This window comes from Pipistrellus hanaki (assembly GCF_964339955.1).
Source record: "Pipistrellus hanaki genome assembly, chromosome: 15".
Classification (NCBI taxonomy): domain Eukaryota; kingdom Metazoa; phylum Chordata; class Mammalia; order Chiroptera; family Vespertilionidae; genus Pipistrellus; species Pipistrellus hanaki.
Window position 1 is genome coordinate 38,615,154 of NC_140517.1, and position 121,870 is coordinate 38,737,023.

A 121,870-nucleotide genomic window follows, 5' to 3' on the forward strand; every position below is an offset into this window, starting at 1 on the left:
CAGGAAGTTAATTTTAGAGAAAATGTTGGCTTAGTGTGTGAGAGTGAGCTAGAGAGGGTGGCTGGGAACCTTGGTTGGCTTCCGTCTCTAGGAGTCAGCTGGCCCTGGAAGGGACAGTCTTTCTTCAGCAGCAAGGCCACAGTGCCAGAGCATCAAGAATACAGAAAATAGCCGAAACCAGTTTGGCTCAGTAGATAGAGCATCAGCCTGCGGACTGAAAGGTCCTGCGTTTGATTCCCACCAAGGGCACGTACCTTGGTTGCGGGCACATCCCTAGTAGGAGGTGTGCAAGAGGCAGCTGGTCAATGTTTCTCCCTCTTCAACATTTCTTTTTCTTTTTTTTTTTATATATATATATATTTATTGATTTTTTGCAGAGAGGAAAGGAGAGAGATAGAGAGCTAGAAACGTCGATGAGAGAGAAACATCGACCAGTTGCCTCTTGCACACCCCCCACCGGGGGTGTGCCTGCAACCAATGTACATGCCCTTGACCGGAATCGAACCTGGGACCTTTCAGTCCGCAGACCGACGCACCACCACTGAGCCAAACCGGCCTCGGCTCCCTCTTCAACATTTCTAACTCTCTATCCCTCTCAATTCCTCTCTGTGTAAAATCAATAAAATAAAATTTAAAAAAAAAGAATACAGAAAATATATTAATGCAATTGGCCCTGGAATAATGGGATGTCAAATAGACAAACACTGAATCTGAGAAAATACAGTTAGAACAAGGGTTGAGAACCAGGGCTTAAACCATGGTGAGTTATCAGAGTAAAAAAACACCAGCCTGGCAGCCTTTAGAAAGGGAGGCTCCCTTCCTTCGGGTTCATCAGAAATCTTGTGATTCTTGGTGCTGGGTTGACAGCAGTGACTTCCAGCCTAGCCCATCACTGTGTCCCCCAGTTCCCAGGCAGACACCTTCTCCCGCCTCATGCCTGCTGGCACAGCCCATGGACACATCCCAATCCTGAGCTCTTTCAGCTTCACCCTCTGCTCACATTTCTGGGCTGAGGGAGGTGTGTTGGAGGGTGGGAGTGAACTTCCCACCTTGCTCAGATGACATATATGAGGAAGGTGGGAGAACAGGAGAAGGGAGTCAGGAGGGGAAGGCAGCAGGTGCGCGTGTCAGGAAGACAGGGGGGCAGGGAGGAGAGGCTGGCTGTGCAAACCCCTGAGGTGTCATTTTCCAGCTGGAATCCTCTGGACCAGCACTCTTCGGTAGGTTCGTCTCTCCCATTGGGCTGAACTACTCAGTGAGGGCAGGGACACAGGCTGTCTCAGTCTTTGCTGTGCCCCCCCTCCTTTAAGAGGCCATTTAATTAATATTCAATAAATGACAATGTAATTAAAAAGACACCAGGCTATTGCAACATTCCAGGGGAGGAGCCTGAGCTGGGACTAGAGAAGTGGTGGCTGGATCTCCTTTCCCTTCCTCCTTCCTTGTCCTCCTCCTGCTCCTCCTCCTCTCCCTCCTCCCTGCCCCCTGTCCCCATCCCTGCTTCCCCCATTGCCAACCTGGCCAAACCTTTGATTATAAGTCAAACAATGACCTCAGTTATTGTTCCTGCTCTTGCCTAAGGGAAGTCCATTCCCCAGCCCCACACAGACCAGTTCTGGAAGAAGAAGGGCTGATTCACAGGCCCGTGGCAGAGGTGGGTTAGTAAGAAGAGCAAGTGGAATAGGGAAACTGATGCAGGTAAAAGGCCAAGCAGTTTACAGCCATCTAGTAAATTGCAAAGTCTGACCTTTCCTAAACCAAGGACATTAAGAGTGAGGGGGAGAGGTCAACCAAAGGTCTTGTATTTATGCATATAAGCCTAACCAATGGACATGGACAACAGGAGGGTGAGGGCACGAGTGGGAGGGGGGTTAATGGGAGGACAGGGACACATGTAATACCTTAAGCAATAAAGAAATAAAAAGAATAAATGGTTCACATTTCTCCCCAACCAGAGATTAAGTAGCTTAAATCACCCTACTCTGGGACACAGCAGAAATCCAATCAGGGCCATTTGTGCCAACCACACCCAAGGACAGTGAAATTAAGGGAATAGATCTCATTTTGGTGCACCAGCATAAAGCTGATGAATGTTTTATTGTCCTCCCTAAGACCTCCCATAAACTCCCATCCTTTAAAAACCCTCAAAAAGGATGAAACCGGTTTGGCTCAGCGGTAGAGTGTTGGTCTGCGGACTGAAAGTTCCCAGGTTCGATTCTGGTCAAGGGCATGTACGCTGGTTGCGGGCATGTCCCCGGTAGGGGGTGTGCAAGAGGCAGCTGGTCGATGTTTCTCTCTCATTGATGTTTCTAGCTCTCTATCTCTCTCCCTTCCTCTCTGTAAAAAATCAATAAAATATATATATATTTAAAAACCCTCAAAAAGTAAAATAAGCCAAAACTGGTTTGGCTCAGTGGATAGAGCGTTGGTCTGCAGACTCAAGGGTCCCAGGTTCGATTCCGGTCAAGGGCATGTACATTGGTTGCGGGCACATTCCTGGTAGGGGGTGTGCAGGAGGCAGCTGGTCGATGTATCTCTCTCATCGATGTTTCTAGCTCTCTATCCTTTTCCCTTCCTCTCTGTGAAAAAATCAATAAAATATATTTTTTTAAAAAGTAAAATAAAATAAAAATCCTCAAAACGAAGGTCCCAGCACAGGCTCTCCCTTCCAGGAGCACCCCTGTGCCTTTCCCTTCACCCTCTTCTTTCCCCACAGGCGTGCACCTCCTAAACTCTAAGGGTCCTCACAAGACTTGCAATCAGGGAGCAATAGGCAATGGCATCTTGTCCTGGGCTAACTGCCTGTCCCTGTCCCCAAGACCCCCCTTTCTCTGACTTCTTAGTGAGCTAAAACAGCCAGCCTAGACTTGTAGTAGGCAGTGGGAATGGCACCAGGTGTGGTCACATGGGACCGAGGTTCAGCAATTCTGTGTAGGAAAGAATTAAGAGCCAAGACTCAAACTGTAAGAGAATATTTATTTGTGAAAATCACAGAGGAAGAAGTAATTTGTAGAAGAAATGGCTTAGGAAACAAGTTATAGAGGTAAAGGGAGGACCCTAGGAGTTGGGAGCGAGGAAGGTAAAGGTGACTTGTCTGGAGGGAGAGAGGGAAGGGCAGGGGAATAGAAAGGCCCAGGGAGGGACAGCACTCTGGGACCTCTGCCTAGGGGTTTTAAGGATGGAGATTTTAGGGGAGATCCCAGGGGAAGATCTCAATAGAATATTCAGCAGGTCTCCAGATGTGTCTTTCAGGGTCTAGGTCTCCACTGATGGATTGGTTGGCACCAGGGCAGGAGGTCCTTATCCGATGCAGCTGGTCCTGAGGTCAGCTCGTGGCATTGCTTGTCTGTTTTTGCTGCTTTTTTGGGCCCGGAGCTGAAATACAACTGAGGCCTAGATGTCATCTCTAAGGAGGATAAGGTCAGAGGCTCTAAACCACAGGACCAGTGATATGGTAGGAGAGGAAAGGTCATCCTGGGACTGAGGTCCCAACCTACAATTGTCCTTTGCTAGACACCCAGGGCTTTCTGTGCTGGTGACCTTCTGTACCTGGCCCATTGTCCTTGCTTGCTCATGTTTTTGTTTTGTTTTTCTCTATCAGATGATATGTTTTATATATATATATATATATATATATATATATATATATATATATATATATATATGTATATATATATATATATATAATTTTTCCCCCCTACCCCACTCCCATACATGCCCTCACCCCTTAGTACCTTATGTCCATTGGTTGTGCTTATATGCATGCATACAAGTCCTTCGGTTGATGTCTTATCTCCCCCACCTCTCCCTAACCTTCCTGCTGTAATTTGACAGTCTGTTTGATGCTTTACTGCCTCTGTATCTATCTTTCTGTTCATCAGTTTATAATGTTCTTTATTATCCACAAATGAGTGAGATCATCTGGTATTTTTCTTTCATTGACTGGCTTATTTCACTTAGCATAATGCTCTCCAGTTCCATCCAGGTTGCTGTAAATGATAAGAATTCCTTCTTTTTCATGGCAGCATAGTATTCCATCGTGTAGATGTACCATAGTTTTCTGATCCAGTCATCTGCTGATGGGCACCTAGGCTGTTTCCAAATCTTCGCTAATATAAATTGTGCTGCTATGAACATAGGGGTGCATATGTCCTTTCTGATTGGTGTTTCTAGTTTCTTCTTTTTAAAAATAAATCTTTATTGTTCAGATTATTACAGGCGTTCCTCTCCCCACCCCCCATAGCTCCCCTTAACCTAATTCCCCACCCCAATCCATGCCCTCACCCCCCACCACCGTCTTCATCCATAGGTGTAAGATTTTTCTCCAATCTCTTCCTGAACTCCTCACACCCCTTTGCCCCCTGAGAATTGTTAGTCCCTCCCTTTCTGTGTCCCTGATTCTATTATATTCATCAGTCCATCTGTTCATCAGATTTTTTATTCACTTGATTTTTAGATTCACTTGTTAGTAGGTATGTATTTGTTGTCATTTTGTTGTTTATAATTTTTATCTTTATCTTTTTCTTCTTCTTCCTCTTCTTTTTAAAAAAATATATTTTATTGATTTTTTACAGAGAGGAAGGGAGATGTATAGAGAGCTAGAAACATTGATGAGAGAGAAGCATCCATCAGCTGCCTCTGCACAACCCCCACCGAGGATGTGGCCGCAACCAATGTACATGCCCTTGACAGGAATCAAACCTGGGACCCCTCAGTCTGCAGACTGAGGCTCTATCCACTGAGCCAAACTGGTTTCGGCTTCTCCCTCTTAAAAAATACCCTTCAGCATTTCATATAATCCTGGTTTGGTGATGATGAACTCCTTTAGCTTTTTCTTGTCTTTGAAGCTCTTTATCTGACCTTCAATTCTGAATGATAACTTTGCTGGGTAGAGTAATCTTGGCTGCAGGTTCTTGCTGTTCATCACTTTGAATATTTCTTGCCACTCCCTTCTGGCCTGCAGATTTTCGTTTGAAAAATCAGCTGACAGTTGTATGGGTACTCCCTTGTAGGTAACTAACTGTTTTTCTCTTGCTGCTTTTAATATTCTCTCTTTGTCTTTTGCCTTTGGCAATTTAATTATGATGTGTCTTGGTGTGGTCCTCTTCTTTAGGGTTCTGTGCGCTTCCTGGAGTTGTAAGTCTATTTCTTTCACCAGGTAGGGAAAGTTTTCTGTCATCATTTTTTCTAATAGGTTTTCAATATTTTTCTCTCTTTCTTCTTCTGGCACCCTTATAATTTGGATGTTGGTATACTTAAAGGTGTCCCAGAGGCTCCTTATACTATCTTCATATTTTTGGATTTTTTTTTTCTGGTTTGGTGTTTTTTGTCTCCTCATATTTCAGATCTTTGGTTTGATTCTTGGGGTCCATTGATCTACAGTTGAATTTCTGTATATTCTTTATTTCAGACAGTGTATGCTCAATTTCTGAGTGGTCCTTTTACATTTTTTTTTTTTTACCTTTCTCATTCAGGTCCTTGAAGGTCTCATTAAGCTCTTCATGAGTCTCATCAAGTTTCTTGGCAGTTTTTACAAGATTCTTGAGTAATCTTATAAATGTGGTTTTGAACTCTATGTCCAGTTGTTTTCTTTCCTCCATTTCTTTCATTCATGGCATGTTTCATTGTCTCTGCATTTTGGCTGCTTCCCTGTGTTGATGGAGTGGCATTGTATGGTAGGTGACCTATAGGGGCCACTGGCTTAGCCTCCCCAATCACCTGAGGTGGACGCTCTTGGTGCACCCCTTTTTGGGCTGAGTGCAAAGTCTTGGTGTAGTGAAGCCTTGATTGCTATTGATACACTAGGAGGAATTGACCTCTAGGTCAATTGGTTGTGAGGACCCACTGTGTCTATAATGGAAGAACTGCTGTGCTGGAGATATGCTTATGGGGCAGGACTTGCTTCAGTGGGGCTTTGGTGCTCACTGAGTCTGCCTCCCGAATGTGTCACTTATGGATGTGAGGAGTTGAAATCTGGTGTCATCCCACACTGACCAGTAGGTACACTGGCTTCTGGATCACCAATGGGGTGCAGGTCAGCTACTGTCTGAGGCCACCCTGCAGGGACTACAGCGAGAACTACAGTTTTCTCATCTTTGCTTGGGGTTTGGAGGTTTTGAAGCTGTATGACCAGAACTGCAGTTTGTTAGGTTAATCTGTGATAGGGGAGGTCATTCCTATGCAAAAGCCGCTAACACTTCAATCCAGTTCCAAACATTTTAATTGCCCCTCAAGAAAACCCTGTCTCCATAAAAGTTACTTCTCATTCCTCCTTACTTCCTAGAGCTGGAAGTCACCAATTCTCCAGCAATGAAGGCCCTGTGTCATTGTCTATGCTTTTGTTTCTAATTATCTTTCTTTTATTCTCTCCCAAACCTTTTTTCAAAATTATATTTTCATTGAGGTATAGTTAACATACATTATATTAGTTTCACATGTACAACATAATGATTTGACATAAGTATATATGGCAAAATGATCACCATAATAAGTTTAGTTAACATTCCTCATGAAACATAGTACAGAGTTAATGTTTTTCTTGTGGTGAGGATTTTTAAGATTTACTTTTCTTAGCAACTTTCAAATATGAAATACAGAATTATTGACTGTAGTCACCATGCTGTACATTATATCCTCATGATTTATTTGCTTTATAACTGGAAGTTTGTACCTTTTGGTCCCCTTCATTCATTTTGGCTATTTCCAACCCCCATCTCTGGCAACCACTGTCTTCTCTCTTTCTATGTGGTTGGGTTTTGTTTTTGTTTTTCAGATTCTACATGTAAGTGTGATCATGTGGTATTTGTCTTTCTCTATTCACTTATTTCACTTAGAATAATACCCTCAGGATCCATCCATGTTGTCACAAATGGCAATCTTTCATTTTTTTCAGGGCTGAATAATATTCCATTGTATATATGCCACAATTTCCTTACTCATTCATCCGTCAACAGACACTGAGGTTGATTAGTAAACATAGGGGTGCATATATATTTTTAATTAGTATTTTTTTCTCTTCAGATAAGTACTCAAAGGAGGGATTGCTGGATATGGTCATTTTGATTTTGACTTTTTTAGATAACTTTGTCCTATTTTCCATAGTGGCTGTGCCAATAGTGCACAAAGTGGCTGTACCAATTTACATTCCAACAGCACACAAAGGTTCCTTTTTGTCCACATCACAGTCAACATGTATTATTTCTTGTCATTTTTTATAATAGCTATACTAACAGCTTTGAGGTGTTATCTCATTGTGGTTTTGATTTGTATTTTCCTTATAATTGGTGATTTTTTTAGCACCTTTTCATATACCTGTTGGCTATCTGTATGTCTTTATTTTATTTATTTATTATTATTTTTTTAATGTTTTGTCCTGGCCTTATGGTGTCAGGATGAGACCAGTTTTTTTTTAATTTTTGTTTTTTTTAAATATATTTTTATTGATTTTTTTACAGAGAGGAAGAAAGAGGGATAGAGAGCTAGAAACATCAATGAGAGAGAGAGACATCGATCAGCTGCCCCTTGCACACCCCCTGCTGGGGATATGCCCACAACCAAGGTACATGCCCTTGACCGGAATCGAACCTGGAACCTTTTAGTCCACAGACTGATGCTCCATCCATTGAGCCAAACCGGTTTCGGCTGTATGTCTTCTTTAAAAAACTGTCTATTAAGATCCTCTGCCCATTTTTAATTGGACTATTTGTTTTTGCTGTTAAGGTGGATAAGTGTATATTTTGTATATTAGCCCTTTCTCCAATGTGATTTGCGAACATTTTCTCCGATTTTGTGTATCTCAGCCCCATTGATGTTGGGTTTGACGTGACTTGCTATCCAACAGGAAGCAAATAGTCTCTAAATTTCGTGGCCCAGTTTTGGTAGCTTTTTGTACTGCTGTCATCAGTATGAGAAGAACTTGCCTCAGGGAGTTGGCCTGTGGACTCGAGAGTCTCAAGTTTGCCGAAACTGGTTTGGCTCAGTGGATAGAGCGTCGGCCTGTGGACTGGAAGGTCCCAGGTTTGATTCTGGTCAAGGGCATGTACATTGGTTGCGGGCACATCCCTGGTGTGGGGTGTGCAGGAGGCAGCTGGTCAATGTCTCTCTCTCATTGATGTTTCTAGCTCTCTATCTCTCTCCTCTCCCTTCCTCTCTGTAAAAAATCAATAAAATATATTTTTTTTTAAAAAAAAAACTTGCTTCAGGGAGCTGCTTCCCCATCAGCTTGGGTCCCAGGTTGAAAGACTTGAGGCTTTCATTTGAGTTCAGGTCTTTATTAACAGATTTTTCTGTATCCAAGTATAGGATATACTTTTATTTTTAAATTAAATTTATTGGGGTGATATTAGTTAATAAGATCATATAGCTTTAAAGTGTACATTTCTATGATATCATGATCATGTTTGTGTGTCTACCACTCAAAGTCAAATCATCTTCTGTCACCATATATATGACCCCCTCTAGGTGAGGTATAAGAACACGCCTACTATAAGAACATTACCTGGCACATTATAGGCCATTCATTCATCATTCATTCATCATTTTTGTGTTTCTTTGTCTCATTTTATTCTTGTCCTTTCTTTCCTTTAGCCCCCTCCTTTCCTTTAACTCCCCAGTATTCTTTTCCTCATTACTCTTATTGCCCCGGTGTCTGCCGTGCCATAAATTCTCTGACACCAATGAGGCATTCTACAATTCAATTCTATTCGGAGACTAACTACCTGGAATTAGCATCAGATTCAGCAGGTATAAGGGCTCCATCCCACAATACTACCCCCAATTTCAACTCCTCTCTGTGAACATGGATTGTGATGGCATGTGGCAAGCAGGGAGGAGCCTAGAATCTTCAGTTTCAAGTTTGGCCCATCCATTGAACTCCTTTGAGACATTGAATAGCCATCTCACTTCTTAGGCCTTAGTCTCCTGATGTCTGATAGGTAGGGTTGGACTAGATAACATCTTTTATAACCAGCACTTGCTTATGATGTTTACTCACCTCCCAAAGTTAGAGTCAAATGTGGTGATGACTCCCAGAGTGCTTTCTAATCAGGAAAGCACATTGTAGATAGCCAATTGCTTGGGAAAGTATTCTTGCATTGCCCTGTGAATAAAGCCTTTGCTCTAAATAAGCTCCCCAATCTTTCGTCTTCACTACTAGAAGCCCGATACATAAGATTCATGCACTGGAGGTGGGGGAGGGGGGAAATTCATCAGGCCGGCCTGCACCCCAAGCTGGCAGTCAGACATCCTTAGCGCTGCTCCTGAGGTGGGAGAGGCTTCCACCACCTTCGCTGCGCTTGCCATGATCCTGGCTTCTGGCTGAGTGGTGCTCCCCCTATGGAAGTGCATTGACCACGAGGGATAGCTTCTGCATTGAGCGTCTGCCCCCTGGTGGTCAGTGAGCATCGATCAGTTCTGCTGTTGACTCAATTTGCCTATTAGCCTTTTATTATATAGGACTAGGGGCCCCGTGCACAAACTAGTGCACTGGGGAGGGGTCCCTCAGCCCAGCATGCCCCCTCTCACATACTGGGAACCCTCAGGGGATGTCCTACAGATGGCTTAAGCCCGCTCCCCATTGGGAGTAGACCTAAGCTGCAGTCTGGCCTCCCTTTGCTTGAGGCGACCAGAATGATCAGGGGAAGGTGCCATCACCATCATCCCACTGCTGCGGCCACTGCCAGTCACTGTAGCTGCCAAGGTATTTTCATCAACACAGACTCCAGTCCTTTCACATGAAAAAATGACAACTTTCTTTGAGCATTTTCAAGATGTGTCTTTCATAGGCTATGACATTTCTTCCTTTATTTTTCTTTTTATCCTCACCTGAGTATATATTTCCATTGATATTTTCCCCTTCCCTCCTATCCCAAGCTCAACCCCTTCCCAAGCTTAAAGCCTCCGCCCCAGGTTTAGGCTTGGAAAGGGGTTCCACCCCTCAACTCCCCAAACCTAAAGCCTCTGCCCCAGGCATTAGGCTTGGGAAGTGGTTACCCCACCCAAACCTCTGATCACAGGCTCAGCCCCTTCCCAAGCCTAAAGCCTCTACCTGATGGCTGGCTGGGAGTGACCTGGGTGTGGCGGAGGTTCCCTGGACCCAGGTATGTATGCAAATTAGCCGTCATCTTTGTTGGGTTAATTTGCAAACTCACTTTGATTGGCTGTGGGCATAACGAAGGTATGGTTCATTTACATATTTCTCTATTATTAGGTAAGATAATTGCCACTCTGTCCTCTCCCCATGGCACATATCACCGTCTGCCATTATCTTGTTTAGTTATTTTCTTCCCCACTTGATGTCAGTTTCAATAGGGCAGAACATCTTCCTGTTGGAACTGACATCAAGTCGAGGAGAAAATAATTACCAGTCTCAGTATGCTGCCTGACCCACCGTAGACAGTGAACAGTTATCAAATGAGTCTTGGGCATTTTGTCAACTCCTGTCAGGTGGCTCGGAAACACTTAAGCCATCACTAAGCACTGTTTATTTTGATGCTTTGTGTAGGGAGAAGTAAAGACCTTGTGAACGGCAACTTCTTTATGAACACTAGAAAGGAATTAATAAAATGTGTGAGTGTGTTTTGTAATATGGGAAATTACTTTATAACAATCCATGCTGCTAAGGCGTTTGGAAACAGAAAAAGTGTTGTAGTTGTGAAATGCTTTGTTAAGCCACAAAGTGATTATAAATACTTATTCTGTGTACCATCTAAAATATTTGTACAAAATGTTCTATAAACAACAAGGAGCTTTTATACCGCAGGATACTATGCAAACAGAAAAAGGTTTTTGCTCAGGACAACACATTTTATAAATTGCAAAACTACCTGCCTACATTGAATTGTTGTGTAATTTTGAAGAGCTCTTAAACTACAAAGTGCTTTATAATGTGGAACAACAAATTGCTTTATGCTTTATAATAATAAATTATTTACAAGAGGCAAAGTCTCTTACACAGTGCAGTAAGCCCCTCCTCCCCTCCCAGCCCCAGCCGCCCTTCTCCTTAACATGGAGACAGCACATACTGCGCCTGCCTGGGGATAGGCGAGAGGATGCAACAGAGAGGGGAGGGGGTTCCTTTGGCTGTTTGGCAGCCCCATCCCAACATCATCCTCCCAGGAACCATTCGTGTCTCCCACCCTTCACCATGAAACCACCTCACTCCAGACATGCCTTGGTTGGTCTCTGGTGGCCTTGGTTGGGCCCCTCAGAACCGGGCAGGAGAAAAACCAAGCCACAGGCTGATGGGAAAGCGGTCCCTTTTCGTGGCACCCTGACTTTCCCACCCTGTGCCTAAGGGCTCCACCTGGCAAGTCACCAAACTCAGATTTGAGTCACAGACCTAAAAACAGTGACTTCTCCGTTTTGAGCCTCAATGTGAAGTATTTACTTATTAACTAGGTAAATAATACTTGGTCCCACTGGTTTAGCCACCTTATCAATTCTGTCACTTACTCTCTAAACTGCCTGTAAAGAGCATCTGAGAGGGGTGGAATGGCCCCATCCTTCCAGAATCTCACGTCTGAAGGAGACTGAAGAGCACCTTCCATCACCCTGATAAAGAAGAGGAGAAAAACAAAACCAGAGCCACCTGTAAACAAATGTTCAAAGCAGTTCTATTCACAATAGCCACTAGGTGGAAGCAACCCACCTGTCAATCAACTCATGAAGGGATAAAACAAACAAACAAAAACACACGTGGTATTTACTTACAATGGAATATTATTCAACCATAAAAGAAATGAAATAATGACACATGCCAGATTGTGGATGAACTTTGAAAACATTATGCTAAGTGAAAGAAGCCAGATACAAAGTCACTTACTGTATAATTCTATTTATAAAAAACTAGAGGCCCAGTGCATGAAATTCGTGCAGGAGAGGGGGAAGGGTCCCCTCAGCCCGGCCTGCACCTCTCCAATCTGGAACCCCTCAGGGGATGTCCGACTGCTGGTTTAGACCCGATCCCTTTCACAATACTGGACCGCTGGCTTCTAACTGTTCACTTGCCTGCCTGTCTGATCGCCCCTAACTGGCCCCCTGCCAGCCTGATCAACCCTTACAGCACCTCCTTACCTCTGTCGGCCTGGTCACCTCTATTGCCCCCCTGATGGACTGATAACCCCTAACTGCCTCTACCCTGTTGGCCTGATTGCCCCCAACTGCCCCCTCCCCCACCAGCCTGGTCGCCCCATGCAGCCTGCTGTTTGGTCGTTTAGTTGCCCCTCACTAACTCCCCCGCTGGCCTAGTCGCACCACACAGCCTGTTCAATCATCCATTCTGTTGCAATGGTCACTTAGACCTTATATAGATAGATATCCAGAATAATTAAATTCATTGAATCAGTGGTTTCCAGGGGCTAGAGAGAGGGGAAAATGGGGACTGAGCTTTGGGGTGATGAAAATGTTTTAGAACTAAATAGAGATGATGGTTGCAAGGCATTATCATTTTACTAAATGTCATTGGATTGTAGACTTCAAAACAGTTAATTTTGTGTTATACAAAATTTACTTCAAAAAAGAAAAAAAAGAACAAGGCAGCACAGATAACCATTTGGCTCAGAAGCTTTAGAGCTTTATTTTTATCTCACTGGTTTTGGAGAATGAAATCAGAGAAGTAAGAGAGACATTTTGGTCACATAGCACAGAACTTGAGGGCTTTCCTGGCTCTTTCGACTTAAGGAAGAAACAGGATGGTGGCGGTGGGGGATATAAATAGAGAAAGGAAGAGCGGCAGGGCACCAGATTCTGCTCAGTTCTCCTGGATAACCTTGGATTTCAATAATTCCCTCATTTGGGCCTCAGTTTCCCAAGCTGAGCTAGAGGTGGTGGTAACACTGAGGTTCTGAAGGTATTTTTTTGGCCCAGAAACCCTAAGGTTTTATCCTGAGTCAGAAGTGCAGACCATTGGGGATGAATGGTGACTAGCAGGCTGGGTGAAGGAAAGACTCAAGAAGGTACTTTCCAGAGGAGACAGTGAGCAGGGAGGAGTAGGAGGCATCTAAAAGTTCATTGTGGTACAGGTGGGGGCTGGAGGCAAGGATGAGGGAAACTATGTCCCCTCGTCTCCTCCTCTCCTCAGTGGGGCAGGATGGAGAGCTGGTACATAGCAGGCAGTTTCACCAGCCCATTCTTCCCTGGTGTGAGGTCACTATCTTCTGGGGCCTTAGAAAAAGTTCTGCAGTATGGAGGTCAAGAAGAGATAGAGCTCTGAGCCCAAAAAGGTGGTTTCCTGTGGATGTAAAGAGGGGGTGTCATTGGGAGGGTCCTGGGAACCCTCTACTTCCCCAGACATTTGCATGCTCATTTACATAGATTTACATCTGCTCCTGTTCTTGTCCTCAATACCAACAACAGTGTGTGTGTGTGTGTGTGTGTGTGTGTGTGTGTGTGTGTGTTTACGAGTTTGTCCCAGTCCCCACCTCCTCTCAGCCAATCCCCTTCCATGCCCTCCTCTGTCTCTCTTGGTCTCTGTTTGCTGTCTCTGTCTTCTTCTGTGTCTCTGGTTAAGTATGTTCCCAGCTAAGCCAATTTATGATAAAATGTCCTAGAGGGATATGCAGTAAGTGGGCACCAGTGCCCTTCTTGGCTGTTAAAATATTGAACTACTTCTAGACAATTGTTGCATAGACACTGCTCTAAGCTTCTGAGCGGTACAGTGGTCTGGCCACCTTAGTTCCTCCTGCATATACCCCACCTGCCCACAATCAGCAACTAACAGGGAAGCCTCCCAGACCCAGATCTTACACCAACCAGTGGCAGTTCTGATTGGTCGGTGGCCACATCATGCTTGATAAGCATTTTGAATAGCACTTTCTCCCACCATCACCCCCACCTTTTTGCTTCTCATATCCCCCACTCATATCTTCCTGCAAGATGGGGTCAAATTTCACAAAGTGTCCCATAGATATGGAGTCTTTTGTTGACTTTATTATCCATTATTAACTTTAACACAGGTTGTCCACTGGCATAACTAAGGGAGGGCACAAACATGTCCCTGGGCTGGGCCACACTTTGGACTGCATCCTGTTGCCCTGCAGTCCAAAGGAGGGGCCAGGAGCTGCCTGGTGCAGTGTGGTAAAGTGCATAAATATCCACGGCACACCTCTGGATGCGTGAACGTCTCTGCCGTGTTGATCTTGGATGGGCCTTGTTTTGGCCATTAAAATGAGGGCTACACTGATGTGTTATGTTGCTTTTCAGTTTCTGCATGTGTCAGGATCAAGTCTCAGTAGCCCCCATTTCTATGGAAGTTAAATGGATATTTCCATGAGCATAAAATTATTATTATTACTATTATTATTATTTATTTATTTATTTATTTATTTATTTATTTATTTATTTTGCTTTAAGCTGTTGAGAGATTCAAGCTGTTTATCTTAGGCTAGCCTATCCTGAATAATACAGGCCATGACTTTCTGCAGGGCCTTAGGCTTGCCCCCTACCTCCTGGGCTTCTCTTGTCTCAGCTCTACAAGACAGTGTATGATCAGACATCTATTATTTATTTATTTATTTATTTATATATTTTCTAATAAATCTTTATTGTTCAGATTATTACAGTTGTTCCTCTCTTTTCCTCTCATAGCTCCCCTCTCCCCAGTTCCACGCCCCCTCTGCCCTTACCCCACCCCCCACTGTCCTCATCCATAGGTGTATGATTTTTATCCAGTCTCTTTCCACACACCCCCACACTCTTTCCCCCTGAGAATTGTCAGTCCACTCCCTTTTTATGCCCCTGATTCTATTATATTCACCAGTTTATTCTGTTCATCAGACTTTTTATTCACTTGATTTTTAGATTCACTTGTTGATAGATATGTATTTGTTGTCACTTTGTTGTTCATAATTTTTGTCTTTACCTTTTTCTTCTTCTTCCTCTTCTTAAAGAAAATACCCTTCAGCATTTCATATAATACTGATTTGGCACTGATGATTTATCTTTCTCAGCATACCCAGGTTTTCTTTCTTTTGCTTTCTTTCTTTCTCTCTCCTCTGCTTTCTCTTATTCTCCCTCTCTCCTTCCTAGTCTCTTTTTTGTCTTACTCATTCTTTTTCCTTTTCTCTGCTTCTAAACCTGTTCCTGCACTTCTCTGTGACTGTGTCTGGATCCTTCTCCACCAGTCATGTTCTCTCTTCCCTCTGTGTCTGCATCTCACCCACCCCTGTCTGTCACTCCACCCCCTGTCCTGACCAGTGCTTACCCTAGGATTTCTACAGCGCCTCCACCAGACACTGAGTCTCAACCTGAATTAGCTTCTCAATGCTCTTCTTCCCCATCCCAAAGTCCCTATGGAGGTCAGAGAGCATTGCCTAAGAGTCTTCCAAGACTTTCCACTGGCAAAAACCACATCTGATTGATGGTGCATGAAGGGAAGGTTTTAGGATGCATAGAATGTTCCCTAGTCCTCTCCTCAGGCCCCACCCATCCCCACTCACCAATTCCGTGGAAGATGGGGTCAACAATAGTAATGTGCCTTCAGCCCAAGAAAGCCTCAGTCTGATCCACCAGGGCCTCCTTCAGCACCTCGTACCTACACAGGATGATGACAGGCCGAGGCCCCAGGTAGACCATGAAGACATCACCATATGTTGCCCACAGCTGTGTGTGCAGGGTCAAGATCTCCCTCCCTAACTCAAGAGAAGGGTCTCCATCTTCACACCCACATCATACTTCTAGTATAGCCTATACCTGGCTGACTGCAGCCCCATTGGGAAGAAGACACACTTGCATTCCATGGCCCCCAACCCTCCCATGCAGCCCCTCACCCCAAGTGTCCTGCTCTCTCGGCTTTTCCAAACCCTCCCAGCTTCTATTTGAGGAATTGCAGAGGCTCCTCACATCTGAGCTCTAGTCCCTCCCAAACGAGGACCACAGCTCAGAGTCTCCAGTCTGTTAGAACATCTCCCTCCAGTCTCCCTTTTCTACATTCCTATTCATGTATGTTGGGGAATCCAAGGCACCAGTTTATAACCACACAGATCAGGAGGCCCTGGGCTGAGGAGGCCCTTTTATATTGAAAAGGAAAGGGAAAGACAGTAAAATTAGGAGGCAGCAGGACAGTGGCAGGGCACAACTAGAGTCTACAATGTGGATGAACCTCAAAAATATCATGCTAAGTGAAAGAAGGCCACATATGTGATTTCATTATATGAATTATCCTGAAGCGTCTCTAGTGGGCATACTGGCCATATTGTGACTGAAATAAACAAACCCGTAGGATGGCCTGAGAAGTCCCATCCTAAAACTGACCCACAATTGCCTTGCTGCCTTTGAGCTCCTCCTGTCCACCCTTTCTTCCCCTCCGCATATCACTGCCTGGTAGGACTTGAGAAGGCACTTGTAGTCTATTTGCAAAATATTCCCTAGGAAGGGCAGAGGCTAGGATCCAGGAGGGAGGTGGCCCTAGGAGGTGTTGGTGGCCCCAGATTAGCAAGAGGCCTATATGGATGATGAGAAGCAGGCCAGTCCAGAATGCCATGCTCCTTGCCTTTCATCCCACTGTTTCTCTTAAAAGGTAGGTTTTGTTTTTTTTCTGTGCTTAGTGGGAGAGGGTATGCCAGAAATTTACCTTGACAGAACTCCTTGTAACTCACCAGAGGTAACAGGGAACCCAAAAGTGGCAGGTGTTGCAGAGGCCAGGAAGTCTAGCATCTTGATTGGCCCCAAAGCTTCCTTTCTATGGATAGCCTGAGGTATCTTGGCGGGTAGTGCCCTTGAATGGAGAGCACTTCCCTCAAGAAAGGGTGGTATGCCAGCTGGTGGAACAGGTGATAAGGTCTGAGCTCTAGGTTCAAACTGTCTGGGTTCAATTTAGGTGAAGGCTGTTCCATGGTTTTTGCATTGCACGTGTGGCTCTCAGCCCATTTTGTCAGAGGGTAGCATTGCATATGAGGGTTTGAGTATAGCTGGAAGGTCCAAAATTGGACCATCTTGTGCTCACAGGAACAGGGATATATTCAAAGCATCAGAACAAAGTGAGATTGGAGGACATGTGGTCTGATGGGAGAAATTAGCTCCATGTTGGTACTGTGGAGGATTGCCTGAGATAGCCATTCATTCATTCATTTCTGAGCAAATATTTTTAACACCTCTCATATGACACACTGGGTTATTTGTGCTGAGAGAATTGTGATGAACAAGACAATGGGTTTGCCTTCATGGAGCTGGCATTGAGGTGAAGTAGAAGTATTTACTTTCTGGAAATATTTCTAGTGACCTAAAAATAAATGATCACACATAAAAATAAATGGATCCCCACCTGACCTGGAGGTGTCAGGTTTTGAATGTTTATTTGAGTCTCAGTGGATTCGAAGAGGTATATTGGAGAATCCAAGGCACCAGTTTATAACCACATAGATCAGGAGGCCCTGGGCTGAGAAGGTGCTTTTATATTGAAAAGGAAAGGGAAAGACAGTAAAATGAGGAGGCAGCAGGACAATGGCAGGGCACAACTACAGTCTACAATGTGGATGAACCTCAAAAATATCATGCTAAGTGAAAGAAGCCATTCACAAAAGGCCACGTATGTGATTTCATTATATGAATTATGCAGAAGAGACAAATCCAGAAAGCACTAAATTATACTAGTAAAAATGGCTGATTATTTTTGTCTCTGAATTTCAGATTAATTTAAAAATATATGGGTGGGAGAAGCTTTGACTAAAAAAAAAAGTTTGAGTTCTAGAGCCACAGAGACTGAGTGTGAATATTGCGCTTGCACTCACTCACCATATGACCTCAGACAACTGATGCCATTGCCCTGCCTCTTTGTACTCATCTGTACAATGAACATAATTGTTGTACCCACCACAAGGGGCTAGTGGGAATAGTATTCAAGCAAAATCATGCATGTACAGATCATGGAGCACAAGGAGTTGTTAAATGGAGGCTGTGTTTGTTCTAAGGAAGGGAGAAGTCACTCAGGGTAAGCAGTGGCCTACGAGGCAAACTGCAGAGAAATCCTCAGCTGAGTGCTCCCTTCCAGCCTCCAATCTCTATATATACACCACTTCTGGAATTCTATTAACAGAGGAAAGGAGAACACCTCATTGAGTCTTTAGGAGAACTGCAGCATGATGGAAGGAGGCAGACTGCAGAATGGACTTTCTCGTGGAGATGGCAACCAAGGAGGAAGAAGGAGACTGGCTTGTAGTAGATCTCTCAGATGCAGAACATGGGTAGAGTAAGGCAACATCCCTGTCGAGATGGGAATACTTCATGACGCTGGGATCCTTTTATCTCCTTCCTTCAATCCCCTCAGCGGGACAGGAATTGGATCTGGTATATTGGGGGCAGCTTGCCCACTCCACACTCCCGGGGTGTGAGGTCAATGTCCTCAGGGGCCACGGGACTGGCCACGGAGAAATTCTGGAGGATGGTGGTGAAGAAGAGGAATAATTCCGCACGGGCAATACCTTCGCCAAGACAAATGCGCTTCCCTGTGGGCACAGGAGATCAACAATGTGGATCTGGTGTGGATGCATATTCTATTTGGTGTGTGTGTGTGTGTGTGTGTGTGTGTGAAATATATTTTTATTGATTTCAAATAGAGGAAGTGAGAGGGAGAAGGCGTTAGAAACATAAATGATGAGAGAAAATCATTGATCAGCTGCCTCCTGCACAGTCCCTACTGGGATCAAGCCCACAACCTGGGCATGTGCTCTGACCAGGAATCAAACCATGACCTCCTGGTTCATAGGTCAACGCTCAATCGCCAGCTGGGCTGGATGCATATTCTTTGCCCAAAGTCCAGACATCTGTGTTTATTGCAACTGGTTTGGATGGGACTAGCCTTTCACTTGTAATTCAGGGTGGACTTTTAGGGTGTCCCCAAACCTCTAAAACCGGTGCAAATCTTTGATGTATATCTTTCCAGGGGAGATTGTAGCTTCTGTTAGATTTCCAAAGGTTCAGTTGGCCTCACAGAATCTAAGGACTAACATTGGGTTGGATGTGTGTGTGTGTGTGTGTGTGTGTGTGTGTGTGCGCGCGCGCGCGAGCGCGCAAGCACACCTCCAGTTGAATAGATGTGGGCATAGTTCCAACAACATTTGGAGAATTGTTAATATCTGTAAAAATTCTTAGAAAAGCTCTGACTAGTGTGGCTTGGTGATTAGAATGTTAGCCTGCACACTGAAGGGCCCAGGATTCGATTCCTTGTCAAGGGCATATACCTGGGTTGCAGATTCGAGCCTCAGCCCCTGTCAGGGCACGTGCGGGAGGCAACCAATCAATGTGTCTCTTTCACATTGAAGTTTTTTTCTCTCTCTCTTTCTCCTCCACTCCCTTGCACTCTCTAAAAATCAATGGAAAAAATAACCTCAGGTGAGGATTAACAAAACAAAAGAATTATTCAAGGAACTTCTGGTCTACACTAAGGATCCTATATGTGTACTGTAGATCATACTTGGTGTTTTTTCAGGTATGTGTGGTGGGAGACTGTGGGGTGAATGTCTGGCATTGCATGTGATTTTCTATCTCTGGGTTATTTTCATTTACACTTGGCATTCAATATTACTTTATATTAGTTTCAAGTGTACAGTTCAGTGGCTAGACATATATATATATGGCATATATATTATATATAAAATACTAGGTGATCCACCTATGAGTATACCATACATCTGACACCATACATAGGTATTTCAATATTATTGACTATATTCCATAAACTGTACTTTACATTGCTGTGAATATTCTGTAACTACTAATTTGTACTTCTAACTCCTTTCACCTTTTCACCCAGTTCCCCAAGCTTCCTTGCCTCTGGTAACCGTTTGTTCTTTGTTTCTTTGAGTATGTTTCTGTTTCCTTTCTTATCTCTGTTTTGTTTCTTATCTCAGTGTTAAGAAAAAAACCCATATTGTACAATAAACTTGTGAATGTGATTTATATATGTTTGGTGGGTGTATGGTTTCCATCAGATTCTCAGAGGTGTACACCCTGCCAGTCTATATATATAAAAGCCTAAGTGACCATCGCAACTGAACAGATGACCCAGCAGCAGGATGCATGGGGTGACCAGGGCAGCAGGAGGGTTTAGTAATGGGACAACCAAATGATCAAACAGCAAGCTGCATGAGGCGACCAGGCTGGCAGGGTGGGGGGGCAGCTGGGGGTAACCAGGCTGGCAGAGTGGGGGCAGTGAGGGGTGACAGTTTGGGGTGAGCAGGCTGGCAAGGGCAGCAGTAAGGGGCAACCGGCCAGCGGGGGTGGGGGAGACCAGGTCAGCAGGGGGCCGGGATTGGGGGCAATTAGGCCAGCAGAGGGAGAAGTTGGGGGTTGTCAGGCCAGCGGGGGGGGGGGGGCAGTTAGGGGCTATTAGGCAGGCAGGCAGGTGAGCAGTTAGGAGCCAGGGGTCCCAGATTGAAGAGGGTGCATGCTAGGCTGAGGGGACCCTCCCCTGTCCCTCTCCATGCACAAATTTTATGCACTGGGCCTCTAGTAGGTTATAAACCACTGGCTTGGAGAGAAATGAGGGCAAAGGGTCAGGCAGACACTGAGAGTCTCCTCCATTACTTTATTGGTTCCTAATCAGCAAGCTGACCACTTTGGAAAGGCCATTTCAATGATTGGGTTTCCAGGCATTTCCTAAACCTTTCAAGTCGTTGGACATTGTGCCTGTGTGGAGGTATCTGGGGAAGGGTTCACATTTTGGGCACACCTAGAAGTTAGGACACATGCGCAAAAATCTGCAGGGCAGGGCTCTGGCATGGTTCCTCTTCTGTAACTGGCTACATGACCCACTTCATTATAGAAGAGCCTGTTATCTCCCTCCCACACTGTCCTTCCACCCTTTGGCTATCCTTTGGACCCTTCAGTAGACATTTGTCTCTAACATCTCTTTGGCTAAGCTTGTCCTTCTTTCTGCCCATGGCAGCTATTTTGTTTTGTTTCTGTCTTCACATCCTGACAGATACTGTTTCTCAGTCTATGTGATTTTTCTGATGCATTATCTTCAGTCCCCAGTAAAGCACTGGGCTCAGAGTATGCCGCTCAACAGATATCTTATACCGAGGTATAGAGAGGTTTACATATCTTACATATCAGCATTCCAAGGTGTGCTACTGGGCTGTGATCTCACCTCTTAAACCTCTTCTAGGAGATGTGGGATGGCATAATGAAGGTAAAGCAGCTGGCAATGTACTAACTTCTCAATGAAAAGCCTCTCCTTGATGTCTCAAGTAGGTGAAGACACCTGCACTTTGGTGTCTGGGAAGCAAGTATAGATCCAGCTTACCTACAGAGAAGGGCATAAAAGCTTCATTCTTCGTAAGTGCCCCATTGGCATCCAGAAAGTGGTTAGGGTTGAAGGTGTCTGGTGTGTCAAAGTAATGTGAGTCAAAGAGAGCAGAGTGCAGGATGGGATATACTTCAGTGTCCTGAGGAATGATCACAAGATAAAAAAATAATAATAATGCCATTCCCTTCCCCACCCGACCCTGAAACACAACTTGAAACAAGAAGCCCCAGTGATAAAACAAGAGGTCAAGTTTGGAGATTAAGAGAAAGCAGGATCCCACACAGGAGAGATGTGGTTGCCTGGCTGGCCTCACCTTTGGGATGATGTACCCTCGGAAGTTAGTGTCTTTGATGACCTTGTGAGGCACACCAATAGGAATCAGGTCTCCGAATCTCTGAATCTCGTGGATGACTGCTTCAGTGTATGGCATTTTGGCCCGGTCATCAAGGGCTGGAGGGCGATGTGAGCCAATCACCTGATCAATCTCCTTGTGGACTTTCTCTGCATAGAAGAGTAAACCTTTTTTTAAAGGAGTATTTCAGCCCAACTGGCATAGCTCAGTGGTTGAGCATTGACCTATGAACCAGGGGTTCATGGTTCAATTCCTGATTAGAGCATATGCTTAGTTGCAGGCTCAATCCCCAGTGAGAGGTGTGCAGTGTAGGAGGCAGTCAATCAATAATTCTTTCTCACTGATGTTTCTATCTCCCTCTCCCTTCCTCTCTGAAATCAATAAAAGTGTATTTAATAATAATAATAATGGACATTTCAGTAGAGACACTGCTTTCTATTGGCCAGTGAGCCAGGAAACACTTATAGGCCCTAGCTGATTTGGCTCAGTGGATAGAGCATTGGCCTATGGACTGAAGCTGGTTTAATTCCTGTCAAGGACACATGCCTGCATTGCAGGCTCATACCCCAGTAGGGGATGTGCAGGAGGCAGCCAATCAATGATTCTCTCTCATCATTGATGTTTCTATCTCCCTCTCCCTCTCCCTTCTTCTCTGAATCAATAATAATAATTTTTTTAAACTTACAGTAAAGTGTTTAATCATTGACACTCCTCAAAACAATCAGCTTGGGGTGGGGGAGCAAAGAACTCTCACTTTTTGAAATTTAATGAATGTTCTTTCCCCCACATGCACAGGGAAACACACATGCACATGTGTGTGAGCACACACACACACACACACACAAATCACATATCAGATTGAGTACTCGAGCCTATACACATGTCAAATTTTCTTCTCTAAGATGAGAGGAAAATGAACTAATATTTATTGTGTGTATTATAAATGAGGTACTATGCTAGGTCCTCAGGAATATGGCAGTGAAATAGATCAATAGATTAACCCATGAATAATTGGGTAAATGAATGAATATATCAATCAACCAATTCATAAATAAAAAGACTTATGGATGGAAGAACAGTATTTAATGGATGCATGTATTTACTTATCAATCAATAGATGAGTAATTACCAATAGACAGATAAATAAATAAACCTAATCAACCAATAAATTACCTGAATAAATTTTGGATTTATGGAGGAATAAGTGAATGAATAAATTAGTAGGAAAAGTAATAAATGAATGATGGCTTGATGACAGATGAATAAATGAAAGATGAATCAGTGAATTAATTGTGCAATTAATAAATGAAGGGGTAGAAGAGTTAAGAATGAATTGAAAGACTGACTGATAGAAGTGTTAAGGAATGAAACCTAGTTCATAGAAGGACAGATGGATGCATGCATGCATGAATGAGTGAGCCAACGAATCACGACACAACATTCATTCAATTACCCTTGTTTCAAAGGATCAACAGGTAAATAGATTAATCCAAATAAAGAATGGAAGTGTACGTTCTTGGGCAGAGCATAGATAAAGGAATCTGAGCATACAGACCAGTTAAAGCACAGACAGATGGATGGATGTGTGGATGGATGAGTGAATTTTTAAGAGATCACTGAAAACAGGAGAACAGATTGACAGATTCTTCACCCATCCACCCAATAAGGCTGGCTTAGTTGGCAGCTCATTCAAACCTGCAGTGTTCCTGATTTCAGAGGGGAGTGCTGCCTCTCTCATTTAGGCAGAACCTCTACCCACTTCTGCAGCCAAAAAGGGATCAGAGGACTACCCAGATTGGCTGCCCCCACCCTGCATACCTGTGATGTGGGGATATTTGAGCATTAGCAGGAATCCATAGCGGAGAGTGGTGCTGGTGGTCTCCGTGCCCGCAAAGAAGAGAGAGAGCGCGGTGTTGAGGAGGTTCTGGTGGTGGAACTCGCTGTTTGGTTGAGACTTCTCCTGGGTCCAGAGGGGTGGGGTTCATTGGAATCAGGGCAGGCTGGAACCTTGCTGCATGTACTTATCGGGGTCCCCCCCACCTCTTTCTGGGTCTCTCACATCATCTGGTCCATTTTACTTTTCTCTGTCCTTTTCATGTCCACCCATATATCCCTATCTCTGCCTCTTTTCACTCTGGCTCTGTTTCAATACATGGTAACATCTCTTTGGTGTGCTTGTCTCACTTTCTCTCCCAGCCTCTTTCTGCCTCTGTGGGTCTTTTCATCTATTGCCCTATTTTTTGTCCCTTGACCTTTATTTCTCTGATCTCTCTCTCTCTCTCTCTCTCTCTCTCTCTCTCTCTCTCTCTCTCTCTCTCTCTCTTTCTCTCTCTCCCTCTCATCCTCTCTCTTCTTCCCTTCCTCTCTCTATCCATCCCTCTCTGCTTCTTCCCTAGTTTCTCCTTCTTTCATCCCTCCTACCTTTTCCTAATATCCCCTCTGCATCCTCTGTTCTTCCATCTTCCTCATTTCCCCTCCCTTCTTTTCACTGCCCCTCATCTTTTCCTCCCTCCCCTCCCCTTTCATTCCCCTCTCTCAAACCCCACTTTGTCCATGCGGAGCAGGTAGGTATCAATGAAGTCCCGGGGGGCATTGGGGTCCAGGGTCTCCCTGTGCTTCTCCACGCTGCGGCCAATGAAGTCTTTTATTTCCTGCAGGTTTCTGTAGATTTGCCTGTGTGCGCCAGGAAAGTACTTCAAGAAGCCAGAGTAGAGCTCAAACACCTGTGGGAGACAATGGGGCTGTAAGGTTCTTCTGGGGCTGAGCTAGGGGGTCAGAGGAAGAGACAACCCTCCTGGGCCCTAAAACCTCTGGTAGAGGGGATCTCTTATTATTTCTCTCTCTCTCTCTCTCTCTCTCTCTCTCTCTCTCTCTCTCTCTCTCTCTCTCTCTCTCTCTGTCTCTCTCTCTCTTTTTCTCTCTCTCTCATTCTTGTCAACTCTGCCTCTCAAGATCTCTTTATCTTTGCTCTTTCTTGTCTCATTTTCTCTTTCTTCTCTCTTTTCCCTCCCTCTAATTCTCTGATTTTCTGTTTCTGCCTCCTCCATTACTCCTCTTTCTTTCTCTTTGTCTCTTTGTCCTTATTTCGCCATCTCTCTCTCCCTCCAAGTGTCTGTGGCCCTGTCTCTCCCTGTTGTCCTGCACTTCTTCCAAGCTGCATTTCTGGGGCCCCAAAGCAGATTACCCCTTTCTCCTTTCCTGGATGTCCACCTCCTCCCCACCCTCCCTCACCCCCTCCCTGACCTGGCTGGAGAAGGAGCTGATGAGTGCAAAGGACTGGTAGAACATGTCCAGAAGCCTCAGAAAATCGGGGTCTCTGTAGGCAAAGCGTTTTCCAAAGACAATGGAGCAGATGATGTTGGAAGTGATGGAGTGGAAGATGAAGGTGGGGTCCTGGAGGGCTCCTAGGAGGAGGAAGTGGCAGGTCAAGGAACACAGACTCAAATATCTGGGGAGCACTAAGCAGCCACCCCATCTTTGTGTAACTATCCTTCATTGCTCAATTATGATAAAGAAAATAGAAATAATAACAATTATCACTCACTAGCCCATATGACACGCCAGGCCCTAGTCAATTATTTTATTTTATTATTTTTATTGTCACCTTAGGATGTTTTTTCCATTGATTTTATTTTATAGAGAGTGGAAGGGATGAAGAAGGGGAGGGGGAAGAGAGGAAAATCCATGTGAGAGACACATTGATTGGTTGCCTCCCACATGCCCTGCAACCGAGGTATGGAATGGAACCTGAGACCAGGAGTGGAACTTGACCAGGAATGGAACCTGAGACCCTTCAGTATGAGTGAGAGCTGATGCTCTAGCCATTGAGCATCGTCAGTGCTATTTTATTTAATTCTCACCTCCTATAAGGAAGATGTAGTTCTGTTATTATCTCCATTTCATAGACGGGCAAACAGAGAAGTTAAGTAATTTGACCAGGGTTACCCAGCGACTCATCACTGGGGCCAGGATTCAGACCCAGGCAGCCCAGCTACAGAGGCTGTATGGTTGGTCCCTTCTCAGGCCCCAGTTATCACTGGGGGAGCAGGTAGAATTAAGTCCCAGGGCCAGAGGGAGTGCAATGCAGGTGTTCAATCAATTGCATGTACAAATTTAAAAGCTCTGTTCTCCCTGCCCCTTTCTGTCTCTCCCTTTACTTCCTTTGTTCATCTCTAAGGGTCTCTAGGCCTCATGAAATTGTTCTACACTTGTTAACTGATGTCTGCAAACGCTAGGCTAGCCCTGGGGAGGCTAGCCACCTGTGAGCCCACCAAGGACAAATCACAGATCGTCAGGCCATCCGGTTGGTGCCGTCTTCTCTGTGAGTCTCACCTGTCCATCTTCTCTTGTTCCTCTACAGACCCTTTACTAAGCCTGTCTTTTCACTTTCTCTGCCTTTTTCTTTTTGCCTCAAAGAGTCTCTTCCACTCACTCTGCCTGTGTGTCTCTCTTTGACTTGGTCCCTCCATCTCTGTCTCTTTCACCTTCTCTGTCTGCCTCAGTCTGTTTCCTCATGTCTTTCTCTTAGTCCCTCTGTCTCTTTTCTTTTATTGTTCCTGTGTCTCTGCCTCTGCATCTCCTTCCAAACCTCTATGCTTATATCTTTCAGTCTCTTGAGAAAGGACCCTGTTACCTTTATATCTTATAAAAATCAGTTTTAGGGAGAATCTAAAAACAACTGGAAGTGCTTCTCTGATAGCCCATTCAGCTGCAGAGCAGAAAACCCCACTGCCCTCACTGCCAGTTTGTCAGCAGTTCACTCAAGAAAAGGAAAACAGCCCTAACTGGTTTTGCTCAGTGGATGAAGCATTGTCCTGTGGACTGAGGGGTCCCAGGTTCGATTCCAATCAAGGGCATATGCCTTGGTTGCAGGCACATCCCCAGTGGGGAGTGTGCAGGAGGCAGCTGAATCTATGTTTTTCTCTCATCAATGTTTCTAGCTCTCTGTCTGTCTCTCTTCCTCTCTGTAAAAAAAGTCAATAAAATATATTTTTTTAAAAGAAAAAAAGAAAAGGAAAATAGTCCATTGTTTTCCAATGTCTGAAGTTCTTTTTCTCTCTTTGCTTTCCCTTATTTAAGTCCTGTTTTGCCTTTGATAGATACAATTAATCCATGAATTGGCTTCCTTGAACACAAGTAAATAGCCAGAAAAGGCTTAATATCTAAGTATTTAGCCTGGCTGATGTTGTTCAGTGGTTGAGTATTGACCTATGAACCAGGAGGTAATAGTTCAATTCCTGATAAGGGCACATGCCCAGGTTTCAGGCTCAATCCCCAGTAGAGGGCGTGTAGATGACAGCCAATCAATGATTCTTTCTCTTTCTCTCTCTCCCTCTCCTTTCCTCTTCTCTCCCTTTCTCTCTTGAAACCAATGAAAATAGTGTGTTCGTGTGTGTGTGTGTGTGTGTGTGTGTGTGTGTCTTTGAATTAGTATACATCCCACATCTCTTCTGGTCCTCTTGTCCCTCTCCTTGTCATCTTCATCCATCTCCGTGTCCCTTCCTGTGTCCCTGTCCCTCTGTCTGGTGGTCTATCTAGCTCTGTTTTTATCTCTATTTCTCTTTCTCTGCCTTTCTGTTGTCGTGTACCTTGGTCCTCTCCATTACACCGTCTGTCTTTCCTTACCATCCCCCAGGCTCACCCTGGGATTTCCGAAGCTCCTCCACCAGATACTGTGCCTCTTCCTGAATCCGCTCCTCCACACTCCGCTTGCCCATCCCGAAGTCCCTCATGGTGGCCAGAGAAAATCGCCGGAGAGCCTTCCAACGTTCCCCGTTGGCAAACACCACACCTGTGGAGGCAGGCATGGGTTGCAGAGGAAGTTGGAAGGAGATTCTGGGTCCCTCTCCACCCCACCCCTATTCTGCTTTACCAGATTCACCTGGCAAACCCCATCCTCCATTCCCTGTCCACCCAACTCCCAACTCCCATCTCCCGGTGCCTTTCAGGCCCTTACCATATCCTTGAAAGACTTGATCAACAACAGCAATTTGCGCCCGGCCAGAAAAGGTCTCAGCTTGTTCCACGAGGGCCTCCCGGATGGCCTCTGTCCCCCATAGTATGACCACAGGTCTAGACCCCAGGTACACCGTGAAGACATCCCCATATTTGTCTCGGAGCTGCCAAGCATATCCACACCAAAAGTGTTAAACCATTAAAACACATATAGATCGGTAATTAACTGGCACCCTGAAACCCTTCATCTGACTCTGCCTTTCTCCTTCCCAGGATTCAGCAACTATCAGAGTAGCCCATGACCTATCCAGGGATTGCGTGATTGATTGGTGCCCCGGGTAGTATAGGTGGTTAAATATCTCTAATATCACCCCTGCCCATAACCTTAAGTCTGGCCAGATTTCCCTGGCATCACAACTAAAGACCATCCTTTTGTGACCCACTTCAACCTGCTGCCTGCATCCTGATAATTTCCCCAGAGAAATACCCTGAACAGCCCTATGATCGACAGGAAGAGAAAGTGATGGCTTCTGGTGTTGATCACGAGATCTGAAAAAAACATAACATAGTACAGCCACTTTGGAAACTGCTCGGTGGTATTTACTGAAGCTGAAAGTTCACATGTATACTCCCTGACTCGTCAACTGAATTTCAGGTGCATGTCCCAAAATGTGTACTTGTGTTCACCAAAATACAGGACAAGGAGACTGAAACCTTATTAATACAATGATCATCACCATCCATATGTGTCCATACCATGGAATGCTAATCAGCAGTGAAAAAAACATACTACTGCAGGCTGAAACCGGTTTGGCTCAGTGGATAGAGCATCAGCCTGCGGACTGAAAGGTCCCGGGTTCGATTCCGGTCAAGGACATGTACCTTGGTTGCTGGCACATCCCCAGTAGGGGGTGTGCAAGAGGCAGCTGATTGATGATTCTCTCTCATCGATGTTTCTAACTCTCTATCCCTCTCTCCTCCTCTCTGTGAAAAATCAATAAAATATATTTAAAAAGAACATACTACTGCAATACCCAACAGCATGAATGAACCTCACAGGCATAATGCTGAGCAAAATTAGATACAAAAGAGTCCATATATGATAATTCTATTTATATAAAGTTGAAAAACGGATAACATAAACCTATGGTCTCAAGATGGTGGGAAGGTAGTGACTGGACAGGGATGTGAGTGGGGTATCTGGGGATGGGCCATGTTGTTACTTATCTGCATGTATATTGTGTGAGTGTGTTTGAGAAAATTCACTGAGCTGAGTACTTATGATTTGTGCACTTCTTAGAGTGATGTTAAATAGTAAAACGTTGACTTACAGCCCTATCTGGTTTGGTTCAGTGGCTAGAATGTTGACTTGTGGACTTAGGGTCCCAGGTACAATTCTGGTCAAGGATGCATGCCCGAGTTTTGAGCTTGATTTCCAGTAGGGGGCATGCAGGAGGCAGCCAATCAATAACTCTCTCATCATTGATGTTTCTGTCTCTCTCCCCCTCTCCCTTCCTCTCTGAAATCGATAAATATATATATATATATATATATATATATATATATATATATATATATATATTATAAGTTGACTTACAATCATAAAAGTTTAAGTTTTTGTGATTTTTATGAAAAGTTTCTCACACTGATCTCTGCAAAACCTCCTCACTGGTCTCTCTACTCCCACTCTTTTCCCATCTACAATCGTTTCATCTCCTATCCCTCTCTACCCCGATGCCAGAGTAATCCTATTAAAATGTAAATTAATATCACTGACCTGCTCCAAATCCTCCAGTGCTCCCACCTCATTGAGAATAAAAGCTGAAGTCTCCACCATGCTCCACCTAGTCTCATCATCCCTCTGCTTCTTTCCCCATTGGCCCCATTCCTCATTCAGATCCCATCTCCACGTTGTCCCTCAAGATGCTGAACTTGCTCATTCTTCAGGGATCTTGCACCTGCCTCTCTCTGATGCCTGTTCCTGCATCTTTCTGTGTCTCTGCCCAGAAACAAAGCAGGATTGAGCCTTTTCCTCCCAACTCAATCTAAAGTAGTTTTAATCATAGCTCTTGTGTACCTTATATGTTTATTTCCTTGTTTGTATGTTCTGTCCAATGCTACACCTAGAACATTCCCCAGCACTCAGAAGGTGCCCAATAATCTACTATTTAATGAGTGGATAAATGAATGAGTGGATCAAAGGAGCTGCCATTTAATGAGCATTGACTATACACCAGGCTCTATGCAATACCCCACCTCATCCTCACCATTTTATGAGGGACACATTTTTATTGTCACTATATTGTTTTACAGAAGTGGAAACTGAGACTAGATGAGTAACAGTTGAATCTGGAACATGAGACCAAGCCTGACTCCAGAAGGACTTGGGCACGTGTAGGGGAAGAAAGGAGGAACAGTGCCAGCTTCCCCAACCCCTTCCATCATGGCACCCACTAGCTTATATTCCCTCTCTCTCTCTCTCTCTCTCTCTCTCTCTCTCTCTCTCTCTCTCTCTCTCTTGCCCCCCTTCACGAGGATGCTGAACACCTAAAGGATCCTTGCAAGGTCCATGTAAGAACTTTGGGGATCTGAAACTCTCAAACTCTTTGCAATGATGTGTGTGGATATTGGGAGGAAGCCTAAAGGTTTAATGAGATTCTCAAGAAATTTATTGTCAGGCAGCTTCAGTCTCTGAGGGCACTAAGATGAGGGCCCTCCCTGCTGGACCCAAGCTTCCCCTCTGTGAAGCCCAGCTGTGTAGCTGTGGACAGGCTTCCCCAGGCTAAGCCTCACTGTCCTAGTCGCTAAGATGGGGTTAGCACCTCACCTAGCCCACAGGATTGTTGTGAGACCTGGTGAGTTCTCACCACAAGGCAGGCAAACCCCAGCCACATCATTCTGAATGAAGAAACTCAGTCCAGGTATTTATGGGAAAGCATGGTCCCCTGTGGTACATTGAAGACAATGAGAACTAAATCACACATACTTGGGGTTTCCACATTATGTGATCAAACTCTCTCTTTTAAAAACAACGGTAATGACAAGTCCAAGATTCAGGAGTGTGATCACCGTAAAGAGGGAGGGTGTGGGTAGGGGGACGCAGCAGGAGACCGGACTGTAAGGCAGGAGGCAGCTGGAAGTTACTGTCAGTGCTCCTGTTCTCCCATTGGGAGGTGGGTTCATGGGGTAGATTACATTACTAATAACTGAATAGATGACAAGACACAAAGTCATGGCTGGGAAGCAGTGATGCAGAGCCCAGTACATCTTCCATAGTGTCAGCTGTTAGATATAGCACATCCACATGCATTATTGGTAAGCCCTCTGTGCCTGGCCTCCTGCTCCCTTCCTCCTCCCCTGTCCTGGTGCTGATATGGACCAGTCTCTCCTTTTCTTTTGACAGAGGAGAAACTGATTTGACTAATGACACTGTCCCCTTTTCCTCTTTCATGGTGGAGGGGTAGGAGAGGTAGGCACCCAAGAACTTGGCAGAAGGTGACACAAAATGTGAAATGCTATATCCATGTCTCATAATCCCCACTTGCCCACTCCAGAGACAGTGGCACACAATTCCCAGTGCACAAGACGATCTACCGTGCTTCAGCTGCCTGCCTCTTACTCACCAACCTCACCCCTGAGCCTGGAAGGACCCTTACTCCCTCTGGTAAGTGAGGGAAGCCCCTCTCCAACCCGTCCACCTGCATCTCACCCTCTGGAAGGATTTGAGTAGGCCTCCTCTGTCCATCTGCAGAAGGTTCCCGAAGACGGGCAGGGGACGGGGGCCTGGAGGAAGGTGGCCACGTGCCTTTGGGTGGCCCCTGGCCAGGAGAATCACCAGTCCTGTGAGGAGAGCAAGGAGGAGGAGGACACTGAGCTCCATGGTCCCAATCTGACTGCCTTCCGGTTCACTGCAGTCCCAGCTCGGGCCTTTTATCCTGATCCTGCCTCCCCACCCAGTTATGTAACTTCATCCATTCCCCGCCTCCCCTGTGACATCTCCTGGGAGCGTGGACTTGAAAGAGAGGTTCTAATGGGCCCCTATTTCCAGTCCAGTGCTTGCTTTCTCCCGACCTCAGCAACCGCTCCCCAGGTGCTGGCAGAGACATGGCGGTGGTTACAAAGGTCAGCATGAGTGCTTGTGAGAGCTCACGTGTGTTTATTTTGTGAGTACTGGTGAGCATGCACTGTCTACTTGTGCCCTTGTTTGTGTGTTTATGCTTGCATGTCTGCCCATGTCTGCTTGCATCTGTATGCACTTGTATGATTTTTTTTTTTTATGTGAAGGGGTATCTGTATTGATGTGCATGTCAGGGTGTGTTTTGTGTACGAGTCTGTGTGTTCTTATGAACTATTTTGCATGTGCACAGGCTTACATGTATTCCTATAGATTCATATGTGAAGAGGTGTTTGCATGGTGCTGGTGGTGTGTGTCCCTGTGTGTGCTTGTGTGTCTGTGCACCTTCTCATCCTTGTGTTTGTAAGGCCTTTAGGTGCACAGTGTCTATCTCCAGACCTTTTCCTTCGCCCTCCTTTCTGTAACAGCTACAGATGGGAATGATGAGAGAGACACAGAACTAGTGAGACTCCGAGGTGGAGGGGCAGGTGGAAAAGAACAGGGGAACTGAGACCTGGTTGAGGGGACATTTGGGACCCCTGGATCTCTGATTGCTCTGACAAGTGCAGCAGTTCTCTTTCTTTCTCCATCTCTGTGTTCACTTGGGAGATGTTTCTAGGATCTTCTCTGATAACTGGTGTGTGTATATGCCTGTCTCATTATCTCTGTCTCAGTGACTCTGTTTCCCCCTTTAGACCATGAGCTCCAGAAGTGCAGACACCTGGTCTAGTTTGATTGATGTCCACTGGGCTGATGTCCGTCTCTATCCTTGCTCTGAGCCTCTGGCAGGCTCGGTCCCTACTTGCTAGGTATGTGAATAAGTGTGTCCATGTGCATCTGCCACGTCTCAGCCTGGCTTTCCACCTCTCTGTGTCTTTCCTTTAAAAGGAGATGGGGGAGATGAGGCAGAATCTTTCATGCAATGTTAGGCAAACCCCTTGTTAGACCCAGGGACCTGGCCCTGGCAGTTAAATCATACACCTCTGACCCAGGAGCAGGGGACAGACAATCCTGACCTCTTGAATTCAGGGGTGGAACCTGCACTTTCTTAACCTTGGAGAACTGCCACCATGGACGTTCCAGACTCGTGTCCTGGCTCCTGCGGTGCTGTGTGATTTGGCACTCTGCTTAGGTCCTTGTTCCAGCCCCAGGAATCACTGATAGATATGAGGAGCGTTACCCTTTGAAGTAGGTATTTTTTCATCCCACGTTCAGATGGGGAGAGTGAAGCACAGAGAAGTTGAGAGTTTTACCCGAAGTCACACAGCAGGTTAGAGCTGCATTATCCAATATGATGGCTGTTAGGATACATTAGTACTACCCCTGGCCTCTCCTGTTTCCACATATTGTATTTTCTGAAATATATTGTCATAACTGTCTGTTTTTCTCCATAGCTTGAAGCAAACAGCCTGCACCTGCAGAAAGGTAAGCTACACTCCCCAGCTGACTCGGGCGCTCTGCTCTGCTCTGCCTGAGTTGTGTGCTCACCAGACATCCTGCTATCTTCCAAGGACGTCCTGTTGTTTAGGCAGCTAGCCCAGCTGGCTGGTGCAAGCCTGACCCTGTCCCTACATAAAAGAACATGAACGCTCCCGGGGGGCTGACATCCACACGCTGGTCTCAGCCTGCTGTGAGAGAAAGTAATGGAATGCCTTAGACACACCCAGCGTCTCCTGGCCTGGCTCCTGTTGGCACAGATCTAACAATGGCCACTTGCCTCATGTAGCTATTAGCCCTTAAAATGTAGCTAGTATTAATACTAGTCATGCCGGGACCGATTTGGCTCAGTGGATAGTGTTGGCCTGCGGACTGAAAGGTCCCGGGTTCGATTCTGGGCAAGGGCATGTACCTTGGTTGCGGGCACATCCCCAGTAGGGGGTGTGCAAGAGGCAGCTGATCGATGATTCTCTCTCTCATCAATGTTTCTAGCTCTCTATCCCTCTCTCTTCCTCTCTGTGAAAAATCAATAGAATATATTTTTTTAAAAAGAATATGCTGAAAGGACACTCAGCTTTTACTAAAAAAGAAAAAAGAAAAAAATACTAGTCATATTGGTACTCTATTGATACTCCATTTAGTAATTGGAAAAAATCTAAAGTACATTTGGAAAGACCTGGGTGTGTGAATCTACTTTTTCAATTGTAAGCCTCATGAAATCTAAATACAAGTCAAATATTTCTGGAGAAAATCTAGGGTCCCAATTAAGATGCACAATATGTGTACAATACACACCAGATTACAAAGATTTACAATGAAAAAATGGTTATAATGAGAAGATGAAGCAGAAATACTAATCTGCTGTTTGTCACTAGAGATTAGCTTGCACTTTATAAACTTAATATTAGAAGAATCATATGTAGGTATTCTTTAAAAAAAATCTTTATTGTTGAAAGTATTACATATGCCCTTCCCCCCCCTCCCCCATTGACTCCTTCTAGCCTGCCCCCACCCTCCCCTGAGGCCTTCATCACCCAATTGTCTGTGTCCATGGCTTATGCATACATGCGTACAAGTTCTTTGGTTGATCATGTCCCACCCTCCTTCCCCTTCTCTTTGAGATTCCACATGCTGTTCTATGCTTCTATGTCTCTGGAACTATTTTGTTCATCAGGTTTTTGTTTTGTTTTGTTTTGTTTTGTTTTGTTTTTTATTCATTAGATTCCACATATGAGTGAGACCATGTGATACTTGTCTTTCTTTGACTCCTATGTCTCCTAAACTCTTCAGATCCCTCCATGTTGTCTCAAAGGGTAAGAGTTCCTTCTTTTTTAGTGTCTATTTAGGTCCTATGCTCACTTTTCAAATGAACTGTTTGTCTTCCTTTTGTTCACTGTGGGTTTGTCATGTATGGCCTTTATCATATTGAGATATGCTCTCTTCATCCCCACTTTGCTGAGACTTTTTTTTTTTTTTAATAAAAAATGAGTGTCGGATTTTGTCAAATGCCTTTTCTGCATCTATTGATATGGTCTTGTGATTTTTATCTTTCAATTTGTTTATGTGATGTATCACATTTATTGATTTGTGAATATTATATCAGCCTTGCACCCCTGAAATAAATCCCAGTTGGTCACAGTGTATGATCTTTTTAATATATTGCTGGATCTGATTTGCTAGTTTTTTGTTGAGGATTTTAGCATCTATGTTCATCAGGGATATTGGCCTGTAATTATCTTTCTTTGTAGTGTCTTTATCTGGTTTGGGAATTAGGATAATGCTGGCCTCATAAAAAGAGTTTGGAAGTGATCCTTCCTCTTGGAATTTTTGGACTAGTTTGAGGAGCATAGGTGTTAGTTCTCTTTGAATGTTTGGTACAACTCCCCTGTGAAGCTGTCCAGTCTGGGCTTTTGCTTGCTGGGAGGTTTGTTTGTTTTTTATTTCTGCTTCTATTTCCTCAGTTGTTATTGGCCTATTCAGGTTTTCTGATTATTCTTGATTGAATTTTGGGAGATTGTATTTTTCTAGGAATTTGTTCATTTCATCCAGGTTTTCCAGATTGTTGACATATAGTTGTTCATAGTATTTTCCTACAATCCTATGTATTTCTGTGGTGCCAGTGGTTACTTTTCCACTTTCATTTCTGATTTTATTTATTTTAGTCCTCTCTGTTTCATTTAAAATATATATATATTTATATTGATTTCAAAGAAAAATGGAGAGAGGGAGAGAAAGATAGAAACATCAATGATGGGAGAGAATCAGTGATCGGTTGCCTCCTGCAACCCAACACTGGGGATCGAGCCTGCAACCCAGGCATGTGCCCTTGACCAGCATCAAACCTGGGATGTCTTCAGGCCGATGCTCTATCCACTGAGCCAAATCGGGTAGGGCTCTCTTTGTTTCTTGATGATTATGGTTAATGGTTCATTAACCTTATTTATCCTTTCAAAGAACCAGCTCTTGGTTTCATTTATTTATTTATTTATTTATTTATTATTTTATTTATTTTTTTTATTAGTCTCTATGATATTTATTTCTGCTCTAATCTCTCTCTTTTTTTTCCCTTTGCTTAAAGAAAAATACTTTAATATCACACTGGTAACTACAATGGAACACTGAACTTGACAATTGTGGGGCCAAACTATGTACAGCGCAGGGTGGCTGTCTATGGGCAGCAGTCCTCAGGGTCAAAGCAAGAATGGGAAAGAACAGTATTAATAGGCAGTGCAAGAGGCTGCTTTGGGAGGCTGCTGGTTCAGTAGAAGCAGACGGTGTGCTGGAAGGTGAAGCCGCTCTTCTTGAACTCCTGCAACAGCTCCTCCATCTTGTTTTCCATGTCCTCTGTGTGCTGGGTACACTGGCAGAGCTCGCAGATGAGGAAGGCCCTCAGCGTGGACTCCTCGTGGTTGTCCTGAATGTCCATGTTGATCACATGCATGGGCTGGCAGATCTCCTGCTCCCTAGAATTCATATCTTCCACCACCTGGTCATATACTCTCTCCTTGCAGGTGAGGGTCAGGTCGAACAGGTCTTTGCAGTTATAGAACTTCTCTGTCTGGGACTTGATTCACTTATTTCTGTCCAACATGTGCAAAATGCTGCTCTGAGTGTAGAGTTCCTTGTCTTTTCCTAAGGAGATAATTGAACATCTGATTATATGTGGTTTTGAAATCATAAACACTAGAGGCCCAGTGCATGAAATCCCTCAGCCCAGCCTGCACCTCTCCAATTGGGGATCCCTCTCTCAATCTGGGACCGCTGGCTCCTAACTGTTCACCTGCCTGTCTGCCAGATAACCCCTAAATGCCTCTGCCTGCCTGCCTGATTGCCCCCAACTGCCCTCCTCTGCTGGCCAATTTGGATCTGATTGGTTAGTTTCTGTGCCAGTCAGTGTCAAAAGCTCTGCCTCCTAGGCAGCCATTGGCTCCCCATAGCACCCACCTTTGGTTCTGATTGGTCGGTTCCTATGCCAGTCAGCATCTCTGGGACTATCAATGGGGCCTGATCAGAAAAACGAGGCTGATCATCAGCCCAGGTGGAGGCCTGGAGAGAAATGGAGGCCTGGCTACTGGCCAGACTGGGAGAGAAAGAGAGAGGTATGTGCTAATCAAAAGCTGCCACAGAGGCAATGGATCAGTCCCTGCTTCTCTCTTCAGGCCTCTCTTTGGTCCTGATTCGCAGCCCCCTCAGCAGTCAGTGCTGGGTCACTATGCCTGCAACCAAAGCAATAGCAACCCAGCCCTGACTGCAGGACTGACTTCCGGTTGGTGGAGCCTTGTCATTACTGGTCCTTACGACCCAGGGTTTTTATATATTAGGATTGGGCTTGTCAGTAACTGGCCCTGAAGCTTCATATGAGTCACTGGTTACAAAGGACTGGACACTGAATGCCCATTTGCTGTGAATGTTGTACGCCTCCATGCTCTGGTTCTGGTTGCTTGAGCAGACCACCAACACCACCACCACTACCTGCAGCGGCAACGACATCATAGAGGTGGCCTTACCATCTGCTCTCTCTGACTCATGATTCCCACCCAGCTCTGTTCTAATCTTTACTATTTCTGCCCTTCCACTTACTCTGGTCTTTTCTTGCTGTTCTCTTTCTAATTCTTTAAGTTGTAGAGTTAAATATTAATTTTTGTTTTGTTTTGTTAGGTAGGCCTGTAGTGCTATGAACTTCCCTCTCAGAACTATTTTGGCTATGCCCCATATATTTAGGGTTGTTGTGTGTTCATTTTAATTTGTTTCTAGTAAGTTTTTTTAAAATTTCTTCCTTGATTTCATTCATCACTCATTTATTACTTGATAACATGCTATTTAGCCTTCATATATTTGAATGTTTTTGGTTTTTTTTACTGTTTTTACTGCAATTGATTTCTAATTTCATTCCACTGTGATCTGAGAAGAGGCTTGATATGATTTCAATCTTCTTGAACTTGTAGAGATCTGTTTTGTGTTCCAACATATGGTCAATCTTTGTGAATGACCCATATACACTTGAGAAAAATGTATACTGAGTGGCCATACTATTATGATCTCTCAATGCATAATAATCTGGCCATTCAGTGTGTGTGTGTGTGTGTGTGTGTGTGTGTGTAGATATATATATATATATATATATATATATATATATATATATATATTGAATATATATATCATGGGCCTGGTGTATGAATTTGTGCATGGGTGGGGTCCAGCCAAGCTGGCCAGGGGGAGGGGACATGGGTGGTTGGCCGGCCTGCCTGCTGGTTGAGGAGACAATTTGCATATTAGCCTTTTATTATATAGGATATACACTGAGTGGCCAGATTATTATTATTTATTCAGAGATCATAATAATCTGGCCACTCAGTGTATATTCTGCAGCTTTGAGGTGAAATGTCCTATAAATGTCAATTAAATCCATCTGAGAATCACTGTTTCCTTGATGATTTTTTGGCTGATTAATATTCATATGTAGCCTGGCCTGCATTACTCAGTGGCTAAGCTTTGACCTATGAACCAGGAGATCATGGTTCAATTCCTATCCAGGACATGGGTTGCAGGTTCAATCCGTAGTAGGGGACATGTAGAAGGCAGCTGATCAATGATTCTCTTTCATCATTAACTAGAGGCCCGGTGCACAAAAATTCATGCACTCAGGGGTCGGAGGGCAGTCCCTCATCCCAGCCTGCACCCTCTCACAGTCCAGGAGCCCTCAGAGATGTCTGACTGATGGCCAGCAGTTGGACATCCTTAGCACTGTGCTTGCCAGCTGTGAGCCTGGCTTCTGTCTAAGCAGTGCTCCCCCTGTGATAACACACTGACCACCAGGGGGCAGCTCCTGCATTGAGCATCTGCCCCCAATGGTCAGTACACATCATAACTACTGGTCATTCCACCGTTCAGTCTATTTGCACATTAGCCTTTTATTATATAGAATGTATATATACATTCCCTCTCCCTTCCTCTCTGAAATTAATAAAAATATTTTTTAAAATATTCATATGTATATGACATCTTCTTTATCTGTTCATCTATCAATGAACACCTTCCATATCTTGGCTATTATAAATAATGCTGAAATGAAGGAATGAAACGAGGGCAAAAGAGATCCTGAGAAGCCGAGAGCCAACATGTCACCATATGCTCTCTGTGCAAACTTCCCGGAGGAGCACAGAAGCAGCACCCAGAAGCTGAAGTCAGCTTCTTAGGGTTTCCTAAGGAGTGCTCAGAGCTGGAGGACCATGTCTGCTAGAGAGAAAGGAAAATCTAAAGACATGGCAAAGGCAGACAAGGCTCATTAAGAGAGAGAAATGAAAACTCACATTCCTCCTAAAGGGGAAACAAAAAGAAAATTCAAGGCTCCCAATGCATGCCACCTTTAGCCTTTTTCTTGTTTTGCCCAAAATCTAAGGAAAATGTCCCAGCCTATGCAGGTGACTGCAAAGAAGATGGGAGAGATGGAGACTCACTGCTGCAGGTGACACGCAGCATGACGAAAAGAAGGCTGCGAAGCTGACAAAGAAATGTGCAAAGGTCATTGCTGCCTATCTAGCTAAAGGAGAGCCTGATACTGCCGAAAGGGAGTTTTAAGGCTGAAAAAAGCAAGAAAAAGAAGGAAGAGGAAGAAGACCAGGAAGAGGAGGAGGAGGAAGAAGAAGATGATGAAGAAGATCAACTGAAGGAGAAAACCAAGATGGCGGCAAAGGTAAACAACTAATCTGCCGCCTCACACAACAATTTCAAAACTACAACTAAAAGACAAAATGTCTATCACCCAGAACCATGGGAAAGCTGACTCAATGGAGCACAAGCCCTGAAAAGCTGAAAAGCTGAGGTACAGAGGCATGTGAATTGGGCTGGTGGCGGGAGACTGGGCACGCGGCATTTTTTCAACTTGAAGGCAAATAAGCTCCCAATCACTTTAAAATCCAGTTTCTGGGGTCATGTGGGGGACCCAGACACCTACCAGGAGAAGCTGGTCTTTGGGCCATCAGGTCCGAAAGTAAGAGTGACTTTTTTGCAGAGGTGCGTGCAGCAATCATTGTTTTCTGCACTGGAGTACCGGGATGTGGGGACTTGGAAACATGGAAAGGCAGAGATGGCTAACAGCAGCCATCGCTATTTGCCACGCCCCAGCCTAGTGACACCCTGAGACCTCACCCTGCCCTGAGACCTTACCCCACCTTGAGGCCCCGCCCCTGCACATTCTACAAACCCACCCAGGCTCCAAACATTTTGCATATAAATGGCCTGCCCTGTGGCAGCTTAGTGAAATAAACTGCAGCTCCAGTCAGACTGCTCCAAAACCACAAAATCCCAAGCAAAGAGGAGAAAACTGTAGTTCTTGTTGTAGCTTCTGCTGGGTGGCCTTAGACAGTAGCTGACCTGCACCCCATTGGAAATCCAGAAACTAGTGTATCTAGTGGTCGGTGTGGGATGACACCAGATTTCAACTACTCCCATAAGGAACACATTCAAGAGGCAGACTCAGTGAGTACCAAAGCCCTACTGGAACAAGTCCTGCCCCATAAACGTGTCTCCAGCACAGCAATTCTCCCATTATAGACACAATGGGTCCTCACAGCCAATTGGCCTGGAGGTCAATTCCTCCCAGTGGCACCAACAACAATCAAGACTTAACTACAGCAAAGCTGTACACACAGTCCACAAAGGGGTGCACCAAGAGTGTCCACCTCATGTAACTGGGAGGCTGTCCCATTGAATCATATAGGACACCCAGCATACAAAGCTACCCTACCAACTCAGGGAAGCAGTGAAAATGAGGAGACAGGGAAACAGAACACAAAAGAAAGAAATGGAGGAGAACAAAAGACTGGATATAGAGTTCAAAACCACAGTTATAAGGTTTTTCAAGAATTTCCTAGAAAAGGCCGGTAAACTTAATGAGACCATTGAGGATATGAAAAAGGACTAACTAAAATATAACATACATTGACTGAAATAAAAAATATTTTACTGAGACCCAACAGCAGACTAGAGGAATGCAAGATTCAAGTCAAAGATTCAGAATACAAAGAGGCAAAGGACACCCCTCCGGAGAAGAAAGAAGAGAAGAGAATCCAGAAAGTTGAAGACAGTGTAAGAAGCCTCTGGGACAACTTCAAGCGTACCAACATCAGAATTATGGGGTGCCAGAAGAGGAGAGAGAGCATGACACTGAAAACCTATTTGAAGAAATAATGACAGAAAACTTCCCCCATCTGGTGAAAGAAATAGACTTACAACTCCAGGAAGCACACAGACCCCAAACAAAAGGAATCCAAAGAGGACCACACCAAGACACATCATAATTAAAATACCAAGAACAAAAGACAAAGAGATAATCTTACAAGCAGCAAGAGAAAAACAGTTAGTTACCTACAAGGGAACACCCATACGATTGTCAGCTGATTTCTCAACAGAAACTATGCAGGCCAGACAGGATTGGCAAGAAATATTCAAAGTGATGAATAGCAAGAACCTACAACCAAGATTACTCTACCCAGCAAAGTTATCATTCAGAATTGAAGGCCAAATAAAGAGCTTCACAGATCAGAAAAAGCTAAAGAAGTTCATCACCATCAAACCAGTATTATATGAAATGCTGAAAGGTGTTCTTTAAAAAGAGGAAAAAGAAGAAAAAAGTAAAGATAAAAATTATGAAAAACAAATACACATCTATCAACAAATGAATCTGAAAAATCTGAAGAACAGAATAAACTGGTGAGTATAATAGAATCAAGGGCATAAAATGGGAGGGGATTGATAATTCTCAGGGGGAAAGAAGTGTCTGAGTCGGGGGTACGGGAAGAGACTAGACAAAAAACATACACCTATGGATAAGGGCAGAGGGTGGGGTGGGGACCGGGTGGAGGGGAACTATGTGGGGTGGGGGGAGGAGAAACAATTGTAATAATCTGAACAATAAAGATTTATTAAATAAATAAAAAAAGATCAACCGAAGGACTTGTATGCATGCATACAAGCATAACCAATGGACGCAAAACACTGGGGGGTGAGGTCATCTATGGGAGTGGGGTGGGAGGGGGAAATGTGAAGATATGTACACATATAATACCTTAATAAAAAAAATGGAAAAAAATAAACAAAAACAAAAAAGATGATGATGATGAATAAGTTGGTTCAAGCACAGTTATTTTTTCTTGTCTATAAAGCATTTAACCTCCCTGTACACAACTCATTCCTCTTAAAGAAAAAAATTGAAATGTAAGACTGTGTAAGATTTGTTTTTAACCTGTACAGTGTCTTTTTTTGTGCAGTTAACACACTACCGCATGTGTCTTTAGCTAGTCCTGTCCTGGTGGTGTTTTCAATAGCCACTAACCTTGCCTGGTACAGTCTGGGGGCTGTAAAGTGGCATGGAAATTTAAAGCAGGTTCTTGTTGGTGCACAGCACAAATTAGTTTTCTATGGGGATGGTGGTTTTTCATCATCAGTTGACTTTGATGCAGCTTTTAAGAAATAATTGTTGCTGAAACCGGTTTGGCTCAGTGGATAGAGCTTCGGTCTGCAGACTGAAAGGTCCCAGGTTCGATTCCAGTCAAGGGCATATACATTGGTTGCAGGCACATCCCCAGAAGGGGGTGTGCAGGAGGCACCTGGTCTATGTTTCTCTCTCATCAATGTTTCTGACTCTCTATCCCTCTCTCTTCCTCTCTGTAAAAAACCAATAAAATATATTTTTTTAAAAAAGAAAGAAAGAAAGAAAGAAAGAGAGAGAGAGAGAGAGAGAGAGAGAGAGAGAGAGAGAGAGAGAGAAAGAAAGAAAGAAAGAAAGAAAGAAAGAAAGAAAGAAAGAAAGAAAGAAAGAAAGAAAGAAAGAAAGAAGCCTGTTTGGCTCAGTGGATAGAGCGTTGGCCTTCGGACTGAGAGGTCCCAGGTTCGATTCCGGTCAAGGGCATGTACATTGGTTGAGGGCACATCCCCAGTGGGGGTGGTGCAGGAGGCAGCTGATTGATGATTCTTTCTCATCGATGTTTCTAACTCTCTATCCCTCTTTCTTCCTCTCTGTAAAAAAAACAATAAAATATATTTTTTTTAAAAAGAAATAATGGTTGTTCTGTGAACTGAATACCACTCTGTAATTGCAAATAAAGTTGCAGCTGTTTTGTTGACATTCTGAATGCTTCTAAGTAAATACAATTTTCAAATTGTATTTACTTACATATTGTATTTCCTTATAAATTGTATTTACTTACATAAAATACAAATTATTAGTATTGTTGTCCTTGTCACAGGTCTGATGTTTTTCTTCTTGAGGGAAGCTTGTCTTGATTTTGCCCATTTTGGATCATATGATTACAGTGTTTATCTTTTCATATAGTTAGCTGATAAAATGCTTTTGTCTACACACCCTGCATAATTGGGATGAGGGTAATGAGAGTTGAATTGAGACAGTTTTCCTCCATAACAAACTCAAAATCTTGGTCAGTTGATAATTTTCATATAGCACCATTATACTTGCAAAGTGAAAAGTGACTGCTCTACTCACGCATGGGATTATTAAAATAAACATTTGCAAGTCTGTCCTTAAAGGACTAATAGAAAAGTATGTTCTAATCTTTACATGAGGACTTGACTTTTTTTAATCCCCATTACCAGGTAATGGCAGTTATGTTTGCAGTTCCCACATTAAAGAAGGCCTGAGAATGTATCCCCAAAAGCGTGAGCTTAAAATGCAAGACTGCGGTATGAAGTTTTTTGTTGACATTAGTCCTGGCAAAGGCTCTGAAGGAAAAAAAAAAAAGTGCTGACTGTTAATGTCTTTTATTTATCTAAATATGGATTGCTTAGGAAACTTGAGACTCCATTAAAGGTATATTTAATTAATGGGCCAACTTTTAAAATTGTATGCTATGTTTAAGATCAAGTATATTTTCCAAATTATAGTTTGCCCCATTATAAAATCAAATAGACATGAGGGAAATAAACTTTGTATTACAGATTGAATTGTCCAATTTTTCTGAATTTGATTTCTGTAAGACTCAAAACCCATTAGGGTCATGTTTATCCACTTAGCTGTTTAGGAAACAATTTGGCAATCTTGTGGTTTTTGACATTTTCTTACGGTGCCAGTGTTTTAAAATAGCATTCTTCATTATAAACTGATGAACCAAAAGATAGATATAGAGACAGTAAAGCAACAAGCAGACTGTCAAATTACAGTGGGGAGGGGAGGGAGATTTGGGGGAGATAATAGATCAACCGAAGGACTTGTATACATGCATATAAGTACAACCAATGGACATAAAACTCTGGGGAGGGAGGGTATATATGGGAGGGAGGGGAGCAAAAAAAAAAAATCAATAAAATATATTAAAAAAATAAATAAAAATTTTTAAAAGTCAAAAAAATAGCGTTCTTATAATTTTACACTGTTTTGTTATATAATTTTGACTTGGATATTTGCATTTGCGTTTGTTTATATACTTACAGGAGGAATAGTGAACATCTGAGTCCTGGATGATACTAATAAACTAATAATTGCAGAGGTTTAAACAAAGAAAAAAAATAACCATCTGGTCAGGCACATACCTGAGTTGCGGGTCCAATCCCCTGGTTGGGCCACATATGAGAAAACAACCAGGCAACTGACCCATGTTTCTCTCTCACATCAATGTTTCTCTCTCTATCATCTATCTATCATCTCTATCTATCTATCATCTTTCTTTCTTTCTTTCTTTCTTTCTTTCTTTCTTTCTTTCTTTCTTTCTTTCTTCCTTCCTTCCTTCCTTCCTTCCTTCCTTCCTTCCTTCCTTTTTTCTTTCTTTCTTTCTTTCTTTCTTTCTTTCTTTCTTTCTTTCTTTCTTCCTTTCTTTCTTCTTTCTTTCTCAAAATCAGTATAAATATATCTCAGGGTGAGGATTAAAAGACACAGGGAGAGAAATGCCCAGAGAGACTGTGAGCAGTGAAATTGATACCCAGGGGGCCAGCCACAGAGGTGACCGCCTGTGCAGATGGACACACAGACACATGGTGGTTCCTTGGGGCTCAAAGCCACCCACCCTGATGCTGCAGGTGAAGGCCTATTATGGGCAGGTGCTCACTGTTCACCTGTTTATAGTGCACCTGGGCCCGACCCTGGTAGTCTTGCTATGCAGCTATGAAGTGCTCCACGAGAATCAGATAGAGCAGGCAGCCACCTTCAGAGGGCACCCAGAGATGACCATTTCCAAGAGGACCAAGCAGGAAGATGGTGAGACCTGGTGAGGTGTGGGGGGATGGCAGGGCTGTAGGGCAGGACCAACCGACTCCCTCCAGGTGGCAAGATGGACTACCTGAAAAAGAGCGGAAATGGGAGCCTGCTCTATGGCGTGGTCAACGTGGCTGAGCCAGATGCCGACGAGGAGGAGACCCACCCGGTGGACCTGAGCTCCCTCTCCGACAAGCTGCTTCCAGGACTCAGCTTCACCACTGTGGGCTTCAGAGATGAGAGAAGGAGCAAAGTCACGTTTCTCTCAAGTGCCAGTACTGTACTTTCAATGCATAATCATTTTGTATCTGCCTATGGAGATGAGACAGGTGTGCAGTGTGCGCTGAACCTGCAGGAGTTTGTGAAGGATGCTGGGAGCTACAAAAAGAAAATGATGGATGACCTCTGGGACCAGATCACAGGCGGAGACCCTGTGATCTGGATGCTCTTCCAGCTGAGGCAGAGGATAAATGTCATGATGAAGCCATCAGATGAAGTAAAGACTGGGGATTCCCTAGGAGATGGTGGCTCTGTGCTGGATTTCATGTCAATGAAGTCGTATTCTGACGTCTCTTTGGTCATCTCCATGCTCAGCTCTCTGGGGGAAGCGAAGAAGGAGCTGGACCATGATGACTGCCATCTGAACTTGGGCGAGATGACAAAGCTCCTACAGGATCTGCATGAGACGCAAGCAGAGTGTGGGGGCTCCGGGCCATCGTCCAACCTCAGCTCCCTGTCTAACACCTTCGACAGGGACCAGCACCACTTGGGAAGTCCTTCTCACCTCAGTGTCTGTGAGCAACCAGATGTGACCCATGACCCGTACGAATTTCTTCAGTCTCCAGAACCTGCAGCCTCTACAAAGAGCTAGCCTTGTAGATAGTCATTAATTGTTTTTTGTTTTGTTTTATTTTTATTTGCATGTACAGAGTTTTTTTTGTGAGACAAGGGCTACATGTTCCCTTGGGCCTGCAGGGAGCAGAGCAGGGAGGGGATAAATTGTCTCTGATCATGTCGGCCTAGTGTTTCTGTAGATAGTCCTGTGAACTTAAATAATGGAAATCCTAAATAAAGGGAGTATAAATAAAAAATATATACATATATATGTAAAACACTCAGATAAACCTTGGGACATAATATGTGCTCAATAAACATTGCTTCCCCTGCCCCACCCCCACCCCTTCACCACCAAATACCAATTTGTGCACAGAATCCTCTTTGCTACAAATCCTCTTTTGCCCATTTACACATTACAATGCACTATGCTGCCCTGGACAACTACATAAAATTAAATTCATGAAAGAAACCAGACATAAAAGGTCACATATTGTGATTCTATTTATATGAAATATGCAGGCTAGGCAAATCCACAGATGCAGAAAGTACGTAGGGTGGTTGTCAGGGGCCAGAAGAGGAGAGAATGGGGAATGACTACCCCATGGACGAAGGATTATCTTTTGAGGAGATGAAAAAGTTCTGGGATTAGATAATGGTGTGGTTGTATAGAGTGGTGATGAGTCTAGATGCTATTGCGAGACCTAAAGCTGTAATGTGCCATGAAATTATCTGTGGTTTCCATTGGTGACAAGGTTGATTACCATTACCGATATCACGGTCACTGTGACCTGCCTTCTTAACTGAAGAAAAGGCTAACTTTCTAACAGAGATTAGTGAAAAAGATGCAATTTTGCTTCCCATCCAAGTTCACAGACCACCTAAACGCTAAGGGTGCCTGGACCACCATTAAAGTACTCCCAGTACAAAGGCTTCGAAACTATGCCCTGGAGTCCTCTACGCCTAGATTAAAAGCTGACTCTACCACATGTAGGTTATGGCAAGTGGCTGCCCTCCCTGGGCCTCAGTTTCTTCATCTAGACCGAGACAAGGAGGGAAGTTCAGAGAAGGCTTCCTGGAAAGGTTTGAGTCAGGATGAGTAGAAGTGAGTCAGTTTAGGAAGATGAGAGACGTGCAGAAAGGTAAAAGATCCAGGGATGAGGAAGTTTGATGCTCTGGAGTAACTGGGAAAAGTTCCAGTTTTTTGGAGCCTATAGAGTGGGAGGAGGTAGTGAGAGGCAAGGCTGGAGTGATGAGGAGGGACCATACAAGGTGAGATCCTTTTATTCATATTAAAAACTTGAACTGTGTCTTGAGGGCACTGGGGAGCCATGACATGATTTTGAGCAGGGGAGTGATGTGGTCAGATGTGTGCTGGGAAGAGATTGCTGTAGCTGCGGCATACACAGAGGCACACCTTTTCACCCCACCTTCCTGATTCACCGCTCTGTTTCAAGCATCATCTGCTCTGTGGTCTTTGCCATCATTTTGACTACCAGGATGAGAATTTCAAGACCTTCTTTTTCGTTTTTTGCCATTGTACTTTTTTTCTCTTTTCTTTTCTTTTTTTAAATATATTTTGTTGATTTTTTACAGAGAGGAGGAGAGAGGGATAGAGAGCTAGAAACATCTATGAGAGAGAAACATCGACCAGCTGCCTCTTGCACACCCCCTACAGGGGATGTGCCCTCAACCAATGTACATACCCTTGACCGGAATCGAATCTGGGACCCTTCAGTCCGCAGACCGACGCTCTACCACTGAGCCAAACCGGCTTCGGCACTTTTCTTTTTATTAGCAATATATTTATTTAGTTATTGTCTAAAGTTTTACATATGTCTCCTTTCCCCCTATTGACTCCCCCACCCCAGCCATTTCTACCCCAGGCAAGCCCCCACCACCCCAGTGTCTGTGTTCGTTGGTTATGCTAATATGCATGCATACAAATCCTTTGGTTGCTCTTTAATCCCCCCTCCCCTGCCATTTGTCTCTGGATCTATTCTTGTTCATCAAATTACACTGTTCATTATATCCCACATATGAGTGAGGTCATGTGATATTTATCTTTCTCCAACTAGCTTATTTCACTTAGCATAATGCTCTCCAGATCCATCCATGCTGTTGCAAATGGTAAAAGTTCCTTCTTTTTTATAGCTGCCAGAGGCAAAGGAACCTTAGTGCACTGCACATGGGAATGCAGACTGGTGTAGCCACTGTGGAAGAAAGTATGGAATTTCCTCAAAAAGTTAAAAATGGCACTCCAATTTGACCCAGTAATCCCACTTCTGGGACTATATCCTGAGAAACTTCAGGTGGGAAAACCTGAAGTAGGTGAACACATTTTGGGTGCAGGTATTTAAAGACACACACACAGTCCCACAACCCTTTCTCTGAGGCCCTATCATCCATTCAAATTTTCACCAGCAACCCTTATGTTGTGTCCAGCTCTTTACTTGGTATTGAAAACATAGCAGAGGCAAAACATTATACGATATTTGTCCTCTTATGACTGGCTTATTTTATTTAGCATAATGTCTTCAGGGTTCATTGATATTGTAGCACACATCAGAATTCCCTTCCTTTTAAGATTGAATGATATTCCATTGTGTGGATACACCACATTTCATGTATTCATTCATCTGTTGATGGCACCTTGAGATGCTTTCACCTTTTAGCTGTTGTGAATATGGGTGTCCAGGTATCTCTTCAAGTCTCTGCTTTCACTCCTTTTGGGGTGTACCCAGGCCCGGATGTGTCTCTGAGAAGTTCTCTCAGACATCCTCTCCAGGCCTGAGATGCAGCAGAAAAATCAGGCTCCAAGAACCTGTGAAATCTCCCCAAATCTGAAGGTAAGGGTGCCCACATACATGGCCTTTTGTAATGTGGAGTGGTGACTTTTTCCTCTCCTTGCAATAGCAAAGTGAGTAGTGCCAGGGAAGCGAGAGGCTTGACAAGGGAATGCCCTTACCTTGGTTCTCAGCAGCCTGAAAATTCCTGAATGCCCTTATCATTGGTTAGATGTTGAATTATTTGCTTGAATTGACGGAGGTGGAGAGGTTAAAAAATGTATGGCTTGCAAAGCAGTCAAAACCTAATCTAAAAGAAATCTATGACTTGCAAAGCAGTCAAAAGCTAATATTTTTATTCTCACAAAGGCTGAAATCTGTTTTTGTGGTTGGAAGTGATATAATTAATGTCATGGCAGCCACTAGCTTCATGGTTCACCTTCGTGAGAATAAAAAAAGTTGTTGAGTCAAGTGGCCTGTTGACTACATGGTGTGAAGAGAAAGGGCCCTTCTTGGATTTCAGTCCTGCTTATGCAAGACACAACCTTTGTGACCTCATGCGGTATCGCTGGTAATAATAATAACCACGTATTTGTTACCAGCAGGGAGAGGTCCTCACCCCCACCTGTTGCTCGTGGGCTTCTTGTAATGTCCCAAGAAAAGGAGTTTCCTGAGACTCTCATGGGAGGATGAAATATTGTAGAAAGCTTTATTTCTGTGGAATTACACCCTGAGTTTCCCTGGCCCTATGTCTCTTTGTTAAACCAAGAAAGAAGTGTAGCTGTGCCTTCAATGGGGCTAAATTCTGTAAAAGTCAGTGTCCAGAGTTTCTCTTCCATGTTAGGGCGTATTCCAACCCAGCATCAGGCTAGCTTAGTTAGTGCTCAGATTTGCAATCCATCAGTCCGTTGCATGTGGGGTCCACAAGACCACATGACTATGGAGGAAACACAGGCAAATGCAAGGAAGCAGGAACAAAAGAGCCCACAAGCCAAGAGCCAAGAGAGCTCTTAAAATATATATATATATATATATATATATATATATATATATATATATATATATATAATTATTATATTAGTTGATTTCAGAGAGGAGGAAGAGAGAAATAGAAACATCAGTGATGAGAAAGAATCATATATTGGCTGACTGCTGTACTACTGGGGATCGAGCCCACAACCTGGGCATGTGTCCTGACCAGGATTTGAACATGTGACCTCCTGAGCCACACCAGCCAGGCCAAGAGAGCTCTTTAATTTGGGTTATGTATTCCAGATTTTTTGTTGTTAGTCTTCACCTGAGGATACTTTTCTATTGATTTTTACAGAGTGAAAGGGAGGGGGAGGGGCAGAGAGAAACACATAGATTTGTTGCCTTCCGTAGGAGCCCCAACCAGGCTGGTCCCCAATTTTTCACAGGCTTACATTGGCTCCACCTCTTCTAGCCAATTACTGTATTTCTGTTCTCAGGTTTGAAAGACAAGCAAGCACTTTCCCTGAATCACACCAACTTCACTGCACGTGAGTCTATCTCGCCTTTGTTGAAGCCCTTCCCCAGTGACCTTCAGGGAATGGGCAGCTGGTTCCCTGAGGAGTGTGAAATTGCAGCTTCCTGGTGAAACCGCCCAAATGGCATGCCTACAATGTCTGGCCTCCCTTGCTTCTTTCTCATTATTAATAACTAGCGAATCACAATGTTACCTTATTGAGTACTTATGTGCTAGTGATTGTCAGCATTTCATTGTCTCCTCTGAATAGATACTATTATTATGTCCATTTCGCAGATGGTGATAGTGAGGTTCATAGAGAAGTCACCCAGGTGCAGAGTGATAGAGCTGGGATTAGAGCCCAGATCTGCTGACCCCACCCCATTGTTCCCAGGACCAACTAGACCAGGGATCTTTGAGCCAACATACCAGAATCACACCTCTGGGTGTTCCCCTCAGTGGGTATTCCATCTGACCTTGAGGCATTTTTGAAACATGGTGATTCCAGGTTCTTTGAAAGCCACAGCCCTTCAAACATGGTTACTCTGAGAAGATGCTGAAAGTGCCACAGTCTGTCCCCTCCTTGGACCCAGGGACAGCTTCACTTCTCAAAGGGAGCTGTCCACACTCTCTAAGATGACCACCTAGTGTATACCTACCCTCATAGGTGGACAAGAGTATGTGGCATCTTGCTTTATGGCAGAATAAAGTTATATATTCAAGGAGAAAATCAGGAAAGATTTAGCTGAAATCACACAGTTTTACTTAAGACTCAGACACTGGCTCAGAAGTCATCTGTGATCTATTCCTCTTCCCTGTCTCTCTCAGGTGCCTTCTCATCTCTGATCTGTCCCCTCCCCCCACCCCCCTTACATCTGGTCTCTGTAGCTCCCTGCTCCCTCAGGCAGTCCTGGCCTCTGAGGCAGATTCAGGTGGAAGCGGGTTCTAGATGTCATTTTCTCCAAACTAGTGCTACCACCCAGTCCCTGCAGGAGTAGGGTGCCAGTGCTGGGTTTACACCCACACTCTTGCCTCTGAGATGTGGAGTGTACAGGGGAAAGGGCTCAGTACTTTCACCCCTCTTGCATAATTCTCAGTCCTTGAGTAAAGCCAGTTACGCAAAGAATGAACCTTTGAACCCCATTTTGTAACATTTGCTAAGATTCCTTCTCTGCTGCCCCTGTATGGAGGGGTGAGTTATAGAAGGGATCATCCTTGACCCAGAGTGGCGGGGGACAGTTGGGTTAATGCCTTTTGTCCTGGTTTAGTTATTAGCAGCACCTCTTTCACTCTCAAAACAATCCTGGCGAGGACAATAAATGATAGTAGTCTCTAGTTCAAATGCACTTTGATTTATGGCCCAATAGTTAACATCATAAATAGGTTAAACTCCCCATTCCTCCTCTCCTAGCCCCTGGAAACCACCATTCTACTTTCCATTTCTATGAATTTGACTACTCTAGGAACCCATATAAGAAGAATCATACAGCATGTGTCCATTTGTGACTGGCTTATTTCATTCAGCATAAAGTCATGGTGTAGCATGTGTCAGAATTTTCTTCTTTTTTAAGGCTGAGTCATAGTCTATTAGAGAGACATACCAGGTTGTTTACTCACTCATCCCCTTGTCAGATTTACTCATTCATCATTCACTCACTCAACAAATTTAACTTGTACCTAGCACAAAAGCTGTAAGTATAACCCACAAAAGTCCCTCCTCTCAAAGTGTTTATACTCTTGTGTTTGGAAACAGATAATAAATAAACAAGCAAAATATATGCTCTATCAGATGGGGATAACTGCTCCAGTCGAAAATAAAGGAAGAAATTCTGGAAAGAAGGGAAGCCTTCCTGAGAAAGAGCATCCTTAAGCAAAGCCTAGAGGAGGTAAGACTGGGAGCCATTTGGACACATGGGGGGAGAGCATTCAAAGCAGAAAACCAGCCAGTGCACAGGCCCTGCTGCTGGTGGCCTGGTGTGTCCAGGAACAGTGAGGGAGCCATTACAGCTGGAGTTGAGTGAGCAAGATGGGAAGAGGTTGGTAAGGAAAGTGAGGCTTAGAGGCCAAAGGCCTTTCTCAAGGTCACATGGCTAACAGGAAGCAAACCTGTGACTTGAATAGGGTCTGTCTGACCTCAGTGCTCCAGCTCTTAAGCATAACCCCATTTTGCCTCACAAATAACTCAGCAACAATTCCCATGTATTGGTCATTTACCTTGTGTGAATCCTATGCTTGTATTTTACAGATGTTATTTCATTTTACATGTGGCAAAACGGAGACTGCGAGATCTGATAGAACTGGTGGGAGCAGAATCAAAGGCAGGTCTGTATGATCTTTAAGATCATACTCTTCCCTGCTGTTCCCTGACCCATAGAGCTATGAGCTTCCATATTTTAGGATCTCGGTGCCAATATCTAAGTACTTCCCAAGCTGGTTGGAAAATGGCCACTACCCTAAGGATCTCCCCATACTGCTCCCACATGGATCTGGCCCAACCCAGCATCCCCAGACTTCCCCAGAATCCAACATCTGAAGGGTTAACATGGGGCTCAGCAAGAGGCCTCCCCACCCTGTGCTTGCCAAGTATCAGGTGTCTGTTCTTATTGTATAGGTGTTACGCACTTGAAATATCACTCCTTCTTGAAACTATAATGTGACATTTCTGGAAGGAGGCAGATTTTCAGCTCAGAGATTAACGTCAAGTTCACCCAGCAAAGGAATACAGAAAGGGGCCAAAACCAGGAAAGATTTAGGTTGACATTCTCCAGCACAAGCCTCATTGGAACCTGCCTCTAAGGGCAGATACCAGTACACACCCTAGGCTTCTTGCCTAATCTCCAGAGGAATTCCTTTTAGAACTAGGCCCTGAGGTCAAATCATGTGCTACACCCTGTTCAACATTACCTGGGGCCTACTGGAATTCACTGTGTTGTCCATTAAAATACTGCAGCTAGCCCTGGCCAGTTCAGTTCAATGGTTAGAGCATCAGCCTGTGGACTGAGGGGTCCTGGGTTCAATGCTGGTCAAGGGCACGTGCTGGGGTTGTGGGCTTGATCCCTCCCCAGTGTGAGGTGTGCAGGAGGAAGCTGATCAATGATTCTCTCATCATTGAAATTTAAAATACCCGGGGGCTTGGACTTGTTTGGAAAAGTCAAAGCAAGGGCTGCTACCTTCAACAAGGTCTCCTAGAGGCCCCCGACCTTTCGGAGAATCCTCCTTACAGATTTTCTAACCAAGTCCCACACTGCCCAACCTGCCTCCATCTTTACATGGCTTCCTCCTTGTGTGCATGTCTCTGTGTCCAAAGTTCCCCTTTTTATAAAGACACAGTTATATTGCTTTACAGCCCAATTAATAACCTCATCTTAACTTGATTATCTGCAAAGACCCTATTTCCAAATGAGGTCACATTCACGGATACTGGAGGTCAGGATCTCAGTGTCTCTCAGGGGGACACAATTCAATCATAGCAGTGGAGGAAATGCAGAGAAGTGGACACATTCAGGAGATATTTTGGAGGTAAAGTTGACAGGTTGTGGTGATTAGTTGCATAAAGGCAGTGGGGAGATGAATGAGTTGGAACAATGGATGGATGGGAAATTGCTATCCCACTCGAGCTAGTCTTGCTACTGTTCCAGGCAAGCAGGTTGGGGGCTGGGGCATTCAGGTGAGGAGGGTGCCATTGAGAGTGGATGGTGCACCTGGAAGGACAGAATCTGTGGGAGGTGCCCCCATTACTGCCCCAATCTTGAAACCTTACAATGAATGTTTTAATATAAAAATTAGACACTTTCACCTTAGCCGGTCTGGCTCAGTGGATAGAGCGTCGGTCTGTGAACTGAAAGGTCCCAGGTTTGATTCCGGTCAAGGGCACATGGCCAGGTTGTGGGCTTGATCCCTCGTGGGGGGCTTGCAGGAGGCAGCCAATCCACGATTCTCTCTCATGATAGATGTTTCTATCTCTCTCTCCCTCTTCCTTTCTCTTTGAAATCAATAAAAATATATTTTAATAAAATTAGACACTCTCAGAATCATGGGATCTTAGGATATAGAATAATAATGCTTGACAATGACAGAGCCCTTCTTAGTCCCAGCATTGCACTGAGCAATTTACATTCATGATCTTATTGAGTCCTTTCTAGATGATGAAACAGCTCAGAGTGGGATGAGCTCCAACCAGGGTTAGAATGTGGTAGAGATGGATTTGACCCAGATCTGCCTGGCTCCAAAGTCCTTAAACAATAAGCTTTCCTCACACAGACACCAATAATAATATTTTTAACAACAGTCATGGCAATGACAAGAATGTCCTCATTGCAGAGCTTACTATGTGCCAGCAATGCCCAGATGTTTGACAGGCCTGTGCCACTTAACCCCCACTTCACAGAGGAAACAGCAGAACTCACAGATGCTAAGCCACCTATCCAAGGTTACCAGCAAGTAGGTGACAGAGGTGTGGCTTGAATCCAAGCCTGTTCTCTGGCACCAATGTCCATCTCAGAATAATGGAAGGGACCTCCTCACCTATCTGACACTTGAAAATTAAAGCAGGAGAAGGAAGGATCTCCTGCAAGATCCCAGCCAGCTGTGGCACAGGGAAGGGGCACGGTGACAAAGAGGGGGCAGAAGTGTTGGACAGAGTCCTGTGTTTGTAGACATTCCTGGGCTTGTTTCTTTCACACCCTTCTTGAGTTGATAATAAACACTAGGGACAAAGCACTTAATCTTCTGAGAAATTTTTCTGGAATTGTGTTCTGATGTACTTTCTCTTCCTGCCAAGACTGGTTCCTCCACTTAGTCAGCCACAGAATGCCCTGGGTACTTTTTGAGACTTCTAAAAAGGAATCTGAGCCCTGCCCAAAAGGTCCTGGTCAAGCACTTTCCCCCCACTGTGACTCAATTTTCCCAGCTGTAAAATGAGTCTGTATGGGGCCATGGAGAAGGGAGTAACTGGTCTACATTTAAAAATATGGGCCAGACACTTACCAGCTCTGTGAACTTGAGCAAATGTCTTGATCTCTCTGTACCTTAGTTTCCTTAACTATAAAATGGGACACTAATCACACTCACTTCACATGGTTGTTTTGAAGACTCATTGAGGATACTGGTTGACTAAACTTGACAAATAAGAGTTGTTCAAAAGTTTATCGCTCCCTATTTCTCTTCTAATAAACCAAATGCACCCATGGGGGGACCTGAGGCACTAGGATAAATGATCAAGGAGGAATCTGGGATTCCAAGGCTAGTCAGGGAACTGAGGTGCTAAGATATGATATTATTACGCCCAGATTTGTGATCCCCAAAGACCACCAGGGATCCGAGTCCGATGCAATTGCAGAAAGCCTGAATTCCATGCCAGCATGGGCTATGTCCCACCCATGTCGCCAGCGTGGCAGAAGAGAGAACGAATTTCAACAGTTCAATGGGTTTTATAGGGGTGGTGATGTCACAGCTTTTGCTGACCCCAATTGATTGGGTGAGGGCTAGAGTCCAGTTACACAAAATGGAGGATAGCTCCACCCTGCTCCACAGTACAAAATGGAGTCAGGAGTTAGCCTCACCCCACCCTGCCCTCTCAATATAAAGTCCCATGACCCCCAGATTTTGGATTCTGTCTGGTAACTAAAGGGGCTAGAGCTCAGATATCTCAGAACATCATCAGACAACAGATCAATAAATATTCTAAAAAAATAAGAAGAAAAACTGGTCCTAGCTGGTATGGCTCAATGGATAGAGTGTTGGCCTGCAGACTGAAGGGTCCTGGGTTTGATTCTGGTCAAGGGCACATGTCCGGGTTGAGACCTCGATCCCCAGTAGAGAGTGTGCAGGAAGCAGCCAATCAATTATTCTCTCTCATCATTGATGTTTCTATCTCTCTCTCTCCCTCTGAAACCAATAAAAATATTTTTAAGAAGGAAGGAAGGAGGGAAGGAAGGAAGGAAGGAAGGAAGGAAGGAAGGAAGGAAGGAAGGAAGGAAGGCCTCCACAAATAATCTAAGATGCATTGGTTTTAAAAGGAAAGAAAAGAAAATTTGATATTCTGAATTCCAGGCCCTGCTTTAGCCTGGGCACTGATCTGAATCCTGGTTCCTCAGTGAATGCTGACCCCAGTCACCCAGCCAAGCTGCTGATTCCAAACACAGCCCTGCCATGAGAAGCATCCCAGGGGACAGGCTGGCAAGAACAGAGAGCAGGAGATATGAGACTGTGTTAGTTGTGTTTCATTAGAGGTAAAAAGGGAAAGTGCTTAGGCCAGAAGGTCCATCAAGGGAAATTTTGGAAAACGAACCCAGAGAGTTCCCTTAAACTATTAGCAAAATCTTTGAATGTCTCACTGATAAATTTTGACTTTTTCTTAGGGCCTTAGGAAACCTAAGAGAGAGAATCACAATAAGATTTGTCCTTTAGAAAATTCACTCTAGTTTGGGGACTGGAGTAGAGGAGTGAGACAGGATTTGGGGGTGTGGGAGAGGGAGGAGGCTAAGTGTAATAGTCAGGGTAGCTTAACCAAGAAAGAACCCCGCAAGTCTTAGTGGCTTAAAGCAGCAAAAATTCCTAATCCACAACTCATTTGAATGAGGGTTTGTTCAGTCTCGGCTAGTGGTGATTTAAGGAGCTTAAGGGTGGAAGATTTCAACCCCAATGCATAGTCACCTTGACCCAGAAGTGACACATACCACTTCTGCTCTCATTCTTCTGGTGAGAACTGGTTTCATCACTATAATACTTTGGCCACAATTCTGGAAAACAAAACACAAATTCTTGGTGGCCAGCTACTTCAGACTGCCACGGCAGGGTTCTGGTCATGGAGATTCATATTCGTGGTTTGTTTATTAACTCAACAAATATTGATTGAGATAATGTGTTATAGTTGCTGTTCTAAGTACTTAGTCAACCAGGAACCAAAGTTCCTGCTCCCATGGACCTTAGATGTTTGTGGAGAAAACTGGTAATAAATACAAAAGTACGATTTCTTTTCAGTTGCAAATAGCAGAAACTCACTTCAAGTCACTTAAGAAAGCAACCAGTGCCCAAGCGAGCTTGGCTTAGTGGATAGAGCATTGGCTGGGGACTGAAGAGTCCCAGGTTCGATTCCGGTCAAGGGCACATGCCAGGGTTGCAGACTCAATCCCCAGTAAAGGGCATGCAGGAGGCAGCTGATCAATGATTTGCTTTCATCATTGATGTTTCTATCTCCCTCTCTATCCTCTCTTCCTCTCTGTAAAAAAAAAAAAAATCAATAAAATACATTTAAAAAAAAAAAACTTTGGAAATACTCACTTTTCCCAGTATTCCTTGTGGGTAGGTGTATCCATGTGTCAAAGTTTTAGTCAATGTGACATACGGATATGGTGTTCTAAAAGTATGATTGTTCCCCCTTAAAAAGAGAGTATAATGTGAGGAAAGTCCTCTTAAAGTGCAGGCTGCCCTCTGTTTTCTGTCTTTGGAGAGGGTCAAGCAAGGCTCTGATGCCTGGAGAAGTGGCAGCCACCTATGAGTGAAAGACAATAAGCTTAAGGCCTAAAAGTCAACAAATAGGATATGGAACAAAAATAATGAAGTTTTTACTGCTTTGTTGAGTTATTAAATAAGCTCTGGCACTGTTTACTTCCCAACTTGTTGCTTTGTAATATAATTAAAGTAGAGGCCAGGTGCACGGGATTCGTGCACTGGTGGGGGTTATGGCCTGTGGGGATCGGCCATCTGTGGGAGCACTGCTCATCCCCATCAGCACCACTCAGCTCCTGCATTGAGCATCCTCACCCTGATGGTCAATACACATCATAGTGACTGGTTGACTGGTCATTTTGGTCATTCCACTGTTCAGTCCCTGGGCTTTTATTATATAGGATATTGTTATTGTTGAGCCAAGATTCTTGCTTCACTGTTCACTAGGTGACCAAACTGTGCAACCAAGGTTAAAAGGTAAATATTGATAGATGTCACTCAGAAAAGAGATTAGTGCATGATTCCAGGTCCTTGAGAACAGACAGCATGCACCAAGGCTCAAGTAGTGGCAGTCTTTAGTTAGAGTAAGAGAGGTGAGAGAATGTGGAAGATCCAGCCCCTTGCAATCCATCAGTCCCCTGCCCAATGGATTTACTCTACAGCCAATCTGGCCATGTAACTGTACACACCCCACTTTGTGCTTCAGTGGAAGGACCAGGATCCCTCCCCTGTGGAGCCTAAAATTCAGAAACCTGCAATATATGGATGATCTATTATAGAATTGTTTTTTAAAAATCAGGGGCATGCCTGAGGGCCATTGACACACGCATTTCTGCAGAACAAGTGAGTACCCACTGAGTCTGAAATAGGAAAAGATGCTCTCACAAGGCCATAAGCCCAGCACAGGCTGTAAGGGCTCCTAGCCTCTTGGTAAGAAAGTGTTCCAGGCCCAAGGTCTATTCTAATATAGCCAACCTGTGGGTGGAATACCACACACATGAGACTGCCTTCCCCAACTATTCTGCTACTTGCAGCTGAAAGCATTCTAGCTGCCTACATCTTGGAGTGACTTCCTTTGACAAACTACATGGCTGCTGCTGCTCATCTCTGAAAGTTACTTCTGTGCAGTATCCTCCTTGTCCAACCTGAAGGGGTGCGGGAGAAGATTTCCCTTCTGGGATTGAGCATCTTTGCTTCTGGCTCCTGGGGTGTCACAATTGCCTCAGTCAACCACAGTCCAGACTCGGAGTCTATTCAGACAACTCCCTTAAATTAAGCCCACATTAGGAAGATGCTTCAAGTCTTGGAAATTCCATGAAGGTTGTCTATAACACCAAAAGTCTTGACAACTCTTGGTTTTGAATCTGAACTCAGGACCCGTCAGGTGATTAGAAAAGGGCACCCCTTATAGATGGATGAATTAGAAAAGGGATCTCCTCTGGGCAGATCCATCCCCTAGTGTGCAAAACTTGATGAGTATCCCTTGCTTTGAAAGTGATTTCCTGTGGTTGGATGCAGCCTTGCGCCAAAGTACATGACTTATCAGGCGAAGTGTGAGCAAGATTGCAGTGGCCATTCACTCTCTGTGCAGTGACCAGCCTGCCCATCAGGGGCAGCTCCAGGAAAAAAACCTGGGGATTTCTGTATTAAGTAATGTAAAGGCCAACTTGATGTAACCTACAAATCCCAAAATGCAGTGGCTTAAATAAAAGAGAAGGTTGTCCGAGAGATGCAAATCAAAAAACAATGCGGTACCATCTCACTCCTGTCAGAATGGCCAACATCAACAAATCAACAAACAACAAGTGTTGGCGAGGTTGTGGAGAAAAAGAAAACCTTGTGCACTGCTGGTGGGAATGCAGACTGGTGCAACCACTGTGGAGAACAGTATGGAGTTTCCTCAAAAAACTGAAAATGGAACTCCCATTTGACCCAGTAATCCCATTCCTAGGAATATATCCCAAGAAACTAGAAACACCAATCAGAAAGGATATATGCACCCCTATGTTCATAACAGCACAATCTACAATAGCTAGAATCTGGAAACAGCCTAGGTGCCCATCAGCAGATGATTGGATCAAAAAACTATGGTACATCTACACAATGGAATACTATGCTGCCGTAAAAAAATAAGGAATTCTCATCATTTGCAGCAACCTGGATAGAACTAGAGAACATCATACTGAGTGAAATAAGCCAGTCAATGAAAGAGAAATACCACATGACCTCTCTCATTTATGGATATTAAAGAACATTATAAACTGATGAACCAAAAGTCAGATATAAAGACAGTAAAGCAACAAGCAGACTGTCAAATTACAGCCGGGAGGGTAGGGAGAACTGGGGGAGATAAGAGATCAACTGAAGGACTTGTATACATGCATATAAGTACAACCAATGGACACAAAACTCTGGGGAGGGAGGGTATGTATGGGGCGGGCAATGTTAAAATATGTACACAGATAATAATTTAATAAAAAAAAATATTTAAAAAAAAAGAGAAGGTTGATCCTCTCCATGTAGTCAGTCAGGGGCCCAGCTTCCTTCTGTCTTGTTACTCTGCCATGCATACCTCAGTGGTGGCCTAAGTGCAGCCCCCAGATCAGCAGCTTCAGCATCACTTGGGACTTGTTAAAACGGCAAATTCTTGGGCTCTCAAAACAGATCTACAAGATTGGGAACTCTGGGGGTGGGCCCAGCTATCTGTGTTTCAACAAGGCTCCAGGTAATTGGATGGACACTCAAGGTAGAGAACCACTACCCTACAGTGATGTCCTGATCTTCATGGTCAAAGCGCAGGAAGCACTTTTTCCTTCTTGAATCATCCCTTCCTGTCCAAGAGGTGGCCAGGATGGAAGTCCTCTGATTGCTCAAAGACTTCAGGCCCAGAAGAAACTTGAAGTCTGGGCATGCAAATGGTTTAAGAGGGCGAGGAAGTACACTCTAGCATAATAGATTCTGAAGACAGGCTGCCTGGATTTAAATTCCCAAGATGCCATGTTCCAGCTGTGTGTCTTTCAACAAGTAACTTCTCTCTGAGCCTCAGTCCCCTCTCCTATAATATGGGGATCACTGCTATATTCCTCTCATGGCATTCCCATGGGAATTCACAGGGTAATTATGTGCCTGACACACAATAAGCCTTCCAAGGATGTACTTAGTCATCTTAATAGTTTAATGTTGATGGGAGTTTCTATTTGTTTAAGTCTTGTGTTAAAGGCTTTGCCTACAATAGCATATTGAATCCTCATGATACTCTTGTGATAGGTGTATTTTATAGAAAGTTGCTCATTTTATAAAAGAGGAAACAGGCAGACCAATAAGATCACATAGGGTATAGGTGATAGAATAGGAATTCTAACTTGGGTCTGATTCACATAGCCTAAAATAGTTATGTATTAATTAATTAATTAATTAATTAATTTAAAAAGAGTGAAAGAGGGAAAAATTGATGTGAGGCATCTCCCATAGATCAAGGAACCAAGGTACATGCCCCTTGACCAGAAACAAATCCACACCCTTTAGTTCACAGGTCCACACTCCATCCACTGAGCCAAACCAGGTTGGGCATAGCCTAACATCTTAATCACATCTCAAGAAAACGGGATTTCTTTTGAGTCCCAATTTCAATGCCAGATAGTTCCTTATGTGTACATGTCAGCCATGATATTTCAGATCTGGTTGGTGGACAAATGGTGGTAATGCAGGTCCAACCGTTTCTGGTTTGGTTCTGGGCATTCTTCAGCAACACGCAGCTGCTGTCTGCTGGTATGGTGAGGCGTCGCCAGCATCTTCCATCTCTGAATTGTGTCTCTTCTGTGTTCATGGATGGAGCACTTCTGTCTATTCCTCTCTGTTACATAACCATTATGGCTTGTTGCAGTTTAGGCTCTTACAAGGGTATTTCTTGGATCACATGATCTCACACATCTAGAGGAAATAATGAACAACATAAACTGATGAACAAAAACAGACCCGGAGAAAGAGAAGCAGCGATCAGACTCTCAAACCTCATAGGGAAAGTAGGGGAAGGTGGGGGTAAGGGGAAGAGATCAACGAAAGGACTTGTGTGCATGCATGCATATGGGCCTAGCCAGTGGCTATGGACAACAGGGGGGTGGGGGAATATGTAGGGAGGGGTTTGGGGTGGGAATTGGGGGATAAGGACAATTATGTGAGACCATAATCAATAAAATAAATAAATTAATTTTAAAAACAAAACGGGATTTCTAATAGTTCCTCCGTCTTCTAAGAAGACTTCGCCACCTAGTGGCTAGAGGGCTAACCTGTGATAGCTTTGGATGAGGCTGGGTAGGCAAGAAAGTTCCCTTTCTGTAGCCACAGCGAGGGTGAGAGAATCCCCACAGGAAACAGGAGCACTGGCCCAGAGGCACCTCCTGAGAGAAAAGTGTCCAGAAAAAGATGCGTCGGATGCAGCACCAGGTACCTTACATCATTATATCATTGAGTCTGAATCATCCTAACAGCTCAGAAGGTGATACTGTTGCTGTCCCCATTTTAGAAATGCATAAAAAGGCTCAGAGATAGTAAACCTCAACTAGGAAGCAGCAGAACAGGATTCAAATTCAGAGATCCTCATCTGCGCCAGGATCTTTATGGAGCTGGGAGACAGCGCCGCCTACTCGTAACTTGTCTGAGCTGCTTCTGCCCTAGAAAGAACAAAATAAAAACTAATTACTAACACGGGCTAGGCATTGTTCTAAAAGCTTTACTAATGTTTAATTTAAATTAACTTGTTTAATCCCTCTTCCTAGCAACCTTCTAAGCAGGTAATAGCTTAGAAGGTTAATAGCTCTACCCCTCCCCATTTTTAAAATTTTACTTTTCTGTCTTTGAAAATTTTTCTTTACTGTGGAAGACTTTAAGCATACACAAAAGTAGATATAATTTTGAACAATGACAAACTCAGCCAATCTTGTTCCATCTATATTTATAACGACACCATTGTACTTACCTAGGTATTAATAATAGGAAAGTGTGAAAAGGGAAGGCCAGACATATAGGCATGTCATTTGGGCAGCTTCGCCAGGAAGCTGAAGCTTTGCACTCCCCAGAGAACTACCAGCCTATTTATTACCTGCAAAACTCTGGGGGAGGAGGGCTGGACAAAGGAAAGACACATGCTTGTCCAGTAAAGTTGGGATGACATAGGGAAGGTACTTGTCGGTCAGTCACACCTGGGAGCAGAAAGCATTGGCCAGAATGGGCGTGGCCACTGCAAGCACACAAAAAATTGGGAATACATAATCTCCTAAACAAGAGTCCTCTCTCTCTCTCTCTCTCTCTCTCTCTCTCTCTCTCTCTCTTTTTCCCTCCCCCTCTTCCTCCCCCCCTACACACATTCTTGGCTCCTGGGGCTCTTTTGCTTCTCCTTCCTTGTATGGCCCAAAGCCATGTGGACCCCATACACAATGGACTCCAGCAGGGAAACACAAGCTACACTAGCCTGAAGCTGGACTGGGCCCAGCTCCATCATAGGAAGGAAACTGGACAGCGGTTCTGATGTCAGCTCTGCTGAGGCCCAGCTACACTTCTATGACTAGAATAAGGGAAATGGGGCTTTGGAAACCCACTGGTGCAATTCCACAGAAACAAAGCTTTCTACTATATCTCGTCCTCCTATGGGGGCCTCCAGAAATGCTTCTTCCCACAGCACCCCAAGAACCCATTTCCACAGCAAATTGGGGAGGCAAGCCCCTCTCCTTCCTGTAACACTAACAATCCTCTCCCTGCAGTCCTCAAAAATCAGGATCATTTTCAAGCAAACTCCAGACATTGTATCAAGTTACCTATAAATGTTTTCAGTTAGGTATCTCTAAAAGTATCCCCATTTTTCCCAGCCCAGGTGGCTCAGTGGTTGATCGTCGACCTATGAACCAGGAGGTCACGATTTGATTCCCGATCAGGGCTCCTGCCTGGGTTTTGGGCTCGATCCCCAGTGGGGGGCATGCAGGAGGCAGCCGATCCAGGATTCTAGTTACTGATGTTTCTATCTTTCTCTCTCTCCCTTCCTCTCTGAAATCAATTAAAAAAGAAAAATTTTTTTAAATATATTTTTATTGGTTTCAGAGAAGAATAGTGAGGGAGAGATAGAAACATCAATGATGAGAGAGGAGAAACCAAGATGGCGGCATAGGGTAGACACCTGAATGCAACCTACCACAATAAATTTGAATTTAGAACTGAAAAACAGGGGAAACATCGCCCTGAAGTGCCAGACGGCTGGCTGAGAGGAGGCTCTACCATCTGGGAAGGAGAGAGAAGGCACGCTGAACCTCAGGAACTGTGAAGGTGCGGAGAACTGTGCACGTGAAAAGGCGGCCGCCCGACTTCGCTGCTGGCTTGCTTGTGGAGCGCAGAGAGAGCGGGCTGGGCTGAGTTCGCTGCTGGATTACTCCTTGCAGGTGGAGAGGGGGGACAGCTAATGTGAGGCTAGCTTTCTTGTTTGGGAGGAAAACAGAACCACCCTATTGCTCTGATAGACGGTCCCAGACAGGGAGAGGCCAGACTGTCAGGCAGTGGGCAGAGATCTCTCAGAGGTGTGTTAAGCCAGCGGCCATTACTGTGGGACTCAGAAACCAGACCCTCGTAGGGAGGGGCTGAATAAAGCTTGTCTGCACCACCCCGAGACTCTGCCCTATCCAAGCTGAGCACAGAAGCCCTTCCAGTGGCTAGCTTTCTCATTCGCAGCAAATAGGACTCTCCTAGGGAGGGACAGACAGCTTTGGAGCTTGTCTGTGCCTATACCAAAGAGGTGTGCGTGCCTGCAACCAATCTTGCGGGATTCACCAAAGCTTGGCTGTGCCACCCCGAGACTCCACCCCATCCAAGTGCAATACAGAAACCCTCCTAGCTGAGACACTTCTGATCCTCATAGCCAATTGTCTTGGAGATCAACGCTTCCCAGTGATACCAACAACAAGCAAGGCTTAAAAACAAGACTGCACACACAGCCCACAAAGGGCAACACCAAGACTGTCCACCTCAGGTAACTGGGAGGCTGACCCATTGAACCATATAGGACACCTTAGCACACAAAGCCACCCTACCAACTCAGGGAAGCTGTGAAAATGCCAAGACAAGGAAACAGATCACAAACAAAAGAAATGGAGGACAAGAAGCGACTGTATATAGAGTTCAAAACCACGCTTATAAGGTTTTTCAAGAATTTCCTAGAAAAGGCTGAAAAAATAAATGAGTCCTATGAGAATATGAAAAGGGATCAACTAGAAATAAAGAATACATTGTCTGAAATAAAAAAATATTATACAGAGTCCTAAAAACAGAATGGAAGATCGCAAGAATCAAGTCAAAGATTTGGAACATAAAGAGCCAGAAGACACTCCTCCGTAGAAGCAAGAAGGCAAGAGAATCCAGAAAATTGAAGATAGTGTAAGAAACCTCTGGAACAATTTCAAACAAACCAACATCAGAATTATGGGGGTCCCAGGAAAAGAGAAAGAGCAAGATACTGAAAGAATACTGGAAGAAATAGTGACAGAAAACTTCCCCCACCTGGGGAAAGAAATAGACTTACAAGTCCAGGAAGTGCACAGAACCCCAAACAAAAGGAACCCAAAGAGGACCACACCAAGACAAATCATAATTAAAATCCCAAGAGCAAAAGACAAAGAGAGAATATTAAAAGCAGCAAGAGCAAAGCAGATAGTTACCTATAAAGGAGCACCCATACGATTGTCAGCTGATTTCTCAACAAAACCATGCAGACCAGACGGGAATGGCAGGAAATATTCAAGGTGATGAATAGCAAGAACCTACAGCCAAAAATACTCTACCCAGCAAAGCTATCACTTAAAATCGAAGGCCAGATAAAGAGCTTCACAAAAAAAAGCTAAAGGAGTTCATCACCGCCAAACCAGAATTATATGAATTGCTGAAGGGGGTTCTTTAGGAAGAGGAAGAAGATATAGATAAAAATTATGAACAACAAATATGTAACTATCAACAAGTGAAACTAAAAGCCAAGGGAATTAAAAAACCTGATGAACAATATTAACTAGTGAATATAATAGAATCAGAGGTATGGAAGGGGAGTGGACTGATGATTCTCAGGGAAAAGGGGAGTGGGGGTGGGGGAAGAGCCTGAACAAAAACTGTGCACCTATGGATGAGGACAATGGAGGTTGGGGAAAGAGCAGAGGGTGGGATGGGAACCTGGTGGAGGGTAGCAATGGAGGGGGAAAAATGAGGAACATTTGTAATAATATGAACAATAAAGATTTATTAAAAAAACAAATTTAGGGTTATTATTGAGAGGTACTTATTTATAGCCATTTTAATTCTGTATAGCTAGGTTTCTCTCTCTGTTTCTTCTCATCAATCTCTTAAAGCATTTTATTTTATTTTTTTAATCTCAAGAGAATCTATTTTAAGTAAAATAATGTTAAATGCAACAAACAAATTATTCAAGAAAAACAATCTTAATATAATATCACATGCAATAAACATTAATATTTCAAGAAAATAGTATTTTAAGTATAATAATATGAGGACATTTGTAATAATATGAACAATAAAGATTTATTTTAAAAAATGATGAGAGATAATTATTGACGGGTTGCCTCCTGCACACCCCCTACTGGGGATAGAGCCTGCAACCCAGGCATGTGGAATCGAACCTGGGACCTTTCAGCCCACAGGTAGACACTCTATCCATTGAGCCAAACCAGCCAGGGCAATAAAAAAAATCTTTTTAAAAAAAGATTAAGGCACCAAAACCGGTTTGGCTCAATGGATAGAGCATCGGCTTGGGGACTGAAAGGTCCCTGGTTTGATTCCGGTCAAGGGCATGTACCTTGGTTGCGGGCATATCCCCAGTAGGGGGTGTGCAAGAGGCAGCTGATCGATGACTCTCTCTTATCGATGTTTCTAACTCTCTATCTCTCTCCCTTCCTCTCTGTACAAAATCAATAAAATATATTTTTTTTTAAAAAAGAGAGAGATTAAGGCTATTGCCATAGTTGTTATCTTAAAAAACAAAAACAAAAAAACTGTACCAAAGTCCTTGGTATCAGAATGTCAACATGAAGAGATTCCCACCTATGCCTCAGGCTTCCCCACCTCACACCTTGCACCTGTTATGCCTGGGTGGATGACCTTGTGTGAGCCACTCCTCAGTTCTGCCCCAGGCCCTCCTTTGTAAAACAAAGGTGATGGATAAGAAGTCTCTACTGGGTGGTGGGGTAAAGGTGGGGGGTGGGGGGGTGTCTGTGATTAAAGTCCTACTTTAAAGAGCCTAATGCTGGACAGTATGGCACAGGCTTTGGATTCAGACACACCTGAGTTCAAGCCCTAGGTCTGCCATTTGTTGGTTGGGTGGTCCTGGGAAAATAACTGAGCCTTGGTTTCCTCATCCACAAAATGGGAATTAAATAACAAAATGCCTCTTAAGTGCCTGACTCAGAATAATGCTGCAATGAACATAGAGCCACACTGGTATATCTTTGTAACTGTTTTCACATTTTTTTCAGGTAGATACCCAATTTGGAATTGTTCTAGTCTTAACTTTTTTAGGAACCTCCATGCTGTTTTCTATAGTGGCTCTACCATTTTACCAATTCCACCAGCAGTGCACAATGGTTCCCTTTTCTCTACACCCTCTCTAACACTTTTGATTTCCATATATACAGTGGAATATTATTCAGTCATTTAAAATAATAAAATATTGCAACAACCTGGATGTATCTTGAGAATATCATGCTAAATGAAATAGGTCAAATGGAAAAAAACAAGAACTGTATGATTTCACTAATGTGTTGGATATAAACCAGAAAGCAACAAACAAACAAAGCAAACAACCAAACTCATAAACACAGACAACAATATAGTGGCCCAGGGGGAAGAAGGTGAGGGTAGGTTAAAGAGGCTAAAAAGGGTCATATGAAGGAGTCTAGACTTTTGGAGATGAGCACACATCACACAATTGTACATCTGAAACTTATATAATGGTATTAGCCAATGTTACATTCAATTTAATTTTCTAAGTTTAAAAGACAAAACAGCCCAGCTGGCGTGGCTCATTGGTTGACTGACCTATGAACCAAGAGGTCAGGGTAAGATTCTCAGTCAGGGCATATGCCTGTGTTTTGGGCTCCATCCCCAGTAGGAGGCAGCCAATCAATGATTCTCTCTCATCATTGATGTTTCTCTCTCTCCCTTTCTCTCCTCCCTCTCTCTCTCTCTCTCTCTCTCTCTCTCTCTCTCTCTCTCTCTCTCTCTCTCTCTCCCTTCCTCTCTGAAATCAATAAAAAAATTTTTTAAATAAAAAGCAAAACAATTGCCCTAGCTGGTTTGGCTCAGTGGAATAGAGTGCTGGCCTGCGGACGAAAGTTCCCAGGTTTAATTCTGACCAAGGGCACATAACCAGATTGTGCAGAAAGCAGCCAATCAGTGATTCTTCCTTATCACTGATGTTTCTATCTCTCTCTTCCTTCCCCTTCCTCTCTGAAATCAATAAAGAAAATATATTTTTTAAAAGTAAAATCAATAAAAGTTTAGAAGAAAATATAGGAGCATATCAAGGGAGGAAAAGTATTCCTAAATATGATACAAAAAATGCACTATCTATAATTAAAAATATTGATAAATGGGACTACATTCAATGATAGTTCATTAGAAGACACCAGAAAAGGAGTAAAAAGGCAAGCCAGAGTGGAAAACATATTCACAATAACAAGCAAAGAGCTCATACCCAGTAAACATAAAAAAAAAATCCTAGAAATCAGTCATAAAAAGACCAACAACCCCAAAGAAAAATGGACAAAATTTAACACAAAAGAGGAACTTTAAATGTCCAGTAAACATATTGAAAGATGCTCAGCCTCGCCAAGACTGGTTTGGCTCAGTGAGTAGAGCATTGGCCTGCAGACTGAAAGGTCCCGGGTTCGATTCTGGTCAAGGGCATGTACCTTGGTTGCGGGCACATCCCCAGTAGGGGGTGTGCAAGAGGCAGCTGATAGATGTTTCTAACTCTCTATCTCTCTCTTCCTCTCTGTAAAAAAATCAATTAAATATATTTAAAAAATAAAATAAATAAAATAAAATAAGACCAATAACTAATATTTAAAAAAAGAAAAAGAAAAAAAGATGCTTAGCCTATTACTCGTTAGAAAAGGCAAACTAACACAACACAGCACAACTGCCCTCTCACAGATTAGCTGAAATTAAAAAGTCTGGAGCAAAGTTTACGAAGATGTGAAATAGAAGATCTCATAAGCTGCCAGTTCAAATGTTACTTAGTATGATCACTTTTGAAATTTCGAAGTAACTATAGTAATGCCTATTATAAAAACCCCATGACCATGACACCGTCAAGCCATCACAACCAAATGCCAAAAGGCACCTGCTGAACATCATATGTGTTTTTCATGGGAACAAGTAAGTGTTGCTCTGTTCAATTCTCGTCTTCCAATGAAGGTCAATTTAAGTGCTCCTGAGAAGGAAAGGTTAGGGCAGAAAACTATTCTTATTTCCGTCCAAAAGTGTCTTCAAGGTGGGTGAGGCTATGTACATGATGCGTGGGTGGGCGGGGACTTGACTCTGGGTCCCTTGGCCCGCCAGGTCTGGGTCTCCCGAGATTTTGTGTAGTTGGCTTCTACAATAGTATAAGTTAAAAGAAATTTACATCCAATAACCCACTGTTTTCTCCTGGGTGTATATTCAACAGAAGTGCATAAAAATATATCAAGAGATGTGTAGTTTAAATGTTTGTGGTAGCGTCATACATATTTAGCAAAATTCTATTGGTATAATAAATCCTATTTATTTACAAATATAAGAACTAATTTCTTAAAAAAGCACATTCATCTCCTTAATAAGTGTCAAATATAAATTTGCTTTTTTTATCCTACACTAAGGGCCCAGTGCATTAATTCGTGCACCTTGAAAGGAACTGTGGGCCACAAGGCTATGGTAAGCACAGGGGCAGGTCTCAGCTCATCCTCCGTGCTTCCACCTGGCTCCTCCCACCTCAGTCCCCAGTCCCCTGTCTGCTGGCAGCCCTGCTCCCGCCGCTGCTGCTCCCACGCACTGACAGTGCCTGCCCCGCTCACGCCTGCTGAAGGTGCAGAACGATTGGGGCTGGCCCCAGCAGTGTCTGCGAGCAGCAGCTACTGCCCTGATCACCCTTCAGGAGCAGGGGGAGGTAGAGAAGTCCTCAGAGGCAATCAGGGCCAGCAGCCACTGCTTGCACCCACTGATGGCGCTGGCAGTGGGTGCGAGTGGCAGCTCCAGTGCCGGCAGCAGGTGCAATTGCCAGGCGGGACTATAGCACGCGGAAGCAAAGAATTTTTAGTAACCACCAGAGGCTCGCCCCAGTTGCAGCAATCAGTGCTCTACCTTGGTCTGATGCCCCCCTCACCTGCTCCACCACCCCTCTGCAGCCAACACCACCATGGTCCACGCATGCTCCCAGGTGGTCAGTGCATGTCATAGCGACCAGTTATTTGATTGTTCCAGTTGTTCTGCCTTTCGGTCTATTTGCATATTAGCCTTTTATTATATAGGATAATAGAAGACTAACATGCAAATTGTCCACTTGAGTGGTTGACTGGGAGCCCTGGAGTTCAACTGCTTGCTATGATGTACACTGAACACCAGAGGGCAGCATGGAACATGGAGGACATTGGCAACACAGCACTGGCAGCTGGCAGCTGTGGAGGCACTGCTGGCCCCAATAGGCCCCAACAAGAGTGGGACTGTGGAGAGATGGTGGAGCAGGTGAGCGGGCAGTGACAGGCCAAAGCAGGTGTGAGCAGGGGTAAGCTGGGCTCTGCCCTCCCACACCAGATGCTTACACTTTGATCGCTGGCCAGGCCTAAGGACTATACCCATGCACAAATTTGTATATCAAATGATGTAATGATTTATGTTTTCATCACTTGTGTACAAATAAGAGTTATAATAAAAATCCAACTCAAGAAGAAAAATGTTAATTTCTTATTGGTCCCAAGAAACAAATTTTGTTTAATTTCTATTTATTTACTTATGGTCACAAGAAACATATAATTTGTTGAGCAGAAACATGATAGGATGATTACTAAAAATTGTTTAAGTATAAAAATATATTGAATAAAATTCTGCAATAGAGGTGGAATAAAGTACAACTTCAAAGAGAAAAAAGAAAATGTAAAGTTAAAAAGGTGCTTATGTCTTTTTGTAAATGGTCAATAGTGGATCTCAGGTTTCAATGATGACACTAAATATATTTAAAACAGTGGCACACCTTTTATTTTTAAATGTCAATATTTACAATATACCAGAAATTGCAACAATTTAGACTCAAGAAAAAAAGTTTGCCATCAACTTAAAAATATATGGAGAGACAAATTGTTCAAAAAGATTTTATGAGCCGAAACCGGTTTGGCTCAGTGGATAGAGCGTCAGGAAATTGTTGGCCTGGAGACTGAAAGGTTCCATACCTTGGTTGCAGGCACATCCCCAGTAGGGGGTGTGCAAGAGGCAGCTGATCGATGTTTTCTCTCATTGATGTTTCTAATTCTCTATCCCTCTCTCTTCCCCTCTGTAAAAACTCAATAAAATATATTTTTAAAAAAAAGATTTTATGTACTACTTAAGCAAAGAATCAAGACTACTGCTCTTTAGGCAACTGAAAAGGAACTCAGTCAAATTGTGGCCCCAAATTCAAAGCTATGATTTTTTAAATCAACTGTATTTATAAAATTTACAATATTAATGAAAACTGCCTAGAAAATAGTAAGTGAAAGTGAAATAGGTTAGTAAGCCAAGACAAGTAGAATAGGAAAACAGAAATAGATAAAGAAGTAATCTAGTAAATCCAATCTTCCCTTAACCAAGAACACTTAAGAGCAAATGATTTGTAGTTCTCCTCCACAACCAGAGGGTAAATAGCTTAAATCACCTACTTGGGGAGACAAATAGCAAAAATCCAATTAATGCCATTTGCCAATGAAATGCCAAATGAAGTTAAAAGGATAAATCTCATTTTAGCACATCAACATAAAACTGATGAATATTCTATTGAGATTCCCCTCTAAGGCCTCCCCTAAACACCTGTGGATTTAAAAAAAAAAAAAATGGGGGGGGCCACATGCTAACCTGACAAACTCAGGGAAGGCCTGCATGGTAGTCTTACAAATTCAATGACCTAACGCAGTGGTTGGCAAATGGCGGCTCGTAAGCCACATGTAGATCTTTGGCCCCTTGAGTGTTCTAACACCACTTCTTCAAAATAGACTCGCCCAGGCTAAAAACCAACTTCTGAGCATTGGCCACAAAGTTTCAATCACACTGTATGTGCGCAACTGCACGTGGTATTTGGTGGAAGAGCCACACTCAAGGGGCCAAAGAGCCACATGTGGCTCGTGAGCCGTGGTTTGCCAACCACTGACCTAAAGTAACCACAAGGATTATCTGAAATTAAAACTTTAACTAAAAGCAGTTATGGTGGGTAGTTAAGTCCTAGGCTGGTCAATCTTTACCTTAACTAAGCCTGTCTTTTTGCCTTAACTGAGCCTATTATCTATAACTAGAGGCCTGGTGCACAAAATTCGTACACGGGGTTGGGGGGAGGGTGCTCCTCAGCCCAGTCTGCACCCACTCCAATCTGGAGCCCCTCGAGGGATGTTCAACTGCCCATTAAGGCCCGATCCTAGTAGAATCAGGTCTAAATGGGCAGTTGGACATCCCTCTCACAATCCAGGACTGCTTGCTCCCAACTACCCTCCTGCCTGCCTTCCTGATTGCCCCAAACCACTTCTGTCTGCCAGCCTGACCACCCCCTCACCACTCCCCTTCCAGGCTGATGGATGCCTAACTGCTCCCCTACCAGCCTGTTTGCCCCTAACTGTCCACCCCTGCAGGCCTGGTCACCACTAACTGCCCTCCCATGAAGGCCTGGCCCCCCCTCCCAAACTGCTCTCCCTGCAGGCCTGGGTCCCCCCCAACTGCCTTTCCCTGCAAGCCTGCCCCTCCAAAAAAAAAAAAAAAAAAAAAAAAAAAAACTGCTCTCCCTGCAGGCCTGGATCCCCCCTCCCCCACTGCCTTTCCCTGCAGGCCTGGTCGCCCCCAACTTCCCTCCTCTGTCAAGCTGGTCACTCCTAACTGCCCTCCACTGCAGACTTTATTGACCCCAACTGCCCTCCCTTGCAGGTCTGGTCCCTCCCAACTGCCCTCCACTACTGGCCTGATCACCCACAACTGCCCTCCCTTGCAGGCCTGGTTCCTCCCAACTGCTGTCCCCTGCTGGCCATCTTGTGATGGCCATCTTGTGTCCACATGGGGGCAGGATCTTTGACCACATAGCTAGGCTAGATGCCTGGTGCATGGATGGGGGCAGACTGGTTTGCCCTGAAGGGTGTCCTGGATCAGGGTGGGAGTTTCCTTGCAGTGTGGGGTGGTCTGGGTGAGAGGCCTGTGGTGGTTTGCAGGCTGGCCACACCCCCTGGTGACCCAAGGGGAGGCCCTGGTATCTGGGATTTATTTATCTTCTATAATTGAAACTTTGTAACCTTGAGCAGAGGCCTGGGGTGGTCAGGGTATGTAAAAAACTTGCCTTCCTCCATTGCCATGGAAACCCAAGCCTCTTGCTCTCTCCAGGGGTGTAGCCATCTTGGTTGGGTTAATTTGCATACTTGCTCCTGATTGGCTGGTGGGCATGGCTTGTGGGTATAGCCGAGTGATTGTTAATTTGCATATTACTCTTTTATTAGATAGGATGACATATTCATGAAATGTCAGGATAACTTGTAACCTCCTTTTTCCCCAGACCCCTTAGGGCACAACTAAATGCTCTGGATGCCAGGACAGATACCACAAATTCCTTCACTGTTACTGTTACCATGTTAATTGGCTATTAACTCTCCTGCACCCACTTAAGTAAAAGAAGTATGTGTCTATCATTTTACTTTTTATCCAATCCTGGAGGTCCTCCCACCTTTTGCTTTCTGCTGCCTCCCTAATCTACCACCAATGGATTTCATGTAACCCACTTACATCTCCTTCTTTGATTGTAATGTAGAAAACAAGGTGAAAAACCGCCATTCTCTGAAGCATTATCCCAATCCATTGAGATTCTGCTTCCCAGCAATTGTCGACAATAAACTCAAATAAACTCAAAAATTATTTACAGGTTTGAACGCTTTTTACCTTAACACACCCAACCTTTAAAACCCCTCAAAACAAAGATCCAGCATGTGCTCTCTCTCTCAGGAGCACTTTCCTTCTTCCTCCTCCTCCCCCTCAGGCACGCATCTGCACCTTCTAAACTCTAAGGGACCCCACAGGAAAGCAATGGGCAGTGGAAGCTTATCCTGGGCTAAGCCCTGAATCTGTCCTCAAGACCCCCTTTTCTCTGACGTCTTAGTGAGCTAAAGCAGCCCAGCCTCGGCTCATTTCCCCAGCCCTTTCTTATTTTATTGTCCCAGCTTTATTTATTTATTTATTTATTTATTTATGCAGAATTTTATGATTTTATTAACACAAATACAATGTGTACACAATCTGTCTATTCATTTTCTTCGCTGCGCAGCCTGGCATTGGGATTGGTGACTCTGATAGCCAGCTGGGCTGCTCTTTCCACAATGGCTTTGCGGTTCTTGGAGGAGACGTTGTGAGCAATCTCAGCACAGTGAGACTTATTGCACATCAGCAGCACTTCAAGCTCCTTGACGTTATGGACCAGAAACTTCCAAAAGCCACTGGGCAGCATGTGCTTTGTTTTCTTGTTGCTCCCATAACCAATGTTGGGCATCAAGATCTAGCCTTTGAATCTTCTCCGCACCCTGTTGTCAATGCCTCTGGGTTTCCGCCAGTTCCGCTTAATTTTGACCTATCGGTCTGACTGGTGCCGGATGAACTTCTTGGTCCTCTTTTTGACAATCTTGGGTTTCAAGAGGGGTCTGAGGGCAGCCATGGTGCCGTGTAGGAGATGGCTGCCACCTCCGTAGGCAGCGCCGAGGAAGAGTTATTGTCCCAGCTTTAATTAACATGCTCTCAAAATCACCTGAACTTGTATTGTGAAATCTTTCCTTCGCGAATTCAACAACCCACACACTACCAAATGGCCCTAGGCAGACCCGCTCAGGGCCAGGTTCCCTTTCTTTTATATATATTTTTTCTATTGATTTCAGAGAGGAAAGGAGAGGGAAAGACAGAAACAACAGTGATGAGGGAGAATCATTGATTGATTGCCTCCTACATGCCTCCAACTGGGGGGTGAGCCCGCAATCCGAGCATGTGCCCTTGACTGGAATTGAACCTAGGACCCTTCAGTCCACAGGCCAACGCTCTATCCACTGAGTCAAATCAACTAAGGTGCCAAGTCCCTTTTATGGTAACAAAAATGAAAGCATCTCCAGGGATTTTCATAATGAAAGATCAGACAGAGGCCAAAGACCAGGACTACAGGCTTTATTAGAGGAGAAGGATCTGCCGGCTATCTCACCAGGGGAGACAGCAACCAGAGCAGAGGTGAACATACCTTTTTGGCACAAAATTCTAAAAAGATCAATTTTAAATCAAAATCGCTATTAGCCGCACATCATTTTTGGAAAGTATTGTAAAATACTAATTCTGGTGAGGAGTTGGCTGAGAACCTCTGCTCCATCTGATGAGGGTGGGGGGCTTCCTCTCTCCAGGGCCCCTCATCCTCTGGCTCCTTGATTGCCCCTCCTCTGCCCTGCCCTTCAATGCTGGGATTCCTAGGAGCTAGGAGCCAGGTCCACTCTTTGCTCTCTCAGGTGAGTTCAGACATTCTCAGGACTTCAAATGTCTGCCAGTAGGGACCTCCAAACCTATGTCTGCTGTCCAGATCTGTGTCATCCAACTCCAGATATAAGCTCCTTGCTGGGTCTCTACTGCTCAAACCTCAGGACAAGCTGTTTCCCACCTAGGATGTTTGCTTCCCTCTTTCATCCCAAGCCCCAACCCTCCTTGAATGAGAAACCAACTCCCCCACCTGCCAGCACTGCGTGATGGAATCATCATCAACCCTGAGTTCCTCCAAATACCCCATGCTACCCTCTGATCTCCCAACAGGCTGTTCTCTTGGCAGGAAATGCTCTTCCTTGTGATCTTCCTCTACTCATTCTTCAGACTCACATGTGCCCTCCTCCAGGAAGTCCTCCTCCCTGCACCCATCACTCCCAGGTTGGGGCAGATACTTACTTTGAGTTCCACAGTTCCCTGTACCTCCCAGCCCAGTCCAGACCATGCTGGGCAGTCAATGGTGGCTGATCTGTTCACCCCACTGGGTTGTGAGTCGAGCTGTCTCGGTCTTCACTGTAACCTCATTGTTCTGCCAGGCCTGTGGCTCCCTGGCAGCAACACTGGATGTGAGAAGCTGAGGCCCAGACGCCCTGAGACCATCTGCACATGGAACAATGGGCTCCTCCGCATCCTTGTTCCTAGATCCCCAGGCACCCACTCCTTATTCTGGAAGTTGGAGCAGGTTGAAAGAAAACATGCAATTAAATGCAGGAAGAATTTACTTCAGACTTAGAGATAACAGTGCATAAAGGGAATGTGACTTTGAAGAAACACAGCCAGTGACCCCTTGAACTTGGGTGGGGCTTTTTGTCAGCTCTCTAAAAGTGGGGCTCACTTTGTAGAAATACAGAAAATAACCGAACCTGGCTGGTTCTGGCAGCAAAACTGAGAACATTAGCAGCCTTAGTTCCTAGGGATAGAGGGACGAGGGTGAGGGCCAAAACTGCAGGTCCAGGGCGTAAGGAAGGCGTGGAAGGGAGAAAGTGATTCTTTCTCTGTAGACTTTGACATTGTTAATGAGCTCATAATCATGTACTCCTTGTGTAATTGAATCTCTTTGGGAAAGTATTATGGAGATAATAACACTGACTTCGGGCTGTTTGAGGTGTGGGTGCCACGCTTGGCATGGAACACGCATCCAAAACTCACCTGCAGCAAGCGGTAGCTGGCTCACATCAATTATCTGCCAATATCGTCCGTTAATCATGCGACGCCCATTAATCCTACCGCCCCATCTTATGATGAGAAGCTGCAATGAGCCACATCCCTGCATTTGGTCGTTACTGCATTCTGAGAGGCAGGTAGTCACGAGCTCCATTTACAGAGGGGAAAACTGAGAGGCTGGCTAACAGCTGAAGTCACTCTAGGAGACAACATTGGGGCGGGGGTTGGGGGAGGGGCAGAGCTGGATTTAGGCCACCACTGTTTCCAAGCCCAAGGCAGCATCCTCAAAGCACAACTTGGAACCTCTCACACCTTTCCATCCTCTCTCCCAACCCTTTTCTGTTCCATTTGAATGTGGATCCATTAAGCTGCCCTGCCAGGTATTTCCTGAGATGGGTCCTCCACCACTCTCCCACTCCACCAACCAGCCAAGCCACGTATTTTCGTCAAACAGGACACTTCTTGCCCTGTGAGAATGCCAAAGCCAGCTTTGAGACTGGAGCACTTTCACTCCACTCAATGCCTGTGTCATCCTGGCCAGATGTGGGGCATGGGGAATTAGGGGTGGTTATGAGTGTCCCACATCCCATGTGGTTCGGGGTTCGGGCTGGGGTTTGGCTCTGGAGGAGGGAGGCCTCACACAAATGAAAGAGCTAAGACAAGAAATAATAATTTGGAAACTGGGGGCCAGGTGGAAGCCCTTGAAAGGACTCCGCTTTTATTCATCCCTTTTATTCAGGTTTGGGATACACCCATAGCCCTTAGGCAGGCAATACCAGTAACAGGCAGACTAACTTATCAATAAGGATCTATACGGCTGTCTGGTAGGGAAATTGCTTCAGTTACCATTGCCAGAGCTTTAAGGGCCAGCCTTCTGGGATCCCTGTCCACACTTCTCTGATAGTGAAGACAGAGGGCGGCTTCTCGCAGGTGAGGAAGACTGGCACCCAGGGGTGGGCTTGAGGTGCATCCAGTGTCTGGCAAAGGATCACAGACCTGCGTTGAAAGATCCCCCTGGCTGTGAAGGAGAGTGATGAGGTGAGGAGGGGAGGACCTACAGACCTGGAGCTTCTGGGGGAGACTGGGCTGGAGCCCAGCAGAGGGCAGAAGGGAGACTTGAAGCCAGAAGCCCCATGACTCAAGCTTTTGAAACGAGGCAATTTTCAACCAGAGAAAAACACTGTGCTGTCTCTGAGAGAAAAAAAATGAAATGACCTACGGATGGGTCTGTTGGGGAAGTGGATGTGAAACTGTGGTTATTAACCTTGTTATAAAAAACAGGAAAGGAGCAAAGGGAAGGCCAGCTATGATAGACATGCCATTTGTGCAGCTTTGCCAGAAAGCTGCAATTTAACAAAAGCTGCTAGTCCATTCCCGCAGCTCGCTGGGGGAAGGGCTAACCAGGGTGGAGAATGGATGCCTCCCCAGGAAAGTCTGGGTGAGCTAGGGAAGGTACCTGTCTGTCAATCACACCTGGGAACAGGTCATTGGCTAGAGTAGGTGTGGCCACTGTAAGCACCGGAAGGGAGAAAGATTTGAAATATTTAATTTCCTAAACAAGTTCGCTCTCTCTTGCCAAGACCGGTTTGGCTCAATGGATAGAGCGTTGGCTTGGAGACTGAAGGGTCCTGGGTTCGATTCCGGTCAAGGGCATGTACCTTGGTTGCGGGCATATACCCAGTAGGGGATGTGCAAGAGGCAGCTGATCAATGACTCTCTCTCATCGATGTTTCTAACTCTCTATCTCTCTCCCTTCCTCTCTGTACAAAATCAATAAAATATATTAAAAAAACAAACAAACAAACAAAAAAAAACAAGTTCGCTCTCTCTTGTGCTCTTCTCCTGGCATTCTGGGGACTCTTGCTGCAGGAGGCCTGCTCTCCTGGCTCCTGTGCATTCACCCACACAGCCCACCGTCATGTGGGCCCCACACAAGGAACTAATGGACTACAACTTGCCTAATGCTAACGCGGACCCAATGCCAGCATGGAACGGAAACTGGACACTGGTTTTGCTTTGAGTTCTATTGACTGCACTTCCTCCAGGACAGGATTAAGGGAAATAGGACTTTAGAAACCCAGACGTGTATTTCCACACAAATAAAAATCACCATCCTCCCATGTGAATCTCAAAAAATTATTTTTCTTGAGCTATTGTAAGGACCCCATCTCAAGCACTCAGTGGGGAAAAGGACACCCCACTTCCACCTATAGCAGTTGGAGACACGTTAAAGCCATTCCATGGACTACTCCCAAGAGTCAAAATCACTTGGACTTGTATTGTGAACTCTTCACACACTACCCACCAGCCCCAGGTAGACCCACTTGGGCCCAGTCCCCTTTCCAGTAACAGATACACAAATGTGTAGGAAAATAATTTTTAAATGCCTCAGAATATTAACTATGTGAAATCTGGGAGGAAACACAGGAGGTACCAAACCAGTTAGAAATATTTTATTTCTTTAAAGATAAAAATGACAAAAATGTTAATGTATAACCAAAATAGCTGTGCATATATGACTAAAATGACAATTTCTCTAAACCTGTCTTGACTCTGTATTTGAAATAGCCATTTTTTAATCTATTTTTATTGATTTCAGAGAGGAAGGGAGAGGGAGCGAGAGATAGAAACATCAATGATGAGAGGGAACCATTGATCAGCTGCCTCCTACACATCTCCCACTGGGGACCAGAACCCACAACCCAGGCATGTACCCTTGACCGAATTAAACAATTCAGTCCACAGGCCCATGCTCTATCCACTGAGCCAAACCAGCTAGGGCAAAATAATTATTTTTTTAAAAGCAAAAGAAAGGGGGTTGTGGAATCAGATGTTAATCGGATACAGATAGAGATGGAGCAGAGGGAGAAAGAGTCATCACATGGGAGACATGCAATTTTATTTTTCCCTTGACTGCCTTCCTATTCGATATACTACACACACACACTTACCCAGCTATGGCATATGGTGAACAGTATCAGAAAGAGAGAATGGAGTAAAGAGGTGGGTGACAGGGAGGACGAAAGGACGGGTAAGGATGGGAGGTGGGGAAGGGATAAGGGGACAGCACTAGAAGACCAAAGAACATTGCTGCCTTGCAGTCTGTGACATAATCAAGTCCCTAACATTACTCACAGCCAGGCCTGCTCTGAAACCTGGGAAAGCAGGAAGGAAGCAAGACTTCCCTTTGCCCAGTTCTAGGTACTGGGTGGGGTGGCCTTAAAGGATGGAAGAGAGAAGATAAGTGAAGCTGGGAGTAAAAAGTCGGGGGAGGATGGCGAGGGCCAGAGAGCAGACCACCATGACTCATACCCAGACTGCAAGTCAGGTGCTAGAACCATAAGGCTGGGACAGTCCCAAACAAAATAAGTCCCTCAGCAATTTCCAGAATGCACCACTCAGCCTGCTGGGTTGGCAGCCTTCAAAGTAGACTAAGAAAATCCATGATGGCCCTAACCGGTTTGGATCAGTGGATAGAGCGTTAGCCTGGGGTCTGAAAGCTCCCAGGTTTGATCCTAGTCAAGGGCATGTACCTTGCTTGTGGGCGCACCCCCAGTGGAGAGTGTGCAGGAGACAGCTGATCGATGTTTCTCTCTCATCGATGTTTCTAACTCTCTATCCCTCTCCCTTCCTCTCTGTAAAAAAAAAAAATCAATAAAATATATAACCCCCCCAAAAAAAATCCATGATGGGAGCTTAAACTTAAAGAGGGTCACTATGGCCTCACCCACCCCAAATCAGAAGGTGTCTGGTGGAAAGTAGCAGGTGGGAGAATGCCTGGGGTCTTGATCTGGCATCTGGAAGGGTTCAGGAACCTGGAGAAGGGGCTATGTGTAAATTAATCAAGTGTCCAGAGATGAAACATAATTCTGAAAAGCATTTGTGGAGTCAGAGGAGCTAAGCTAAAGGAACTAAGTTCTCCTTGTTTCAGGACCTCTTGCTATTTATTTACACAAATTGTCCTAAGACAAGGTCTATACACATCAAAGGGTAGGGTTTCACATACACAGTCCATTGTCAGATTGGGGCTGTTCAGGTGTTTGGCCAGGAGGATGCAATAACATGTAGATTAAGATGTCCTCAGCTGTCTGACAGCAAGCAATCATTTAATGCATCATTTTCAGGTTTGGGGAAATGCCCTCAGCCATCTCCAGATGATTCAGCCCTGCTGATATGCTGGAATTGGTTTCTGTCAGGGGACAGAGTAGGTCAGCTGTCAGCTGCTATACCAGACGTGTAGGCATCTCCGGATGAGGGGTGAGGAGAGGTCAGGGTCCACTAGCAGTGACTCAGCTCCTGCTGTTAAAGAGAAAAACCACAGGCTCAAAATGGCATCATTTGTGCTAAAAACCCATGATACCGAACCTAGACTTAATACCTAATCTAATTGCAATTTTAACCTCTGCCAGAAACAGAATCTTCATCAGCCAGTCTGAAATGTTGTGGTCAAGCATCCTTGGGGTCACAGGGGGCCTCTCCATGCACCAAAGAAAGAAGAGGCAATCTGTGTGACAAAACCCTTCCATCTCTTCCCCCAAAGAAAAGATGTCTCTGCCCACAATAACCCTTTCTTTTGTCCATAGCTCCCTTGTCCCACCCTTCCTATAAAAACCTGCCATTTTGTACAACCTCTTGCTGCATCTTTCTAGTTGCTAGAATAGATGGTGCCCATTTCATGAATCTCTTAATTAAAACCAATTAGATCTTCATATTTCCTCAGTTGAATTTTGTGTGTGTGTGTGTGTGTGTTGTTGTTGTTGTTGTTTTGTTTTGTTTTTTAACTTTACTAAATCTACATTGGGAACCTCTGAATCTTTGCTCTTTAGACTTGAAAATTTGGAAACCTTGACTACTCTTTAGATAAATTTGAGAGATTAGCAAATTGTATTCAAATAATTTACTTAGCAAAATATTTATTGAGCACCTGCTATGTGGAGATACATCAGTGAGCCAAATAAACAGAAGTCCCTGCCCCCATGGAGAGAGCATTCTGGTGGGAAAGGCAGAATTAAAATATAGATCAACATATAAGATGCTTCCAGGTGGTGGTAAGAGGCTGTGAAGAAAATGTTTTATGTATTTAACAAACATTCAAAACTTACTACATGCCAGGTACTAGTGTAAGTGCTTAAAAATATTAATTAGCTTAGTCCTTGTATAGTACCTTATTTAATAAATAAAAGCAGGGTCTGGGATGGGGAGAGATGCTAATTCAGTTTACTATGTGGTCTGTTAGTTTCTTCTGGAAGGAGCAGGCCTTGGAGCTGGGAACAGAAAATGAGCTGACCTCAATCTCCAGGCCAAGCATTTCAGGCAGAGGGCTGGTGGAAGGCCCTGAGGATGACTGGGTGTTTGAGAAACAATGCCACCATGAGTAGTGCTTTGTGAGCAGACATTAAAGTGGAACCAGTGATGTCAAATTCAGCAACCACTGGACAGATCCTGAAGACGATCATGGCAGACTACCATGAAGAGCTTGGATGGATTTTGTTTCCAGGGTAGTAGGAAGTCTTGTCTTGGAATCTTTAGAATCTTAAGAATGTTTATGTTAAAAAAAAAAAAAAGAGATAATGTTTATGTTTTCTTATCTTATCTATAGGATCCTGCTGTCCTAGTCATCTCAAATCATTAGACTCTTAGAATCTTTACAATCTTGTCAGATAATTTTCTCCACTCTGCTCTCTAGGCCAGAGTTCTGTCCCTCAAAGTATGTCCTGAATGTTCCCTGAAGTCTCTTCTGGTCTTGATTCTAGCCTCTGCCATGGCAGGGGTGTGCCTTGAGATCATGCAGGGAGGCTGGCCTACACTTTGTTGTCATGAAGTAGGTGTCAGTTCTTCCTTTTTCTTGTTCTGAAGGTGCTAGGAGGTCTTAAAGCCAAGCTTTAATCCAAACTCCTGAGACATCTAAAGATACCTCACTTGGAGCCAAAAAATAAATCCTGATTCCCCTCCTTCCTGCAAAACCTGCTCCACCAGCTTCCCACCACAGCTAGTCCTCATGCCTTCCCATCTCCTACTCACCTCTGTAAAAGGTGCCATCTTCCCATTCACCACATAGACATAAGGAATATTTAAACCTGTAAGAATTTTTATGAGTTTATTTGAACCAAACTGAGTATAATTGCCAGGAAGCAAAACCTCAACAGATTAAGAAAATGCTTCAGAGAATGGCAATTATTCACCTTATTTTATACATTACAATCAAAGGAGAAGACATAAGGGGGTTACGTGAAATCCACTGGTGATAGAACAGGGAGGCAGGAGAAAGCAAAGGGGGAAACCTTGGGTATCGTAGAAAAACTAAAATGGCCCGAACCGGTTTGGCTGAGTAGATAGAGCCTCGTCCGGCAGACTGAAGGGCCCGGGGTTTGATTTTGGTCAAGGGCATGTACCTTGGTTGCGGGCGCATCCCCAGTAGGGAGTGTGCAGGAGGCAGCTGATCGATGTTTCTCTCTCATTGATGTTTCTAACTCTCTATCCCGCTCCCTTCCTCTTTGTAAAAAGTCAACAAAATATATATATATATATTGAAATGAATAGACACTTCCTTTTACATAAGTGGATACAGGATAGTTAACAGTCAACAATGAACATGATAACGGTAACAATGAATGCATTTGTGGTCTCTGCCCTGGTACTGTGGTTGTGTTTGGGGGGCAGGGGTAGGAATTATTTTGTTATTCCAAAGGTTTGTTTATCAGGTGGTCATCCTAGATGCAAAAAGACAACAGACAGGCTCAAGTAAGGTGAAGATTGGCCTTTGTTAGAGAAAAATATTGCCCTATGACATGACTAACCACCATGAACTGCTTTTAGTTAAAAAGCTTTAATTTCAGACTATCCTATGTGGTTACTTTAGATCTCTGAGTTGGTAAGGCCACCATACAGGCCTCCCCCGAGTTTGTCAGGTGTAGCATGTGGCCCTTTTTCATTTCCACATCCCCCTTTTGGTCATAAATCAATCTGGAAGTATGCATTGATGACCAGCCTTTTTGTTGAATGATGTGGCCCCACAGTGCTAGGAAGGCTCATGCCTAGGAAGTCTTGGAGACAGCATTTGTCTTGCTGAACAACAGACTACTGGGGATGAGGCAAGACCATAACCTTGAATAAAATTCAAAGCTCAAGTTTTCTCCAAAGTGAAAATCAGATAAATGGGAGGCTGCCAGGTCTTATGGGACTTTATTAAGAAAAACACTCTGGCCCTGGCCAGTGTGACTTAGCTGGTTGGAGCTATGCACGGGAGAGTTGTGGGGTCAAGTCCTAGTCAGGGCACTTGCCCAAGTTGGGGTTTAATCTGGGTCAGAGTGCCCAAAGGAGGCAGCTGATCAATGTTCCTCTCTCACATTGATGATTTTCTCTTTTTCCCTCCTCCTTCCTTCCTCTCTCTTTAAAAATCAATAAAAGCATATCCTCAGATGAGGATTAAAAAGAGAAAAACTTTGGATCATTTCTAACCTATAAGCTTATGATCCAGATTTTTCTGCCTATCTCACTTCTCTATATTTTGCCTTGATGAAAGAAACATCAGATCAGCTGCCTCCTGCACACCTCCTACTGGGGATGTGCCCACAACCAGGGTACATGCCCTTGACTGGAATCAAACCTGGGACCTTTCAGTCCACAGGCCGACGCTCTATCCACTGAACCAAACCGTTAGGGCTGGAATTTATTTTTCTTCTAATAATAATTTACCTACCATTAATGCTATTGCTCTCCTCCAAGGGAATGCCTCAACCCATATAACTAACACATGTTGGTATTCTTGAATTGTTGGCATTTGAATAAAATCCAATTACAGTACTGTAAATCTCTAATGGATCTAAAGGAAGTGAGAAATGTCCTTGGGACCCATGGAATGATTTTTCCAGGACTATATTTAGTTAGATAGAGCATCTGCTATGCACTTTGACTACAGTAGCAGTAATATTGTTTTCTTCATGAAATCATCTTTTTAGGACCCAATGTTTTAGCTTATGTACATGTTAAAGTATAGGTAATTAAGCCCCTATAGGGAAGATTGGTTTCTGATTGAGTCCAACTCATATCTGACTGCCTGGAACAAAGGTTCCCCCTTTTTGTTGCCATATCCTCTTTTCTTTTGCAGCTGTCTGTTGGACTATACACGTTTGTTGTTGATTTAATAGGAAGTGATGAATGATCTCAGGTCTGGATAATTTGGCTGATTAATACTGCCTGTCTAATTGCCACATTAACAGATTAAGTTTCTTTTGCTTCCATGATGGCAGCTTTAGAAAGTTCTAGAATATGATAATTACCCATTGTTTATATTTCTGTATGACATCTAATAATTTTGCAGCCTATTTTCCATTCTTTATGAGGTGCTCTGAGAAAATTAAGAAGCACCATTGCTTCAACAATATTCTAAAGTTGTGAGCTACACCAAAGGCTTAGCTAGCTACTGCCAGTGTAAATATTGGCTATTTGATCTTTGGCAAATTGACAAGTCTGAGTTAGAAAAATTAATTAGGCTTGTTGGGCAGATCTTATTCAGGTAAACAAGAACTTCTAATTATGCCCACCATGGAAGTTATTGTGTGTTCAGCCTAGTAGAATCTCTGTTTATCTCTCAAAGATCTATCTGTAAACCAAATTAAGTCAGCATTATCAAGGAGTTTCCTATAAGCCATTCCTAAGAAAAAGAATGTAATCAGTGCGCAGCTTGTGTGGCACAGTGGTTGAGCATCGACCCATGAAACAAGAGGTTGCTGGTTCGATTTCCAGTTGGGGCACATGCCCCTCCCTGTTGTGGGCTCAACCCCTGGTAGGGGCATGCAGGAGGCAGCTGATGGATGATATTTCTCTCTCATCAATGTTTCTATCTTTCTAACCCTCTCCCTTTCTCTCTCTCTAAATATCAATAAAAAACATATTTAAAAGAAGGTGGTCAGGTGGAATACTATGCAGCAGTAAAAAAGAAGGATCACTTACCCTTTGAGACCAGGAGAGTATCATGCTAAGTGAAATAAGCCAGTCAGAGAAAGACAAGTATCACATAATCGCTCATATGTGTAATCTAAATAACAAAATAAGCTGATAAACGGAGTGGATCTAAAGACATGAAGCATGGATCAGAGAGGGGAATTTCAGAGGGAAGGCAGAGGAGGGTGGATAGGTGGGAGGTAATCAACCAAAGACCTTGTATGCATATATGCATAACCCGTGAACACAGACTGAAGGCCTAGAGGCGGGCTGAAGAGGGCAAATGGGGGGAAAGGGGACATATGTAATGCTTTCAACAATAAAGAATTATTTTAAAATAAATACAAACAAACAGACAAACAAACAAATAAAGGTGGTCAGTACTTGAAATGCAATTGTGGATGTCTTTATCCAGCAATGACGGTAGCAAAATTGCTGGGTTAACACTGTTACCTTGAACTAAAGTAATATTAGCTGCAGAAAGCAAGAGCCAGTCCACTGACAGAAGTATTCAGTGTAATGAGAATTAAGTGAAGATTCAACATAATGAGGAGCATAAACAAAGGAGAACTTATAACTATCTTTTCTGTTTATTTGCATTGTGTCTATTGCAGAGATGGCTGTCATGCATGGAGGAAGCCCTTAGCTATTGATTCTAGTTGCTGACTGTAATAGTCTATAGTTCTATGATGATCACTATGAGTTAAAACTTCTAAAAGTAGTTTCTTTATTTTCATGTATACAAAGTTAGGAAGTTTATAATTAAGGTGCTCCAGAGTGGAAGCTTTAAATAGTTCTTTATAGATTTTGCGACTTGTTTCCCTTCAGGGTTTCGCTGAATTGGATCAGGTCAATTTAGACAGATAGAGGTTGGGCCATTAATGAAAAATTTGGTATCCAATTGCAACGATATCCAGTCAAACCCAGGCATTTTCTAAGCTGCTTTCCTGTTTTTGGAAGAGAAAAATATAAGATTCCTCTGAGTCTTTCAGGGTTAATCAGTAGCCCATCTTTAGATATGAGATGGCTGAGGTATTAGTTGAGGTAAACAAAATTGAAGCTTATCCTTTAAGACTTAATCTCCTTTTATAGCTAGCCTACAGGGCTGGGCAGTTAGGGGCAAACAGGCTAGCAAGGGAGCAGTTAGGCATCAATCAGCCTGGCAGGAGAGTGGTTAGGGGGTGATCAGGCCAGCAGGCAGAACCAGTTAGGGGCAATAAGGAAGGCAGGTGGGCAAGCAATTGGGAGCCAGCAGTCCTGGATTGTGAGAGGGATCCCAGATTGGAGAGGGTGCAGGCTGGGCTGAGGAACACACACCCCATGCACAAATTTTGTGCACCATGCTAGAGGGCCCAGTGCACGAAATGCGTGCATGGGGTGTGTGTCCCTCAGTCCAGCCTGCACCCTCTCCAATCTGGGAGCCCTTGAGGGATGGAGGATATATATATATATCTCCCTATAACATTCCCTAGCTGGAAGGAGACAGGGACAAGTTTTAAAAGAGATATTGGTGCCCTAACTGGTTTGGCTCAATGAATAGACAATAGAGCATCAGCCTGTGGACGGAAGGGACCCAGGTTTGATTCTGGTCAGGGGTGCATGCCTGGGTTGCGGGCTCTGTCCCCTATGGGGGGGGTGCAGGAGGCATCCAAATCAGTGATTTTGTCTCATCATTGATGTTTCTGTATTTCTCTCCCTCTCCCTGTCTCTCTGAGGTCAATAAAAAGGTATTTTAAATAAATAAATAAATAAATAAATAAATAAATAAATAAGAGCTATTTTGGTGCCCTGACTGGTGTGTCTTGATTGGTTGGACATCATCCCATGCACCAAGTCTTTGCATCAAGAGGTCACTGATTCAGCCGAAACCGGTTTGGCTCAGTGGGTAGAGCGTTGGCCTGGGGACTGAAAAGTCCCAGGTTTGATTCTGGTCAAGGGCACATACCTGGGTTGTGAGCACATCCCCAGTGGGGGGTGTGCAGAAGACGGCTGATTGATGTTTCTCTCTCATAGATGTTTCTGACTATCTCTCTCCCTTCCTCTCTGTAAAAAAAAATCAATAAAAAAAAAAAAAAAGAGGTCACTGATTCAATTCCTGATCAGGGCACATACCCAGGTTGCCAGCTCAATCCCTAGTAGGAGGTGTACATGAGGCAGCTGACTGAAGTTCCTCACATCGATGTTTCTATCTCTCTCTCTCTCTTCTTCTCCCTTCCTCTCTCTCTAAAAATCAATAAAACATTTTTTATTTATTTTTTTATCATTAATTTTATTTATTTATTTTAATTTTTTTTTCCCCCCTCCCTCCCATGAATAAAAACATTTTTTAAAAATGTAAAAAGAGCCCAGCTGATGTGGCTCAGTGGTTGACCAAGAGGTCATTAGTTCAATTGCTGGTCACAGCACATGCCTGGATTGTGGGCTTGACTCCCAGTATGGGCTTGCAGGAGGCAGCCAATTGATGTTTCTCTCTCATTGTTGTTTCTATCTCTCTCCCTCTTCCTTCCTCTCTCTCTAAAATCCATAAAAACATATTTTTAAAAATTTTTTAAAAAGAGACATCAGTAGATTAGATATCCCTACCATTTGCACAGCAGCTTTACTCCAAGTTAGTTAGGTATGATTAAGAACAGATAAAGTAGCCCCAGTATTTCTTTTTTCTTTTTTGAGCACCCTCTTTAATAATAGAAAAGCAGGTATAAAAGTGGATATTTATTTTTTTTAATATATTTTATTGATTTTTCACAGAGAGGAAGAGAGAGGGATAGAGAGTTAGAAACATCGATGAGAGAGAAACATCGATCAGCTGCCTCCTGTACACCCCCCACCGAGGATGTGCCCGCAACCAAGGTACATGCCCTTGCCCGGAATCGAACCCGGGACCCTTCAGTCCTCAGGCCGACGCTCTATCCACTGAGCCAAACCGGTCCCGGCTAAAAGTGGATATTTAAAATGAGAAAATAAGTTACTACCAATTATGAAGTAAAATAAACTGACTGAAAACAGAAACATCTCAAACCTAGGAGAATAAAAAAATACTTTTACCGATCAGTTTCCTGACAATATTTGCCAATGTGTTTTAGCTGTATGCTTTTTGCTAACCTCTTCCCATGTCAATGCTATTTATTTTGAGACTATACAAACACAGAAAGGTTGCAAGTACAGTACAGGGAACTTTTTAAAAAACCTTGAACCATTTGAGAGTAAATTGCTAAACCTGATACCTTCGAACTTTCAAATACTTGAGTGTGTAATTGAACCTCTAATATCAGACCCTTAGTTCAGTTTCACCACATGCTCTCATGAAATAAGTTGCAGTGAGAGGGCTCAGTCCAGAATTTCACAGCGTCTTTCTTTCTTTCTTCCTTCCTTTATTCTTTCCTTCCTTCCTTCCTTCCTTCCTTCCTTCCTTCCTTCCTTCCTTCCTTCCTTCCTTCCTTCTTTCCTTCCTCTCTCTCTCTCTCTCTCTCTCTCTCTCTCTCTCTCTCTCTCTCTCTCTCTATCTATCTCTCTCTCCCCTTCCCTCCCTCCTCCCTCCCTCCCTTCCTTCTTTTCTTTCTTTCTTTTTAAAAAAATATGTTTATTGATTTCAGAGAGGAAGGGAGAGGGAGAGAGAGGTAGAAATATCAATGATGAGAATCATTAATTGGCTGCCTCTTGCACACCCCCTACTTAGCCCCAGTATTTCAAGAGCTTTAGCAATTTTCCCCTTTATATAATTTTAATTTCTCATTAACTAAAGAGAAGAGGAAATGCCTTCTCATAGTGCTTGGAGCAGCCCTATGCTTGCTTTTCTTTCTTTTCTTTCTAAATCCCATTTCAGTTTCCTATAATTTTTCTTAAGGTGACCTGGCTTTCTACCATAAAAACAGACTCCTCTCCAAGAGTTTCCCAGCAAACCCTGTTTAGTAATTCTGTCACTTTTGATTCCAGAAATCAATAGGTATATTAATTTGAATAGGTAAGAATTGCTAGAATTGCATGTTTTAACAGTTACATTAAATTCATCTGCCAACCCATTAAGGTTCCAGAAAAAAAAAAATCAGGAAAATCTTTAGGTAGTTTACTTAATTCTGTTCTAGTCCAAGAATTGCTCTTTTGCCTCTGCCTGATACCAGTTTTTCTCTAAAGGGAGCTACTAGAATTCCTGGATTATCTTTGTCTGAATTCCTATTCTCATTTTTCCCTCAGTCACTAGGGTATGGTAGTGAAGGAGACAGAGGTGATAGGAGAGGAGGCAAAAAGGGAGGGGGAGAATAAGCACAGACAAGAAAGTTCAGAGAGAAAATTTAGTGGAAGATCTGTAGAAGGGGGAAGCATAAGGAGTTGGCACTCATTAGGTTCAGAGCCTTTTTTTAAAAATGGACTTGTAATGAATTAATGCAATTTAAATTATTTCTTTTATATATATACTAGAGGCCTGTCACATGAAGATTCATGCAATAGGCCTTCCTTCCCCCGGCTGCCGGCACTGGTTTTCCTCCAGCATCTGGGACCCAGGCAATGTACATTGTTTCTTTTTTTAAATATTTTTATTGATTTCAGAGAGGAAGGAAGAGGGAGATAGAAACATCAATGATGAGAATCATTGATTGGCTGTCTTCTGCATGCCCCCTACTGGGGATCAAGCCTAAAACCAGGCATGTGCCCTGACCAGGAATCAAACCATGGTCTTATGCAATAGGCCTTCCTTCCCCTAGCTGCCAGCACTGGTTTTCCTCCAGCAGCCAAGACCCAGGCCTTCGCTCTGGCTGCCACCTTCAGTCTTCTCCACTCCAGCCAGAGTGCTGCTCCTGTAGCTCCCTCCACCCCCACACTCCCCTACATAGCACACGTCCCACCTGCCTGGCTGCTCTGTGCCTGTGTATGTAAATCAACCTGCCATCTTTGTTGGGTTAATCTGCATACTAACTTCTGATTGGCTGATGGGCATCATGGATGTACAGTCAATTTGCATATTTCTCTTTTATTAGTGTACACTAGAGACCTGGTGCACAAAATTAGCTCATAGATCAATGTTCAACCACTGAGCCACACTCTGCAAGGGGAAAATGATTCCATCTTCAAACAACCTTCCAGAATAAATTAAGGTCAAGAACTGAGGTTTCACTGTAATTTCCAGTCAAGATAAGCTTTCCATTCATTTAGCTTAAGTTTAGTGCCAACATTTTCTAATTTTGCATGCAAAACTTAAATTAGGCACCCAAAGAAAACTGTATATTGCCCATCTTGAGTTGACATATTTTTCAATATTTTTATAGGTTTTAGAGAGAGGAAGGGAGAGGGATAGATAAAAACATAATTGAGAGAGAAACATTGATGAGCTGCCTCCTGCATACCCCCTACTGGGGATAGAGCCTGCAACCCAGGCATGTGCCCTGACTGGGAATCAAACCAGTGACCTCTTGGTTTATGAGATGATATTTAACCACTGAGTCATACTGGCTGGTGCAAGATTGATATCATTTTTAAATCTTCCCATTACTGTAAAGTACATGCAAGTAAAGGCTTCCTACTTATTGTGTATCTCCAGGAGTATTAAGAGGGGCTGGGAAGTGGGAGTTTCAGGCCTTGACGGCAGGATTTCCCATGTTAATTTTAATTTTATTTTTGGATCTGTAGAGTCTGAACAAATTTCTAGGGATATTGTGTAGTGGGTCAAAGTATGCTACCCTGTTTCCCTGAAAATAAGACAGTGTCTTATATTAATTTTTGCTCCCAAAGATGCGCTAGTCTTATTTTCAGGGGATGTCTTATTTTTCCATAAAGAAGAATATGGTACACATTTATTGTTAAATGAAAATAAAGGAAATTTATTACCTGTATACAGTATGGTAGTATGGTAGTCAACACAAACCAGACAAACTGTGAATCCTACAGTATCAAGAATTTACTCATTTATTCAATGACAATCATGTCATCATCTTCTGGAACATCATCATAACAATCCAATTCCTAAATTTCCTGGTGAATTTCTTGTGACTCCATTTCTTTCAGAATTAGTGGACCAAATCTCTCATGTTTAGCCTAAGGGGGGCCTTATTTTTGGGGGGATGCCTTATATTTCACTCAGAAGGAAATCTATAAGTAGGTCTTATTTTCAGAGGAGTCTTATTTTGGGGGAAACACGGTATTATGGATTGTGCTCCACAAGGCTCTCACCTCCTGAGAAGCATCAACCCTCTTTATGTGTTTCATATTTTCTCTCTGTCAGTCTAATACAGCCATGAGGACTCAGAGTACTAGGTGACCAACCTTTATGTGCACATCCCTGGATGAGTCAATTGCTAAATACAGTTGAATTGGAATTCCCCATGAGGCTCCTGCACGTCATAGGGGATGCCCCCTCACAGCTCCACAAAGATTCCTAGTCACCTAAGAATACCCAAGATGAGCTGAAGTGGGGAGCTGCCCCTTCAGAGCCGAACAATTTCGGGCTCTCATTTATTCAGCAAAAGATGTTTTGCCTCCAAGGCCAAAACTTCCCACCCCCCCAAAAACACCTTTATCCCCCATTAATACTCCTAAAGATATATAATAAGTAGAAAGCTTTTACTTGTAAGTACTTCACAGAAATGGGAAGATTTGACTAAAAATTATATCGACTTAAAATGGCCAAAGTGCAGTTTTCTCTGAGTGCTTAAATTAATTTTTACATACGAAATTTAGAAAATTCTGGCTCTAAAATTAAACTGGATGAATGGGAAGCATATATTGATTTGGAAATTAGAATCTTTTAGGAGGAGCACAGATAAAATCTTTTTTTAAAATTAATAAGGTACTTTAGAAATCATCTCAAAAAAAAAAAAAGGCTTCTGAAGCTAATAAATGCCAACACTCTATTTTTCCCCTTTTAATAGTATAGCTCCTCCACTATATTTGCTCTCTGAGCTTTCTTGTCTGAATTTGCCCTCCTTCCCCTCTATGTCCTCTATATCTCCTCCATTAGCACTCCCTATTGGCCCAGGGGAAATAAGGATGGAAAGTAAGACAAGGCTATCTCCATGTGTCTTTGAGACCTGTCACTGTGGCAGTCTCCCTTCCTAGCCATGGAAGAGCATTTTCTCGTTTATTGGCAAAGCTGTCACCATTTAACTGGTATCATATTCTGACTTGCACAAGTAACATTATTCACTTTTAAAACCCTGAAGGGTGCCTGGGTTATTTCACAAAGATCTGTTTTTCAAATGTTTCTGCGAAGTTGAACTAAATGTTGCAGTGGGTGATGGAAAATATAAGGGATCAAGAAATCCAGTGACACGAGTGAAGTCTCCTATAGCTTCCTGCAGTGCACAGGACAAATGTGATTTCAAGTCAACAGATCCAGGATTGAATGGGAAATGATGTGATTAGAGCAAAATAATGTTCTGGAAATTATAAAGGAAATATTTTCAGTACAGGCCTGAATGTTTTTTAAGTAGCAAATAAGTGAGTGCTTGTTATCTATATTAATAATAGCCTAGCTGGTCATCATGCCCTGATGTTATCACAAGATTTCTAGGGATATTGTGTAGTGGCCCTGTCACAGATGGCCACAGACACAGGGGAGGCGGGGCCTGGTGGAGGAGGCAGGGGAGGGCAGTTGGGGGCTATCAGGCTGGTAGGGGAGGGCAGCTGGGGGCCATCAGGTGACAGGGGAGCAGTTAGGCATCAATCAGGCCAGCAGGGGAGCAGTTAAGGGGCCATCAGGCTGGCAGGCAGAAGCAGTTAGTAGCAATCAGGCAGGCAGGCAAGCTAGCAGAGACGGATGTCCCAGATTGGAGAGGGTGTAAACTGGGCTGAAAGATACCGCCTCTCTGAGTACAAATTTTGTGCACTGGGCCTCTAGCAATTAAATACAATGCTTGGTTCATCTGGGAAAGAAAAAAAAAGATAATCCAGCAATTCTGGCAGTTCTCTTCAGGGAAAAGCCTATCTCAGGCAGAGGGCAAACAGTTATTGTATATGTTCCTTGGACTAGAGCAGGAGTAAGAAATCTATTTATTTATTTATTTATTTATTTTTGTTTTGTTTTAATCAATCTTTATTGTTCATATTATTACAAAGGTTCCTCATTTAGGAGTAAGAAATTTAACTAAAGGTTTCCCTGACCCCAATGGGTTTGCAAAGGAATTTGCTTTAACTGTTAGAACATATGACACCAGCTATTCTGACCTATCCAATTAATATGCCTTCTGGTTTCTGAGACCAACGAAACAGAAGAGCTGAGTAGGATTTGCTGGCATATTCCTGTAGAGGATTTTTTTTAATTAAATGTATTGGAGTGACATTGGTCAACATGAATAAATAAGTTTTGGGTATGGGTTTCTCTGTTATAAGGTCTGTATATTGCACCATGTGCCCACCACCCAAAGTCAAATCTTCTCCTGTCACCTTCTCCTCTCACTCCCTTCCCTCTGGCAACTACCACACTGCTGTTTGTGTTCACAAGTTTCAGTTTTATATCCCACATATGAGTGAAAGCATATGGTTCTTAGCTTTTTCTGACTGACTTATTTCACTTAGCATGCTGTTCTCAAAGTCCATCCATGTTGCAAAACTCCTCAAGGATGAGAAGCTGCCAATATCAGATGGATACAGCTATCCTCAGATATCATCCAGGCCTGTGTACCAATTGGGAAATAATGAGTTTAAAGGAACTTCCATAAGAGAAAAATAATATTGAAATTGAACATTGGTTGCAGGACATTCCAATGAACTTTGGACCTGGCAACTTGATATTGGTGAGATCAAGTCAGCCACTCCTGTTAAAATAACTATTGAGCCTGGCAAGTGTGGCTCAATGTTTGAGCATCCATCCATGCACCAAGAGGTCACTGTTCAATTCCCGGTCAAGGCACGTGCCCTGGTTGCAGGCTTGATTCCAAGGAGTGGTGTGCAGAGGCAGCCAAGCAGTGTTTCTATCGCTCTCCCATTCTCTCTTTCTAAAAAATCAATAAAAACATATTTTTAAAAAACATGACTATTGATAATATTTGCCTCTACCTAATATGCATCAGTTATCTTTTAAGACCTGATGAGACTTATAATTTTATGTACAAGACCCTGAAATTCTTCTATTCTTCCAGTAAATAAAGCAAATGGGAAATGATGGAGATTTGTATAGGATCTCAGAGCTATAAATAAGATGGTTATTCCCAGACATCCTGTGCTTCCAAATCCACATACATTCCTGATTATCAGCCATTCCTCTGGACTGCCAATATTTTTTAGTAATAGATTTATGTAGTGCCTTTTTTCAGTATCCCAGTAGAAAAAGAACAACAGTATCTTTTTGTCTTCACCTGGGAAGATCGTAAGTTTACTTGGACAGCAATGCCCCAGGGATATACAAAAGTCCCACCTATTTCTCCCAGATATTAAAAGCTGAAATTATGTTAAATTCCCTTGATATTCCACTCTAATCCATTATGTGGATGATTAACTTTTATGCTCTAGAACATTTCTAGACTCCCAAAAGGACACAATATAGTTATTACAACAGGATATAAGGTCTCAAAGGATAAGCTTCAAATTTGCTTATCTCAACTAAAATACATTTAGACTGGTCATATCTAAAGATGGGCTACTGATTAACTTTGAAAGACTCAGAGGAATCTTATCTTTCCCTCTCCCAAAAATGAAAGCAGCTTAGAGGATTCTGGGGTTTGACCTGATATTGTCCAAATTAGGTTCCAAGTTTTCGTTAATAGCCCAGCCTCAATATGCCTTATTAAAGTCAGATATGCTCAATTAATATTTGACAAAGGAGGCAAGAGCATACAGTGGAGTAAATATGGTCTCTTCAATAAATGGTGTTGGGGAAATTGAATAGATATAAGCAGAAAAGTGAAACTAGACCACAAACTTACACCATGCACAAGAATATACTCAAAAGGGGTAAAAGACTTTAACGTAAGTCAGAAAAACACAAAAATTCTAGAAGAAACCATAGGCAGCAAAACCTCCGATATCTCACATAGCAGTACCTAGGGCAAGAGAAACAAAGAAAGAAATAAACAAATGGGACTACATCAAACTAAAAAGCTTCTGCACAGCAAAAGAAACCAGCATCAAAATGAACAGGGACCCAACTATATGAGGAAACACATTTGCCACTGATACATCTGATTAGGATTTAATTTCCAAAATACATAAAGTACTCATACAAGTCAACAAAAGGAAGACAAACAATCCAATTAAAACATTGGCAGAGGAACTGAATAGACACTTCTCCAAAGAGGACATACAAATGGCAAGAGAGATATGGAAAAATGATCAACATTACTAATCACCAGAGAGATGCAAACTGAAATGACAATGAGGTACCAGCTCACCTGCCAGAATGACTACCATCATTAAATCAACAAACAACCAGTGCTGGTGCTGGTGAGGACGTGGAACAAAGGGAACCCAAGTACACTGCTGGTGGGAATACAAACTAGAGCAGTCACTATGGAAAACAGTGTGGGGTTTCCTCAAAAAATTAAAAATGGAACTGCCTCCTGGCTGGTATGGCTCAGTGGTTGAGCATCAATCTATGAATCAAGAGGTCATGGTTCAATTCCCTGTTGGAGCACATGCCCAGGTTGCAGGCTCAATCCCCAGTATGAGGTGTGCAGGAGGCAGCCGATCAATGATTCTCTCTTATCATTGATGTTTCTCTCTCTCCCTCTCCCTTCCTCTCTGAAATAAATAAAAACTTAATTAATTAATTAGCTTTAAATTTTTTTAATGGAACTGCCTTTTGATCCAGTGATCCCACTTCTGGGAATATATCCTAAGAAACCCAAAACACCAACCAGAAATAATTTATGCAACCCTATGTTCATAGTAGATTATTTACAATAGCCAAGGTCTGGAAACAGCCCTAAGTGCCCATTAGTAGATGTGTAGATTAAAAAAAAAAAGAAAGAAAGAAAAAAAAAAGAAAGCTGTGGTACATTTATACAATGGAATACTATGCAGCAGTAAAAAAGAAGGACCTCTTATCCTTTGAGATAGCATGGAGGGACCTGGAGAGCATCATGCTAAGAGAAATAAGTCAGAGAAAGACAAGTATCTCATGATCTCACTCATATATGGAATCTAACTAACAAAATAAACTGATGAATAAAATATAACCAGAGGCATGAAAACATGAAACAGACAGATGAATCTCCAAGGAAAAGGGGGCAAGGAGGAGGGAAGGGATTAACCAAATAACTTATATGCATATATGCATTGTCCATGGACAGACAAACGGTGGTGAAGGGTTGCGGTGGGATGGGAACCAGGTGGAAGGGGTTCAATAGGGGGAAAAGAGGGACATCTGTTAATAGTCTCAACAATAAAATTTCAAACACACACACAGACACACACACATTAAGTCAAATAAAACTGATCCAATTCACCCTAGCTCAGCAGATAGAGCATTGGCCTTCAGACTGAAGGGTTCCGGGTTCAATTCCAGTCAAGGGCACATGCCCAGGTTGCAGGCATGCGGGGGCGTGCGGGAGGCGGCTAGTCAATGATTCTTTCTCATCATTGATTCATAGATGTTTCTCTCTCTCTCTCTCTCTCTCTCTCTCTCTCCTTTGCTCTCTGAAGTCAATAATATATATATATATATATATATATATATATATATATATATATATATATATATATATATATATATTCTTTTTTTTTTTTAAGTCTGATACAGCCGAAACCGGTTTGGCTCAGTGGATAGAGCATCGGCCTAAAGACTGAAAGGTCCCAGGTTTGATTCCGGTCAGGGGCATGTACCTTGGTTGTGGGCACATCCCCAGTACGGGGTGTGCAAGAGGCAGCTGATTGATGTCTCTCTCTCATCGATGTTTCTAACTCTCTATCCCTCTCTCTTTCTCTCTGTAAAAAATCAATAAAAATAAAAAAATCAATAAAATATATATTAATAATAAAAAAAAAAGCCTGATCCAATTCAATGGAACTCTGAAGGGAAGCAGTGCAGAGGCTCTACTAGGAAGTATCACCTACAGCACCTGCTCTGGGACATCCTAATTATAAACCTCCCTTCTTCCCTTTTCACACATGAAAATAAAGAAAATGCTTTAGGAGTTCTAACTCAGAAACATGGACATCACGATAGACCTATAGGGCATTATAGTCAGCAGCTAGACTCAGTAGCAAAAGGGCTCCCTCCCTGTATGAGGGCCACCTCTGCCATTGCCATGCTATGTAAACAGATAAAAGAGAGAGTTATGGGCTCTCTTTTAACTATTCATGTTCTTCATTCTATTGAATATTTACCGAATTCTCATCACACTCAACACTTCTCTGTCAGTTGACTGGCTTCTTATGAAGTACTCCTGCTCTTTGCACCTAATATTACTTAAATTTGGTGTAATGACCTTAATCCTGCAACTTTCCCCCCCTCTTTACAGCATAAAAAAAAAACCCACAATGGTGTTTTGCTTACTGACCACCTTCTTGTTCCTAGGAATTGTTTACAGGAAACTCCTATTAATAATGGCGATTTCACTTGGTTTACAGGTGGATAGTATTTGAGAGATGAATAGGGACATTATTGAGCTGGGTATGTAATAACTTCCAGGGTGGTCATAATCAAACGTTCTTTTTTTATGTATTTTATTGATTTTTTACAGAGAGGAAGGGAGAGGGATAGAGAGTTAGAAACATCAATTAGAGAGAAACATCGATCAGCTGCATCCTGCACACTCCCCACGAGGGATGTGCCTGCAACCAAGTTACATGCCCTTGACTAGATCAAACCTGAGACCCTTGAGTCTGCAGGCTGACACTCTATCCACTGAGCCAAACCGGTTATGGCCATAAGTTCTTATTTACCTGAAATAAATCTGCCCAGAAAGCTGAACTAATTGCTCTAGCTTAGGCTTGTCAATTGGGCAAAGATCAAGTAGCCAATATTTACACTATGCATTTGGTGTAGGTTATGACTTTGGAATGTTTTATAAGCAGCAAGCCTTCTTAACTTCCACAGGGCAGCCCACAAAAAAATGGAAAACTGGTTATGGAATTGTTAGATGCCACATATAAACCAAAAAAAACCTGGCAATTATCAAAATTCTAGGGCATTATAAAGGAAATGACTTTACCATTGCTAGGCAGGCAGCATTGAACAGTCACATTATCCAGACCTGAGAATGCTCTTTGCTTTCTATTAAATCAATAAAATATTATCTTTTATAAGTTCAAGAGACAGATATGAAAATCTTAATTTGTGTACCTGCTAGTCTTTCCCACCTACTAGACAATGATATTCTGATTATCAGTTGTGACAATGAAGTTAACGCTTTGTTAACCACACATTTGTCTTCTCCTACTATTAATATAAGCTTTAGTACTTTTTTTCTGGAACTATTAATAGGACCCATTTTGGGCAAATACCTCCAAGAACATCTCCCTTATAATTCCCCAGAAATAGCTATGAAACAATGGCCAAGTATCCTGGGTGCAGAAGCCCAGGCTAGACATTTATGGCCTCATATGGTTCCCTTGGATTTTGGATGGAAAATGTGATCTTCTACTTTGTATCTTAAAACCCAGGCACCTCGGTTAGATCCTAAGCTTAAATCCTCCGTGCAGTAAACCATCAACTTTTCGAACCTCGATTTAAAGGACTTAGGATTTAACAGACAAAATTTCTGGCATGTAAGTCATAGGGGAAAATTAAAACCCTGTTAATTTTAAAAAGTTTTTAACCAAGATTTGATTATAATTAAATTAACAGGTTATTTTTTCCAATGGTCATAAAACTCTGGGGAGGGAGGGTATGTATAGGAGGGGGGGGCAATGTTAAAATTTGTACACAGATAATAATTTAATAAAAAAATAAAAATAAAAAAATAAATTAACAGGTTATTTTTTGTTAATATTTCACTGTTATTTTTAACAAATTTTAGCAAATAGGCCATATGTTGGAAAAAACACTGTAGTAATTTTACTGACATAAATAAATATGACATATCTACACCTATAATCTAACATATTTAAATCCAAGAATCATCTCTCATAAACAATGTCCGGCGAATGATTAACAAGTGATCACACCACATCCTTGTGTGGTAATCAGTTTTGTTGCTGCTTCATATGACTTTCTGCAGCAGTTTTTGTTATTATTGTTAATCCTCACCCGAGGATATTTTTTCATTGATTTTTAGAGAGAGTGGGAGAGTAAGAAGAAGGAGGAGGGGGGGGAGAGAGAGAGAGAGAAAGAAACATTTATTGATTGGTTCCCTACTGCATGCACCCTGACACCTAGGTACATGCCCTTGGCCAGGAACTGAACCCTCAACCCTCAACTCTTTTTTTTTTTTTTTTTTTGAGATCTTTCCCTCCAATTTTTATTGTGCTAAAATACACATAACTTTAAAAAATTACTCCCTTAATCATGTTTAAGTGCACAGTTCAGTGGCAGTAAGTGTGTTCACATGCTTGGGCAGCCATCACCACCATCTATCTGCAGAACTCTTTCATCTTCTTAATTTGAACAATAATTTCCCAACTGCAACTAATATAATATTAAATGTCAACTGTAATTGAAAAAAATGAAAAATTGAAAAACATAAAAGAACTCCCCATGACTCCCTTTCTCCAGCCCCTGGCTACCACCATTCTACTTTCTATTTTTTCTTTTAATTTTTAGATTTCAAAAGATCACTTATTGTCACCTGGTTACACCACATTGTTGTAGGTTCTCTCTGGAACATGCTCTGAGACTAGTAAATTTTTTTTTTTAATCAATCTTTATTGTTCATATTATTACAAAGGTTCCTCATTTCTTCCCCCCTCCACCAGGTTCCAACCCCACCCTCTGCCCCCTCCCCATCCCCCATTGTCCTCATCCATAGGTGCACAGTTTATGTTCAGTCTCTTCCTCCCTCCCTTTCCCCGATAGTAAATCCCTTTTCAGATAGTAAATCTGTTACTTAGCATTTTCTCATATCAATAATACCTCCACATGCCCAATGATACACTTCACACAAAAGACATTTCCAAATAGGTCAACCAGCCTCATCCAGGCCCCACCCAAGGCACTCACAGATCAACACCCCAGCGCTATACTAAGTCAACACATCCAGATCTAAGCCTTCATCACTTGATTCAGCAGACCCTCAAGTTCCCGAAAAAGTTTCCAGCCATGTCTGAGAGGTAGCCGTGGGCAGGGACAGGCGAGGAGCGAGCTGTTTCGGGCCTGGATGCTCCGGGTCTGGCCTCTGTTGCTCTGGTTCGTTCCACAACCAGCTGTTCCAGGTCTGGTCACCGCCGCTCCCGACCTAGTTGCTCTGGACCTGGCTGCTGCTGCTCCGGGCCTGGCCGCTCCCAGCCTGGCAGCCGCTTCTCCAGGCCTGGCCACTCCCAGCCTGGCAGCCACTGCTCCGGACCTGGCCGCACCAGACCCGGCTGCTCCTGGCCTGGCTGCTCCCAGCCTGGCAGCCGCTGCTCCGGACCAGGCCACACCAGACCTGGCTGCTCCGGGCCTGGCCGCTCCCAGCCTGGCAGCTGTTGCTCTGGGCCTGGCCGCTCCCAGCCTAGCAGCCGCTGCTCCGGGCCTGGCCACACCAGACCCGGCTGCTCCGGGCCTGGCTGCTCCCAGCCTGGCAGCTGCTGCTCCTGGCCTGGCCACTCCTAGCCTGGCAGCTGCTGCTCCGGGCCTGGCCGCACCAGACCCAGCTGCTCCGGGCCTGGCCGCTCCCAGCCTGGCAGCCGCTGCTCCGGGCCTGGCCGCACCCGACCCGGCTGCTCCGAGCCTGGCCGCTCCATGTCTGGGTGTTCCTGGACTGGCCACCCTGGGCTTGGCCGCCTCTGCCTCAGGCCTGGCTGCCACTGCCCCAGGTCTGGCTGCTCCAGTGCTGGCCATTGATGCTCTTGTTCTGGCTGCTGCTGCTCTGGGGCCTGGCCACTGCTGCTCCGGGCCCAGCTGTCACTGCCTTGTGCCTGGCCACTCTAGGCCTGGTCGCCGCTGTTCCAACATTCTGTTCCTTTTTTCTCTTTTTTTTTTTCTTTTAAAAAAAAACAAAAAAACAAAAAAAACCCGCATTTATGTTGCAATGTTGGCTGGTGCGTTGAGTTCTGACTTAGTCTTTGATTTTTCAAGATCTTCTTTGTATTCTTTCTTAAGTAATTTTACTATCATTTGCTCTCACTTGATTTCTTCACATTGAGAACTTCTTTGGTTTCTTCCTCCTTGTCCTGGGAGCTCAGCAGGTTGGCTTGTGGCACCCCTTTGTTCTCCGCAGGCTCCTGCACTGCTTCAGCCTGTTACCAGGGTCGGTGCCGCCCAGGAAGCAGCCCACGCTCAGCAGTCGAAGGCTCAGGGGCACCGCCCCCCCCCCCGGGGGCCCTGTCGACCGGCTCCTTGCTGGCGCCCGGCTGGCCGGTGTCCGGCAGGGGCTCGGGCTCCTGCTCCTCGTCGCGTTCCTCCAGTCTGGAGCTTTCTTTCTCCCTCCCACTAGGGGAGTCCAGGATCAGAGTCAACAGACTGTCCTCTGCGCACAGTGTGCGCGACTCCGGGGGCTCAGCCTTTCGCCGCGCTCCCAGGACTCCACCTCACAGCCCCGTCTCCCCCTGCCCGAGCCTGGGTCCCCAGGGACTGGCCCAGACCTGGAGTTCGGGGCGGTCTGGACTGAGGCTCAGTGCCGCCGCCGGAGGCTTTGTTTCTTCCGGCTAGGGTAATCCAGCATCAGAGTCAACATTCAGTCCTCTGCGCGCCATGTGCGCGTGACTCCGGGGGCCCCGCCTTTCGCCGGGATTCCGCCTCAAAGCCCCGTCTCCCCCTGCCAGAGCCTGGGTCCCCAGGTTCTGGCCCATAACTTGGAGCTCAGCGCTGCCGGTTCGGGGGTTCAGCCCAGGCTGGGGGTTCTATTTCCTTCCTGCTAGGGAACGCCAGGCGGCACCCAGCCCTCTCCTCCTCTCCGGCTGCGACCTCTCCGAGCGCGCGTGCGTGCGAGCGCACCGCATGTCTCCGTACCTTAGGCTTTTTTTCAGCTCCTCTGATTTTCCTTCTGATTTTCTCCCTCCTTCCTATTGTAGAGTTTTCAGTCAGTCGACTACCTGTAGCTCTGGGCAATGTCCACTCTACATTTTAGTTGTATTCCATTGAAATTGTTGTGAGCTGCTGCGGCTAGGTGTCTACCCGAGCAGCCATCTTGGATCCTCCTCTCAACCCTCAACTCTTCAGTGCCCCCCCCTCGGGGGTGGGGGGTGGGAGAGGGGTGTCGCTCTAACCACTGAGCAACACTGGCCAGTGTGTCTGCAGCAGTTTTTTGTTTTTTTAAAAATATATTTTATTGATTTTTTTACAGAGAGGAAGAGAGAGAGATAGAGAGCTAGAAACGTCGATGAGAGAGAAACATCTACCAGCTGCCTCCTGCACACCCCCTACTGGGGATGTGCCCACAACCAAGGTACATGCCCTTGACCGGAATTGAACCCGGGACCTTTCAGTCCACAGACCTACGCTCTACCACTGAGCCAAACCAGTTTCAGCAGTCTGCAACAGTTTTAATGGCTTGCTGGCTTATGTTCCAATGTGTGCTAAGCCAGGCTCCAGCTGTATGCATTTATTTACCCACAATGACTGGTGAATGCATCCATTTACTAGACCTATTCAGTATAAATTTAGAATTATAGTAATACATATAGAAAACTTTTCTGTAAAATTAAACTTTTTGTAGATACTTAATTTTATTTACACAAATGTGTCTAAATAACTAAAATATAGATAAGTTAACTAATTTGTCAATTTTCTAACATGTGCATTTGGAAAACCTACTTTATTATAAATGGGCCTTTGGCTTTAACAGACCCCCCACCACCTGAATTAGTCCATTATATGGAGGTTTTACTGTAGTTCACCTGGCTGGCATAGGAACTCTTCTCAACAACACTAGAACACTTCTGATGGGAAGGCCGGTGGACTCGGTGGTTAGAGTGGCACCTCCCCACACCACATCCCCAGGCACTGAGGGTCGAGGGCATGTACCTGGGTTGCAGGGTCCTTCGTCTTGCAGACAGGAATCTTATGGGAGGTGTCAGGGAGGGTTTCAGGGGGACATTCATCAGTTTCTAGGTGTGCTCCTTCAGGGTCATGGTCTCCACTGATTGGTCAGTGTTAGGGCAGGAGGTGATCAGTCATTGGAGCTGGTCCTGGCATCAGCCACCTAGTTTTAATGCTTTTCTGGGCCTGGGACTGAAATATTATCTCTAGGGAGGTGACCTTCTGCATCTGCTATAAATTGCTGTCAGTTTGTTCAGCTATCTATCTCAGTTTCCCTATTTACTTGCCCTGGCTTACTGGCCTCTCTCAACCTCACTGACCTCATCTCCTAAATTCAATCTTTGACGCATCAAATATTATTGAACACCTCTTGTGTGCCAGGCACTGCTCTAGACCCTCGGGGTACAGCTTTGAACCAAACAACATGGACTGGCATTGTAACCATCTTCTTCAACAAACCCATCCCCCAGCAGGCCTTTGCATTACCCGAAATTATCTTTTTCCCCCATAGAGAGAGTGAAAGGTAGGGAATGAGGAGAGACAGAGAGAGAAACATCAATGTGAGAGAGACACATCGGTTGGTTGCCTCCCCAAAACACCCTGACCTGGACAGGGATCAATCCCGCAACCCAGGTATGTGCCCTTGATGGGGAATTGAACCCTTGGGTTCCAGCGCTGACACTCTAACCACTGAACACACTGGCCATGGTCAGGACCATCTTAATTTATAACTTCATTTGCTTGTGGATAAGAGTTCAGGGAGGAGGCAGGGCCCGTTTCTCTATTGCTCAGAGCTGCATCCCTAGGTCTAAAAGAAAGTCTTGTTTGTATAATAGTTAGACCTCAATAACCATTAGTTGAAAGGATATTAGCTAACATGCCTTTAACACTTGTTCTATATTCACCTGGCCCTGTTTTAAATTGTGGACACACGTACACCTACTTAATCTTGAAAACGATCCCTATTTTACAAGACTTAACAAAGGGACAGAGAAACTAGGCTGTGAACTGTCAATATAAGAAGCATTCAAACCTATAGAGAATTTCTGTGAGTTTATTTGAGCCAAACTGTCAACAATTGCCGGGAAGCAAAAACTCCACGGATTGAGATAATGCTCCAGAGAATGGCAGTTTCGCATTACAGTCATTACATAAAATCATTACATAAAATATATACATTACAGTCAAAAGAGAAGACGTAAGTGGGTTACAGGAAATTCATTCGTGATTAAAGAGGTGAAAGAAAGCAAAGCGGGAAACCTCTGGGGTTGGATGAAAAGTAAAATGACAGACACATACTTTCTTTTGCACAGGATTATTAACAGTCAACAATGAACAGATCAGTGAGAGGATTTATGGTCTCCAGAAAAGGGGCGTCACCCTGACATTCCAAAGGTGTGCTCTCCCAGGCGCCAAAGATAAGACAGGCTTAGTTAAGGACAAGTCTGACTTTTGTCAGGAAAGAGTCTAGCCTAAGACGTGACTATCAACTGCTTTTAGTTAAAAAGTTTTCATTTCAAACCATCCTCTGTGTTCCTGTAGGTCCCTGAGTTTGCAAGGCCGCCCCAGGGTTTGTCAGGTGAGCTTGTGACCCCTTTTTTGTCCACAGAACTCAGGTAGCCTGGCTTCAGACTTGATGGCCCTAACCACGATACATACCGCTCAATAAAGGAATGATTCAGCCGATCTTTCAGACTGGCCTGGGTTCGAATCCCAGCTCTGCCGCTTGTTAGCTGTGTGGCCTAGGATTTACCTGTCGGAACTTCACATTCCTTATTGTGAGAGGTCAGGCCCCTCTTCCCAGCTCCCGGGGGAGATGTCCGGTGCGGAGGAAACAGGCTCAAAGACCCCACGCGGGCGGGCACAGGCGAACCCGAAGGGAGCTGCCCTGGCAGCTCGGAGCGCCCGGGAGCTGGACCCTGATAACAATGGGAAGGGAGGTGGGACCTGGGGATGGCAATGGCGAGGGGGGTGCGGGGGAGAACGCAGGGGGCGGGGGCGATCACCGCCAGGCTCCGGGTGTGGCCTCCTAGAGGCTGCTGCCAAGTCCCCGGCTTCCAGGTTCCCACAGTCTGTCCACGCCCCACAGGGGCCCCAGGCGCTGTGAGACTGGAGGGAGTGTGTCCCTGACCCCGGGCGGCGGCGGTGGTCGGGGAGAAAGAAATCTGGCGGCGGGGAGAGAATCCCGCCGGTAGGCAGGGTGGGGAGCTCGCGGCCCCGCCTCCCCCACCTGACTTAGTTGGAAGGGAGCTGCCCTCGGCGGGGAGCGTCCGGGAGCTGGGGACGGAGCCAACCTGCGGAGATGGAGGCGGCCGGCACCTGGGCGCTGCTGCTGCTGCTCCTGCTGCTCCTGCTGCTGCCGCTGGCGCTGTCCGCGACCCGCACCCGAGGCCGCCTGCCCCCGGGGCCCGCGCCGCTGCCGCTGCTGGGCAACCTCCTGCAGCTCCGGCCGGGGGCGCTGTACTCCGGGCTCCTGCGGGTGAGGAGCGGCGGGTGCCCTGATTGGAGGGGTTGGGGGACGGGCAGGGGTGCCGGTCCAGGACAGGGAGGGGGCTGCGAGGAGAGAAACGAGAGTGGCGGGCAGAGAGCTTTCGGGGTCCCAGGGAGGAGACAAGCACGGGCCCCAGGCAGAGGAGCCGCGATCTCTGGGGTGGGGCGGGGGCAGAGACCCAGGGCCGGGCGTTGCCTGGGGAGAGAAGGGACAGCACTGTGGAAGGGAGGTGAGGCGAGGAGCAGGGAAGCGGGATCCAGGAGCAGGGGTCCCAGGGCAAAGGAGCCTTCAGAATCCTGGGGCGGAGGCAGCGGGCAGGGGAGCCGGGAGCCAGGAGAGGCGCTGACAGCGGGTTGGTGTTGGGTTTGTCCCGGGAGAGGAACTGCTGGGGAGAGGCCAGTGCGCTCTCTCTCCTAAGGACGAGCCGAGAAGAGGAAGGGGAGAGGGGTAAGTGGAGGCCGGGGCTGGAGGGTTCCAGGAACCTGCCTGCGGAACACAGAGGGGTGGAGGTGAGGGGCAGGTGGAGCTGCGAGCTCCTGGGACCGAGGAGGGTGGGAGAGCGAGAAAGAACGTGAGGCAGTTCCAACCTTTGGGGTGGGGAGTGGGTGGAAGAAGCTAGAGGCTCCCCATGCCACAGGAATCTGGGCGCCTTCCAGGCTTTGGGGGTTGGAGGGGTGTCCTGGGGAGGGGATGGTAGATGCCCAGCAGTATGTGCTTCAGGATTTAGCAGTGACAGAAAGGGTGCTTGCGTTGTGGGTGCGGAGAGTTGAGGAGCTATGGGAGGCCAGAACAGCAGCTGCCCACCTCTGCTGTCTCACGCCTGAACTGGGAGGGCAGGGGAGGGTTCTGGGTTGCCCCAGGTCTAAGGTGACCAGACCTCCCGCTTTTGGCGGGACTGTCCCGATTTTTGGGGGACAGTCCCGCCAAAAGCGGGAGGACTGGTCACCTTACCCAAGTCAAAAGTTAGGTTTTGCAGGAGGTGACAGGATAGTGGCTAGCCAGGGCTGGGGAGAGAGTTTGCAGACCTGGGTGGGTGGGGGTGAGGGGGTAGTTTCTAGCAGGTGGCCCATCCAACGACAGGGGCCATGAAGGAGACTTGGAGACTGGAAGAGGCATCACCCCTTTTCTCTCTCTGAACCCAGCTGAGTAAGAAGTACGGACCGGTGTTCACCGTGCACCTGGGACCCTGGCGGCGCGTGGTGGTCCTGGTTGGGCACGAGGCTGTGCAGGAGGCCCTGGGAGGCCAGGCGGAGGAGTTCAGTGGGCGGGGAATATTGGCAACACTGGACCCCACCTTCGACGGCCATGGTGAGTCATGAGGGGAGCCTGCTTCCGCGTGCACGTGACCTTCCTGCAGGGCATAGTGCCTCGGTTTCCTCCTCTATAAAATGGAATGATAACAGTGCCTGGACGTGGAGATGCCGTGAGGACTGAATGAGGACTGGGCTTTCACTTGGTAGTCCCCAGGGTGTGGTAGGGTTATCTCTGGTCCAGGTGAAACCCCCAGGGCAGGGAGGGAGGGGCAAACTTTCTAGGCACTGGGCCTTAACTGATGTGTAAACACCAAATGTAGAAACTATTATCTGTGCTAAGACTGAGTCCCGCCCAGCAGTGACTAAACTGCCCAGTCTGGCTTCCTCACAGAGACTCACCTGTGGGGAGACTGACCTGTCACCAGAAAGTGACAGTCTGGAGAGATCAGGAATGAGAGAGGGGCTGGCAGAGGGGACGGGGCCAGGATGGGGGAAGCCCTGGGACTTTAGGAATAGGAGGAGGCTATTGACCCAGCCTGCTTGCTGGGGGTGTCTTCCGGAAAGATGGGGAATCTGAGCGGACACTCACAGGATGAGTGAGAAAGGTGTTCCTGGTGGAGACCAACATGGGCGTGAGAAGTGTTCACCCATTCAGCTGACAGGTTTTCATTATGCCTGGTCCTGCGCTGGGTGCTGGGGATACAGAAGTAACTGAGAAAGATGTGGTGTCCCCTTTACAGTGTGGGGGGAGAATGGGGAGAATGGGAGAAATCTGGGAAGGCTTCTCAGAGGAGATGACATTTGAGTTGAGACATGAAGAATAAATGGAGTTAGTTCAGGGAGGGTGGAGAGCTGAGTGATCCAGGCAGGGGAACAGGCATAGAGGGGGAATCCTGACACCTCTGAGGAAGTGAGAGAAGGCAGGGCAATTGTAGTGGGATGAGTAATGAAGCTGAAGTTAGCTTCATGACTCAGGTCATGCAGGGCCTGAGTCCTGCACCGCGTTTGGGCTTTGGGTTTTCTGGAGGGGCAATAGATAGTAAGCAGGGAAAGGGTACAGGGTTAGAAAGGTCCCTGGCTGCTATGTAGGAAACCAGGGAGAGGGCTGGGCTGGATCATGGCTGGGCCTTGGTGTTGGAATGGGGGTTGGAGGTAGGGGAGGAGTCCATGGCTCCAAACAGGGATAGGGGTGGTGAGGCTAAGAACAGGGGGGAGGAGAGATGCTGAGGCCAGCTGGGGACACAGTGGAGGGGTGGTGGGTGGGGAACATTTGGGAGGAGGCATCCTAGAGGCTATACAGGCCAGAATTCTACAAGCGGTAACACTGAGCTCAGAGTGGGGACAGGTCTATCTAGGGCAGGTCTCTGAGATGAGGGAGGAAAACTGCCACTGTATCCTCTTCCCGCCCTGTTCAACCTCCAGACAACGTGGGGCAGGGACCACACAGTACTCCCTAAACATTAGTGGAAGGAAGGATGAAGAGCAAGGAAGAATAAAGGTATGGGTGGGTACAAAGAGTAGTAAAAAGATGAAGGAAGGAAGGAAGGAAGGAAGGAAGGAAGGAAGGAAGGAAGGAAGGAAGGAAGGAAGAAAGGAAGGAAGAAAGGAAGGAAGGAGTCTTCACTCACCTAGTTGATCACAGAATAGGAGCCTGGATGATCCCAGTTACCAACTTTTCAGGAAAATGTCACCCATGCCCCAAGGGCAGGTATTTGTTAAGCACCTACTGAGTCCTTATCTCGGGACTTGGTAGATGTGGACTCAGGACAGGCCCGAAGAACCCCCTCTGGGCACTTCACTGGGAGGAAGGGGTAGTCAGGGGGAATGGAGAGAGGGGCCGGTCCCTCCTTGAGTCTAGCCTTCCATGCAGGGCTTTTCTTCTCCAACGGGGAGCGCTGGAGGCAGCTGAGGAGATTTACCCTGCTCACTCTGCGGGACCTGGGCATGGGGAAGCGAGAAGGCGAGGAGCTGATCCAGGCCGAGGCCCGGTGTCTGGTGGAGGTCTTCCAGGGAACAGCAGGTGAGCAGGGCAGGGGCAGCCCCGGGTCCCCGGGGTCCTGAGTGAGTGTGGGGAGGACCCTCCTGTGATGGCTGGGCTGGGGCTCTATGCACCTCCACCTCTAGCTCCTTCTTTACTCTGTCACTGTCCAGCCGTCTCCCTGACAAGAGTCTCTGTGCCCCTGGTATCGTCACAGCACTTTTCTGCCTCTTTCTCCACTTGTTTTTCTCTCCTGTAAATTTCTCTGTCTCTCTCCTTGCCTGTCTGTCTGTGTCCCTATTTGTCTCTCTCTCTGTTCTTGTCTGTTTCTCTGTCCCTGTCTGTCTGTCTGTCTCTGTCTCGATGCCTTTCTCTTGGTGATTGTTTCTGGCCCCCATGGAGTCGGTCCTCTCCGATTCCATCACAACACTCCTCCTTGCCCCCTCCCCACCAGGACAGCCATTTGACCCCTCCCTGCTGCTGGCTCAGGCCACCTCCAACGTTGTCTGCTCCCTCACTGTGGGCCTCCGTTTCCCCTACGAGGATAAGGAGTTCCAGGCTGTGGTCCAGGCTGCCGGTGGCATCCTGCTGGGGATCAGCTCCCCTTGGGGCCAGGTAAGCGGTGAGACCCCTCTCCAACCACTTTTCCCAAATGTTCCTGCCTACCTCTTCCAGGTAACCCCCAGAGCACCCATCCACCTGCCCCTCCACCTGGATGCAGGGCCAGGCCCCATGGAAACAGCTGCCCTTCTCCCCACAGGCCTATGAGATGTTCTCCTGGCTCCTGCAGCGCCTCCCAGGCTCCCAAGCCCAGCTCCTCAGCCACGTGGGCATCGTGGCCACCTTCGCCATGGAGCAGGTGAAGCGGCACCGGGGGAGCCTGGACCCCGTGGGCCCTCCACGCGATGTTGTGGATGCCTTCCTGCTGAAGATGGCAAAGGTGAGGGGAGGTGGAGGTTTGTAGCCGCTCCTGAATGGGGACGGTGGCCTGGCTGCCTGCCACCCAGGTGTGTCTGTGCGTGTGTGTGCACATCTCCTCTTTCCGGTGCATTGTTCTCTCTGCCTCTCCCCACCGCACATCATGAGTATCTAAATCTCCTGCATTTCTCCTTTCTCCGCCCTCCAACCTCACCCCATGCCCAGTAACCAGCCACTAGCAATGGCCACCATTGCTTCACCTCACTCCCCACCCTTGCTCCCCCTACCCACACAGGACACTTCCTGAGACTTAGATATTTCCTTATGAAAACTTGCATTAGCCCCTTATACTAATAAAGTCTGATTTATTAATTATATAAGAACAATTTATTGTTATGTGAGAAAAGGAGATTTCAGGGGACTCCTGTGGAAATAACTAATTTTGCATTGTACAAACTTTGGAATTATGGGAGCTATCCACCTTGTTCATGGAGAATTTTTTCTTATCTGTGTGGCCCCAATTCTTTCTTATTCCTTCTTAATTAAAAAAATAATTGTAGTAAAGTACACATAACATAAAATTCACCATCTTAACCATTTTTGAGTGTACGCTTCACTAGTGTTAAGTGTGTTTATATTGTTGTGCAACCAAATACTCCTTCCAACTTGCAAAGCTGAAGTACTATCCTCTCAGCATCGCCCCATTCCCCTGGCCCCAGCTCCTGGCAAGCACCAGTCTATTTTCTGTCTTCATTAACTTGCCTTCTCTGGGTGCCTCGTGTAAGTGGAACCATAACTACTTTATTGCATTTAGCATCATGTCCTCAGGTCCATCTACATTATAGCATATGATGGGATTTCCTTTCTCTTTTTTTTAGTATATTTTTATTTATTTCAGAGAGAAAGGCAGAGGGAGAGAGAGATTAGATTTATCAATAATGAGAGAAAATCGCCCTGACCAGTTTGCTCAGTGGATAGAGCATCAGCCTGTGGAATGAAAGGTCCCAGGTTCAATTCTGGTCAAGGACATGTACCTTGGTTGAGGGTACATCCCCAGTAGGAGGTGTGCAAGAGGCAGCTAATTATTGTTTCTAACTATTCCTTTCCCTTCCTGTCTATAAAAAATCAATAAAAGATATATTTAAAAAATAATAATGAGAGAGAATCATCGATTGACTGCCTTTTGCACGCCTCACACTGGGGATCAAGCCCACAACCCAGGCATGTGCCCTGACCAGGAATTGAACTGTGAGCTCGTGGTTCACAGGTAGACGCTCCAACACTGAGCCACACTATCTGAGCAAGGGATATAATCTTTTTAAGGCTGAATCCTATTCCATTGTATGGATAGACCGCATTTCATCCAGCGAGGACACTTGGCTTACTTCCAGTGGCTGTGGCTCACAGCACTGTGAATATGAGTGCACAAGCTTTCAGTTTTTTTGGAGATAAGTCCAGAAGTGGAATTGCTGGATTATTCTATTTGAATTTTCTTTGGAGAAACTGTGATACCATTTTCCAGAGCAGCTGCACCATTTTACATTCTCACCAATGGCGACCGTGGTTCCCCTTTCCTCATGTCCCACCAGCACTTGTCATTTTCTGTTTGCATGTTTATGTGGTCATTCTCTTTCATTTGTAAAAACATTTCAACCAAACAGAATAATATCAAGAGCCCACATCCTGGCTTTTCCAAACATTTATTTAAACTCTTTGACCAAACTTGAACTTGCTGTGCTACCCCAAGCCCAGCTGCGCGGCCCCCGCCACCTGCAGGCTGTGTTCTCTGAGTCCCTCTGCCCGGTTTCTTCCAGGAGGAATGCGATTCAGACACAGAATTCACCGACAAGAACATGCTGATGACCGTCATTTATCTGCTGTTCGCGGGGACGGTGACCATCAGCGCCACGGTCCGCTACATCCTCCTGCTCCTGCTGAAATACCCTCAGGTCCAAGGTAGGGGCCTTTTCTGCCTGCCAGGCCCTGGTAACAGAAGTGAGAGCTGGAGAGGAAGAATGTTCAGGAGAGTGGGCAGCCTGAGCCAGGGGCTGGAGGTGACCATGAGCCCGGCATGTGGGATGTCCAAGGACCGAGAAGCAGAGGGACTGCTGGTAGTGAGAAATGAGGCAGGAGATGTCTCCGGGGCCTTGTCCCTTAATCCTGGGCAATGGGGATCCATGGAAAGATGTTGAATGGGGGAGGTGGGGCCAATTAGCATTTTTAAAAAATTCTTTGGGCATGCATGAAGTAGGTGGGAAGACTGGGTAGGAACCGGAGTGGGAGAGGACAGGGCTGGGTCAAACAGTGGGGAGAAAAGAAGGGGCCCAGTAAGCAGGTGGTAGAGAGAGATGGAGAGCGATACATCCAGGGACAGGCCCAGGGCTCTAGCCAGGGGCCTGGAAGCCCAGGGGGGCTACCCCAAGATGGGAACAGAAAGGATGAGAGACTGTCTCAGGGAAGAGACTGAGGCCAGTCTGGGACACCTGAAGTGTGAGGGGCCTGGGACCACCTGTGAGGAGGCACCCAGGAGGGCCGGGGCAGGAGTTGGAAAACAAATTGGGGTCCTGAGAGCACAGGCAGGATCTGAAGCTGGGATGGTGAGGAGCAGTATAGAGCTGGTAATAAGCTCCAAGGAGCCCTGACTGGGTTGGCTCAGTGGATAGAGCATCGGCCTGCGAACTGAAGGGTCCCAGGTTTGATTCCCTACCCCTTCTCTGACCTCCAGTCCTCTTCTTCTTGCCGCAGAGCGCGTGCACGAGGAACTGACAAGGGAGCTGGGTGCTGGCCGGGCTCCAAGCCTGGGGGACCGAGCTCGCCTCCCGTACACGGACGCGGTTCTGCATGAGGCGCAGCGGCTGCTGGCATTGGTGCCCATGGGGATACCCCGAGCCCTCACGAAGACCACCTGCTTCCGAGGGTACACCTTGCCCCAGGTGGGTCTTCAGTGCAGCCATGCCCAGTAGTATATCTGCCTTAGGCCTAAGTCTTTTGTTATCTGTGTCTCTCTGACTTTTTCTGGATCTTGGTCTTTCCCTTTCTGTGTCTTTCTCCTCTCTTCTTCTCCTACTCCTCTTCTTTCTCTTTTTCTTCCTCCTCCTCCTCCTCCTCCTCCTCCTCCTCCTCCTCCTCCTCCTCCCTCTCCTCCTCCTCCTCCCTCTCCTCCTCTTCATTCTCCTCCTCCTCCTCCTCCCCATCTCAGTTCCTATCCCTTACTAGAGAGCAACTTGGTGCTAACACCACCAGGGGGCGATGTTTCCTCAGAAACCTAAGGCTCCTTCTGACAAACTGCTTCCTTCTTGAGCTTCATTGTAATAGAATAAACTCTTGGCAGTTGCAATCCAGTCTTTTATCTGGGACCTTGGGCAAATCATTTCCCCCTCTGAGCCTCCATCTATTAACCAGGATTGCAAGGAGTCTTATGAGGCTATGCCTGTAAAGCACCAATGTGGCCCTCTGTACCTGGGGGGTGGCAGTCTTGTGCATGAGGCAGCAGCAGGGACTATTGTTAACACAGTGACTGTGCAATGACAACCACTACTGATGGTGACAACAGTAATAATGATTGAGGATCTGCTCTGTGCCAGATGTTTAAATTTCAGAGCAATCCTACACCACTAACATGCCCATCTTACAGATGAGAACTGAGGCCTAGCTGGTTTGGCTCAGTGGATAAGAGCATCGGCCTGTGGACTGAAGGGTCCCAGGTTCAATTCTGTCCAAGGGCACATGCCTCGGTTGTGGGCTCGATCCCCCAGTGGGGGGTGGGCAGGAGAAGGCAGATCGATGGTTCTCTCTTATCATTGATGTTTCTATGTCTCTATCCTTCTCCTTTACTCTCTAAGATCAATAAAAAATATATATATTTTTAAAAGGTTAGAAGCCTTGCCAGGCTCACCCAGCCCACAAGTGGTCAGGGAAAGCTATTGACCAAGCCTATGCTTTAACCACAGCTATCTGCCTTTCTCTTGTTTTAATAGCAATAGCATGACCCTATCTTTTCCTGTAGTCCCCTCATCTCCCCGGCTCAGAGTCCATCAGGCAGAGTTCCTAGTAATGGAAGTCCCTCGCTCTCCTCACTCCCTACCTTTCTTCACCTTCCAACACAGTCCTGGGAACATGGCAACTCTGATCTCAGCTCAAGGGGCTGCCACTCTCCCTGAACTTAGGCAGAGGGAGCCTTTGTACACACCCTCACCCACCTACCCTAGCCTTCACCTCCTGAAGACCAGAGTGGCAAAGAGCTGAACTCCAGGCCTCCAGAATCACAGCATACCTCAAAGTTTAAAACAATCCTATATTCCTATATAATAAAAGGCTAATATACAAATTGACCCAAGGGTGGAATGACTGGTCGTTATAGCACTGACCACCAGGGGGCAAACACTCAACAGAGGAGCTGCCCCCTAGTGGTCAGTATGCTTCCACAGGGGGAGTGCTGCTCAGCCAGAAGCTGGGCTCATGGTGGAGAGCTGGCTTAAGCTGGCAGTTGGACATCCCCCAAGGGCTCCCGAACTGAGAAATGGCACAGGCAGGGCTGAGGAATGCCCAGCCCAAGTGCACAAATCTTGTGCACCAGGCCTCTACTTTAAAAATAACAAGCTCTGGCCCTAGCTGGTTTGGCTTAGTGAATAGAGCATTGGTCTATGGACTGAAGGGTCTTTGTTTCGATTCCCAGTCAGGGCACATGCCTGGGTTGCAGGCTCAATCCCCCATAGGGGATGTGCAGGAGGCAGCTGATCAATGATTCTCTCCCATCATTGATTTTTCTATCTCTATCTCCCTCTCCCTTCCTCTCTGAAATCAATAAAAATATAAAAATAAATAGATAGATAGAAATAACAAGCTCTTGCTGTGTCAAATATTGCCTTGGGCAAATTGCTTAAGTTCCTTGGGCCTTAAAATGGGGATCATATTAGTAACTGCTTCCTAGGCTTGTTAAAACATATAGTGAGTTTATATGTGTGCTTGTGTGTGTGTAAGCGGAAGACATGTACCTATTACATGTGAGGTAATATACATAAAATGCTTAATAAACTGCTTGGCCCGTAATAAACTTGTTACATGTGGATGCTGTTACGTTTTGTGAACCGGTGTCTGCGACAGTGCAGATTCCTGTGCTCTGCCGCCCAGAACTTGGTGGTGAGAGATATTTGTAGTTCTGTTGTGATTTCCCCCCAGGGCACTGAGGTCTTCCCCCTCCTGGGCTCTGTCCTGCATGACCCCGAAGTCTTCACGCAGCCAGAGGAGTTCAACCCAGGCCGATTTCTGGATGCAGATGGAAGGTTCAAGAGGCAGGAGGCATTCCTGCCCTTCTCCTTAGGTATCTACTGGGCTGGCTCCTGCCCACCCGCTGGCTGGGGTGTGCGAAGGTTAGCCCAGCCCTATCTCCCTCTCTCCTCCAGGGAAGCGCGTCTGCCCTGGGGAGGGCCTGGTGCGAGCGGAGCTGTTCCTTCTCGTCACCGCCATCCTGCAGGCCTTCTCCTTGGAGAGCCCGTGCCCAGTGGGTGCCTTGAGTCTCCAGCCAGCTGTCAGTGGCCTTTTCAACATCCCTCCAACCTTCCAGCTGCAAGTTCGGCCCCGCTGACCTCCATCCCACCCCATCGTGTGGAACAAATGAAGGAGAGGGTAATGGGAGGTAGCAGTCTCGACCTTGGGCCTGGACAAGACCGCGTCCAGAGCCATGTCTACACCACGGGAAACCACACTCACACACCTGTAGTTGCTTTTGAGAGTCAGTCACACAGATAGTCGTCCACAGGGCCACACTCACTGAACCACACACCCATACACAACCACAAGGCGACTCAGCCACACAAGCTTTCTATAGACATAAACCCAGTCTTTCTGGAGTCGTAACCACATGCCCAGATAACCCACCAATGTGCATACAACATAAGTCCCCTGGACTCACAACCCATGTGTGGGAGTTCAGCTGCCACTGTATTCTCGGCCCACAGGCCCTCTTCACTAAGCACACTTAACAGTACCCCCTAGGCAGGGAGCATGCACCTTCCTGAGTCATGTCACCTTGCAGAAAGACTGTCCTCAGCCCTCGGGTCCACACCTTATACAGGAATGTGACTCACCAGCTACGTGCTCCCAGCCACTGGACCACACAGCCAGCGCACATCTGGCCTCATCCTGACTCCTGCTGAGACAGTCACCCCCTGGCCTTCGCACTTTCAGCCTTCAAGGACCCTTTCTAAGCACCCTAGTCCCCAAATTCTCCCAAACACGAACATACCCCCATTGTGCAGTCACACACACAGAGCTGGAACCAAGTAAACTAGGACACATGGGGACCCTCGGACCAGGTTATATAGTCATGTTGGAAGGCTCTCCTACCCCCTCAACACATACTGACCCACCGTCCCTACTCAAAGTCCCACGTAGAAACGGGGGAAGGGGCTAGAGGGACGAGTGGGGAACAGATTTCAACTCCCTGTGTCAGGGAAGAGACCAGATCTGCTGGCCTTGTGACTCGAAGGTCCCTGTTTTGTAATAAAAGTTTGTTTCTGGCCTGTGGTCCAGCCCCGTGGCAGAGCCTGGTGTGTGTGACAGTGTCTGACATTGTGAGTAAGGGGTGGGGATGGGGGCGTCGACCCCTCCCTGGAGGCTGGGCGGGAGCTGAAAAACACGGCCCCCGCCCACCCTGGCTGTTGACATCAGTACCAGATGTGGGAGGAGGGGCCTGTGCTGGGCTTACTTCCCAGAGGCTGAGGGGGGTGGGGAGAAGGTAACCTCCGAACAGCTGGCCTGGACCCTGGACAGGGTGGGCCTCAGCCAGGGAAAGCCTGAAAATGGCCCATCCAATCCCTGGGAACTCCCATCTAAAAGTAGATTCTGAAACAAACCCTAACTCTACTTCCGCTCTTTTAAACCCTTTTCCTCCTGCCTTTAAGAAGCCAGAAGCATCGTTCTACTTGTCAGTTAGCAAAGAAGTTTTCAAATACAAAAGTAGACTAAGTACGATCACCAATCTCATTTAATAACCATCACCTTCCTGCTTTTTATTTCATCCACTTTTCTGCTAATTTTATGACAATTTTCAAAATTCCAAATTCCAGTAAAGCTGAGGGAGTGATTGGGGAGCTGCCATGTGCCCCTGGGTTCAGTTTGCTTTAGTACATTTCTCTCCACCTGTCCATCCAGCTCCTTTTTCTAGGAATTTCAAAGTAATTTGCCAACAGTTTATCTGACCCCTGAATGCTTTAGCAATGCATGTATCATTAATTTTTTTTAATTTATTGATTTTAAAGCAAGAGAGGACACGGACTTGTTGTTCTACTTATCCATGCATTCATTGATTAATTCTTGGACGTGCCCTGACCTGGCATCAAACCTGCAACCTCAGTGTATTGAGACAACACTCTTAACTGACTGAGCTGCCCAGCCAGGGCCTAAAGTTTTGTGTTTGCCCCTCCCCCCCCCCCCCCCCGCCCCCCGCCATGTGATCACTTTATTTTTTGGCTTATGTTATGTAGAGGTAGCCCAGTACAGTGATATGATGAGACTGGGATCGGATCCTAACTTTGCCACTTCCAGCTCATCACAGCCTAACTGAGGATGTAGCATCTGAGAGATCTACTAACTTTCAAAAAAGAAATGTGAAAAATTTTGGGACTTAATAGAAACAAAATACCAGCTAAGTTCTGGGATGTACTAGTACTATTACTACGTGTTAGTATGTCAGTGCTCTGGCAATAAAAGGGACCACATATTAAACCTGATAAGCTCAGGGGAGGCCTGCACGACGCCTTGTAAACACAGACGGAAAGTAACCACATAGGACAGTGCGAACATAATTTCTAACTAAAAGCAGGTCATGGCCCGTAGCCCGTCCTGGGCCTGGAGCTTCCTTGACAAAGGTCAAGCTTTCCTAAGTGAGCCTGTCTTTTGCATCTTAGGCAGCATTCCTTTGAAATGTTAGAGTAATCTTTCCCAGACCCCTCAGGGCACATGCAAGGAACCAGAGCTGAGCACACAGATGCCCCTGTTATCTTGTTCCTCCACATACCATCTCTATGTGCTGTAACTGCTCACCGTCCTGTAAAAAGAGCACGCATCTTGTTTTACTCTTCATCCAATCTCAGAGATTCCCCCGGCTCCGCCCTGCCACCCCTACTTCCGCCTTTGCTTTCTCCCATCCAATAAACCCACCACCAATAGATTTTCTGTAACCCACCCTATCCCGCCCCCCCCCCCCCCCCCCTGGTTCTGAGGTATAAAATAAGCTGCAAAACTGCCATTCTCTGGAGCTTTTCTTGATCCATTGAGATTTTGATTCCCTGCAATTGCCATCAGGTTAGCTCAAATACGCTCATAAACATTCTTCACAGGTTTGGACATGCCTCACATCAAAAGTGTGACGTGAAAAGGAATGAGTGATGTTTAAGGTTTCCTCCTTTTAAATTAAAGCGATGGCTGGCTTTCTTTTGCACTCAAAATTCACATCCAGCGAAGCATGGGGTCAGGAATACTAGCAAACTTCTTTCTGCAAGGAAGGATGGAATTGGACTCCATCAGTGTGAAAATGATGGTTTTAGTTGGGCGTGTGTGGTAAAGTATGCATCACAATATCATTTTAGCCATTGGTGTACAATTCAGAGCATTATATACATTTATAATGTATCTGTATCCAAAATTTCATCTGCAACAAAGAGGCTTAACTTTTTAAAACAATAACTCCCCCCTTTAAATTTTCAAAGGTTACAACCACAGGCGCTCTCCCTCAGGACACGTGCCCGGGTCCCCATTCCTTTCCCTCTCTCCTCCCCCCACAAGCCCCTTCCCCAGCCTCTAAGGGACCTCACAGAGGTGAGGCCTGCAACCAGGGGAGCAGTGGGCAGCAGCACCTCTTCCAGGGCTCACCCCCAAACCTGTCTCCAAGGCCCCTTTTCTCTGACTCCCCAGTGTGTCAACACAGCCCAGCCTAGCTCTCCTGTTGCTTCTTCCACTCCCTTCCTTGTTCCACTGTCCTAAGTATGATTTTGCTGCCATCTTACTTGCTTTTCTACAAAAAAAAAAAAAGAAAAAAAGAAAAAATTACAACCACAATGCCTAGTCTTGCACCCCTCACTGTTAGCAGCTCTTCAGTGTTGGTACTCATATTCCCTGACAGTTTCCTAGATATAATTTATAACTGGGTTTGTTCAAACCAAGACCCAAAGCCTCACGATACAGTGCCTTTGTTTAAACCCTCTCACATTTTTGTTTAAAGCTCTTATATCTTTGAAATCTGCAACCATTCTCTAACATTTTGCGTGCCACTTTTTAAAAATATATATATATATTATTGATTTTTTTACAGCGAGGAAAGGAGAGGGATAAAGAGCCAGAAACATCGATGAGAGAGAAACATTGATTAGCTGCCTCCTACACATCCCCCACTGGGGATGTGCCCACAACCAAGGTATATGCTCTTGACCAGAATCGAACCTGGGGCCTTTCAGTCTGCAGGCTGACGCTCTATCCACTGAGCCAAAGCTGTTAGGGCTTCTGTGCCACTTTTTGTTTGTTTGTTTCAGAGAGGAAGGGAGAGATAGAAACATCAATGATGAAAGAGAATCATTGATCAGCTGCCTCCTGCCTGCTCTCTACTGGGAATTGAGCCTAAAATCCAGGCATGTGCCCTGACCTCCTGATTCGCAGGTCGACACTCAACCACTATTAGTAAGCCGCACCTGCCACTCACCACTTATTTCTTGAAGAAATGTGTCCTTTGCCCTGTACAATTTTTTTTATTGTTTTTTTGGGTTGTTTTTTTTTTTTTTTTTTAGAGAAAGAAGAAAAGAGGGAGAGGGAAAGAGAGAGAGAGAGAGAGAAACATGATGTGAGAATGAAACATTAATTTGTTTTGCCTCCCATAGGTGTCCTGACCGAGGAAAGAACCCACAACCTGGGTATGTGCCCTAACCAGGAGTCGAACCTACAACCTTTCGGTGCACAGGACGATGCTCCAACCCACCAGGCCACACTGGCCAGGGCTGTACAACTTTTCATATCCTAGATTTGTCAGGTGGCATTTTTGTGGTGCTACTCAAGATATCCTTCCATTCCCAGGAATCCCCTATAAACTAGGAATCAGGTCAGATTCTGGCTCATTCTGTCAAGAGCTTCTTACTGGAGGTGCTGACCCATTCTTGGAGCATCACATCATACTAAACAATGGTCCTCGTAGTGCATCCAGGTCCTGATCTCTCTGGTAGAAAGTTTTCTATCAACCTTTCACTTACTGGCCTTGGCTGAGGGACCCTTTAAAACCAAATGGAGCCCAGCTGGCTGGCATGGCTCAGTGATAGCGCATGACATATAAACCAGGAGGTCATGAGTTCAATTCCTGATCAGGACACATACTTCCTCTCCCTTCCTCTCTGAAATCAATAAATACAAATATATTTTTAAAAAAATCAAATCAGGTGTCTCTCCCTACTCAGAGCCAACCAGTTGTGAAGCCTGGTGCTTCGTTGCTGGAGGATCTAAATGGGTACAGACACTATGAAACACAGTACGAATTTCTTCAAAACAATTAAATACAGAATTATCATATGACCCAGAATCCCACTTTTGGGTATATACCTAAAAGAAATCAGTATCTCAAAGAGATATCTGGACCCCCATGTTCATGGTAGCATAGTCACAACCTAAATGTTGCTCTGTGAATGGATAAAGAGAATGTGATATACACTTGACTCTTGAACAATACAGGGGTTAAGTGTGCCACACACACACACACACACACACACACAGTAAAAAAATCCTCACAGAGCCCTGGCTGGTTTGGCTCAGTGGTAAGAGTTTCTGCCTATAGACTGAAGGGTCCGGTCCTATACAGGTCAAGGGCACATACGTAGGTTGGGGCACATGTGGGAGGCAACCAATCGATGCGTCACTCTCACATTGATGTTTCTCTCCCCATCTCTCCCACACCCTTCCACTCTCTCTAAAAATCAGTGGAAGAAATATCCTCCAGAGCAGCGGTTACCAACCTTTCAGACCTCACGGACCCAGTTTAACAAAAAAACAAAAAACAAAAGAAGAATAAAGAAAATCCTGGTATAACTTTTTTTGCTGTAGATTCTCACCCTCCTGGGCTATTTTTCACTCCTCTTGGTGCATCCTGATAAGTGCTTATCTGGTTGTTGTTTCTCTTCTTCTTGAGATATGAGCTCACTGTGGAATCCCTAGCCCCTGGCACTGGGAACATTTCTATCTGCTTATCCATTTCATTTTTAAGGCAGTTTGGCTCAGTGGAGAGAGTGTCGGCATACAGACTGGAGAGTTGAGGGTTCAATTCCAGTCAAGGACATGTACCTCAATTCCAGGCTCAATTCCTGGCCCAGTCAGGGTATGTGTGGGAGGCAACTAATCAATATGTCTCTTACATGGATGTTTCTCTCTGTGTGTCTCCTCTAGCACCCTCTATTCCACTCTCTAACAATCAATGGAAAAATATCCTTGGATGGGGATTTAAAAAACAAAACAAAAAGCAAAGAAAATAAATTGCAAGCACATGATAAGTGCTCAGCAAAAAGTTCTGTAACTGGACAATCAATGGGTCCGTGCTGCAGGTCACTACTGGAGCCAATTAAGCAGAGCCAGGGTTGAATCATATATGAGCATTTATTCCAATATTGCCGGCAGTATGGGAGAGCAGCAGGTCATCCACAAAAATCTGCTCTGCAGCCCCTTATAAGCCAACTGCTTATGTAGGGTAGGACAAAGATTAGATGGGAAAGTAGGAATTACAGGCATGGGGAAGTTGGCTATACAGGCCGTGGTGGGACTCCATTGTTTGGGCAACAAGGCTGTTAATCTTTCCATGATAATAGGCTGTTCTTAAATGAGAATGTCTCCGAAGTTGATCCCCAGGTCCAAAGTTGACTCCCAGGTCCTGGGAGCTTACAACTCCCAGCCAGGTCACAATGACCTTTCTTTAACCAACACAAGGCATTCCTGGTTAACAGAGCATGATACTATTTCCCATAACCATAGTGAG

At 44.9% G+C, this 121,870-nt stretch overlaps 3 protein-coding genes and 3 pseudogenes across 11 annotated transcripts; 3 read left to right on the plus strand and 3 right to left on the minus strand.

Annotated features, from left to right (window-relative positions):
* Positions 1–17,366: 17,366 nt before the first annotated feature.
* Positions 17,367–31,479, minus strand: LOC311610067 (cytochrome P450 2B11-like). The gene is made up of 9 exons (XM_084860956.1): positions 31,258–31,479; positions 27,550–27,712; positions 27,235–27,384; positions 24,837–24,997; positions 24,140–24,316; positions 23,412–23,553; positions 21,555–21,742; positions 21,239–21,380; positions 17,367–18,437 (listed from the first exon to the last, which is right to left on the minus strand). Exons 1-9 carry the CDS (start codon positions 31,426–31,428, stop codon positions 18,256–18,258), a joined length of 1,476 nt encoding a protein of 491 aa, XP_084717082.1. The 5' UTR covers positions 31,429–31,479; the 3' UTR covers positions 17,367–18,255.
* Positions 31,480–31,544: 65 nt separating this feature from the next.
* Positions 31,545–116,414, plus strand: CYP2S1 (cytochrome P450 family 2 subfamily S member 1). 6 transcript variants are annotated; one of them, XM_084860948.1, is made up of 13 exons: positions 31,555–31,670; positions 32,358–32,471; positions 33,057–33,087; positions 104,775–104,811; positions 105,322–105,711; positions 106,866–107,031; positions 108,847–108,996; positions 109,409–109,569; positions 109,715–109,894; positions 111,687–111,828; positions 112,618–112,805; positions 115,051–115,192; positions 115,275–116,414. In XM_084860948.1, the coding sequence occupies exons 5-13, from the start codon at positions 105,535–105,537 to the stop codon at positions 115,454–115,456; spliced, it is 1,488 nt and encodes a 495-aa protein (XP_084717074.1). In that variant the 5' UTR covers positions 31,555–31,670; positions 32,358–32,471; positions 33,057–33,087; positions 104,775–104,811; positions 105,322–105,534; the 3' UTR covers positions 115,457–116,414. The 6 variants fall into 6 exon arrangements, 5 of the variants coding, with proteins under 5 accessions (XP_084717075.1, XP_084717078.1, XP_084717074.1 ...); XM_084860951.1 differs by having other exon boundaries at positions 105,472–105,711; XM_084860949.1 differs by lacking the exon at positions 32,358–32,471 and having other exon boundaries at positions 31,545–31,670.
* LOC311609998 (RNA polymerase II subunit A C-terminal domain phosphatase SSU72-like) lies at positions 35,858–37,092 on the minus strand (annotated as a pseudogene). Its single transcript has 2 exons — positions 36,923–37,092; positions 35,858–36,282 (listed from the first exon to the last, which is right to left on the minus strand). The product of its transcript is annotated as an RNA polymerase II subunit A C-terminal domain phosphatase SSU72-like (transcript).
* Positions 38,718–39,551, plus strand: LOC311633868 (high mobility group protein B1-like; annotated as a pseudogene). Its single transcript has one exon. The product of its transcript is annotated as a high mobility group protein B1-like (transcript).
* On the plus strand, positions 44,365–45,875 carry LOC311610081 (bromodomain-containing protein 9-like). Its single transcript, XM_084860978.1, has one exon. The coding sequence runs from the start codon at positions 44,877–44,879 to the stop codon at positions 45,669–45,671; it is 795 nt and encodes a 264-aa protein (XP_084717104.1). The 5' UTR covers positions 44,365–44,876; the 3' UTR covers positions 45,672–45,875.
* Positions 73,833–74,333, minus strand: LOC311633932 (large ribosomal subunit protein eL32-like; annotated as a pseudogene). Its single transcript has one exon. The product of its transcript is annotated as a large ribosomal subunit protein eL32-like (transcript).
* Positions 116,415–121,870: the final 5,456 nt, after the last annotated feature.

Bases quoted from the DNA above. Each gene is read 5' to 3' on its own strand.
- CYP2S1 (XM_084860949.1), top strand. From the start codon at position 105,535: ATGGAGGCGGCCGGCACCTGGGCGCTGCTGCTGCTGCTCCTGCTGCTC. The intron at 105,712-106,865 runs GTGAGGAGCGGC...CTCTGAACCCAG, and splicing joins TGTACTCCGGGCTCCTGCGG to CTGAGTAAGAAGTACGGACC. The intron at 107,032-108,846 runs GTGAGTCATGAG...CCTTCCATGCAG, and splicing joins CCCCACCTTCGACGGCCATG to GGCTTTTCTTCTCCAACGGG.
- LOC311610081 (XM_084860978.1), top strand. From the start codon at position 44,877: ATGGACTACCTGAAAAAGAGCGGAAATGGGAGCCTGCTCTATGGCGTG.
- LOC311610067 (XM_084860956.1), bottom strand. From the start codon at position 31,428: ATGGAGCTCAGTGTCCTCCTCCTCCTTGCTCTCCTCACAGGACTGGTG. The intron at 27,713-31,257 runs GTGAGATGCAGG...TATGCTTGGCAG, and splicing joins TACTCAAATCCTTCCAGAGG to CTCCGAGACAAATATGGGGA. The intron at 24,998-27,234 runs GTGAGCCTGGGG...TCCTCCTCCTAG, and splicing joins GGAGCTTCGGAAATCCCAGG to GAGCCCTCCAGGACCCCACC.